This window comes from Cinclus cinclus, chromosome 22 (assembly GCF_963662255.1).
Source record: "Cinclus cinclus chromosome 22, bCinCin1.1, whole genome shotgun sequence".
Classification (NCBI taxonomy): Eukaryota; Metazoa; Chordata; class Aves; order Passeriformes; family Cinclidae; genus Cinclus; species Cinclus cinclus.
In genome coordinates, this window is record NC_085067.1 from 7,832,645 (window position 1) to 7,962,293 (window position 129,649).

At 53.5% G+C, this 129,649-nt stretch overlaps 8 protein-coding genes and 1 non-coding gene across 9 annotated transcripts; 6 read left to right on the forward strand and 3 right to left on the reverse strand.

Annotated features, from left to right (window-relative positions):
• Nucleotides 1-18,024: 18,024 nt before the first annotated feature.
• Nucleotides 18,025-22,857, forward strand: SPACA6 (sperm acrosome associated 6). Its single transcript, XM_062507349.1, has 11 exons — nt 18,025-18,274; nt 18,813-18,896; nt 19,240-19,308; nt 19,453-19,476; nt 19,562-19,639; nt 20,104-20,207; nt 21,154-21,205; nt 21,295-21,428; nt 21,536-21,740; nt 22,045-22,195; nt 22,785-22,857. Exons 1-11 carry the CDS (start codon nt 18,025-18,027, stop codon nt 22,855-22,857), a joined length of 1,224 nt encoding a protein of 407 aa, XP_062363333.1.
• A 2,708-nt stretch (nt 22,858-25,565) lies between these two features.
• LOC134052659 (fibrinogen-like protein 1-like protein) lies at nt 25,566-26,921 on the forward strand (the record flags this gene model as incomplete). The annotated part of the gene is made up of 2 exons (XM_062507211.1): nt 25,566-25,701; nt 26,293-26,921. Coding segments are annotated over 2 exons (765 nt in total), but the record flags the coding sequence as incomplete, so codon positions are not given.
• A 2,291-nt stretch (nt 26,922-29,212) lies between these two features.
• LOC134052721 (fibrinogen-like protein 1-like protein) lies at nt 29,213-31,407 on the reverse strand. The gene is made up of 3 exons (XM_062507350.1): nt 31,404-31,407; nt 30,816-30,935; nt 29,213-29,853 (listed from the first exon to the last, which is right to left on the reverse strand). The coding sequence occupies exons 1-3, from the start codon at nt 31,405-31,407 to the stop codon at nt 29,213-29,215; spliced, it is 765 nt and encodes a 254-aa protein (XP_062363334.1).
• A 3,191-nt stretch (nt 31,408-34,598) lies between these two features.
• Nucleotides 34,599-41,017, forward strand: LOC134052722 (fibrinogen-like protein 1-like protein). The gene is made up of 5 exons (XM_062507351.1): nt 34,599-34,704; nt 35,410-35,484; nt 37,166-37,309; nt 39,298-39,360; nt 40,389-41,017. The coding sequence occupies exons 1-5, from the start codon at nt 34,599-34,601 to the stop codon at nt 41,015-41,017; spliced, it is 1,017 nt and encodes a 338-aa protein (XP_062363335.1).
• Nucleotides 41,018-42,866: 1,849 nt separating this feature from the next.
• Nucleotides 42,867-45,880, forward strand: VPS37D (VPS37D subunit of ESCRT-I). The gene is given in 7 exon segments (XM_062507352.1): nt 42,867-42,998; nt 43,288-43,328; nt 43,330-43,424; nt 43,459-43,628; nt 44,472-44,643; nt 45,169-45,251; nt 45,386-45,880. Coding segments are annotated over 7 exon segments (1,188 nt in total).
• A 6,154-nt stretch (nt 45,881-52,034) lies between these two features.
• On the reverse strand, nt 52,035-53,197 carry DNAJC30 (DnaJ heat shock protein family (Hsp40) member C30). The gene has a single exon (XM_062506918.1). The coding sequence runs from the start codon at nt 53,195-53,197 to the stop codon at nt 52,571-52,573; it is 627 nt and encodes a 208-aa protein (XP_062362902.1). The 3' UTR covers nt 52,035-52,570.
• Nucleotides 53,198-53,326: 129 nt separating this feature from the next.
• Nucleotides 53,327-59,136, forward strand: BUD23 (BUD23 rRNA methyltransferase and ribosome maturation factor). The gene is made up of 12 exons (XM_062506906.1): nt 53,327-53,375; nt 53,470-53,507; nt 53,840-53,935; nt 54,134-54,216; nt 54,297-54,393; nt 55,439-55,535; nt 55,925-55,975; nt 56,532-56,617; nt 56,851-56,896; nt 57,443-57,501; nt 58,529-58,618; nt 58,756-59,136. The coding sequence occupies exons 1-12, from the start codon at nt 53,328-53,330 to the stop codon at nt 58,808-58,810; spliced, it is 846 nt and encodes a 281-aa protein (XP_062362890.1). The 5' UTR covers nt 53,327; the 3' UTR covers nt 58,811-59,136.
• Nucleotides 57,951-58,083, forward strand: LOC134052741 (small Cajal body-specific RNA 20). The gene has a single exon (XR_009933893.1). It is a non-coding gene; the product is annotated as a small Cajal body-specific RNA 20 (non-coding RNA).
• A 3,350-nt stretch (nt 59,137-62,486) lies between the features above and the next one.
• On the reverse strand, nt 62,487-115,188 carry STX1A (syntaxin 1A; the record flags this gene model as incomplete). The annotated part of the gene is made up of 9 exons (XM_062506888.1): nt 62,487-62,564; nt 63,215-63,325; nt 64,989-65,126; nt 65,437-65,510; nt 71,061-71,169; nt 74,972-75,045; nt 77,684-77,758; nt 113,892-113,991; nt 115,093-115,188. Coding segments are annotated over 9 exons (855 nt in total), but the record flags the coding sequence as incomplete, so codon positions are not given.
• Nucleotides 115,189-129,649: the final 14,461 nt, after the last annotated feature.

Here is a 129,649-nt window from a genome sequence, read left to right on the forward strand (position 1 = left end):
TGGGTTGTGCCCCAGGAGGCACCTCCAACCCTGCTGTGGTGTCATGGGTTCCTTTCTGTGCTGAAAGATGCTGTTCCAGTCTCTGGAGAAGCTGCAGAAGGAGAAAGCAGATGAGCAGGACATGTTGGCAGCAATAGATGTGGTATGGTCTTGAGAGGCCTCTGTGCCAGCCCAGGGGTTCCTGGGCAGGGTGACAAATGCCCCTTGTCCCTTGGGAGCTGGGTGGCAGAACTGGCCTGGGGGAGGGAAGATTTCCAGAGTGTGTGGGGTCCCTCACCCTTCAGATGGTGGGACCAAGCCCACCGGGCTGATCAGGGGCCACAGCACCCTGAAAGGGGCATGATGGCCTGGAGGAAGCACTTCTCCCTCTGCCCCTCACACATGCTGGCCCTGCCTGTTGTTCCTCAACCCTTTCCCCACCGCTCTCCTGCTGTTCCCCTCTGCTAGAAGGCAGACAAAGCTGCCTTGGGCAGCAAAGTCAATTGCAGCCAGTTTGAGGAGAATATGGAGCGGCTGGATGAACGGATGCAGGAGTTGCAGAGCCAGATTTCAGGCCAGGAGCAGCACTGGAAACAGGTGCAGCAGAAGATCAGCGATGCAATGGAAGAGAAGGTGAGGGCTACCACATCCCCCACCATGAGAAAATGGCACCTTTGGGACTTGAGAGCCTGAGGCAGCATCCCTCAGAGGATCCCCCTCCAGCCTTTTCCCTGGAGACCTCCACATTGCATCCTGGGGCAGCTGGCTGAGGCTGTGCACCTGTTCACAGCTGGATCGCCAGGAGCTGAGAAATTTCAGTAAGCGCCTGGAGGAGTCCTGGAACAGAAGCATTGAGGATTTTGAAAAGAAAATGACAGGTGACACTGGTGCTGGGATTAAGAAGTGAGTGCAATGGAGATTCTGATGGCTTTGGGGACAGTGATAGTCCTGCTCCCTCCAGCTGTCCCAGCCACTGCCCCTGGGACCCTGCCATGGCACCAATTTAGCTGCTAAATGAGCCATGGGGATGATGATGAAGCAGCTACACCTACTCCTTCCAGCAGCAGCAGGTTCTGCACTGGAAAGGAGGCACAAGGAGGGGGCACTGCAGGACGGAGACCTCCCAGACCCAAACGGGGGTGTGGGTGCAAAGGCTCCCAGAAGCCAGGGTGGGAGATGGCAACTCCTCCTCCCAGGCAGGGCTGTCACACACAGTGTCCCTGAGCTGACTCATGCCCTGCCCTCCTGGCTGGGCACACGGGGGCCTTTGGTGCCAGAGAGGGGCTGAAAGCAGTGCAAGGGCTGCTTGGCATGGTCACATGGGTTGCTGTGCCCTTCACCTGGCATCAGCCAGCAGGTTGGGGATGGGAAGAAACAGGCTCAGCAGCCCACGGTTCACCCTGCAAACGCCGGGACTCTGAGCAGTGATGTGCTCGGCAGCTGGCTGCTGCCAGTGAGCTGCTGCCTGTGTGTGGGCAGGGCTGTGGCCCCAGGAGCTCACCCAGCCCTCTCCTCTCCTCTCCTCTCCTCTCCTCTCCTCTCCTCTCCTCTCCTCTCCTCTCCTCTCCTCTCCTCTCCTCTCCTCTCCTCTCCTCTCCTCTCCTCTCCTCTCCTCTCCTCTCCTCTCCTCTCCTCTCCTCTCCTCTCCTCTCCTCTCCTCAGGCAGCTGACAGTGCCTTTCTCGTGCCTGTCCTGTGACCGCATGCTCACCATGCACGTTCCTGGCCAGTGAGTAGCACCAGTGCATCGGGGGGCAGCGGGGCTGTGATGGGGGAGATGGGTGCCAGCAGTGACCCTCTGTGCTGGGCACAGGGGTGACAGTGTCTGCTTGGGAGGGTCTCACGTGGGGAGCCCCCTCTGCAGCCCTGCCCATCAGCAGGGAGTGTGGGGTCTCACCCCATGGACTACAATCCTATGGGTTTGGGAGTGCTGCCTTGAGCAGGCACAGGTTGTTTGTCCCCTGTCACACACCTGTGACTCCTGCCCTCCCCAGGTACCCCGAGACACTCCCATATTTGCAGCCACTGCCCCCCAGCAAGGAGTCCCAGCACAGCCAAAGGTAGGGGCTTTGAGGACACATCCCCAGCTCTGGGCGTGCGGGGTAGCCCTGCCACAGCAAGGAGGGCTCCTCCCTGCACCAGGACAGAAGAGACTGGGGGGGGCGGGCTGGGGAGCAGAGAGCTGCTGTGGAGGGCCAGTGCTTGCCCCAGGTCTGAGGGGTTTTGCAGCTCCCACCTTGCACTGCCCTGTCTGGCCCACTTCTCTGTCCCAAGCTTGATGAAAGCACATCTGATGAGTTGTGTCTCTTTTTATTCTGACCTCACACTTGGTGGGGAATTGTGTGCCTCCTGTGAAAGGACTTCCCAAAACCAAGGCCTGTAGCTGGGACAGCCCAGCTTCTGCCAGCTGGTGCCCTGTGCACAAGGACCTTCCATGGCCATGGCCAGTGCACCTGGCTAGTGGGGAAAGAGCCAGCACATCCAGCCCGGTGGGATGAGTTTGGGGCTCCTGCAGCTGGTGGACAGGAGCTGGGAGGGACGTGCCCCTGCAGGCAGCACCCCCAGTCCCCTCCCAGCACAGCAGGATGAAGCCTGGGATGCCACAGGGCTGGGAACTGAGGATCCTCTGCCCCTTCCCAAAGGATGCCAGTGGTCCACGGCAGTGCCCCCCGTGTGCCACAGTGCTATGGGGACCATCAGAGCAGCAGGTCCACAATGCACCACATCAGGGCTTCACCACATACAAGTGCACAGGTGCAGCGTCTCCTGGTACTCCAGAACAAGGTAGGGATGAGGAAGGTGGGAACACAGAAAGGTCACTGAGGCTCCATGGCCTTACTGACTATCCCGGGGCAATCTGTGCCTTCAGTTCCCGGGCAGAGCTGGGTTGGGAGGATTACTGGGGGATGCTGAATTGGGCCCTGCATTGCAGCCAGCTGTTCTCTCCTCCTCAGGCCAGAGTGACCCAGCTGCTGGACAGTGCTGGATACATCCCGAGGGGCCGGAATAACCAGCTTCCTGTGCTGATCAGGGCACAGGATGGGTCAGGTATGGCTCTGTTAGGGCATGGGGTTTAAGGAGGAGAAGGGACAGATTGTCTGCTGGGTACAGGCTAGAGGATGAGTAGGGCGCTGTGTGCAAAGACGGGCAATGTGGTATGGGTATTTTGTGTCTGGGATAAGAAGGGGCAGAACAAGAATTGAGCAGGAGTACGGGCACATGCGGCAGTTGAGCTTGGAGCTAGAGTAAGGTGGGGGAATGGCTATGGCTAGTGTGGGACAAGACCTTGGGTGCTGGTGGGTGGGGCCAGCACCTGGTCAGGTGGGCAGGTGACACTACTGCTGGTCCCATTCTGAGCTGTCAGAGCTGCTCCAGCTAGGACCTGCCCCTAGGAAGTGGAGGCTCACCCTTGCTCCTCAACCCCCAGGCCCTGCTGCCTCACGGGGGCACTGGCCACCAGGCACAGCCCCCCAGCACATCTCCTGGCCATCGGGGCTCCTCCAGCCCCGCCGGACATCAACAACCCCCACTCAGTTGGACGGGACTCAGCGCCCAGTGCTCGATCTGGCACTTCTTGTCAGAAGCGAGAAAAATCTGTGACGATGGCCATCAGAAACATGACTCTTTAGCTGCATTAAATTAATAAAAACCCTTAAAATTACAGGCAGAGCCTTGTCTCACCAGCCTCTCTGTTCCCCGGGCTCCCTGATGCTCCTTAAGCTCCTTCCCCGGGCTGTGGCTGTGCCTCTGCCACCGGGGTGAGCAGACCGTGCCCTGGGCCCAGGCCCTGAGGCTGCTGCCGGCGCCGTGGCTCCTGCCGGGCAGCTCTGAGCCTCTGGGGCTCTGTGGACGCAGGAACAGCACTGCAGAGGCCGCGGCCCTGACGGGCTGGGAAGGCACGGGCACGAGCGTGGTGCCTGGCCGGCACTGCCGGCGCTGCTGCTCTCGCCTGCCGCCGAAACCCTCCCGGGCAGCCCTGACGGCGACTCAGGAGCCGCTGGGAGCCGCGCCCGAGGGGAGGGCGGGCCCCGGCCCGCAGCCCCCGAGTGCCCCTGTCCCTTCATCTGTGCACCGGCACGTTCCGAGCTCCTTTGTCACCTTACTCCTCCTCTTCCTCTCTCCAGGGGCAGCATCAGGGGCTGGCCCAGCGGGTTTCCTCCCTCCCGCACGCCTGGCAGCCCTTTGCCCAGAGCTCCCTGTCAGAGCGGCTTTCCAGCCAGGCACCGCGGCGTGTCCCGCAGCCGGGGCTCATCCTGCCCAGCGCCGGCCAGGCCCTGAGGGTGGGCCCGGCCATGGCGGACAAGAGCGGCTCCTGAGGAGGGGGGACATGGGGGCACACAGGGGAACACACATGGGAACACACATGGGAACACACATGGGAACACGGGGGAACACACATGGAACACACATGGGAGCACACATGGGAACACGGGGGGACACGGGAACACATGGGAACACACATGGGAACATATGGAGACACATAGGGACATGGGAGCACACATGGGAACACGGGGGGACATGGGGGGACACAGGGGAACACACACGGGAACACACATGGGAACACACATGGAACACACATGGGAACACGGGGGCACACAGGGGAACACACATGGGAGCACACATGGGAACACGGGGGGACACGGGAACACATGGGAACACACATGGGAACATATGGAGACACATGGGGACATGGGAGCACACATGGGAACACGGGGGGACATGGGGGGACACAGGGAAACACACACGGGAACACACATGGGAACACACATGGAACACACATGGGAACACGGGGACATGGAAGCACATATGGAAACACAGATGGGGACACAGGGGGACATGGGAACACACATCGGAACACACATCGGAACACACATCGGAACACACATCGGAACACACATGGGAACATGGGGGGAATGGGAACACACATGGGAACATGGGGGGACATGGGGGGACACACATTGGAACACACAGGGGAACACAGGAACATGGGGTCACACCTGGGAACACATGGGAACACACATGGGAACACAAGGGGACATGGGGACATATATGGGAGCACACATGGGAACACAGGGGGACATGGGGGCACACAGGGGAACACACATGCAACACACATGGGAACACGGGGACATGGAAGCACATATGGAAACACAGATGGGGACACAGGGGGACATGGGAACACACATCAGAACACACATCGGAACACACATGGGAACATGGGGGGAATGGGAACACACATGGGAACACACATGGGAACATGGGGGGACATGGGGGGACACACATGGGAACACACAGGGGAACACAGGAACATGGGGTCACACATGGGAACACATGGGAACACACATGGGAACACAAGGGGACATGGGGACATATATGGGAGCACACATGGGAACACAGGGGGACATGGGGGCACACAGGGGAACACATGGGAACATGGGGACATGGTACACATGGGAACACACACAAATGGGACCACAGAGACATGGGGGCACACATGGGTACACACAGGGGAACACATGAAGGACTTGGGTGCACACATGGGAAGACACATTCACGGACATGGGGGCACACATGCGTGTCCCGTAGCCCGGGGCTGATTCTGCACAGCTCACGATGGTCTAAGCGTTCATTAGCCAGGGATATACACATTCCACTTTACATGGCCAGAGAGCCTCAAACTGCCTCGTGCCACTTTTCCATATTACTGAGCTGTCAAGGTACCAACTGACTGTTACTTTACTGCCACTTTTGCATAATTTGCAACGCTTTCAGCAAGGTTTTATAGCCAAACAACACGATGAGGAGCGTGCCTGTGAAAGGAATGAGTGTGTCTTTACAAAACACACTGTGTGAATCTGCTTGTCCATAGGGACAGCGATTTAGCGATAGGGAAGTAGTGGAAGAAATTATCAGTTCTGGAAAATGTTACTAATTGTCATGCCCTTTACCTCAGCCAAGGCTGTGTTAAGTTGCTGAACTTAGGGAAAAAGTACAAAGATTTAATATTAATAGTGTTTTGTTATATAAAGAAAAATAAAAATGGGGAGGGGGAGTGTGCATAGTAGAGTAGAATGCAGAGCAGGTGTTTTGGGAAGTCTGTACAAGTACCTCAACCAATAAGGGAAGGAAGAGAATGATGTGTCTGGGAAATGAGGATTGAAAGTGGGTTGCATACCCCAACAATTTGAGAGTCCCCATGGGAACTGCCCCATGGCCTCTTACTTATTTGAATAAAGTTACAGGACTCCTCATTCTCATTTTTGGGCATAAACCTCTGGCATTGTGAACTCTTCCACACACCTGCAGTGTCCTTTTCTCCCATCCCAGCGCAGACATTCCTCTGTGCTCGGGTCCCTGGGTGCTCCTGGGCAGGTCAATGCTCTGCAGGAATGGGGACACAAGGAAGCAGTGCCCGGCGTCTGTCTCATGGGTGTTCCTATGTGTACCCCATGTCTCCCTGTGTTCCCATGTGTGTTCCCACGTGTGCCCCGATGTCCCCCTGTATTCCCGTGTGTGTGTTCCCATGTGTGTTCCAATGTCCCCATGTTCCCATGTGTGTTCCGATGTGTGTTCCCATTCCCCCCATGTTCCCATGTGTGTTCCGATGTGTGTTCCGATGTGTGTTCCCATGTCCCCCTGTGTCCCCATCTGTGTTTCCATATGTGCTTCCATGTCCCCGTGTTCCCATGTGTGTTCCATGTGTGTTCCCATGTGTGTTCCCGTGTGTGTTCCCCTGTGTCCCCCCATGTCCCCCCGTGTTCCCATGTGTGCTCCCATGTCCCCATGTGTCTCCATATGTTCCCATGTGTGTTCCCATGTGTTCCCGTGTCCCCCCGTGTTCCCATGTGTGCTCCCATGTGTGTTCCATGTGTGTTCCCCCGTGTTCCCATGTGTGTTCCCATGTGTGTTCCCCTGTGTGCCCCCATGTCCCCCCTCCTCAGGAGCCGCTCTTGTCCGCCATGGCCGGGCCCACCCTCAGGGCCTGGCCGGCGCTGGGCAGGATGAGCCCCGGCTGCGGGACACGCCGCGGTGCCTGGCTGGAAAGCCGCTCTGACAGGGAGCTCTGGGCAAAGGGCTGCCAGGCGTGCGGGAGGGAGGAAACCCGCTGGGCAAGCCCCTGATGCTGCCCCTGGAGAGAGGAAGAGGAGGAGGAAGGTGACAAAGGAGCTCGGAACGTGCCGGTGCACAGATGAAGGGACAGGGGCACTCGGGGGCTGCGGGCCGGGGCCCGCCCTCCCCTCGGGCGCGGCTCCCAGCGGCTCCTGAGTCGCCGTCAGGGCTGCCCGGGAGGGTTTCGGCGGCAGGCGAGAGCAGCAGCGCCGGCAGTGCCGGCCAGGCACCACGCTCGTGCCCGTGCCTTCCCAGCCCGTCAGGGCCGCGGCCTCTGCAGTGCTGTTCCTGCGTCCACAGAGCCCCAGAGGCTCAGAGCTGCCCGGCAGGAGCCACGGCGCCGGCAGCAGCCTCAGGGCCTGGGCCCAGGGCACGGTCTGCTCACCCCGGTGGCAGAGGCACAGCCACAGCCCGGGGAAGGAGCTTAAGGAGCATCAGGGAGCCCGGGGAACAGAGAGGCTGGTGAGACAAGGCTCTGCCTGTAATTTTAAGGGTTTTTATTAATTTAATGCAGCTAAAGAGTCATGTTTCTGATGGCCATCGTCACAGATTTTTCTCGCTTCTGACAAGAAGTGCCAGATCGAGCACTGGGCGCTGAGTCCCGTGCAGATGGGGAGGAGCTGTTGATGCCCGAGAGGGCTGGAGTGGCTGGGCCAGCCCAGGTGCCCCGGAGATGTGTCGGGGAGCCGTGCCTGGATGGTGATCCCGTGAGGCAGCAGGGCCTGGGGGTTGAGGAGCAAGGGTGAGCCTCCATTTCCCAGGGTCTGCCTTGGGCTGGATCAGCTCTGCCAGCCCTGGGGGGTCAGCAGTAGTGTCACCTGCCTAGCAGGTGAGAGATCCTCAGGGATCCAAGCTCAGATGCCCCATGAGCTAGGTCTTTGGTCAATTCGGCTTCTGCCACTTCCAAACCAGTCCAGAGTCCAAACCCCCATTCCCAGCTCTGTACACAGAGCCCTACTCATCCTCTAGCCTGTACCCAGCAGACAATCTGTCCCTTCTCCTCCTTAAACCCCATGCCCTAACAGAGCCATACCTGACCCATCCTGTGCCCTGATCAGCACAGGAAGCTGGTTATTCCGGCCCCTCGGGATGTATCCAGCACTGTCCAGCAGCTGGGTCACTCTGGCCTGAGGAGGAGAGAACAGCTGGCTGCAATGCAGGGCCCAATTCAGCATCCCCCAGTAATCCTCCCAACCCAGCTCTGCCCGGGAACTGAAGGCACAGATTGCCCCGGGATAGTCAGTAAGGCCATGGAGCCTCAGTGACCCTTCTGTGTTCCCACCTTCCTCATCCCTACCTTGTTCTGGAGTACCAGGAGACGCTGCACCTGTGCACTTGTATGTGGTGAAGCCCTGATGTGGTGCATTGTGGACCTGCTGCTCTGATGGTCCCCATAGCACTGTGGCACACGGGGGGCACTGCCGTGGACCACTGGCATCCTTTGGGAAGGGGCAGAGGATCCTCAGTTCCCAGCCCTGTGGCATCCCAGGCTTCATCCTGCTGTGCTGGGAGGGGACTGGGGGTGCTGCCTGCAGGGGCACGTCCCTCCCAGCTCCTGTCCACCAGCTGCAGGAGCCCCAAACTCATCCCACCGGGCTGGATGTGCTGGCTCTTTCCCCACTAGCCAGGTGCACTGGCCATGGCCATGGAAGGTCCTTGTGCACAGGGCACCAGCTGGCAGAAGCTGGGCTGTCCCAGCTACAGGCCTTGGTTTTGGGAAGTCCTTTCACAGGAGGCACACAATTCCCCACCAAGTGTGAGGTCAGAATAAAAAGAGACACAACTCATCAGATGTGCTTTCATCAAGCTTGGGACAGAGAAGTGGGCCAGACAGGGCAGTGCAAGGTGGGAGCTGCAAAACCCCTCAGACCTGGGGCAAGCACTGGCCCTCCACAGCAGCTCTCTGCTCCCCAGCCCGCCCCCCCCAGTCTCTTCTGTCCTGGTGCAGGGAGGAGCCCTCCTTGCTGTGGCAGGGCTACCCCGCACGCCCAGAGCTGGGGATGTGTCCTCAAAGCCCCTACCTTTGGCTGTGCTGGGACTCCTTGCTGGGGGGCAGTGGCTGCAAATATGGGAGTGTCTCGGGGTACCTGGGGAGGGCAGGAGTCACAGGTGTGTGACAGGGGACAAACAACCTGTGCCTGCTCAAGGCAGCACTCCCAAACCCATAGGATTGTAGTCCATGGGGTGAGACCCCACACTCCCTGCTGATGGGCAGGGCTGCAGAGGGGGCTCCCCACGTGAGACCCTCCCAAGCAGACACTGTCACCCCTGTGCCCAGCACAGAGGGTCACTGCTGGCACCCATCTCCCCCATCACAGCCCCGCTGCCCCCCGATGCACTGGTGCTACTCACTGGCCAGGAACGTGCATGGTGAGCATGCGGTCACAGGACAGGCACGAGAAAGGCACTGTCAGCTGCCTGAGGAGAGGAGAGGAGAGGAGAGGAGAGGAGAGGAGAGGAGAGGAGAGGAGAGGAGAGGAGAGGAGAGGAGAGGAGAGGAGAGGAGAGGAGAGGAGAGGAGAGGAGAGGAGAGGAGAGGAGAGGAGAGGAGAGGAGAGGAGAGGAGAGGAGAGGAGAGGGCTGGGTGAGCTCCTGGGGCCACAGCCCTGCCCACACACAGGCAGCAGCTCACTGGCAGCAGCCAGCTGCCGAGCACATCACTGCTCAGAGTCCCGGCGTTTGCAGGGTGAACCGTGGGCTGCTGAGCCTGTTTCTTCCCATCCCCAACCTGCTGGCTGATGCCAGGTGAAGGGCACAGCAACCCATGTGACCATGCCAAGCAGCCCTTGCACTGCTTTCAGCCCCTCTCTGGCACCAAAGGCCCCCGTGTGCCCAGCCAGGAGGGCAGGGCACGAGTCAGCTCAGGGACACTGTGTGTGACAGCCCTGCCTGGGAGGAGGAGTTGCCATCTCCCACCCTGGCTTCTGGGAGCCTTTGCACCCACACCCCCGTTTGGGTTTGGGAGGTCTCCGTCCTGCAGTGCCCCCTCCTTGTGCCTCCTTTCCAGTGCGGAACCTGCTGCTGCTGGAAGGAGTAGGTGTAGCTGCTTCATCATCATCCCCATGGCTCATTTAGCAGCTAAATTGGTGCCATGGCAGGGTCCCAGGGGCAGTGGCTGGGACAGCTGGAGGGAGCAGGACTATCACTGTCCCCAAAGCCATCAGAATCTCCATTGCACTCACTTCTTAATCCCTGCAGCTTCGTCATGCATCAGCCTAGTCTCGAGTTCCTCAGTGTTTCTGTTCCAGGTCTCCTCCATCTGGTTACAGAAATTCCTCAGCTCCTGGCGATCCAGCTGTGAACAGGTGCACAGCCTCAGCCAGCTGCCCCAGGATGCAATGTGGAGGTCTCCAGGGAAAAGGCTGGAGGGGGATCCTCTGAGGGATGCTGCCTCAGGCTCTCAAGTCCCAAAGGTGCCATTTTCTCATGGTGGGGGATGTGGTAGCCCTCACCTTCTCTTCCATTGCATCGCTGATCTTCTGCTGCACCTGTTTCCAGTGCTGCTCCTGGCCTGAAATCTGGCTCTGCAACTCCTGCATCCGCTCATCCAGCCGCTCCATATTCTCCTCAAACTGGCTGCAATTGACTTTGCTGCCCAAGGCAGCTTTGTCTGCCTTCTAGCAGAGGGGAACAGCAGGAGAGCGGTGGGGAAGGGGTTGAGGAACAACAGGCAGGGCCAGCATGTGTGAGGGGCAGAGGGAGAAGTGCTTCCTCCAGGCCATCATGCCCCTTTCAGGGTGCTGTGGCCCCTGATCAGCCCGGTGGACTTGGTCCCACCATCTGAAGGGTGAGGGACCCCACACACTCTGGAAATCCTCCCTCCCCCAGGCCAGTTCTACCACCCAGCCCCCAAGGGACAAGGGGCATTTGTCACCCTGCCCAGGAACCCCTGGGCTGGCACAGAGGCCTCTCAAGACCATACCACATCTATTGCTGCCAACATGTCCTGCTCATCTGCTTTCTCCTTCTGCAGCTTCTCCAGAGACTGGAACAGCATCTTTCAGCACAGAAAGGAACCCATGACACCACAGCAGGGTTGGAGGTGCCTCCTGGGGCACAACCCAGGAGCGGGGAGCACACCCCACTCCCCCTACCCAAAAACCTTCAGGAAAGGCACTTGGAACCAGCACAGTGGTGTGAGCAGGAGGGCAGGGAGACAGATTCCTTGTGATCCCTGCCTGGGGTCAAAAGCAGAGCCTCAGGGATGCTCAGATACCACAGCAGATTCAATCACACACCTCGATTGCTTTTTGCTTTTCTTGAGAGTCTTTCTGGAGAGTGTCAGAAACAAAGCTGAACTTCTCACAGTCCCCTTGCATCTGTACAACTGTGGCCTCCATGTTCTGCAGACGTTTCTGGTCCTTCTACGGGGAAGGACAAATGTAGTACTGAGCAAGAGGGGTTCTGGCTGCTCCACAGGGACAGACCCACATTACTCAGCCAGTGGCCACAAGCCCTCAGTGTCAACAGGACATTTGCATCAAGGCTTTAATTTCTGCCCATGCCACTAACTGGTCCAGGCTAATTTGGGGCAGTTTGTGTCTCCCCCACTCTAGAGCATAAACAGCTGCTGGATGTCCTGAGCCCCCCACGCTGCCAACGGCCTACCTGGCCCCAATTACTCATCTTCTTGAGCTTGCCCATGGCCATCTGTCGTGACTCCAGGGAGTCCACCTGCTCCTGGAGTTTCTCGCAGTGCTGGAGGAGCTCCCCCAATTGCACATTGATGTCGAAGGTGCAGCTGGAGCACTCTGCCTTTACCTTGTCCTGCTCTGCCTGCACAGTCCACGCGATCTCCCCTATCTCAGCCAGCTGCAGGAAGGGCAGAGGGAATTGGCTCAAGAGATGGGATGATTTGAAGCAACAGCCCTGCGTGCTGTGTGCCTCCGTGGCCCCAGCCAGTTGGGCAGTATGGCTGGGAACTCCACCAGGATTACTGCACCGAGCCAGTGGGTGGTGGGAGTCCTCCCACAGGACCTCACCTGCTCATTCAGCTGGTTGGCTGTCTCAGTCACCATCTGCTCCAGCATGGCATTCCTCATCTCCTGCTGCTCTTCCATCTTCTGCAGCTCATGCATCATCTCCTGTTGCATAGTCCTGGTGAGTGAGATGGGGACAAGGGCAGGGTTATCCCTGCAGGGCTGCTCTGGCACTGTCTTGTGCCTGCAAACCAGGATGCTCCCATTCCCCTGGGAGCCCTGCAGGCTATGAAACCCACTTGTGTCCTCTTACTCAAGTTGCTGAGAGATCTCCTTGCTGCTCTCTTCTTTCCACTTGGCTATATCGTCCTTCAGCTTTTTAATGTCCACCTCCATCTTTTTCATCTGAGAAGGCCAGTGACAGTAGAGTCAGGGCACAGACATCATGTTGTTCCTGTGTGGGGGCATATCAGCTGCACAGAAAGCCCCAGGGCCCACCATCCTTCCCCCAGCCCCTCACTCCAAACCCTGGTCTCACAGAGCCACACTAAGGTTCCCCATGAGCACCCAAAGATGACATCACCCCATAGCTCACCAAGGCAGCCAACTCCTTAATCTTATGTGTCATTTGTGTCTGCGTTGTCTTTATCCTGTCAATCTCCTCACGGAGATCCATGGAGAGAGAGTCCTAGGAGAGAGGGGTGGTGGGAGTCAGTCTCTAGGGAGGGCCTGTGGGGGCTGGCAGGGCTCTGTGGGCAGAAATCTCCATGCATTCTGCCAGTCCAGAGCCGACGGTACTGGCTGCTGTGTTTGAGCCACAACTTGCTCCCAGCAGAAGTTCACCTTGTCCTGCTCCTCCTGGAACTTCTTTGTGGCCTCTGCTCTGCCACCCTGAGAGACCATGTAGGAGAAAAGAGATGTCAGAGTTGATCACCAGGGCATCAACTGTCAGATACAAGTCTCAGGAGGGTGTGTGTGGGGAATATGATCTTCAGAACCACAGAGGTCCACACAGACCTGTGCCTCTTGGATGATCTTGATGTCCTCAGACATGCGGGAATTTTCTGCCTTTATCCCACCAATCTCCTCATGATGACCCTGTGAAACAGTCCAAGAAACAGGGATGTCAAAGGTCATGGCCAGGGCAGTAACACCCCAAAGAGCCCCACCCTGCCAGGGGCAGCCCATGGCACAGCCAGCTCAGCAGGAAGAGTCCCGGTGCCACCTGCTGCACCCCGGCTCAGTGCCAGAGTGCTGCAGCCCATCCAGATGGCAAAGAGCTGCTGCCAGGGACTCAACCTCTGCCTGGGCAGTGAGGGCAGTGCCAAGCACTGCTGTCTGAGGAATGGGGAGGGGCTGTCTGGTGGGGGAGTGCTCAGGGGACTGGGGAGAGCCTCTACCTTAGACCATTTTTTGTGGTTTTGAATCTCCTTCTTCATCTCTTCCATGCCAGCGGCCATGTCTGCGAGTGAGGGGCCACTGAGCTGGCCCGGCCACGGCTCCTGGGTGGTCAGGTACTGCACATCCAGGTGCACCAGCACGGCCTCCAGCAGTTTTCGCATGGCCGCAAAATGGATGGTCCCATGCTGGGGTACCCCAATGGCAAGATCCAGCAGCTGGGAGAGGCTGAGTGTGTCCAGGGATGCTGCCATGTCTGCACACGCTCTGTCCCTGCTTGGTCACAAGCCTTCCTGCCCAGTTGGGTCAGTCAGGGATGAGCCAAACGGATGACGAAGGGGATGAACCAACGGGGTGATAGAAGTGATGGGCAGAAGTGATGATGAAAGGGTTGAGTAGCAGCAGGCTCCTTCCTCCTTCCTCATTCCTTGCAGGACTGGAGCCTGAGCTGCTCATGCCCCTCTTCATCACAACTCCTGTTGCCAGGCAACCACCCCACTCCATTCCTGAGAACCAGTGGCTCCCAGAGTGATGAAGTCAATGGAGTCATGGAATGGCTTGGGCTGGAAGGCACCTAAAGATCTCCTCGTTTCCACCCCCTGTCAGGGACAGGTAAAGGCACATTTTCCACTCGACCAGGTTGCTCCAAGCCCCGTCTAACCTGGTCTTGGACACTTCCAGGGGTGGAGCAGACACAGCTTCTCTGGGCAAAGTGTGCTTGGGCATCACCACCTTCACAGGGAAGAAGTTCTTCCCAATATCCCACCTATCTGTCCCTGCTCTCAGGGTGAAGTCCACCTCCAGCCCTTTTGTAGTCCTTTCATTTGCTGAAAAGTGCTCCAGGGTCTTCCAGGGGAGTACAGCCTCATTGCTTTTCTTTTAAGTGTCTCATGATGTACATTCCATCTAAGCCAGTTCCTCCACTGCTGCAAACCCAAGGCCTGCTTTGGCGCATCCATTGGGATCAGCCTTTGCCAGGGAAGCAGTGGGGTGCTGCTCCTCATGCTGGAGGTGCAGGAGGTCCCCCGTGAGCACCTCACTGATCTGTAGGGTTGTTGAGGCAGATTCCTTTCTCCTCTGGAGTTCAGGGCAAAGAGTCTCCATGGGTGAAGCCTTTGTACCATTTCTTCCAAGTCAGGTTTTATGTCAGCTGGACAGTCCATAAAGAAGACAATGAAATTGCTCCTGCCAATGTCCCCAAGGCTGTGGGGAAAGACAAACAAAGTTCTTCCCTTCAACACCCACCGTCCGCCCCCACCTGCCCCTTTCCAAAACATGCTCTGTTCACCCTTAGTCCTTCCTGCCTCAAAGCTCTGTGGCAGAGATGTTTTGGTGAGGGGATACAGAGCTGACTTATGAGCCAGTGGAGGAAATAAACCACTGAGGACTCTCAAATCTGCTTTCAAGGATTGGGAAACCTGACATAATGGAAAGGGACTATAGTTCCTTCATCCTGACCATGTCAGCCACCTTCTGCTGTTCTTTGTCAGATGTGAATATGGGAGACTCCTGCAACTCCTCTGTGGCACATCTTAACTTTAATGTCTTTAATCACTATTACTTCAGTTTGGTTTTTTCAACTTGCAAGGTTTTTTTCTTATCCCTAATTTCTTGAGCATTTTGTTGCATACAGTATGATAAATGGATGTTGTCTTCTGTATGGGTGAAAGAAGGACATGATGGAGTTAATTCAAATAACCCTTCAGCCCACCCAGTGCAGAGGGCACTACAAATGCCTGAGTGCCAGCAGCCCCTGCAGAGCTCTGCACTCCAGAGGGAATTTCCACAGGGAGCAATGGGTGAGTACAGGCTGGGCAGTGCGCGCTTCTTGCCAGCAATGGGGAGAGCAAAGCTCGGGCAGCTCAGCAAGAGGGAGAGGCTCCATGCCCTGGTTCTTGCACACTTCTGGCCAGCAGTGGCACTGGTGCCCCTTGAGGGGCACTTGCCACCTCTTTGAGCACCAGCTGCTCATCCCCTGTCTCCTGGCTCACCCCAGCCAGGCCCCTGCTCCAGGCACCAGGAGTGAAACTTGGCTCAGGCAGCTGTTGGGTCCTGTGCTCTGCCCCAAACTACCCCATGTTTGACTTGTCCACAGCAGATCAAGGGGGAAAGGGCAGGTGGTCTATCCCTTAGGCAAGCTTTGCAGTTTGCAGGGAGCAGCCTGATGCTGCCCAGCATGTTCAGTGCCCCTGGACAGGTTACTGCTTTATGCGAACAGGTGTAGGATTTTAAAATACAAAAGAAATTATATTTTTTTAAGTATTTGATGGAGAATATCTCTATACCTTAATGAGCTGGGCCAAAGAAAGAGAGGCAGAAGAGTCAGCAATCTGTTCACAAAAGAATTAAACCATATTCATGTCCAGTATCCAGAAAATTAATACAAGGCTGCACTATTTAGAATGAAGTGCAGTGTGTTGGGAGAAGTGTGAGGCTGGGGTATTACGTACTGCCTTGGATGTTCCCCTCACTGGCTCATTTTGGCTCCTGGCAGAAGAAATGGAGGCAATCAGAACTTCAAATGAAGCACTTGGACCCAGCATGAAGCAGTGACAACCGACAAGAACACCTGAACAACAAACCATGATGTTCTGACAGTTGAGTGAATGTGGAAATGCATTTGTCTTCATAAACTCTTCTCTCTTGGTACCTTCAATGCAACTAAGACAAGGCCCCAAAATCTCATTTCTATAGTGTCACCAGTTACACAGGAATGTAGTTTCTTAGCCAGAACAGTGACAGTGGTGACACTCAGGAGTGCAGGTTTCTTTCAGTGAAAAATAATCCCTCCTCTTCCAAAGCAATACCACAACTGTCAGCAACTCCATCTCCAGAATGGTGTATCTCTGTGGGAGCCCAAGCCCTGTGTTCAGATCTCTACCATCCTCAAACCACAGCAGGGCCAAAGTGCCCAGTGGGTTACAGATGCTACAGTGACTACAAATAGTGGTAGAAAGGTCACCTGGAAGCCTTTCCTAGGGGTTGGCACAATTGAAGAGCTCTAGGGGGGAAAAATAAAGAGTCTTAATTGTCAGAATTTCCTTTCAGGTGATCTTGAAATGCAACAATATTTTGGGAGCTATTTATTACATCTGCAAACTTGCTGAGATTCCACTGAGATCCTCAGTGACCTGTGTCTGTTTCGGGTCCTCAGGAATCAGACACACAAGCCCTGTGACAGCAGATCCTCATCCCTCCCACACATCAGCTGCTCTGGCAGATATTTGTGCCATGTTTCCAGCTGGAGGGACAGAAAGCTCCTCTGCTGGGTAATTGCCATTGCTGCAGCTGCAGAGCCATTGGCTCGTGATGGTCACACACAGGAGCTGATGGGATCTGAATGCTACCAGCATCCATCCTCTCAGTGCAGGGCAGCACCACACCACCAGCTGAGGTGCCATCCAGCCCAAAAGGGAGGATGCTGTGACAGGACAGCATGAAGCATCCATATTTCCATTTACCCCAAACCAAAGCCATGCTTAGAAGCACAACACTGAGGCGTCCAGAATTCTTGGTCTCTCCTCTACAGACAGTGAGTAAAAGCCCCAAATTTGGGGTGCAAGATACCCCCCAGATGTCCCCCGGTCCCCAAAGCCACCTTCCCCAGTGCAAGAAATAGTCAAATACTGAGAATCAGACTCTTCTCAGATGGGAACACATTAAAAGTTTATTCTAATAATATGTAATCGTTACGGTGTGTACCTGTCATTACTGTAAAGCCAATAAAAGCAAACACATACAATCTGGAATCTCCTCATGAGGAGGAAACAGGATCTGCAGCTTGTCTCTCAGCCCAATCATCCCAAGAACAAAACCAAGAGAATCACCTCAGGATTTACCAGTGTTGGAGTTTGAACCCCGTGTCCTTGAAAACCTAACAATGTGAGTCTGCTTTGGAGCAGATACATGATACATCTGTATAGTGAATATGGCTGCGAGCCCTGGGTTAAGTGAGGGATGAGAGTGAACATGTGCATGCTGGATGGAAATGGTAACTTGCATTTATTAAATGTTTTGGCACATGCCAGGTCAGCTCTTACAGCATCTTCTGCCTTCTAGTGCTACTGGGGTTTCATACAACTCTTCAGTCTCATACTTGTTTTTTACCTGCAAACACTCTAATGTGTTGCTTCCTGCATCAGGAACTCTTGTCCCTGTAAAACCACCAGCTACCTTGTGAGTATTTTGCTTTGTAGTTCATGATAATATTTTGTAGCTTCTCTCTTTCTCTCCCTCTCTGTTTTGGAGAGGTGAATGATCTAATACCTTGCATTGCACCAGGTGTGTATCTCTGTACTCAAGAGTACAATATAGAAGAGAGGCAGAAGAATCTCCTCAGGACATGCATACAAGCACCATGTCCCAGACAGTCCCAGGCATTTTTTGCAGTGGTGCTGCTGTAACGGTGGGCTGGCTCAGTTCTTCCTGGTCAAACGTGAGCCTTACACATTCCTTGCAGGGTTTTGCCCACACCTTTGGCTGATGTGAGGTCAGTGTGGCTGGTGAGAGTGTGGCCTCCCACCGTATGTGGTTCCCTGGCGACCCAGGAGCACAGGTTCCGCCTTGGAACCCCGCTTTTGACCTGGGAACTCAGGCACTTGGGTGCTAGGTTTGGGGTCATGGGGTGGTGGTTTGTGGCCCTGATCCTGGTGTTAGTCTCCTGGTACCCTGGAAACCCTGGTTTGTGGCTGTGGGTCCTGATGTCTTGCCTCTCTGAGGTGCATCCCTGCCTGCTCTGCTTTGGGCCCCCCCTTCAGAGGGCACGGCTTTGCAGTGACATTACTGGGGCCTTTGTTAATGACCCCAGACATAAAAAATGCCATGAGGCCCTTGTTGAGGCTGCTAAACCACTTGCCTCCATCACTGTAGGTGCGTCATGAGTCCCTGGAAACACCAAACCCAGCAGGAATCCTGCCCGAGGGCCTCTGTCCTGACTGGTCCCTCCTTTCCACCGGGGACATCCATCCCAAAGGAGATCCCCACACTGAACAGCACCCCAGAGCCCTCTGGGGTTTCCCATTTTTACCAAGGCCCTCACACTGACACTGAGCAGGATCCCAGGAAGTTGGGGACCCTAGGGACCCACCCTGTACAAGCATCCTTGGGACTCAGAACTATGCCAAGGTCTTCTCAGTTCTGATTTGGCCCCCAGGGACCTTTGGGAATCCCAAACCTGCCTCAAACCCTGAGAATCACCCAACCTTGACCAGCCTTAACACTGGGGACCCCTTGGCCCTACCTAGGACCTTAGGAATCCACAGGGACACCTGACCTTTCCCAGTATTCCTTAAATCTTGTTCAGGACTTCAGGAATCCCCAGAAACCCACAAGCCTTACTGGACCTTCTCATCCCTGAAACTCCAACCCTAACCCTGTACTGATTCCTGTATCCCTGTACTGGTTCCAGGGTCAGGACAACGTGAGGAACTTCGGGAAATTGTCATGGATGCTATGCATTTTCTAGAGGAGCAAAGTGGCAATAGTGAGCAGAGTGAGGGATGTGAGACATAGGACATGGGACATGAGACATGGGGCAAGGGAGGTGGGATGTGGAGGCCTTGAAGGGGGATGAAGTGGAAGTGAAATATGGGGTATATGAAAGTCTGGGAGCTGCAAAGGGATATTTTGGGAATCCTGAGGGTATATGGGTTTCAAGGTATGCAGCTTCCTGGGGAGTTTGAGGGGATATTTGGGAATATATTTGACTTCAGGAGAGATATATTGAGTAAAAATGAGTTGTATAAGGGATCTGTGGGGTCTGGGAAAGGTTTATGGGGTTTATGGGGACCAGGGGGAGGGCACATTGTCTTACCTGGACATTTGGGACACACCAGAGCCCCTGAATGAGTCTCTGCAGGAAGCTGTCGACACAATCTGGGCAAAGCTGAGCCAGCTGGGGAAAGGTATGTGGCCACCCTGGGAACCCCTGTCCTAGAGAAACTCCCAGGGACCCCATGTAGGCTGGACAAGAGCTGAATCCTGACAGCTCATTACAAGGATGTGGGTCCCCAGTGATGCCCAGTCTAACACTGCTTCCTCCTCTCCAGTTCCAGCCTGCATCCCACCCTGTGGTGAGTGCCTGTCCCTCTGTCTGCCCTCCCCTGTCTCCCAATACATCCCCCACTTCCCTGGGACCACCAAGTCTCTCTTTCCCAGGATTCCAGCCAGCTGCCCGTGTCTTCCAGTGTGCTACCTGCCGCTTTGTGGACTGTCAGTTTGCCCTGGACTGCCCAGGTATGGGGCCATGAGAGACTTTTGTGTTAAGGGTAAGGAAATCTTCCTCAAATTCCCCCCATTCTTAGCTTATTTTTGTACTATTTTTTATGTTTGGTGGCATTTGAGTGACTCCAGTCACACTTTTGATTGAGGTCAAATGGTTTAACTTTGCTTTTGAAGGTCCAGGCTGGAAAAATGCAGAACATGTGCTCAGCAAGGGTGGGCATACATTGGGGGCAGGTAGCTTTTGGGATGGAGGTGTGTTCAGTATTATAATGAGATTATACTGAGCAAAGCTGATCCAAAAGACAGGATTTCACACAAAAATCTCTGGGGACTCCCTGCATTTCTCACCCATGGTCGCACACTGAGCACACCTGCCCAAGTATTCATCTGCCCATCCCTGCAGCCAGCACAGCAGCACCATCATCTCTGTCAGTGCATGTGCAGATGTGAGCTCATGAGCCTGTCAATGCTTCCAGTGCAGGACCTGTGGACCTACACAGATGAAACCATTGTGCTGCACTGCAACGTGCCTTTCAACATCCCCACTGGCCTGCCTGTCACCTGGCTGTTTGTCCCAAATGTGAGTTGCACATGGTCTTGCAAGGGGGTGAGTAGACATTTCTGAGGGCGCTGTTTCAGGTGTAGTGACTGTGCCACGGCAGCTGTCTGTGCTAGAAGTAGCAGCTGGGTAAGCACACACACTTGCACATGTGAAGGGTGCATACAAGTAGCAGGCAGATGTGCACTCACAGATCCTTGTGTGCCAGTGTAGAAATGTAAAATCACAGGATGCTTTGGGTTGAAAAAGATCTTAAAGCTCGTGTCATTCCAGTCCCCTGGAAGGTATACAGGGTCACTTTCCACTGTCCCAGGCTGCTCCAAGCCCCAACCAACCTGGCCTTGGACCCATCCAGGGATGGGGCAGCCACATCTAACCTGTGCCAGGGTGTCATGGGGAGAGTGGAAGCTTCAGAAAAAGTTTATTAAAGAAGCCCTGCTGCTGAGTCTGAGGGTCAGAAGGGTTCCTTTGTGTATTTAGACTCTTTCAGAGACATGGGTTCAGATGAAGGTAAATCCTTCCTTAGCCTCAGAATTTGGCAACAGCTTAAATCTTAGGAATTATTTTGGCCCACAAGTCCTAATCATGGCAAATGAGATATATTTCTAATAATGAATTATTTAATAAACAAATGAACAGGCAAATTAGGTGAAAGACCTTAGTCAGAATTACTGCACAGTATAAAACTAAAAGAACTACTAGTAGATTACAGCATAACATAGAACAGTGCACTGTATCAAGGTATTTATATTAAAGCTAGCAAAAGAAATAGTATTGAATAGGAGCCAAATGTATCTTACCACCAAAATAACAGTAATGTACACAACCCCTGGGGGATTAACTGGGAAATAGGTGTCCCCATTCATGGGAGAAACTCCACATATTTCCAGGAAAATGTAGAGAAGCTTTCTACTTTGCAGAAGTTTGCTGTGGCTTTTACAGTGTAAAGTGACTTGCTGTCAGTCAGAAATCCAGCTTGTCTTCCACGTCTTACTTTGACAGTGAGATGTTTATTGGCGGTTGGGAGATGCCAGACCAGAAAGCAAAAATAACTCATTGCAAGACAGATTGTCCTGTTTGAGTCCTCTGACTGGCTGGCAAACAACAGATAAGCTCTTGTGGGAGATGAGATTCTCTGCTACACAGGGCCTCACTACACTCACAGGGAAGAAGTTCTTCCTGCATGTGCAGGAAGTGACTTTTGTGTACGCCCTGGCTGTGCATCCCTGGGTGTACGTGTGTGTGGGATGGGAGGTGCATGCACCTGCACCAGCAAGGATTTCAAGAAGCACGAAGGGTTCATGTCAAGCATGTGCAGGACACAGGTGCCTTTGTATGCACGTGCACAGTTCCGTGTGCCCGGTGTCTGGGTGGAGCTGATGTGTCCCCCCATGGCCCAGCTGCGCACACAGGACATGACACTGTTCAAGAAGCTGAAAGGGAATCCAGAGAAGCCCTTCAGTCTGACCATTGAGGAACCCGCTCCAGGAACCGTTGCCTGTCACTTGGGGGAACCTTCCAAGCCCATTATTCGCAAGTTCTTCTACCTCAACGGTGAGCCCAGACACCCGAGTGCCCTGGGGCAGGGAGCAGTGGGGAGCAGAGTGGGACCTGGGACACCTGGGTCCACGGGAAGGGCTGAGCAAGGGTGCCAGGACACCTGGCTTCATGGTGGACAGTTGGATTAGAGCATGTATTCCCTGGTGCCTGACTCCTGTGGGAGCATGTGGGTAGAGCAGGGTCCCTCACATGCCTGGGTCACTGGGGACAGGGAGTCCTGTGGCTGGATCAAGAGCTGCAGGGATAGCTGGTCCCTGGGTGCAGGGCCCCATGACCTGAGGGGTCTGAATCCCTACAGTATCAGAGGGAAGCGTGGAGGAAGAGAAAGAACTCCAGGGTGTGTTCAGCACCGTGCTGCACTGGCTTGATGATGAGAACCCCCAGCCCTACATACCAGCCTTGGGGCTGGCTGTGGCTGCTGGCTCCATAGCATTCATTCTGCTGCTTATGTGAGTACTCCTGACCTGCTGAACTGTACTCTAAAATTCCCCATGCTTCTGGAGCTCTTCACAGACCAGCATGGTTCTCCCTTATCCCCTCTGGATTCTCAGTCCCTTGGTATTCCCTGCAATTACAAGGGGACCCAGGTATCCAAAGGTGGGCCAAAGACTGCCAGGACTCCTAAATTCATAGGACCCTCCATGTCCCCTGGGACTCCCTTTGTCCTCTGGCCCACTCCAGGATCTCCCCCTTGCACCCAGTAGCACTCCATGCTGTCTTTACTTCCCCCATATTCCCTAATTACCCCCGAAACCCTGCAACTTGCCCCTGTTCTGCCTAGAACCCTCGCTGTCCCTTTGGGGGCACCAGTTACAGTCAGTTACCCCAGTTGCCCCCAGGATACCATAGCTTCACCTTTAGGGCCATCAGTTGCTTCAAGGACCCCCCCTGTTGCCCCTTGAGCCCTCCAAATGCCCCATGTGTCCCTGTCCTCCCCACATACAGCCTAATGGGAATAGGGTGTCCTGCCTGCTCCCCCTTTCTCCATTCCTCCTTCTGTCTCCCAGGGCCATCTGGCAATGCCTCTGTGTCCGTCAGATATGCCACAGATGTGGACATCAGGGTAGCAGAGAGGATGACAGATCGCTGGATTCACTCTAGGGGACTTTAGCACATGGATCCACCCCAGAGGACCAAAATTTCTGCAATTACTTTTCTTGTGCTGGGCGTTTGGATGGGAATTGTCTTGAAACAGAAATATAGAGTTCTGAAAACCTGGATTATGCTTGTGATAGAAATATTGTGTTCTTGGGCTTGCAGACATTAAACCCGGGTACTGTGCAGCATTTCCTTTCCCTGGGGGGACATTCCAGCTGCAGCTGGAGCTGCAGAGATGTCAGTGATGGTGACAGTGCAGAGTGGAAGAGAAGGGTAGTAACTTGACAGACTTGCTTTAGAGCTGCCTTAAGTTGGTTAAGAACCAATGGGACTGGTTGAGAAATACAAGGGATGGGTCCCTTGGCTGCCCCTGACTCCAGTAAGGGCCAACAATGGAATAACATGGAGCAAAGCTGGCCAAAATCATGGTATCAAAGAGGGATCTCAGGGCAAAAAGAGGAGGGGAAACATCTCTGCTTGCTTGAGATCAGCAGATGGACAATGTCTCTCCTCCCCTGAAAGGATGCCTCTGGTTGAGCTTCACACCTCCAACTGCATTGAAGCAGACCTGGGAATAGTTATGTATATATAAGTGGGTCAATATATATTTACAGCTAACAGATCCCTGTTACTATCCCTTCTGTCATAATACATATTAATACTCCCATAATTAGTGCATTTATCACCAACAGTCCTGAATCTGCTTTCCTGTTCCTTCCCTAAACCACACTATTTGTGAACCTGGATTGTGTTAAATTCTTATTCAACTAAGCCAGACCACGTTGGCAAATTGCACGACAGGGAATCTGTGATCTCACAACTTCCCACTGAACACAGCCAGATTTATCATGCTAGATATTGCGTCAAATCTACTTTTGTGCACTGCCTGTCCCTGCCATCCTTTCTGAGTGCCTTACAACCAAACTATTCTACCTTTGCATGTTTCCAAATTCCCTCTTCCCTCTGAGTGCTTCTCTGGATCCCCTCTTACTCATTCTATCCACTTCCAGCCACTCTCAGATGCACTCCATTCCTATCCATCTGCTTTCATATCCTCTTCACTCCCTTGTTGTGCTCTCTTAGAACCCCTCTGTTGTTCTCTTTGCACAAACAGATCATGGCCATTTTCCCCCTTGTACACTCTTGTGCCCTCCCATTTCCCTCTGTGTGCACCCAGACGTCATCTGTTCCCCTCCTCGAGCATTCAGATCTTCTTTAGTCCTTTCAGTGTCTTTTTAGTGTTGACTTTTCTCCCCTGGGCAAGCTCACATCCCTCTTTTTCCCAACAGGTGCCCTCAGATTCCCTCTGCTGACCTCCATCAATGCTCAGATCCCACTGTCCCTTCTGTGGGTGCTCATTTCCTATTGGTTCCACTACAATATCCCTCACCTCTCCTTTGTGCAGTCTCACTCCCCTCTGGTTTTCCTCCATGCATCCCTCTGCACATGCTCACATCCCCACTGCTGCCCTCCATCCACCTGTTCTCGCTCCATTCCTGGTAAGACACTTGCTTTCCTCATCCTGCATGGCCACTCTCCCAAACCCAGTGCCCAGAGGCCACAACTGTCTCATCTGCCTTACAGAAACCTTTCATCAGGCCCTTCAGCTGCTTTCTTGCAGGTTAGGACTGTTCTACTGGGGAGTCAAGACTTCTCCTGCTTCCCCTAGATGCAGACCCTCTGCCTGTGTCATGTGCCCCAGAACACACCAGCTGCTTCCAAGGCTGCCCACAACAGTTCGCCTTCCTGAGAATCTTGGGGCTGCTCTGCTGCCCCACCCAAAGCCAGGCTGGGCTGAGCTGGACTGGAGCTGATTAAATGAGAGCCCCTCGACCTGGCAGCACCAGCTGCAGTGGTGGGAGGCAGGGACAGACCTGTGTTTGCTCTCCACCTGGCTGATGACTGTGGTATTCAAGTGTTTACTGAGCAATAGTCTTCAAAGTTCGCAAATATGCTGTTCCCAGGGGAAATTCCACCCAAGTCACTAAGCACTCACAGAAGAGACCATTCCAAAGATTCCTGCTGGCACAGGAATTATTTTCTTTGCAATCCAGAACCACGGGCACCTCCACCCTGGCTGGCGTTTTCTGCAGGTATAAAGGAAACCAACCTCATCTCTTCCAGCAGAAAAGGGGGGGTAGGACCCACTCAGCCCGCCCAGTGCAGAGGGCACTACAAATGCCTGAGTGCCAGCAGCCCCTGCAGAGCTCTGCACTCCAGAGGGAATTTCCACAGGGAGCAATGGGTGAGTACAGGCTGGGCAGTGCGCGCTTCTTGCCAGCAATGGGGAGAGCAAAGCTCGGGCAGCTCAGCAAGAGGGAGAGGCTCCATGCCCTGGTTCTTGCACACTTCTGGCCAGCAGTGGCACTGGTGCCCCTTGAGGGGCACTTGCCACCTCTTTGAGCACCAGCTGCTCATCCCCTGTCTCCTGGCTCACCCCAGCCAGGCCCCTGCTCCAGGCACCAGGAGTGAAACTTGGCTCAGGCAGCTGTTGGGTCCTGTGCTCTGCCCCAAACTACCCCATGTTTGACTTGTCCACAGCAGATCAAGGGGGAAAGGGCAGGTGGTCTATCCCTTAGGCAAGCTTTGCAGTTTGCAGGGAGCAGCCTGATGCTGCCCAGAATGCTTGGTGCCCTCCTGCACCTCACAGGTTTGTGTTAACAGCGGTGCTGGCACCATGGGAAGGGATGATCATGTTCTTTCTTTTCTTCTTGTCCCTTTCTACCAGCTCAGTGTCTTCTGCTCCTTGCTTCCCTGCTCATCTTGGCTGCATCAGGCCATTCTGTGCACACACAAGCCCTAAGCATCTTCAAGAAATCTCCCTCCAACACTTCATCGAGTGTTCTGAAGAGAACCAGTAGGTAGCATCCTGTGGGCATCCGGTGTTCTGTGCATGTGTTCAGGCAGCTCTGTGTAGGGCAGGACCATGCACTGTCCATAGCTCTGGCACTGCTCCAGATGGAGGATGGTGAAGGTGTGCCTAGCTCAGGCTGCAGTGCTGTGTGTGTGTGTGTGCATGTGTGTGTGTGCACTGCGCAGGTTGGGAAGGGTGGCTTTGTGCTTGAAGGGATCATTTTTCCCCATTCCCTTAGTAACAGGCAGGGGCTAGGTGAAGAGGTTCACCTTCCTCCCAGCATGACCCTGCTGTAGCGGCGCAACTCCTTTTTCAGGAGACCCAAAGGAGCCCACTGGTGCCCATATTCAGTCTCTTGGACTGATATCAGCATAGCTCAGTCAGTCTGGGACCATTCAATGGGGCTGACTCCTGTTGTTCTTCCATATGGAAAAGGAACAGAGGGTTGAGCCCAACCCACTCTCACCTACAGACCTGTCTGGGCTGGGAGAGCAGCTTATCCCCCATGTGCTCTGACCAGGTGAAACACCCTCCTGCCCAAGGTCTTGTCCTGATGCTCAGGCTTTTCTTCTATCCCCCTTTGTCCTTCCACAGCTTGGCCCAGGGACTGCAGCGAGGTCACTGCTGACAGCCCCAGTGGCGTCTACATCATCCAGCCCATGGGACTGCACCCCATCATGGTGTACTGCGAGATGGGTGGGGCAGACAGGGGCTGGACCGTCATCCAGAGGAACCGGCAGGACACGGATATCACTTGGTCTGAGTCCTGGAGCACCTACAAACACGGCTTTGGGAATGTGCACACCGAGTTCTGGCTGGGCACCGAGTACATCCACCAGATCACCAGGCAGAAGATCTACCAGGTCAGGTTTGTCATCTGGGATGCTGCAAACAACATGAAGTTCGCAGACTACAACCTGTTCAGTTTGGATGATGAGTCCCAGGGCTACCGGCTCAGGCTGGGAGCGCACTCAGGGACAGCAGAGGATGCCATGGATTCAGACAACCCCAGAAAAGTGCACAACAATATGAAGTTCTCCACAAAGGATCGGGATCAGGATACTTACAGAGGGAACTGTGCCTCACGCTATGGGGGTGGGTGGTGGTACTCAGCGTGTTACTCTGTGCAGCTGAACGTCAGGGGGGGCCTGACATGGGGCAACCTGTGCAAGGGGAACTGCAGAGCCTCGGCCATCCTCATCAAACCAACTCCATACCACTAGAACTCCTTCCCCCTTCTGTCCACATCTGCCCCAGTGCCCTGCTGGGGCCCATTTGATGATGAGGCCTTGGGGGTGAATAGGGTTGTTCCTCTATATCAAGAACTGCTTTGTTTTCCTCCTGTCCTGAAAAGCAGCAGAGCTCCTGGCTCTGTCTCTGGCCATTCACCCGTGGTGGGTTTTGGGAGGGAATATTATTAGAACGTGTCTTTATAAACACTACAATATCCAAGCATGTTCCTTCTGGAGAGAGCTCTGTGCTCAGAAAAAACCCTCCTGATCAGCATGGTCTTATGCTCTTTTTGCTTTGTGGGTACAGATGTTTTCAGCAGAAAAATATCCATTATCACCAGCTAACCTAACCAAAGATATACTGAGCCCAGAGCAGGTCATGTCCACAAGACATCCCTGCTGCAGTTTGTGTTCATCCTGCAGAATAAAATCACTTTCACACCTGCATAGTGTCCTTCATTTATTTGGGAACACCTTGCAACCACTGCCCATTTCCTGCCTGAGGCTTCTGATGCAGTATGAAAAAGTTTTCAAAGGAAAATTTTTTCATACAACTCAAGTGAGGAATTAAGAGACTAAACTTTCACTTAAAGAAGAGCATTGTGTTCTAAGGTGGGGATCTTCCAAAAAGGGAATGCAGCATCACACAGCAAGGACAGGGTGTGAGGGAAGCATCAGGCCAGTTCAACCCTGCCAGCCATGACCTGGAAAGCCAGGCCAGTGTCATCCTGCCTCATTAATCTTGTGGATGCTGGGAGGGAGCTGGGAAGGTGGAAAGGAACAACAGTACTGCAAGGCCACACAGCACCATATGTCTGGGTTGGTGTGAGGGCTGAGACAACCTGACATGGCAGGGATCCCAGAATTTCAAGGTTGTGAATCAGCTTGGGTCTCTATGAAATTGCTCCAGTGCAGTGTTAACTCTGCACTGGACAGCTCAGCAGTGGACACAGTACCTGTGATGTGGTCCCACAAGGATCATTGAGTGAAACTATTCTCTTTCCAACAGAGACCCAGGAACGCAGCTCAGCATCACTCAGGGCTGGCTGCTGGGTGGAATGCTTTTACCAGGAGCCCCAATCCTTTGTCCAGCCTCTTCCCTTCTGTTAAGTTGTGCATCCAGGCTGGAGCACCGATGCCTTTTTAACCAGCAGACATTATCTCTTGGTCCAGAAGTGCTACTCTCAAGCCAGCTCCAACTGGGAAGCCTTTCTCGACCAGTAGCACTCTTGTATCTCCCCATGAAGCAGTGCTTCCCACCTGCAGGTGCCTCCAGGGCTGCCAAAGAATGCTCCTTGAGAACTTGATAGCTCCTCAGGAGCAATGCACTGCTATAGCTCTCCAGGGTGCCCTGGGACCTTGGTCACAGACCTTGGCTCCAGAGTCCCATGTTGTTCAGCATTCCAAGCCACAAACCTTCCCTGAGCTCAGCTTTTCTTCCACAGAGTAAGGAGAGGAGCTGTGGGTTCCTTCAAGCCCCAAGTTCAAACTTCCCTACATCACTATGAAGGAAACTTCATACACACATTCCCTGTCTGCAGCAGGAATGATGGGACTGACTTACCCCATCACTCACATCCTCAGGGAGCCCACTGCCCTCTCCACACTCCAGGTTGTGGTGGTTTCTTCTCCTTCCCAGCACAGAGCAACCACCCAGCCATAAACAGGGGCAAACTATGAGTGAGGGTTTTGCATGATCAGGGCTTTGCTGGCCCTGTTGGCTAATTTTAGCCTTACAGCCACAGTCCAGTGTGCAGTGGCTGGAACAAGCCATTGAAAGGAATATTGCCTAACACACTTGCTTCCCCCCAAGCCTGCCACCCTGACGACTGGACAGAGTGATCCCCACACCAGTGTGCAGGTAGACATGAGGCAGCACAGTCTGGCTCCAGGATTTATTGCAGCTGATTCCTCCCACCATGGATAGCAGAGCTATGGGGTGTGCGGGGCCCAGGGAGGGAGCAGGGCCTGGGCAAAGCAGGGTTCACCGACCGCAGGGGAAGGGAACTGGCACCATGTCCCCCTCCCCAGGATGGGAGTGGATGCACCCACCCCAAACCAGTGCCTGAGCCCCAGTGCCAGCCAGCATCATGGCACTGGACAAAGCTGCCCATGTGCCCAGCGCTCCGGGCGATGGCTCCTGAGCCCCAGAGCTGCTGTGTTTCGGCTGGTGAGGGAACAGGAGCTGTGGGCAGAGCAGGATGTGCACCGGGACTGGCATGGGGATGGGGCACTGGGCTGGGGATGGTGGCACCCCCTCACTTCCAGGGGGCTGGGCGTGGTCAACACACATCTGTGGGTTTGACCAGGATGAGGGAGGATGCGCAGTCACCATTATCACAGAATCCTGGCCAAACAATGTAGTTTTTGGCATTGAGCAGGACGTTCTGGCACCTGTTGTACCACCACCCCCCGTAGCTCTTGGCACAGTTCCCGCTGTACTGGTCCTGGTCCTTGTCGACCGTGCTGAACTTCATGTTGTCGTGAATGCCCCCCTTCTTGGGGTGGTAGAGGGTCAGGTAGTCATCCCCATCACCAGAATGCCGGCCCAGCCTCAGCGGGTACCCGCTGGCCTCGCTCTCCACTCTGAAGATGTCGTACTCGGCGTAGTGGGTGACGTTGGTTTTGTCCCGCACAACGAAGCGCACCTTGTAGGTGCCCTGCTGCGTCAGCAGGTGCAGGTACTCGGTGCCCAGCCAGTAATCGCTGTGCACGTTCCCGAAGCCATACTTGTAGGTGGTCCAGGATTGCTTCCAGTTGAGCTCAGTGTCATGAGAGTTTCTCTGGACCACGGTCCAGCCCTTGCCCTCGGTGTCCATGTCGCACCAGACCACGCGCGGCGGGGAGCGGGCCGGCTGGATGACGTACACACCGCTGGGGCTGTTCTTGCGCAGGTGGCTGCAGTCTGGGGGGAACGCTGAGGCTGCAGCAGCAAACACAGGGTGGGGGGAGAGACAAGGTCCATGAGTCTATCAGGACAACAAGGAGCTTCTGAAGATGAGTGAGGACTTGGGACAAAAAGGAGTAGTTCTGTCTGTGTCTTTTCCACTGGCTCATCCTCAGGGATCCTGAAGGTGTCTGAGCCAGTAGCCTCTGTAAGAGCTCTGGAACCTACTTCTCATGATTTGCTGTTTCGTTTGGAACCTTCTAACGCATCTTGCCAAGAAAAGAAGGGTGAAAAAAATCTCCAGGATTGCCAATGATGTCCTCCAAGTATGCCTGGCCCATATACCCCTGATATATTGAGCTGCAGCTCTTACAGGGACCAGAAGTATCCAAAATGCTCCACTGGATGAGGATATGTAATGAAAATTTGTTTTCCCTGGGGATCATGGCATTGGATAAGAATGTTTCGTTCTGCCTTGGTCTTATAGGGGTCTCTTCCCTCAGCTTGTTATAATTTATCCAATCTCTCATGACTTACTAGCCAAACTAATTTGCAATCTAATTTGTTTTTCTTGGTTTGTGTCTGATGGGAGACAATTTGCTGTGGGTAATTCTAATTTGACCCATGAAACTCTGGGGTCTTGCAGATAGTGTAATCCTCCCTTAAAGGGAAGAAGGGGATATTCCTAGTCCAACAAGAGCTAAACAAAAAGCCAAATAGATAGGAGGATCTCTCCTAGAACCAAGCCTCACAAGCATGGCACAGCAATCTTTCCAAGCTGTGGTGTCCTGGCAAAAACCTGTTGGTTTCAGCATGGATCCACCAAGGGGGTGAAGGTGACCTGGCAGCAATCAGGCTGTAAAAGCCATGGCCCAGGGGTTGTGAGTGTGAGGAGTTCCTGTGCTGTGCAACCCTCTGGGTGTTTGCTCACCCTCCCTAGCACAGAGCAGAGCTGAGTGTCCTGCTCTGCCCCTCGGTGCCCCCCATGTGCTACTCACCGCTCCGGGGGCTGGCAGTGGGCACGGCTGGGCCAGCGCTGGCACAGAGGAGAAGCATTGCCACCAGGGTGGGCAGGAGGACAAGGTCCCGCTGCAGCCAGGGTGTCCCAGCCTGGAGTCCTGGGGAAGAAAGTGCCCATCACCATGGGTCCTGCTGCACTGCTCCCAAGCAAAAAGGAAGCAATTTCCTGGCCCACACAGGGATACGAGCCCAAACCCTGTGCGCTGGCCAGCAGCACCTCCCTACACCCTGCACTCACTCAGCTCCTGGGGCAAGATCCCTGAGCAACCACACCTGCCTCAAGCATTGGTCAAGTAGGAAAAGGACCAAGGTGAAGCTTAGGTCCCCACATCACCTCCCTTGGCAGGATGTTGGAACACATGGCACAGGTAGCCTGGTGCAGGCACAGGCTGTCACCGAGCATGTGTGTTGTTTGCTGCTTTGCTCTGTCACCCCTCCTGCTCCCAGGGAAACTCACAGCTGCTGTCCTGCTCATCATTCTCCGTGCCTTTGCATACTCACCCTGTGAGGTCTCATTTGAGCCCGGCACCACACCAGAGTGAGGTGTACCTGAGCAGGAAACTCACCCATCATGAGAGCACAGCTGCACAGAGCAGGAACCCAGCGGTGCACCCTCCCATGCTGAGCTGTCCCTGCTGGCTTTATAGGCACTGCACACACCCATGTGTGTTCACACTCATCATTTGTAGAGGCACAAGGAGGCACTTGCAGATTGTGACTCCAGCAGTTTCCAGATCCCATGACAGCACGACTGAGGGGAGGGACACATGTCCGTCCAACCAAAGAGTTACGGAATAACCCCCTCCATGCTGAGAAATTTCAGTTATTGACTGTCCCTACATAAACACTACATGTGAATTGCACACTTGGAGCAAAAGCTGGAGAGCCATGATCAAAGTGAAGTGGAGAGACCCAGCTTTTTAAGGATATACAGGAACTAGCAAAGGAGGAGAGGTCTGTGTGACCAGTCCCAAGCACGACCTTGGAAAGCTGAGGACAGGTCCTTAAGAGAGGTGCCTGCTCACTAACTGTTCACTGGCAGGATTTAGGATCAGTCATTGGGCTGGAGCCAGTGTCCTACAGCCAGAGTTACAGGGTCCCCTGGCACCCCAGTCTGCATGTCCTGAGCAAGGGCTCCAGTTAACAAACAGGTGTCTATGGGACCCTTTGCCACTCTCCTTCCCAATCCCTGTCTTTGGCCTGCTGAGTCCCTACAGATCAACCTTCAGTCCCAGAAATGTTGACCAGGATTTTCTCTGTCTTCTGGATCAAAATGCTCTCCGGACAAATGCTTTGGGGGCAGGGGCTGTTCTTCCTGCCAGAGGGTCCAGGAAGCTCCATAACCTTTTCAGCTCAAATCTAAGGAGATAAAGATGTGGCCCTTCTACCTTTTTCTTCTGTGTTGGTTTCTGATCAGACTTTTTTTCATGGCACAGCTTCAAACCTGCTGTTCACAGCAATCCAGGGTCAAGCTGAGGTTCCCACCAAACTTTCTGTACTGTGGAAATCAAGCAGTGCCATTTGCAGGCCTTGATGGACAGTGGCATCCAGACCTCTCCAAGATAATGGATCCCTGGTAAGGGATTCCTGGATTGTCAGGACGAGAGAAAATAGACTTAAGTTGTACCAGGGGAGTTGTAGATTAGATATTAGGAAACATTTCTTCATGGAAAAGTTGTGAAGCACTGGAACAGGCTGCCCAGGGCAGCAGTAGAGTCACCATTCCTGGAAACATTCAAAAAACATGTGGATGAGACACTTGAGGACATGGTTTGTTGGTGAACACGGTGATGCTGGGTTGACATTGGATTTACTGATCATAGAGATCTTTTCCAACCTTAATGATTCCATGATTCTATGATCAAGCTCCATCTGAACCCTTCAATGTCACCTCTGCTAGCTTGGTGAGAGGTTGGGAGCCAAGGGTGAGCTGAGGAGATGTCTTGGTCCTGCCAGGTCCAAGCTCAATGGAAAGGGCTGAGTGTGGGCTCCATGTGAGCTGGATCCAGGATCCCTGATGAAGAGACAGGGCAGAGAGCAGGGCTGGAAATACGCTACAGCAGGAATGTGAGCAGTCCATCCAGGACATAAACCATCCACAAAGTCTAAATCCATCCACAAAAAGTGAACAGAGAGGGGACTGGAGCTCCCCATTGTGCTCCCAGTGTGGCTCAGATGAGGACTGGAAGTCTAGGGCTGAGTTGGAACTGAACTCACGGGCACAGGGGAAGGTCCTGGGTGGGACAGGCCACCAGCCAGGAGAGCCAGCACAGCTGATAACCCTGAAAGGGCAAATCCCCCCCAGCTGGGACTAAGATGTGAGGGCTGGGGAGGGAGGTGTGCAGAGAACTGGAGACACGGGGTATCCAAGATCAGGAGGATCTCTGGGTGCCTCTGGTTTGGGCTCAGTGCCAAAACAGTGAAAACTTGAATGTTTAGGGTCATATCTGAGTCAGTTGTGAATGTCAGGGAATGGAGGTCCCTTCACTGGTTTTTTTTTTTCTTTTCCATCTTTGAACACACTCAGACTGACTTTTTAAAATCTCATTTCCATTCCTTCCCCTTGTGTCTGTTGGCTCTCATGACCTTGTGCACCTCCAAGGAGAGTCACAGAATCACAGGGTGATGGAACACATGGCTGGGAGGGACTTCTGGAGGCCATCTGGTCCAAACCATGCTCAAGCAAGTCCTTGTCCAGTCAAGTCTTGAACACCTCTAAGAAGAGAAATCCCATAGCCTCTCTCTGGGCACTTGTCCCAGTACTGGATCAAGCTCATGTTGAAGCAAAGCTCTATTTCTAACTTGAATTTCCACGTTCCAACATAGATCCATTGCTTCTTATCTCACCATCATGGGTCTCCTTGAAAAATCTGGCTCCATGTGTCCTCCTGTGTCCTCCCCTAAGTTGGTTGCTGTCAGCAATGGGACCCCTTCTGTGCCTGCTCTTCTCCAGGTGGAGCAAGCCCAGTTCTCTCCAATTCTCCTGACATGTCCTGAGTTCCAGGACTCCAACCAGCCTGGAGGTCTCCAGTGGCCTCCAGACTTGCTCCAGTCTGTTTCTTGCAGTGAGGGATCCAAAACAAGACAAAGTACTCTCAGAAGCCTGACTCTACCTGCTCCTCACCCTTCCACGAGGTAGCTCCAGGCAGCCACAAGATCCCATCTTCTGCAGGCTGGACAAACCCATCTTTCTCAGCATCTCCACATATGCTGTGTACTCCAGCCCCAGCTGTCCTGGGTCCCTCTCCACCTGAAGCTGCTGCTTTGCGCAGGGGACCCCCACACAACCCTCCAGCCCTCCAGCTGCTGTCTCAGCTGTGGAAGTGAATAATCCCTTTTCTCACCCTCCTGGCTGCACTTTTCCAGGTGCAGCCTGGAATGCAGCAGCAAACAGAACTGTGGCTCTTCCAGCACTGAACATTGATCAAGGCCAGGTTACACAGGGCTTGGAGTAACAGGGTCTATGGACACCTGGAAGATGTCCCTGCCCATGGTAGAGGGATGGAACAAGATGATCTTTGAAGAAACCTTCCAACACAAACGTTTCCAGGATTCTGTGTTTGTATGAAATACACTGAGCAGGAGCTGGAGCCCAGGATAGAGCTGGGCATTTGGAGAAATCTTCTCTGTGACCTTTCCTCTGCCTGCTTTGCTCATCCTAATCTTCACATGGGCCACAGCCTCCTGTAAAAGCTGGCTGGAAGCTGCTGGAGAAGCCCTGCTGAGCCCTCAGGCACAGCAGGTCAGGCACAGGAGGGTCCATGACCAGTGCCCACACTGCAAGGACACAGTCTGACAAAAACCCTGCCTGTTCAGCCCAGGGTGGCTGCTGGGCTACAGGAGCCCTCATACCTCAGAACACTGCAGGTATCCATCCCTGGGAAAAGGGAGGTCTGGCATTTTCTGTAGATATTCATGATGTAAGTACTCCTAGAGCAGAGAGGGACTTGAAGTGAGACCATTTTACATCAGTGGCACTTCATGATGCCCAAAACTCCCTTGTGATTGCTGCAAGGGCCATAGTGGTGCAGGGGGGACCACAGTGCGTGGAGCAGCACAAGGGGCAGCATGGCACTGGCAGGGCAGGGTAGGGGTGTCAGGAGGCACTGGAGTGGAACTTTCTGAAGTTCAGGACACAGTTTCCCAGGAACACTGGAGTACCTCTTCCCTGAAGGGTCTGTGGGGTTCCCAGGGGCTGTTGAGCTCAATGTCAACTCTGCAGAGAGTGATTTACGCCTGATGTTTGATTTCCATCCAGGAGGTGAAAGTCATCTGGGTATTTACTTACCAGTTGAGCTCTGTGGAGATGCCCCAAGAACGTCATTCCCTGGGGAAACACTGCACTGTGAATTGTGGTTATTTTAAGGCAATTGCTTATTGGCACCAAATTATTTGCTTTGCCTCTGAAGAAAGCTCTTCACCTGTGGGACACACAGACTTCATTGTCTGAGGACTGATCACTTGATGGTGAAGAGCAAATAAGCCCTAAGCCACTGGTCCTGCTGCCAACCAGAGGACAAGTCTGGGTCTCATGCCTCCACCCCCTCACCTGCTCAACCTTATAACTTTCAGGCTGCAGACACCCCTGCAGCCAGGCCAAAACCACCCAGCTTTGTGCTCCACAGGGTCTCCACAGAGACAGCATGGGTGAGTGTAGGGTGGGATGGGATGGGATGGGATGGGATGGGATGGGATGGGATGGGATGGGATGGGATGGGATGGGATGGGATGGGATGGGATGGGATGGGATGGGATGGGATAGCATCTCTGTGTGTGACTGCAGGTCACAGGGTACCCCAGCACTTTGCTGCGGGGTCTGTCCACCCCATACCCTGGATATCCTGGTGCTGAGTCCATCACTTTGTCTGTGCCTGCTCTGCCCTGGGCTGGGAGATGGGGCAGGAGCCTGCACACTCTGCTATTTCCAGGTTGTACCACTGTAGCCCTGGAGTGCCACACAGACCATTTTACAAGTTTTGTATTTACCATTCTTTGCAATTTTCAGTTCTCCAATGAAAGCGTTAAAAGACTCTAGACTAGAAAAGGAATTTTTTAGATTTTCCTTGTGAATGCATGATATTGAACAGGTACCCAGATCTGGAGGTCAGATGCTCAAAAGCACATTGCTGCCCCAGCAGAATACCCACAAGAGGCTGATCCTCCTCCTGCATCCCCTTCCTATGCAGACTTTTCATTACCAGTCCCAGGGGAAGGACAGGCAGTGGGGAGAGCTGGGGGAGCCCCCTGGGGGCCTCAAGGAAAAATGTCTTTAAACATGTCCCTAAACACAAGTCTATCAACACCAAATGCTACGTAGGAACTGAGAAGTGAATCCGTTGGACTGAAGTGTGTTTAAAAGACTTGCTGTAAAGCTGTAACCAGCACAAATGATGGGGACATCTCTGAGCATTCCCAGAAAGGGCTGTTTGTCTCTAGGGTGGCTGCAATTCCACACAGTGGTTCCAGGCTGCCATCCATGATCATTTTCCTTCTCAGGCATCCCAGAGAATGGTGCCAAACACAGGTACCTCTGGGAAATGCAATAGGTGTTGGCTCTGCTTGGTTTTGAACAGTGAGGGGTTCACATCAGTAATCTGCCAGGTGAGCTGTATGTGTCTTACCAGGAACAGAATTCCCCATGGGCAGGCATCTCCACAATGCCCTACTTTTTTGGAATCATGACAACTTTTCTGTTATTTTACTTAGGTTGAATGCTGCAAAAAGTGTGCTGGTTTTTCCTAGTGCTCTGACCCAGAGCAGACCAGAGCAGCTGTCCACTTACGGAAATCTTGAAGTAACCACATAACCATAGAAAGGGCATAATTTACCCCAGACCCACTCTAACTCCTGAAGGTCTGTGCTGCCTTTCTTTGCCATGCTGCTAGCACACAAGGCTCTGCCTGGGGCTTGTTCCCACCCAGACACCCAGGGTCTTCCTGCCCGCAGCCCCAGGGCAGTCCCAGCTCAACCCACATGAATGTGTCATGGCACCTGGGAAGAAAAGGGATTCTTCCCTCTGTGTTCACCCTGCTTTGTTACCTCTAGTCCCGAGTCTTGAGTTTTATATGGATTCCTGATGATGGACACTTTGGGTTTGGACAAGGTTTCAGCACTTCTTTGGTCTCAAATACCACTGCAGCAGCTGCCACTGCTAATGACTCTTGCTAATGTGCATATGACAGCTCATCTAAATTAACGTGTCTACATGGGGCTCATGGCTCTTAGGGAGCTCTACAGAGTTTTATTTTCCTATTTTACTCTGAATGGGATTAGTGGCTTTGCAGTAGAAGAGTCATGACCTCTTTCTTCCATTCCCTTCCCATTTCAGCTATTCAGGGCCATTGTCTCCTACTTTTGACCTGCCTGCTGGCCCTGGCAGCATCTTTTCCTGATATTGACATAAGAAACTTGTACCTTCTCAATGGCACGATGGATGACATTATGAATGCTCCCCCAGAGTCCTCCCAGCTTGGTAAGTATGGCCCTCCAACTGGGAGAGGCAAACAAGGTCCTGATCAGTGAGATCCTACACAGCCTACATCCTCACCAGCCTGCCCACACCTCTGGCACACCAAGGAAGAACTAAGTACTGATCTGAGAGTGTCTTACTAGAACAAGAGTACCATTAGGGTCCCCCTCTGTTTGCTGCCTGCCTCATCTCCTGCATGACATGAAGTTCTTCTGTCCATAAGGGACAGAATAGCCCAAATCTCAGAGCTCACAGGATCCCAAGAGAAAGGACAATTTGGTCCTCATTGGCAGCAAGTCCAAGCCCAGAGTCTTGTGGGCCATGTGCTCTTCCTTGGAGAAGAAAGGTTAAAGATGCTCACCGTGTGGTTTGAGGACATGGAGAACAGTTCCCATCTCTGGAAATCACAAGGTCAGTGGAGAACTGAATTCAAAGAAGACCTCAGTACAAAGAGGAAATAAATGAAGTTAATACAAAGAGTTTAAGCAGTGGCACTGGCACAGGGCAATCAGCCAGGTGATGGCACAGAGTAGCCTACAGGTACCAGGGTATGTTGGAGCAATGAGGAAGCCTTGAAGGAATGCTTGGGGGAAAAGCCAGGGGCTGTGGGTGGGATGTGGATGACAGAAAGAGCTGATTCCCTCCAAAGGAGGAGGAAGTGTTCTTGGAAGAAGAGCTCAAGGTCCAAGTGTTTGGTGCTTGTTTCAGATCAGCTGTCAGGAAAATACCAGCATAAGGGAGCACCCTGACTGAGACAAGAGCCTGAGAAAAGAGTTCAGCAAGAACTGCAAGTCTGAGTAGAGAAAGAATATGTGCTCTGGGTCCACAGTGCTCTCAGGAACATGGTGTGATTTTGGGGTTGTCTTGTGCAGGGCCAGGAGTCGGACTTGATGACCTTTGTGGTTTCTTTCCAACCTGGGATATTCTATGATTTTGTGATCTCTCACCCACAGCACTGGTAGCATGCTCTGAAAACAGCAGCAGCAGTGAATGCATGCTGGGTGAGCAGGGAGGCATGCCACAATTCCAAAGTCTTGACTTGGAGAGGAATGCTTCCAAAGGGATGGGGTATGGAAGTACAAAGGAGCAGAGGCAGACTGCCTTACAGTACAAACATGAGTGAACAGCTTCATTTGGCTGTAATAAAAGTAAATGCCATGGTAGGAAAGTCCTCCAGACCATGTCACATAAGGGTTTCCCACTCCACATAGGCTTAGGCTGTAAATAAAGTCAAAGGGAGTAAAAGAGAGAGTCAATATCAAAATTCAGAAAGTCAGAAGTCTGGCAGGCAGACTATGTCAGGAATGGGCTTATACAGAGTGCAAGAGGCTTAAGGTAAACACAAGGGAGGAGGTAAGAGTGCCAGCTGAGACTGAAAGCAGGAGCAGGTATTTGAGGATGTCAGAGCAGCAGCTGCAGGGTTAATTACCTGTTTTAGAGAGGGGACAGGAATGGCTTTTGTGATTCCATAAACCTGTGACTCATCCCTCTATTTTACAGCCATCAGTGGATACAGAGATGCCCTTGCAAAAGAATTGCATTAACTCATTCTAAACCATTCTCTCTTCCAGCAACACCCTTCAAATTCCCTTTTCAGTAGACACCTCTCCCAGCTCCTGACACCTGTGCTGGCTTTACTGTGTCTGCTCTCACATTTCTTCCCCCCCTCTTTAATCCCTCTTCTTCCCAAGTCCCTAACTAATGCTGCTGCACTCTAACAACCATCTTCCCAGGGTTGCCACTACCATCTGGGGTTTTCCCCTACACAGTATGCCCAAGTCCTTTCCACCAAAAAAGCATCAGCCTCACTCTAACACGAGATAAATTCTCCCAATTTACCAACTTGCTGATGTCTGAAATTGGTAAATTCCTCTGGAATTAAGAACAGTAACAGAAAAACTGGAATATCATCCGGAGAAGATTGGGCTCTCCCAGCAGGCATTTGACATGTCAGCTCTCCACACTCACTCCTGTCTCCTGTGTTGATTCAGATGATGGTGATGGACACGTCCGACAGGCCAGAGACATCGCCCACCACCCGCCAGCGAGCCATGGTGAGTCTGCACCTGCCTGGCAGGTGTCACCATCTCTGGGCTCACCAAGAGCTCTCAGACAACTTACCCATGTGCACTGGCTCCTCCCAGGAATATGCTGATTTTCAGATGGGCTGCAGAGGTGCCACAGCTCAGGGGACTGCTACCAGCTGTGTCCTGGGCTCAGTACTGGATGAGGTGCTTTTGCATGGGGAATTTTCCAGATAAAGGTCCAAACTGGAAAGCAATGTTTCGTTACTGGGAAGTGGTGATTAGTCATTTTCCTATTTTCACTACACAGTTGATGAGAAGACTGGATCTAACAGAAGTACTGAACTGGCTGGGTCAACATTAGCCCATAAGGCCAAAGACAGGTCTTATCTGATCCTACCCCACCTACCTGGTGAGGACAACCGGTGACAGAGGTACTGGGAGTGGAGCAAATTCCTTCCCAGCAGTGTGTTGGTGCATTCAGCTGCTTGTTGTATGAGGTGCAGACACTCTGGAGCACGGAAAGGCCATAACCAAATCCAACAAGTCAGGAAATCTCTAAAGAGCTACTAGGGTAAGGCCAGAGAGCAGTAATGACTTTGCCCTGTTGAGATCCCAAGGGCTGATTTAATTGTTAGAGATATGGATGTCATGATCACCCTCTGGGGCAAAGCACTAAACCTCTGTGCAGTACCAGCAAGTGACTTTGTCCCCCAGATTTCCATTTGTCTGTGGTGATACATCATCTTCATGACACGGGCAAGTCACTGAGGCTGAACCCACCCTGAATGAGGGTCCCTGGGTGACAGCGATGCCTGGCTTGGTCTCAGCCGACATTTTTGCAGTGTGTCCCCATCAGTTTGGATCCCGTCTTAGCAAGATGTGAAGCTCAACTCTTACATGGATCATGTCAAGATTTTTATTTACTCTTGCAAGTAAATCAAAGTCAAGCATGGCAGGAATATAGCCTAGGAATGTGTGTGTAAAAGGATGTAGGCACAAAGGAAATACCCCACTTTCAGGGGGATTTAATAACCAGCTCTTGTTCCCAGCCTCAGGTTGGCCCAAAGACTGCAGTGAGATTCCCCGTGGAAGCCACAGCGGCGTCTACATCATCCAGCCCAAAGGGCTCCACCACCTCGTGGTGTACTGCGAGATGAACGTGACCCATGGGGGCTGGACTGTCATCCAGAGGAACCAGAGGGACACCCCCGTCACCTGGGCTGAGGCCTGGAGCACCTACAAGTTTGGCTTTGGGAACGTGCGCACCGAGTACTGGCTGGGCACCGAGTACATCCACCAGATTGCCAAGCAGAAGGTCTACCAGGTCAGGTTTGTCATCCAGGACTCCGCAGACAACGTCAACTTTGCAGACTACAACCTGTTCAGCGTGGAGGACGAGTCCCACGGCTACCGGCTCAGGCTGGGCTCCTACAATGGGACAGCTGGGGATGCCATGACCTCAGACAATCCCAACAACATGCACGACAACATGAAATTCTCCACAAAGGATCAAGATCAGGACACCTACAGTAAGAACTGTGCCTACAGCTACGAGGGTGGGTGGTGGTACTCATCGTGTTATTCTGTGCGGCTGAATTACAAGGGTGGTCTGACATGGGGCAACTTGTGCAAGGGGAACTGCAAATCCTCTCTTATCCTCATCAAACCAGCTTCATATTGTTAGTGCTTCCTCCTCCTCCTGTCCACAGTGGACACTCTGCAAAGGCTCTGCATGGCCAAAAAGTGTGAGCCTCTCTGGAGCAGAGCGCGGAGCACAAGGGTAGCAGGGCTTTAATGAAATGCCACTTTTACAATCCCCCACTCCAATTGCAGACTCCCCTCTGCTCAGCTCCATGCTCCATTCCCCTGTGCTTGCCAGTGATTCCTTGTTATTATGTTCATAATCAAGAATTAAAAAAACACTTGTGAAATTTGTGGATTCCACGTGTACCTGCTCTGTAGGAGGAAGACACACAGCCCTGGAGTTATATCAGTTCCCTTGCTGTCTCCAGAGCTCACAGAAAGCAAAAAAGCTGCATGCCCCAAATTCCCATATACTCTGAGCATCTCTGCAGTGTCTGATAAAGCATCCAATAAACATGCTTACTTGAGCTCATTCTTCAGTAATAACATCTGAGAACTGATCCTACATCATCACCACACTTGCAGTCACGAGTCAGAAGCTGAGGCAATGTCCTGGTGCCAAGGTCCTGCTCCTGCTAGGAGGCTGAACCCGTCAGGATGTGTTCTGTGCTGCCTGGCTGTATGTACTCCCATGCTTTGATCCTGCAGAAACAGGATTTCAAAGTCATCAGTAGATCTGTCTGCTGTGATCATGAAGCAATGAACTTAAATGGAAGCGAAGGAGAAGTAGGTTAGGTGTTAGAAATGAAGAATTCTCCACCTGAATTAGGAGAGACTAATGAGGGCAGACCTAAGTACAGGAATGGGACCACCATACCCAAGTTTCTGATGGATTAGATTTTGATGAACCTTTGCCAGGAAAAGACCAGGCAGAGCTAATGCTGTGAGGCTGCAGGACAGAGCCCCTAACAGCTCCTTTGTCCCATGATTGTTCCAGTGGTGCTAGGACAGAATGTCAGAAAAGCACTTTGGTACTTCATAAACACTGTCTGGTTTTGTCCTGCAGCAGCACACTAACAGCCATGAGTTTCACTTCCAGGACCAATGACTTAGGGAAAACCCATCCCTGACCCACCAGCTGCAGAGTCCAAGAAGTGCTGGGAGCCATCCAGAGAGGTTTGAGAAATTAGAAAATGCTGAGAGAAATAAGCAGTGGGGGATGTCCAAGACAGAAAGAGCCTGACACTGCTCCAGGGAACGGCCCTCAGCACTGCAGAGTGGGGGAAACCTGAACCTGGGCATGTCTGAGGAAAAAGTGAGCCCAGCTATTCCTGCTGGAAGCATCTCTCAGGGCTGTACTTCCCCCACTGAGAGCCTCCAACACCAGGCACTGAGCCCCCAGAACAGAGCATGAAGGACTGGTGGGGCCTCCATGTACAGCCTGTGCCTGCCTTGGAATGAGCATCACAGCACAGGAGGGGAAACACAGAGCAGCTCCAGGATGGATTTGCACTGGCTGGAACAGCAGCTCTCCTGTGCCAGGGTCAGAAGCTGGGAGAGCAAGGAGATATGGCTCTTAGAGGGGGTCCGGAATTTTTCTTCTAGGTTTCTGAATCCTTGCAGACATTTAGTGACTCTGTGGCAGCAGCTCCTGGTCCTGGTGTATCAGCCTTCCTCAGGGGATGAAGGGACCTGCACAGACCGGCCGTGGTACGGTGCCCCAGGGACAGGGTGCCCCAGGGACAGGGTGGCCCTCGGCTCCCACCTCTCCTGAGCCTGCCGGTAACAGGGCACCGAGTTGTTACCGTCGGCACCGGGCAGTGACAGGGAAACCGCGGTGGCGACAGGAGTGGCTGACATGGCGGCGTGCGGGACACGCACAGAGAGCTGCGGGCTGCACGGTGGGGTCCGTAGAGTGTGCGCTGAGGGTGCAGAAGGCACAGAACGGGATGCAGGATGCGCAGAGCGGGGTCCAGGATGCGCAGAGTGGGTGCAGAATCGGTGCAGCGGGGTGCAGGGTGTGCACAGAGAGGGGTGTAGGGTGTGCACAGAGAGGTGCAGGGTGTGCACAGAGGTGCAGGGTGTGCACAGAGAGGGGTGTAGGGTGTGCACAGAGGTGCAGGTTGTGCACAGAGAGGTGCAGGGTGTGCACAGAGAGGTGCAGGGTGTGCACAGAGGGGTGCAGGGTGTGCACAGAGAGGTGCAGGGTGTGCACAGAGGGGTGCAGGGTGTGCACAGAGGTGCAGGGTGTGCACAGAGAGGTGTAGGGTGCGCGCAGAGAGGTGTAGGGTGCGCGCAGAGGTGCAGGGTGCGCACAGAGAGGTGCCGGGTGCGCACAGAGAGGTGCCGGGTGTACACAGAGAGGTGCAGGGTGCGCAGGGTGCCCGGAGCAATAGCAGCGCCCGTGTCCCCGGCAGGGGCGGAGCGGGAGCTCTCCGCGCTCCGCTGCGGTTCCTTTAAGGCCGGCGGGGGCGGCGGGCGCGAGGCGGCGCGCGCGGCTCGCGGGGTCCCGATCCCGATCCCGATCCCGATCCCGAACCCGGTCTCGATCCCGGTCCCGGTCCTGGTCCCGGTCCCGATCCCGTCCCATGTCCCGGCCCGCGGCGCCGCCCGGTTCCCCGGGCCGGCTCGGGGCGCTCAGCACGGCGCAGCTCCGCTCTCTGCTGCAGGACGAGCCGCGGCTGCAGCGAGCCGCCCGCCTCAGCAGGAAGGTACGGCCGGGGCCGGGGGTCGGGGGTGCCGCTGTCCCGGTGCAGCCGGCACGGTCGGGCCGTGCGGCACTCGCTCCTCCGGGGCTGTCCCGGTGCGCCAGGTGGAGCCGCCCGCATCCCGGGAGCTAGCACTGCGGGGCCGGGCATCTCCCGCCGGCCCCGGCTCCGCCGCCCGCTGCCCTTATCTCCACGCCCGTAATCCCGAGGGCTCTCGAGGAGCCGCAGAGTCCACCGGCGGGGCGGGGGAACCTCCGCCCGGGGATCCCGACCGCGGCTGCGCGGGGCTCCCGGTGCTGAAGGCTCGGGCCACCAAACCCACGGCCACCAAGCCCCGTCCGCTGCCCCCGCGTCCCCGAGATGTGCTGAGGCCCCGGTCCTTCGCTCGCCCTCCATCCTGGTCTCGTTTTCCGCAGCCGGGATGAGCCCCGCGCTCTCCCGGCTCCGCTGCGGAAAAGGGAGCGGGTTTTTGTAGAATCGCTCCCGGCCCGATCGCAGCGTCTTCCCCAGGTGGGCCCGAGTGCAGGCGGTGTGTGCGCAGCGCGGGGAGGGTGCGTGTCCCTTCCGAGACATCCATGTCGTCTGCCGAGCCCTTTCCCTGCAGAGGGGCTGGGCAGCCGGCTCTGAGGTTTGGGTTTAGCCACCCTGCATAGCCCGGCTCCAGCCGCTGCATTCCCAGGGGAATGCACCCCCTTCCCAGGCAGAGCAGAGGGATAGAGACAGTGCAGAAAAAGAGGGTTCACCCCCGGATGGACACGGACCCCCACCCAGCAAGGTGCTGGATCTGCCTATTTCTGCCCATTTCTCTCATTGCTGACACACACGGCTCCAATCCCATTCCCACAGTTCCAGAGCTTGCAGCTGGAGCGGGAAATGTGTTTGGCTTCAAATTGCACCCAGGCCAGGGTGAATCTGTCCCTCCGCCCTCGGCTGGAGGATGGGAAGGCTTCCCTGGCCATCAAGTACCAGGAGCTGCAGGAGATCCGAGAGGCATGTTGGGAGAAGCAGCAGCGCCTGGGTGAGTAGGGTGCAGCTTGTGGGCTTGAGGCACAACCTGGCACATCCAGAGAAACCCCTGTTAATATGAGGGTCCAGGTGGGCTCAGCATTCTTAAACCTACCCCAGGGAAATGGTTCAGCCATGCTCAGGAGTGGTGAGGGATGATGCTCGCTGTGCAACAGCAAATCCTTGGCTGGGACCAGTCACAGAATCACAGAATCATTTGGGCTGGAAGGCACCTTAAAGATCATCTCATTCTACCCTCTGGTGTGGGCAGCAACACCTTCTCCTAGACCAGGTTGCTCCAAGCCCACTCCAACCTGGCCCTGAACAATTACAAGGATGAGACATCCACAGCTTCTCTGGGGAACCTGTGCCAGGGTGGGATGGAAGCCGTGGTGTGCAGGTAGCTGCAGGGATGTGTTTGGGGGTGTTTCAGTGCAAGGAGTGGGGGGCCTGATGCTTGGGGATGGGAAAGACAGCAACCCCAGCAGTGGGGGTATCCAGGGGAAGGTTGGCACCCCCATCCCCTTCTGACACACAGAGGCTTACCTGGAGAAGTGGAGCCCACAGAGCGCCCTGGGCCAGCTCCAAGCCAAGCTTGATGCCTCCGAAGCAGAATCAGAGGTGAGTTAGCTGAGACTCCTGAGCTATTGTCCCTTCCTCACCAGGGCCATAGAGTGGTCTCCATGCCCTCCCATATGTCAGGGCCTGCAGAAGAGTCCAGGGTCCAGGGTTTAGTTCCACTGCCCATCCCACAGGCACAGATAAAGCAGTTCCTGACTCAGGACCTGCCCCTCGAGTCCTTTCTGGAGTCCTTCTGCCAGAGCCGCACACGCTCTCACATCTGCCGGACACAGCTGGAGAAACTGCAGGAGCTGCTGCAGAAGGACCGGGTGCAGAAGGACCAGGTGGGCAGGGACCCTGTGGGGTGCCCAGGTGCCCCAACTAGCATGGCACCATCCCACCTTGCCCCATTGCAGAATGGAGTAGCCCCCAAAGCCTTTGATCTCTCCTACGGCTTTGTGCCTGCCTTCCTCATCCCCTCGGAGGCTGCTGTGCCCTTTCCTGTGCCGGCCGCACCTCCCAAGCACCATCTCCCAGCCCTGGGACAGCAGCCAGCATCTCCCTGCTCCGAAATTCCCAGCCTGGGCTCTCCCCTGCGCCTCGTTGGACACATCCCCCTGCTCAGTCCCCAGCCCAGCTGTGGGCAGCAGCAGCCACAACACCAGCAGCAGGAGCCTCCCCACCGGTAGCAGGGCAGGGATGGGGATGTCCCTGCTCCTGTGCCTCCACGGGGGCTGTGCAGCAACACTGTGGACAGGGAACATGAGGGGTGGGGGGTGGTGTAGGCACAGCTCCAAAGAGCTGCAGGGTCTGGGTGCTCACAGAAGGATGGAGGCTCTTGGTTGGGGCAGGTGCAATGGCCGGGTATGGGGTCCTGCATTTGGGGGGTTGCTGGGGGGAGGTCTCTGCATCCACAGCAAAAGGAAGCATGACAAGAAGTGGGGGTGGGTGGCTTGTAGGGCTTATAGGATGTCAGTGGGCTTCGTTGGGAGGGATAGCAGGGAAAGGGCACAGGAGCACTGGGTGTGCCACATGCTACCTAAATAAAGTCCCTTTCCATGCTCCATGTGTGCTCTTTCTATGCTGTGCCCTTTGGCTCTGGCAATGAACTGCAGGATGGAACAGGCAGGGAGGAAAGGGTTAACAGGGAGCACTTGCCATGCTTGGAGATGACTGGCAGCCACGGAGGGCCCTCCAGGCCGAGGAGCCCTCCGACCTTTCAGTTTGCACTTGGCTCAGGACATCACTTCCCTGGGGAAGCCGAGAGCTCCTGCAAGGGGTTCAGAGCCTGCCGTGTGTGGGTGTTTTCCTCAAGAGAGGTGCCACAGACCAGTTTGGCCCTGCACATGGGGAAGGCTTTTGGTGCCCAGAGATGCCTCCTGCCAGCAGCAAAGCCCTCACCCCAGGGAGGGTTGTACCCTGTGACCAGCTGGGCGTACTCACAGCTTGGCAGCCACTGGTCACATCAGCCTGTTCTTGTGTCAGGGGCCGTTGTGCCTTTTGTCATTCCTTATCCACTTCCCCCATTCTAGCGGCCCTCGCTGGAAAAAGTGACAGGAGGCCTGAGCTCTCACCCTGTTTCGTCCCAGGCTGTTCTGTTCCTTTCCTTAGCATCACACAATGGATGGCGAGTCCTAGGGGTGGTGTTCCCCATCACCGAGGGGACAGCCTGGTTCCTCCAGCTGCAGCCTCCTGGGCATCCTGGGGGGCTTGTTCCCTGCTGTGGCACATCCATTGTGCTGTTTTTAGCTTTTGGGTTGGTTTCAGACTCTTCTTGTGCTCTCAGACCCTGTCTGGCTGTATAATTCTTTCCCTCTTTCCCAGCTGTCTCCCCAACCTGCATCTTGTCACTGGTATGTAGCCTGATTGGAAATCAGCAGAAGGCCCTGGTTCAGGCTACAAAACACCCCAAAATACAGGTCATTAGCTTAGAGGTCATCACCTCTGATCACCTTCCCCCACTGAGGCTACCTGGCCGTATGCCAAACTTTAGCCCTTATTTATGGCTAATATTCCACTATTACCATTTAAAGTAGGTTTAAAACTAGGATAAACGGGACCAGCCACTGTGGCTTTATTGATACGTGAGGAGGTGGCAGTCACTGGAATATCTGGAGTTTCACAAAGCACCTGCTGCTTTCCTAAGTTCCACTTTGGGCTCAGCCTGTCAAGGAAAGGCCCGTTTGCCAGTCAGTGCTCATTGTGTGCACCAGAGCCTGCAGCCAGGCACCTGCCTGGGCTGAGCCCCAGCCAGAGGCAGTGTTGGGGGGCTGCCACTGCCCTGCCACAGGGCACCACGCACAGCACTGAGGCATCAGATGATGCACGAGGAGCCAAGCCACCCAAAAACTACCCAAAAACCCAGGGAGTACCTGCTTTGCATGGCATCCCAGGGCTGGGCAGCCCCAGGCTGTGGGGGTCTGCCACCAGCTCCAGAACAAACCTCCCTGGCCCTATGCAGCTACAGAAAGTCACCCCAGTGGCCCCACAAGTGTGAACTGTCAGGGTGAGCAGCTGCCTCTGCAGCCTGGGGAAAGTGAGTGTGTCCTGTGAGAGCTGCAGCACTAGAAGTGACAGTCTAAGCACCAAGGTAAGCTGTGCTGCCATGGTCGGTCTGTCTGTCTGTCTGTCGGTCCGTAGGACCTCTGCAGCACCTCAGGCACCTGGCCTGTTCAGGAAGCACTGGGCAGACCCTGGCAACCCCATGGTCCTGGGCTGGCCACCACTCCACTTTAGGGTGAGGAACCTTAGGATCCTTTGGGAAGCTGCCAAGCCAGGTGAGCCCCTGCCCTGGGGAGTTCCTCCCACCCTGTAGCTGGTCCAGCCCAGTTTGGAGCACACAGTAGCTGGCTTCCAGGTGGGGGGCTGGGCATCCCAGTTGTGATGATCCTGGCAGGGATCTGTGCATCCTGGTTGCACCCTGTATCCCTGGGGATTGAGGGGGTATCTGCCTGCCCACTTCCACTGACAGCTCCAGGCCCTTCATAGCCAGCTGGGACTGGGGGCAAGGTTCTGCACAGGGCAGGCAGGGACTTTGGCTCACAGGCAGAAGCTGACAGTAGACAGTGACCTCTCTCTGCCCCTCCTGCCTGCACAGTGGCCCTCCCTGCCTGTCCCTGCCCTACAGAATGAAGTCAAGGAGGGTAAAGGTGCTCCTGCTCACCCTGGGGAGGAGGAGGAGGGGTTGTGCACCTGCATTCATTTCTGCTGGCCCCAGCCCCTCTGGCAGCTGGTGTGCAGCCAAACCGGGGCAGGGAGCTGGGGGTGCCCCCCCATCCCTGGCTCTGTGAAAGCCAGGCTGGATAAGGAGCAGCCCTCAGGCCAGGACAGCCAGAATAGCTGGGAGAAAAGGGGTGCCCCCCACTCCCCCGGGAAATCCCGAGCCCCAACCCCCAGGCAGTGAGGTGCAAAAGGGGTACAAACCCGGACTGGGACCAGCCAGGAAGGGAGTGGCAGTGTGCCTCAGCTGGGGCCCCCGGAGCAGGAACCAGGGCGTTGAGGGAAGTTTATTAACAATTAACTCTATTAACCAAGGAGTGACCGCAGGGGATGCTGCTGAAGGGGGGGGGGAGCTGCCCCCCATCCTCAGGTGCTGCCAACCGTAGCAGCCCTTCCCTGGGAGGGTAGAGCCATCAGCAGCAGGACTGGGGTGCAGAGTTCTGCCTGGACAGGTGAGGGCTGGGGCAGTACCAGGAGCTGTTCCCTCATCCCCATCCCTGCCAGATCAGCCCCTTTTGGGGGGCAGAGGCTGATGGCCACCCCATATTGCTGTTCAGGACTCTGCTCCCCCAGCCTGCAGCTCCCTGTTCCTGCCCCTCATGTCCCCAGCCCAACTGGCACCATCGAAGATCTGCCAGCAGCCGGGTTTAACCCCTTCCTTTCTGAAGAGCAGGCCAGCCACTCCAGGAGGAGGCCCTGATAAAGCACTGAGACCCCCACACCTCCAGGTTTAGCACCCACCAGCTGAGGGGAGCAGCTCAGCACCCCAAACCTGCAGTTATGGGGACATCAGCCCACAAAAAGGGGATGGGGTAGGAGTGGGGAATGGGGTCTGCCCTGAGCTTGGAAGGCCTCAGCACTGGGACCATCAGGCTTCACCCAGTTTAAGTTTCTCTGGAGCCTTTTATTTCCTTAGTTTGTCACAACATCAAATTACCAAGTGGCTGTTAACTTCTCAGATTTTTAATGTCTGTAGTCGGTGATTTAAGGGTGGGAATGAGCAACACCAAAGAACCCAGAATAATCCCTGGGATGAAGGTGCAGGGTAGAGCAGTCCAGGCCTGGATGGGTCAGCATGGGATGATGGCTGAGGCCCCATCAGCAGCTCACCCTTGGACTATTCCTTTAGGTGACACACAGCTGGCAAAACCTGGTACCAGGGGTAAGAAAGCAAAGGACAAGCCTCCAACATTGATACATCACTTGCAGGCAAGTGAAACGTGGAGTCACAGAGCGAGAAAGTGAGGGGTAGAATGGGCTAGAATATGTGTAAAAATGGCCCCAGTGGGCTGGAGATTGAGGAGGAATCCCTACAGTGAACACCACACTCCTCCCAGCAAAGGCCTCAGGATGCTCATGGTGATACTCTGGTGATGTCCCCAGATAAAACTGGCACCTCACCTCCCCCCTGCGCCACCATGGGCACAGGCCAAGAGGGGCTGTGGACAGCTGCTACTGCAGTCTGTTACTGAGCTGTGTTGTAGGGACTGGACACATCCTCAAAGTAGGAAAAGGACCTGGGAGTATAAACTGTTCCATGCTATGACCACTGCTGATGGCTGCCTTGCCCCAGCTGCAGAAAGGTGGACTCCTGTCCTCACAGGAACAATCCTCTCTGTGTCAGTATCCCCAAGGATGCATCCTGGTTCCTGAGATGTAACACAGTAAAGGTCACAGGGAATTACTGAGCATTATCCTCTGCTGATCTTCCAATCCTGTACAGCTCACAGCACCTCCCACCATCAACCCCTGGCATCTACACAGGCTGTGCTCACCTGGCTAAAGGAAAGCAGCATGAAACCCAGTTCTTCCTGGCACCTCTCCATCAGGGAAACAATTGGGGAACAAGAATAATAAGACACTGTTGACACAGGGAGAAAAAGGGGCATAACAGCCATATGCTGGGAGCTGGTAGGCATTTGGAGCAGCTCCAGCCACTTTCTGCCCAAGGTCCTGAAATGCTTCCCAGAACAGAGAAGCAGTCAGGCCTGACTAGGGTAAAGGTGATACTGGAGAGTTTTAGGGCACCCTCCTCTGTCCAGGCAGCAGGTGAGTGCACAGCACAGGGGATGTCACTGGTGCACAGCCACCGCTGGGTGTCAGGCAGCACACAACAGGACCTCCAGCAGCAGCAGGGAAGGCCATGGTGGTCCAGAGAGGCCACCCTGCTCTGCTGACTGCAGATTGCATGCCCACCCATCCCAGTAAAGGACACAGAACTCCCCTCCCTGCCCTTTTCTTCACTGGCTGAAGTCAGGATGTGAAACACCTGCCTTGTCCCTCACTCCTTTCCAGTAAGTGCAAGGAATATTTACCACCGAGGCCCACAAAAAGAAAGATTTGTTATTTTGTCACCAATTTATGGCTGGTTGTCCTTAATCTTCAAGACAGATCACAGAGACATGATGAGGAAGAGGAAGAACCAGCAGCAGGAACTGCCCAAACCACGTGTTTGGGTAGGAGCTAGAGAAGTGCTCCCTAGTGCCCACTGCTTCCCATGGACATCACTAGCTTTTCCAGACTGCAAAGCAATGTGTCCTGCCAAAATCTGCCAAAAAAAGAGCTAGCTCTCATCTTCTGAGTGATTTCTTTTACAGAATGAAGATAAGCATGAAAATGCAACAGCAAGTGCCAGAGCCCCAAGTCTCTCCAGAGATTTTCCTTCTGTAGCCAGTGAACGCCAGGCTCCTGCATCTCCCACGATGACATTTCAGCACTGTTATCCCAGGTAAAGGGATAGACTGGCAGCCAGTGAGGATCCTGGAACTCTGCCCCTGGGCTGAGTTTACTCCAAGCATGCAGCAGCCTCTAGAGTGCAGCTGGAAGTGGCACAAGGCTTTTGAGAGCAGGCAGAGAGCAATCCTGCACAACCAGCAGACATGGTGGTCCCTGCTGTGCCACTGCCTCAGGTGCTGAACAGGATCACAGAAATCCATCGTGGAAAAACACAGGGCATTCCTTTTTAACATTCTTGTGCTGGGACAAAACACAAACCAGGGTCTGCATTCTGAGGTAACAAGGGTTGGCTCCTGCTCACCCCACTGACAGCAAACCCAGTGACACACACAGTCTTTGGCATGCTCAGGCCACTGCCATAAAGCTTCTCTCCCTCCCAGGTAGCAGCAGCATAGCACAGCTGAACCTTCACCCAAGGAGAAAAGCTTCTGAGAAACACAATCTTTAGTTCTTAACAACACTTCAGTATTTAAATAGGCAAATACACTTGTGCAAATGATGCTCAGATACAGGTAAAACAGAAAATAGCACTTGGTGCTCACAGGTGCACCACAGCCAAAAGCCTCAGAGGGAAGGGCTTGTGTAAAGTTCCTGGCAGGCCCTAGACAGGACAGAGGCCTTCAGACACCAAAGTGTTTTGCCTGCACCTCCAGGCAATGTCACACACTGACCAGGGCATGGACCACCATGGGCTCGAGATTCATTTTTCAAGTCTGAATCTAACTTCTTTATCTGCCATTCCGAGCCGACTGACGCACTTTGGGTGTCAAAAGCTCCCCAGAGATGTAGTACCAGCAGGTGTGATAGCACAGAGGTGGCAGTCTGGGATCAGCAGAAACCAGAGCCACACCTGAACCTGAGTAAGTGCAGCCCTGAAAACACACAGCACACACCACCTCTGACAGCCTTTAATCTCTGCTGCAGCTCACAACAGGCAGCTGGGGCACACCAAGGTCACAGAGCTGTGCCAAAGGAGGGGACGTCTCCCAGTCCACAGTCCAGGAACTGTGTTTACTTGTCAGGCACTGTGTCTGCAGGTGGTTTTGGCTGCGGGGGCACATCAAGAGCCTGCAGCATTCCTTCACCACGTCTGCAAGGTCATGCTGTGTGGACAGCACAGCCTAGCCCAGTCTGTGGACCAGAGCACACTGAGGGTATCCAGAGGTCACATCCTGTGCCAGCCAGGGGCACTGAAGGTCATGCTGGCAGAGGAGCCAGGTCACAGCTTACGAAGCCTGCTGGTCATACACCATCCCTGAAGGTCACACTGGCAGAGTGAAACGTCATGGCCTGAACAGCAGACACAGGCGGTCGGCCAAGGGCAGGCACAGGGCGCACCCCCAGCCCGCTGCCAAGCCTCCTGGTGACATTTCAGAGCTGAGTGGGCGCTCCAGGGGCTGCCCAGCCCCGCTGCGGCCCCGCTGTCACTTGAGGCTGTAGAGCATGGCAACAGTCAGGAAGAAGAGGAGCCCGATGGAGAAATCGGAGACGACCCTAAGGCGTCCCTGTGCCGCGGACTCCTCCCGCCGTAGGCGCAGCTGGTCCCGGCGCGCCCGCAGCAGCTGCTCCCGCTGTAGCTGCTCCCCGTAGTGCGCGCGGTAGAAGGCATCGAAGTCGAAGGGTGGCGGCACGGGCCCCGTGCGGGCAGCGGGGGCGCGGGGCGGCGGCGGGGCAGCGGCAGCGGGGCGGCCCGAGGGCCGGGGCGTGTCGCGCAGCTCCTCGGCGCTCAGGAGCCCGCGGTCATACTTGCGGCGCAGCGCGGCACTGCCGAGCACCCGGTAAGCTTCGCTGACGGCGGCGAAGCGCGCGGCCGCGGCCGCGCTGCCGGCGTTGCGGTCGGGGTGGTACCGGAACGACTGCTCGTAGTACGCCGTCTTGATCTGCGCCGCCGTCGCCGTGGACGGTACCCCCAGCACCTCGTAGAGGTCGCGGCGCGGCCGCGGGGCTCCAGCCCCGCCCGTCTGCGCGGCCCGGGACGGCGGCGGGGTGCGACCGGACCGCGGGGCCGCGGGGAGGAGCCGCCGCAGCCGCGCGAGCACCGCCGGCGCCATCAGCGCCCGCCCGCCGCCACCATGCTGCAGGGGCCGGACGCGGGTTAGTGGCGTAATGCAGGCGGAGAGGCCGGGCGCGCGGCAGTGACGTCAAAATCAGCGCGAAGCAGTGACGTCACGCGTCCGCGGCATGGCGGGTAGCGGCCGCCGGCCCGAGCACCGCGGGCCGCCCGAGCTGGTGAGCGGGGGATGCGGGAGAACCAGGCTCCTGTGGGGCGGCCCCTCCTGGGGGTGCTGGGCCTCACCGCCGCCCCGCCGCTCTCTCGTTACAGTTCTATGATGAAGCCGAGGCGCGGAAGTACACCCAGAAGTACGGCGGGACCCGGACTGCGGAGCCTGTCGTGGGGCGCGGAGGGGCCTCGTCATGGGGCGGACATCGGGGGCATCCAGCGGGAATGGGTGGCTGGTCCTGGATCCTGCCGGGAGTGGTGGTGGCCCTGCCGTGAGGGCCTGGGGTGCCCGGCCCCGGCATGTGGTAGCGGCCGGGTGGGGCGGGGAGTGCAGGGAGAGGGTCTCGTATCCTGGCGTCAGGCGAAGCGGTGCTCAGGTCATGCCGTGAAGCGGTGCGGGTTCAAAGCTAGCGGTGTGGGGGATATCGCCGTGGGGTTGCCGCCCATCGCCCACACTCTGCCTGTGCCTCAGCTCCCGGGTGGTGGAGATCCAGTCACAGATGTCGGAGCGTGCTGTGGAGCTGCTGGGGCTGCCCGAGGACCGTCCGTGCCTTCTCCTGGACGTGGGGTGAGCGGGACTCTGGCCGGTTCCATGGCACATGGAGCATTTGGGGTTGTGGGGGGCACGCAGGGTGAGGGGGTATTCAGGTCCCACAGCACCAATGTCTTTTGTGGGCTGAAGAAGAAGGACAGGCTGTTGGTTGTGTCCGGCCAGCAGCAGCCTCAGACCAGCCCCATGATCCCAGCACTTTCCCCCTTCCTCTAGCTGTGGCTCTGGGCTGAGTGGGGATTACATTTCTGAGGAGGGTCACTACTGGATTGGCATGGACATCAGCCCTGCCATGCTAGGTGAGCACAACCTCCCCTGAGACCCTCAGAGGCCCCAGAGGTGGGAGCTGATTGCCTGAGCTGTGCTCTGTTCTGTGCAGATGTGGCTGTGGAGAGGGAGGTGGAAGGAGACCTTCTCCTTGCAGATGTGGGTCATGGCATTCCCTTCAGGCCTGGGGTGTTTGATGGCTGTATCAGGTGAGTCTGTGCATGTAGCTGAGCTCTTCTGATGCCCCACAGAACTGCATAGTACACATGGTGCTCATCTGGTAAATCACAGGTGAGAGGAACTGGCCTTGTCAGCCACTCTCTTTGCTCTATGCAACTTGGCTCCATCACTCCAGGACAAACCTCAGAAATTCTGAACGGTAGAAACAGCTTGTGACAGCTGTTTCCCAAGTGATGCTTGGCATTTTGTGCTGGTGAGCTAGGAATTCTGCTGAAGAAAATAAAGTGGGGATATTGTCAGGATGGCTGAGACACGCATCAAGGAGGAGAACAGAATATGTGGCATTGCTTAGAAAAGTCAGTCCCTGGATCAAGGATTTGATGGTTGGTTTTGGGATGAAGGGGACAGAACAACTTAACCTGCTTGAAGCTTAGCTGGGAAGAAGCAGGGACTGTCCATTCCTGAGCTAAAAACTGTGGTTTAGATTGCTCACTGGGAAAACCTGCTTGGCCAGGCAAGGGACATAGCTGACCTCTCAAATGCTTACCAGGAGCTGTGATGATTGGACTGAGATAACGGGTTCAAGCTGGAAGTGGGAAAATTTAGGTGAGATACACAGAAGAAATTCTCCCCTGTGAAGGTGATAAGGCACACTTTGCCCAGAGAAGCTGTGGATGCCCTATCCCTGGAAGTGTCCAAGGGCAGGTTGGACAGGGCTTGGAGACCCGGGACAGTGGGAGATGCTCATGCCCACGGAAGGGGATGGAATGAGCTTTAAGGTCCCTTCCAAGCCAAACCATCCTGTCATTCTATGATTTGAGCACTCGGACTAAAAGGAATGCTTGGTGATGCTTTTGTCCTGTAACTTATGCACCTTGTTAAGTTTTGGCATAGTGAGTCTCCAGAGGGGTTTGTGTGACTGTGAAACAGAAGGCAAAGCAACACAGAGGAAATTAAATAATTTCCCTGAGGCCCAGCACATTCCTAGTGCAGGAATTCAGCTCAAAAGGGGATGGCAAGCTCTGTGAAGGAACCAATGACTCAGTGTCCTGGGGGTCTTATTTTCCTTCTCAGTATTTCTGCAGTGCAGTGGCTCTGTAATGCTGACAAGAAATCACACAGCCCCCCAAAACGCCTCTACAGATTCTTCTCTACTCTTTACACTGCCCTGGTAAGTTCCACCCTCTACCAGCCAGGTCTCTGCTGCTCTTGTGTCTTGCTGGTGCTTTTCAGCAAGATACTTCAAGGTTGTTTTAAGTAAATGCTGCTCTGAAGCAGGACTGGTAGGAGCACCCACTGCCTACCTTCTTGCCTTGTGCTGCTTCGCATCAAGGTTGGACTTGATGGTCTTGGTGGTCTTTTCCAAATTTAACAGTTCCATGATTCTGTGATGTCTGGTGTTCCCCCTGTGCCTCACTGCTCTGTGGGCTGAGCAGCTGTCCTGGGAGCCTTGTCCCAGAGGTTTTGGGGAGGAAGGAGCTCGTGTCTGGGGCTGGGATAGGGTGACCCAGAGAGTCACCTGCACTGAGACAAGTGTGTGATCAGCTTTATTTCCTGCAGGCCCGAGGAGCCCGAGCTGTGCTGCAGTTGTACCCTGAGAACTCGGAGCAGGTACAGCCCATCAGTCAGTCAGGAAGGGGTACAGGCAGAGAAATCATATACTGTTTGGGGCTCTGAATACACTGTGTTCTTCCACATCAAATCTGTGTCTCTGTCCTGCCTGCCACTTCTAAAGCTCTTCAAGAGCCCAAAAAAAAAATCTGTAAGGAGGAGCTACCTTGTGCAATTTTTGTTGTTTCATAGATTGTCTTGGGCTGAGCCTTAAAATTGAAGTGGTGGGATACAATGTGAATGTGGGTTTAAAGACTGGCTGTAGTCATCAGCACTGCTCTCTAACTCACATCTGGAAAATCCAGCCCAGTATCTCTCTCCTAGAGAATCTGCTGTGCCAGCTAACCCAGGCTAGATTGAGGAGCAGGGAGAACCAACAAAGGCAGGGAATTGGTGTCTGGATGGTACTTCAGAGCCAGGAGATAGGTGCAGAGCTTAGCAGGAGGAGAACCAATGTGTCTTGTGAATGCCCAGTCAGGTGTGGTCCTCCCTGAGGTTTCCTGGGTTTTCCTGGGGGATGACTGCTAATTAACTTTGCACTTGCTGCTTTTCCCAGCTGGAGCTCATCACAGCCCAAGCCATGAGAGCTGGATTTACAGGGGGAATGGTGGTGGATTACCCCAACAGCACCAAAGCCAAGAAGTGAGTCCTGGATCTCTTGTGTGTTTGGGGTGAGGCCTGGGTTTAGCAGTGATTTTTTTTTCATATCCCCCCCCCCCCCCCCCCCCCCCCGAGCTGTTCTCTCTCGCATTATATAGTCATAGACAGAGGTTAAAGCTTAGATCTGACTCTCTTATAAACTATCTCAGTCTTGCCTGGAGACTGAGACTCACATGCTGATACAACTTTCATGATCCTTACTCTTGTTCTTTCAGGTTCTTCCTTTGTCTCTTTGTTGGGACATCTGGCACATTACCAAAGGTGAGGGCCTCCATGAGGCAGTAGAGCTGCTGTCTTGGCTACTGGATGATGTGGAAAAGCTGTGGGCAGTGTGGGAGCCAAACAGCTCTGTGAGCACAGAAGTGAATTCATTCCTACATTTTCTGCCAGTCACCAAGCCCTGCTCTTGTATAATCACAGACTGGTTTGGGTTGGAAGAGACCTTAAAGCTGATTTTGTTCCAACCCCGTGCCATGGGCAGGGACACCTTCTGCTACCCCAGATTGCTCCAAGCCCCGTCCAGCCTGGCCTTTAAAATTTCAAGGATGTCCAGCTTCTCTGGGCAGCCTGTGCCAGGGCCTCCCCACCCTCAAAGGGAGAATTTCTTCCAATATCCAGTCTGACCCTTCCCTCTTTAAAGCTGTTTTCTGATATCTGCTTCTTTTTGCCGTGGTTTCTGGAAGAGTGGTTTGTTCCTGCTCTGGTCCTTCCCCTTGCAGATCCCTGCATTCCCCTTAGTTTTGATGAGCTGATGAATAGCTGTGTCTGTTCCAGAGGAGAACACAACTTCCCAATTTTGCTTTCCAGGGCCTTGGTACAGAGTGTGCCAATGAAGAGCCACACCAGGCAAAGTTCACCAATGAGAGGTATGGTGTGGGGGTGAGGCTGCAGGTTCTCCCCAACAAGGAGTAGGGGGCTTTGAGGGCTGAATTTTACTGGGGACCACACTGCTGCTGTGTGAGAAGCAGTGAGAGGGGAAGGACAGGGAGAACTCAGAGCAGCTGAGAGAACTGCTTGATCTTACCGAGGGCCTGGACACAGGGAACAAAACTAGTTAGTTCCCAGAGCTCTTCCATGTGGCTGTAGGTGCTTACCCTAGAGCTGTAGCTCAGCAGTCAGTCAGGTGTGCTTTCTGTCCAGCACTGGGTTCTCCAGCTGATGCCAGTGGTGTGGGAGAGGGAATGCTTACAGGGCTCATGATGGAGCCACAGAGGCAAGCTGCCGTGTTTGAGTCCTGGCATTCCCTTTTGCCTTCTCTCCAGGTCTTTGCTCAGCTCTACTTAGCTGTGGCCTGGGAGTTTCTGATGCTGGCCAGGTCTCTTTCCACAGCAGTGGTGCAGGGAGGAGCCCCTCTTGCAGCCAGTGGGAGAGACAAAACAAAAACCAGAGGAAAGTTGTCGTGACTGCCAGGAGCTTGTGGCTGCCACGTTTTCCTGCCTCTTACATTGCTGTTCTCTGCTCATGTAGTCTAAGGGGTATCTGGTCTTGGAGGGCAGTGGCAGAGCTGGGAACTTTGTAGGAAGCCTGACTTTGTCTGCCTTGTTTGGAGTAGAGCAGACAAGGGGAAAGTGGTTATGCATCAGCCTGTAATCCCCTGAGATCCCAGAGTGCAGCATGCTGCTGGTGTGACTTGGGGTATGGCATGGGGGTGTCCTGGGCTGCTGGAGTTCACAGGTCAGGGTCCTTCAGGTCTGAGTCAGGGCTGGAATCAGTCTCTTTCTCCAGTGTGTCTGGAGTTTGGCCACCCACCCCAGTGCTGGCTGAGCCTCTTGCCCAGGGGTGATGGGAGAGAAACTACTTTTGTGGCCCAGTTCTGGGTAACAATCCTCAGAGGCAGAGAAATGTGCCCCCACACTTCAGTTTCTCTCCAGCTGCTGTCCACTTTCCCCATAGGACACGGTTCAGAAATGTTAAGGGCAAGTCTGTGAAGAAAAGTCGGGACTGGATCCTGGAGAAGAAGGAGCGTAGACGACGCCAGGGCAAGTGAGTTCAGCTGACTCCTGCCTCAGAGGCTGGACTGGCCTGCTATCACCTCTCCAAACTCCTGTCACAAACCTGTTCCCTTCCCCTCCCGAAGTGACCTGCAGGTGGAGCTAAGCTGTTCCCTACTCTTCCCACAGGGAGGTGCGAGCAGACACAAAATACACAGGTCGGAAGCGCCGTCCTCACTTCTGAATTGCTCTGGACACTGCTGGCATGGAAGGTGGCATGTGGGTGCCTCCAGTGAGCCTCCTATGGATGGCACAGATGGCACCCCACACCTGAGGACTTGCTGGGACTTCTCATTGTGGCTCTTAAAGCTACAGACTGGCTCCAGTACTGCCAAACAGCAAAGCTTCCAGCCCTGTTTCCTTGGTGAAGGTGCAGACAGTGCTCTGGCCACTTGGGTGTCTGCAGTGCCATCACTTACCTTCCTGAGTGCAGTGAGCCAGCTGAACTCCAGGTAAGCCAGGATGTGCAACCCAGTTCCTCACTAAAGAATCAAAGAGTTGGAAGTGTTATCTGGTCTCCTGTGTCCTGCCCTTGGTGCTGGGAGTACTGAGGTGGGAATATGGTACCTCATTCCCTTCCAGCTGCCCCTCTGCCTGCAGAGGATCCAAACTGTCAAGGTGTAGATACATGAGGACAAAATTGCTCCTGGCACAAGTTGGCTTTAGTGCTTCCACGGTGCTGGGGCTGACTGGAACCCCCCCATCGCCTCTTCCCTTCCCTCGAAACAAGGAGAGGTGCCACCCAGAGCTTTACAGTTACAAATGTTTATTCTACATAAAAATTCCACAAAATGGGAAGCTGTTTTGCACCCAAAGCCTTGGGAGAAGAAAGGAATGCTAGCAGGGAGGGAAAGAGGGAAGGAGAAGAGAGGCAACATACAGTGTCATCCAGCCCAGTGAGACAGAGCAAGCCAGGGTCAAGATCCACATAGAAAACAAGGACACTTAGCTCACAGTACAGCAACAGTAGAACTCCACAAGGGGCTCGGAAAGCCTTCAAGTACATTAATTTAAAAAAAAAAAAAAAAAAAACAAAAAAAAAACCAAACCCAATCCCCAGTTCGAGTGCAAGCTGTGCGTGCCCCACACTGCTCATGGAATACTGCATCAACACGCTCCCGGCATGGGGAGGGCGGGTGGCACTTGGAACAGAGGTGGTGGAACCCAAAGGACAAGCGGGTGCAGGTTGGGGACTGGAAAGAAAAGGTGAAACATCTTCCCAAAGCACAACCACACTTGGTGATTTGGTCTGTACATGCAACAACAGGTAGGTAAAAAGGAACTCGGTGGGGCTTCCCGTAGTGCAGGGGTAATTATTGCACCAAAACACCCTCCCCTCACAGCGAGGACAGTGTGAGCCTGCCTGTGGGGCAGCAGTGGCAGCCTGCTCCACATCTCCCTTGCTTTGGAGCCCAGCACTGCTGCTGCCCACGGGATCCCAGCAGAGTGCCAGCAGCCCTGACTGGCCCCATCCAACTCCTGCTGCTGTGGGGGCTGCTGGCAGTGGTGGTGCCAACAAGGAGCAAGGGCCAAGAATCCCCCCCCCCCCCCCCCCCCCCCGGTGCAGTTCTTGGCCTTGTCCCTTGACAGGGGTGCCACAGCCCTGATGTCAGGTGAGCTTGTGCCACTAAAGCTGCTGCCTGGAAGAAAAAGTAGTCACCTTGTGCTAGCAGTGGGGATGGCTGCAGGGTAGGAACATGGCTGAAGGGCAGGAGCCTGGGAGGAGGGTTTCCCTGCCTGCCCAGTGTTATTGCTTCCTGGAGGGGCCCTGGGGCTCTTGGTGGCCTGGCAGAGTAAGTATGGACAGCAGTGGCAGGGAGCTGCTGACAGACAGGAACACAGTCACTCCCTTTTCCTGCAGCCAGACACATCCCCCTGGAGCAGAGACCCTGCCCTTGCCTGCCTCCTACCCCTGCCTGCATGGTCCTGGTGCCCCAAGCCCTTCAGTGCATGCAGGCTGCAGTGCTGGAGCTCACATCGGTTGGTGTGGGACTGTGAAAGAAGAGAGCTGTTGTCTGGGATGTTCCCATGGCTGCACCCTGAGGGGCTTGGACTGGGCAGTGTGGGGAACCAGGCTGGACTCACTTCCCAAGGGCAGCTGCATGCAACAAGGGGCTGCAGGGGGGACCTCGGGTAACAGTGGCAGAGAAGAGGCCGTGTCAGGGCTGCAGCTGGGCAGGGCTGGCCCTAGGGGAGGCAGCACTCTGGCTGCAGCCACTGCCTTTCTCCTGCACCCCGAGGTGCCACACACAGCCACTGCCTGAGCCACAGCACCCTGCCAGCTTGTAGAGCAGCCCTGCCCTGGAACTGGTGGGAGCTGGGAGGTGATGCTGCCCAAGGTGGAATACTGGCTGCCCTCCAGTGTCCCCTTTCTGCTACCAGCACCAGACAGCCAGTCCCTATCCCAGTGTGGCAGTGAGCCTAGCCTACCTTGGGACTCCTCTGTGGTACTATGGCATGTACGCAGGTCAGCCAGAGCCCTAGGGTCTCCAGAGGAAGGTGAAGGCAGAGCCCTGTCCCTAGCCTGAGGGTAATGGCAGTACTGGACCCCCCTGAGCTGCCAGTGGGTTTGAACCCCACAGCAGCTGCATCTGTGTCATGGGCATGGCAGAGGGCACAGGGCACCTAGCTTGTCCCACAGCACCCACTGAGAGCAGGTGCCTCATTGTATGGCTGGGCAGAAGGGCAGGGTGCCAGGAGGTGGCAAACAGGCAGCCAGGCACTGGCCTGTTCAGAACCTGACTGGATACAGGAGGAGGAAGGCTGCTACTCCTTGCTTGCAGGGGGCTGGATGCATCAAGGGCTGCTCCTGGGACCACAACAGGAGAAAGCCCAACTGCTTCTAACCCCCAGCCTTGGGTATGAAAAAGCAAGGCTGGAGCAGCCCTGCTTGCAGGTGAGTGCTGCCAGGGGCTGTGGACATCAGCAACAGTCCCAAACCCCAGCAGGCAGAGTCCAGGCCTGTGGGCAAGAGGAGCCAGGACCACCATGTGCCAGGGCTGAGAGCACTGCAATGAGGCTGTGGGCAGGACGAGCAGCCAGTGAAATTCACTGGCCTTAGACTATCCGTGTCTTCCTGCCCTGTCAGGCCAGCATCCAGGAGCAGCACTGGCCCTGATGTGCCCTATTCCTGTCCCCAGACAACTGTGATGGCCTCAAGCAGCAACTCCTTATTCCACACTGCTCCATCAGGCACCCAGCACCTGCAGTGGCACCTCCAGCCTTTGGCACCCTACTGGGGTGAGGGCTCATGTAGGGAGGGGACAGCCCCGCCACTGGAGGAGCGGCAGGGATGGAGCCCCAGAGCCAGACACAGTCACTGGCCAGGCAGGGCTGGGTAGAGAGCACCCCTGGGGAAGGGTCCCGAAGAGAAGCAGCCCAAGGGAAGGTGTTTGCAAGCACAGATGCGGCTGACAGACATGAGAGTTTGAGGTGATGGGCAAGCTGGAGAGGCTGACTGGGCACCCAAGGACCCGTAACAGCCATCATCAGTCCCTCCTCAGCTGTCACTAACACAGACTGTCCATCCCAGGATGAGCAGCAGTGCCCAAGGGCACTTCTGTTCCCCACCTGGTCCTAGCCAGCCACCCAGCCTGGAGCAGTGATGAGAGCTTGGGTTCCCCCCCCGGGGTCCCCCTTGCGCCCATCACCATCGCTTGCCCCCCGCCCTGTGCCCCGGGGCTGGAGCTCCCTCCACACAGACGCACCGCACCGCACACACAGCGTCACAAACAACCATGCATTAGAAACTGAAATGCTGCTGGGAGGCTCCGGGGCTGCGTGGGTTGCTCCGGTGTGGCTGCAGCCCCATGGCACGCGCGGCTCCGTCCATCGCACACAAACAGTCCTGTGGGGTGAGTCTAGCCGAAAATGCCACCGAAGGTGGAGGCGATGACAATGCCCAGGATCACACAGCAGATTATGATCATGATCTTCTTCTGCTCAGGTGTCCCAGCAGCAGTAGGGAGAGAGGGGAGAGGGGATGGTGAGTGCTGGGGCAGGATGAACCCAAGAGTTGGGAATGGCAGTCTGTCCTTTCCCCTTTGCCCGTGGTGGGCTCTGAGCAGCACCCTGGCAGCCAGAAGGCCTCTGGCAGTCCTGGGCAGGGAGGGACACTCCTGCTTCTGCTTCTGCCCTGGGTTGGCAGAGCTGAGCTGGTGGCCTTCAGATCTCCAAGCTGACAAAGGACCAGGTGTTGGGAGCAGGACAGACAGCTGGCACTGTGCTCAGGGTCCGAGCTGAACCATGATCTTTCCCCATTTTTTTTTTTTTTTTTTTTGCATGGGATGTGGCTCTCACAGCATGCCTGGTGCAGAGGTCCACCTTGTCCCTTCTCCTCCCTGCAGGCAGCACCCCTGCCCTATGGCTCATTGTCAGCTTTCTCTGTGGTGGGAGCTCTGCCTCAGCTGTGCCACCCTCAGGACCTGGGCTGCTCCCAGTGGTGTGGGGTAATGTGGTCCCCAGGCACCTGCAAGGCTGTGCCAGGTTGCCTGGGGCAGGCAAGGTGCCAGCTGGGCCCTGTGCCTGGGATGGAGGGGTCAGCACTGCAGGCAGGGGCAGACGGGCCCCAGCCAGAGCCATGACTCACCCGTCTGGCTTTGCTCTGGTACTTCACCGCTTTTTTGGTGTCGGACACGGCCCGCTCCACGTAGTCCACCGAGTGCTCCACGTTGTACTCGATGCGGTCAATCATTTCTCCCTGCAGAAGGAGGACACAGCCCACGCGCCCACGGGCATGCAGACCTGAGCTCCTTCCTGCTCTGCTGCTCCCTGGCTCCGGGTGGATGCTGCCCTGCCCAGCAGCCCTGCATAGAGAGAGGCACTATCAGTACCTGTGGGCACTGGGTGTTTCCTGGGGTGCCCTGGGGTACGAGCTCTGGACTGCATGCCTCATCGCAGAGGATTTCTGTGGACATCCCAACAGGGAGACAAGCAAGGGTGAGGGCCAAGGGAGCGCCCAGCCTGGTCCTGGCACTGACCTGTCCAGTATCTCAGGCGACATCAAAGCCATAACAGGATCTACACCAGCACCACACCACATGCTGCTGGAACAGGCGGCAGGGCAGGGAGCAAGGCCAGCACCAGCAGCACCATGAGGGATGCTCTCGAAACCATGCACGTGCAGGGACCAGGGACCACTGCTCTGCTCCACGCAAGTGCTGCACTGAAGGCAGGAGGGTCTGGAGCAAGGCCAGCCAGGACTGCAGAGCCCTGCAGGGACCCTGCCCTGCTCTGCCCCTGCTGCAGGGGTAGGCTGGGAGTGGAGGCTCCTGTGGGTGTGGGGACATAGGTTGGGGTGAACTACTCCAGCCTTGTTCATCTCCTTTGGGCCAATCCTCACCAGGTAGGGAAACAGCCAAGTCCTGCAGGGCTGGCATGAATGGGAAGTTTGAAGTCCTGTGTCCTCCTACATGGCATGGAGGGAATTGAGGCTACAGAGTCATGGGCTCATAGCCAACAACTCTGCAATGCCCATTTCTTAACCTAACGCTGGACAGCACAGGGAGGACAAACCCTGGGGCCCGTGGGTGCTGAGCACTGAGCCCACAAACTGGTCCCTGTCTGTCTGGTGTAAAACTGCTGCTTCTTCCTCCTTACCTGTGCCATATTTGGGGCAGAGCAGAGCTGCCAGCCCTCTATTCCCAGTGCCAGCAGTTTTGAGCTTCTCACTCACAAGACAAGGGTGCTGGCACCATCCAGCCCTTAGAGCAGGGCATGGAATCATGAATTTCCCACATACCTCCCCCACTGCAGACAGGACAGGCCACCAACACCACTGTGCCCTGGTGACCCTTGCCATCCTGCCACTGGCCATCCCAGCACCATGCAAACAGTGGCCATGCAGGAGCAGCCATGCAGAGCAGAGCATGCAGCACCACGGGGCTCAGCCAGTGGGCCTTTACCTGCCACCGACGTCTCCTCGGGCCATGGCAGCATGGCGGGCAAGAAGGGGGGTGAGCAAAGACACAGGAGCACGTGCCTGGCTGAAGGGACTGGTGCCATGGCTGGCAGCACAGCCAAGGGGGCACCCCGAGCTCACCCACCTGAGCCTGGTGCTCCAGGGAAGATTATGAAATCATTCCCTGCATGGCAGCCACCCACTGCCCTCCTTCTGAGCCCCTCAATGAACCTCCCACCCCACACACACAGCACCCCAGCTCTGGGGTGCCAGGCGGGTGGCTTCAGCCCTAGGGAGCCCAGCTTAGCCCCAGTGTGAGCCATGCTGGTCCTAAATGTGGTTTTTCCTCTCAGCACCCACCCAGGCAGGGGAGCAGTGCTGCCCAGCCTCCCACCCACCACAGGGGAGCCCCATCGCCCTCCAACCCCTTCAGGTGAGCCCCTGGGCTGCACCTTTTCCCCACCTGGCTCTCCACCAGCATGGCCATGTCCATGAACATGTCGTGCAGCTCTCGGATGCTGTTCTCCAGTTTGATGATCTCACTGTGCCGTGTCTCTATCTCGTTCAGCGCCTGCTTGGTGATGTTTGAATCCATGATGATCTGCAGAGAAAATAAGGCCACTGAGCACCATGCTCAGACTCAGCTCTGATGCTGGAACTGGGGGCACCAAGAGAGGAATGAGCAGGAGCTACAGAGCCCCTCGAACCACCCCAAGCCAGGTAGTTTGCAGCAGGATGCTGGGATTCAGACTCTGCTCCAACAGCATCCTCAGGCCAGTCCTGAGCCCCTAGGCACCCCCCTACATGGGCTGTGGTCATTACTCCCATACTGAGGCCACTGTGGCAGCACACCCACCAGCCCACCCCTGGCTGAGGGGGCTGGCTCAGCTGCAGCTTGTATCAGTGCTTACCCCAGAGGAGAAGATGGCTGGGTTACCACTCTCCAGCATGTCCTCCAGCTCCTCACTGGTGGTGGTCCTGCCAGCTGCAACCACACAACAGAGGTCAGCCAAGAGCCCCCTGTCCCCACCAGAGGTCCCACAGCCCCACCACAGGGCTCTGCTGACTCCATGGAATTTTTCCCAGGAGTGGAACAGAGCAAAGCTTTCAGCCCCAAGAGCACAGGGGCAGCTTGAAGGGCTGCCCTCTCACAGCCTGGCTCTGACACTCCTCATTTGAAGGGCATCACGCTGCCAGCTTGGCTCAGCTCACACAGGAACACCCACTTGTCCCTCCTGGACACACTGATCATTCCTGCAGGGCAGGGAGCAGTGCTAAGGGACCAGCAGCCACCAGCATCCATGCTGTCTGTGAAGGAGGAGGGATGGGAAAGAAGCCACAAGCAGGTTCTTGACAAACCCTGTCCCAGCCAGTTCAATGCCATGAGGATGCTGGGCTCAGCTGGACTGCAAAAGTTTTGGCCCTGCTGCTGTGTGACAGAAGCCAGGCTCTGTCTTCCCCCTCTGGCAAAACCCTCCATGTCTCTGGGGACCTCCAGCCCCATGGCTCCTCTAAAAATAATTCACCCACTCCATGTGTGTCCTTTCCTTCCTTTTCCCACCCCATACAGTGGAGACAAATGCTGATCACTCCATGGATGACACTGATCCCTGCATGAACTGCAGTGTATTTCTTGGGCTAGCAGCCATGTGGGATACGTGGAATTACAGCCAAACAGATAGAGATGCTGGGCAGGGGCTGCCCAGTGGGATGGGGAGGGTGAGCAGGTCACCTGAGACAGGGCAAGTGACACCCCACCAGTGCCAACAGGGCTGTCAGGCAGGAATAGCTAATCAAGTGACTCCACCAAGCTTGATGAAACCAAAACCTGCAGAGCAAGGCTGGGATCTGTAGGTGCTCCCTTGTGACAAGCTGCCTTGCAGCCAGTGGTACTGAAAAGGACAACAGCATCCTCCAAGATGAGTCCAGGGCACCTCAAAGTGGGGGAACATGGGGCAGAGCAGAGCACAGCTCTCAGATGAGTGGGCAGAGGTTGGAGTTCTGTGTGAGGCTGGTCTAGGCAACTACGACCTGGTAGTGACCCCAAAGCCCTGAGAAGCTGCTGTTTTGAGTCACAAAAACAACCTGAGGGGGGGTGACACATGCATGTAAGGCCTGAGCATTGCCACTTATGTACTCATAGATCTCAGCATCAATCAAGCTCCCCACTTTCCCCAGCTCTGATAAGGGGTCCACAGCCTGTTTCCAGACACCATTACATGTTTTAGAGTGACAGACCATCACTCCCACCCAGGATCACTCACGACACCCCTTGCCAGCTTTTCTTGCCTGTTGGCTCCTTGTGCTGGGCTGACACTGCCCTGCTCCCAGAGAGGGAGAACAAGGGAGAAAGCAGCACAAATTTACAAACCCTCCTGTTGATGTGCCCAGCTCTGAGCAGTCACTGGCCCAAAGAAAAGGAGCATGCCAGGTGCTGTGCATGGAGAGCTACTTGCTCTGCCAAATCCCTCAAAGCAGCCCTGAAGGGCAAGCAGTGGGATCAGCTCCAGGAGATGCCACATCTCTCATGGGCAGAGGTGGGATGGGATGTGGGATACATGTTCTCATCCTGTCCTTCTTGCTGCCTCATTCCCCTAATGCAGAGCACAAAGCTGATAAAAGCTGTGTCAAAGTGAAGGATGAGAGGAAAGGCATTAACACCAGTGCTGGCCTGGCCAAGGTCCACAGCTGCTCAGGAAGAACATACTTTAATGCTGAGCCAAAGCTTGGGGCATGGAGGCTGCATCTCACCCACACCACCCAGTGCAGCACGTGCCAAACAATATAACCAACCTGCAGGACCTCAGAGGACTTCCCAGGAAGGCCACTGCCTCCTAACTGGACTTCATGGTTTGGCTTCCTGGTCTGTCATTAGCTCTTCTACAGCAGTAAAATCAGCTCGAAGTGCCCTGGCTACCTGCCTGATCTGCAGCTGACATTTCCACAGGGCTACAGCACAGTCATAAATGGGACTGAAAGGATGGAGCCACTGCAAGGTAGCACCAAGGGAGAAGGGCCTGGGGAAACACTCCTGCCCTGAAATTTGGTGAAACACTGGAAAATCCTGAAAATTGAACCTGTGCCTCCCCAGAGAGCTCCACAGTACATATGCCTCATACTTGACATCTCTAGCAATTAAAGTTTTTTGGGAAGAAGCAGTTCTGCCAGTAAGAAGCCCAGAGCATGGAGGAAGCTGGAGAAGCAACCTCAGCCCTCAGCTGGCAGGAAGAAAATGGTGAGAGACAGTGCCCAGGTCACACTGCTGCAGAGCCACTGAAAACTCTGGGACAGGAGAACATGAAGCCACTGAGGAGACTTCCCACCTCAAGGCACAGTCCTTGGCCCTGTAATGCCCAGCTGGACAGTGACCATCCTCACAGACCAGCTCCCAGGGATGGAGCAGGAGCAGCCCTGTTAGGGTGTGGGGAAAGCTCCCAGGGAAGCCTCTGGTGCCACAGCTCAGTCCCACAGCCCAGCTGACACTGGATGCCAGTTTGTCCAATTTTGCATGCAGATGGTCTATAAATAGGGAAGGTAGCTCAGGGCTGAAGGAGTCCAACACGCCATGGCCAAATAAGGGCTCAGCTGGGCTCTTAAGGCTGGCAGCATCCCCTGGTCTGGCAGCATCCCTCCTCCCAGCAGCAGGGCTGCACGAGCACCTGCAGAGCCACAGCTGGGGCTCATGCCAGACATGCTGACAACAAGGCACCTTTCCAAGGCTGGAATCCTCTGCCTGGAGCTGGATTTTATGCTCTTATTAAACACAAATCCATACAATTCATGGGAGAGATGAATAATGCTGTCCTGTCCACCTGTGTGTGAGGTAACACGTATGAGTGACTGGCCCACTTGGCTGTCACCCAGCTCAGACAGGTCTGGCACTGCCCATGCTGGTATCAGGATGAGAAAGATTCAGCTACAAAACCCTGCCCAGCATATCATGAAGTGCCACCCACCACCTTGTCCCTCAGCACCTGCACTCAAGATAAATCCCATGGTCATTCCTGAGATGAGAAGTGCCACAGGAATCCTAAATAAGCTCTGGGGTGGCCCAGATGAACTGCCAGGGCCAGATCAGTCCCCAGACTCTCTTGCCTCAGGGTGGGATGCACCCACAGCTCATTGTTCTGCACACCAGTTCACCTGGTCTGGCACAACAGGGCCTGATGAAATCTCTAGTGCCCTCAGATACAGAATATACTTTATTTTTGTCTCCTTGGTTTTGCACATAACAAAACTGTCCCCAAAAACAAGCAGCATCTGTGCAGCCCCTCCTGTGCAGGAGAGGAGATCTCCTCAGAGATGCCCCTGGGTGGGCAGGGTGATGCTGATGGTTACCCAGGCACAACCTCTGGCACACACAGACACAGCAGTGCTTACACAAGGAGAAGGGAACACATCCTGAGAGGGCTGTGGGGAGCCCCAGGGGGTGGCTACAGCCCCTCTACATCACCAACTCTGCCACTGTCCTACTCACAGAGACAGATGTGGTGAGGATGGAGAAACTTGCTGGGTGCTGGGGAGCCTGTCCAGAGCAGCTGAGAAGTTCCTGCTTTCATACTCTGAAAACCCGAGCGATTTACTGGCTTTGCTGTCAGAGCTCCCAGCACTTTCTATCTTTGGACAAACGAGAGCTGAGGGTTTTGTTGAGATGTGTGCAGTCACCACATCCCAGCTGAGCTCTGCTCCAAAGAGCCTGTGCAGGAGCCCCTGGAGCAGCTGGGCCTGAAGGTGTTGGTTGGGACACCCCAGGCCAAGCAGAGCCCCTGTCCAGGCAGCACTCCTGGTAAAACAACCCTAAACTGTTCCTTTTGATTAGTCTTTTTGCCAGGAAATATTTTCCACTGTCCTGATGGGGGAATCCAGCTTTGGCAAAGGGCTGTGCAAAGGACCATGTCCCTCCCCAGCACAACCCCATCCCACCTCTGCACCTCTTCTGTAGCACTGAGAAATGCACTTATCTCCAATGCTCCTCCACACCTCCATCCTGAAGAGAACAAGAGTCTCTTGCTGTTAGGAACTGGGACATCTCCCCTACACCACACATTGCTCCATGGGGACTCCTGAGCAGCCCTTTCCCTGCACCCATCAGGTTCTGTCAGGCACTGACAACCTGGCAGGATGGACAGAGCAGACACAATAACAATGTATCTTCAGAATTTAAGTAGAGAAGCAGAGCAGCAGAGCCCTCCCAAAATCCAGTAGGAAAACAAGAGGAATGGTCTGCATCAATCAAGGACATGGCTGAGTCCTTCCAAATCTCCTCTCTCGGAGGCACAGGGATACCTTAAATTCCTGCTCACATAACAAGCCACTCCTCAGCTGTCATCTGCAGGGTGATGCTGGATGAGGGATGAGTAAAGCAGCTGGAGCAGTGACACATCCTGCTTTACAGCAAACTGGCAAGCTCTTGTCGAGCCTCGTGTCAGTCAGCCTTCCCATCCAGCCCTGTTAGTATTAGACACCAGAAAGACTAATCTGAACAAAGATTAAGGCTTGCACAGCCACGTCTCCTTCTAGCCCTCCACAGTAATTCCCACACCACACAGCACCCACATTCCCAGACCAATGAAGCACATTCCCGGAGGTGACCACCAAGGACACCAGACTGACTCACAGATCTCCTGTTATTCACAGTGAGTTATTGGAGGAAAGAAAAACATCCAATTGGTTGTCAGGAAAAAAAAATACTAAATTCAAGCCTTCCATTCTCAGCACAAACCCCACAACATGTCTGAGAGTGAGATTATTTGCAAAAATCTCCTTTAATCTCTGCATGCCCTGACTTCCCTCTTGATTATTCTCCTAATTACATAGTTCTTTGCTGGGAGATTATCCCATTGCTCTAAACTATCCAGGTATCACTGAATGCCCAGAACCATAAGGAGAGTGTTTTTATAAACAGGCAGGACTGGACTTCTCCTAAGTGATGGGCTCTGGATGACTCAGATCTAGTGCCACAGCAGCATCACCTGGGTGAGGTGTCACCAGCCTCACAGGTGTCACCTGAGGTCCACCCTTGGCCACAATGTAATGGCTTCTAAGAGACATCAGGTCCTGAGCCCAGAGAGGTGCCTGGGGCAGCACTGAGGCTTTTGCTCTTCCTGTGCAAGGGAGACAATGGGAGCAGGGAATGCTCCCATCTCAAGAATTTTCATGTTTAGCTGAGTTCACCCATGAAGAAGAGCACCCTGAGGAAGGACAACTACACACAGGAATCAGGGATTCCCATGAGCTTCTTTGAATTAAAAATTAGCTGCAAGCACGGAAGAAATTCCTCTACTGGTGATCCCTGTGCTCTCTCTGCAGCATTTTGCGATGTACCTTGCTGGATGCACTTTGCCCAAGGTACCACCCCACGTCCATGTCCCACAGAAGCTGTGTTCCATCATTCCCCTAGGCTCCCGTGCCTCCCGGGTTTTCCTGGGAAGCTCTGCCCAGCCGTAGGAGCAGCTCTGATCCATTGGGAGTCAGTGCAGGATGTGGCTCCATGGCACCCACAGCACAGCTGTGTTCCCACTCCAGGTTTACTCACTGATCTCCAGCTGCCTCTGGATCCTGCCCTTGCAGCGCTCCCGGTAGTCAGTCTGCGTGGCATTGTACTCGGACATCACCTCCACGAACTTGCGGGACAGCGTGGAGTGCTGAGAGGGAAGAGAAGGAGAGAGGGAGCTGAGGCTTCCATGAGAGGGAAGGCTCAGCCCTGAGCACCTCCTGCACCTCCAACCACCCCAAAAGCAGCATTTCCAGCCCAAATGCTGCTTCAGAGAGTGTGACAGAGCACAAGGGGGGCAGGTGGCAGCAGGTGACACATCCACAGGGGAGTAGACCAGGGGCACCCCTCATCCAGCCCTACCTAAGCACAGCCTCCAGCCCCGAGAAGATGCCCTGGGAGGCTGGAAGCACCCTCCCTGCAGTACTTGTGCCTCAAAAGCATGGAGGTGAGGCCATGGCAGTGCCCTGGGTTGAGCCCTGCCTGCCAGTGCCATGCTGCTGGGACGTGCCAGACCCTGCATAAGCACAGGATGGACCCATGGGGATCATTCTGCAGTGCTGGGGAAACAGTAGTCAGCCTTGCTCAAAGGCACAATCACAGAATCATTTAGCTTGGAAAAGACCTCCAAGATCATCAAGTCCAACCTGTGACAAATCCCCACCTTTTCAACCAGACCTGAGCACTGAGTGCCACCTCCAGTTGTTCCTTCAACACCCCCAGGGATGGGGACTCCACCACCTCCCTGGTCTTCCCCTTTCCAACCCCTTCAGTGAGGAAATTCACCCTGATGCCCAGCCTGAACCCTCACTGGCACAACTTCAGGCTGTTTCCTCTTGTCTTGTCCCTTGTTCCCTGGGAGCAGACCCCGACCCTCAGCTGACTGCAGCCTCCTCTCAGGGATGTCTAGAGAGTAAGATAGTCCCCCCTGGGCCTCCTTTTCTCCAGACAGGACTCCCCCAGCTCCCCCAGCTGCTCCTCATCAGACTTGTGCTCCAGACCCTTCTGCAGCTCTGCTCCCATCTCTGGACAGTCTCTGCACAGCGAGGGAACAGGGAAGGGCAGATGTGCCTGGTACCACCAGCACTCAGACGTGTTGCTGCAGCTGTTCCCACACCTGGAGCAGCCCCAGCCAGCACAGCTCTACCTCCAGGAGACAACACTGGAGACACCTCCAGGGTATGCTTGCACTGGCTCTGCAGCTATTCTAAGCCAGTAACAGCACAGAATTTATGGAGAACCTCTGCTCATCTTCTCCCTTCTCCACCACAAAGCTCACACCAATGCCCCCGGCAGCTCCAGCTCTATCCTCTGCTCAAGAGGTGCTGGCCCAGAACATCTCCCAAGCATCTCAGCTCAAAATCCAGCAACAACGTGACGTGCCATCCAAGAGACTCTTCTGCTGTTCCAAAATTGTTTTTCCTAAAATCCACTTCATTCTCATTCAGCTGAAAACTATCAACATATGTTATCTGGAGCCAAATATAGCCTGGGTGCTGAGTGAGTCCCTTCCTGCTCACTAGCACACCATGCTACACCTCTTTTGCTTAAGAAGTTACTTAACTCAGTGTTGATTTTCTCAGATTGTTATTTTATGTTCCCATGGGCATCCCAATTGTCTACAATATTGCATTTGATTTTTGAAGGAGTTTTGTGCAAAATCAGCTGGAAAAAAGCATTTAAATGGCTTTCAGACATTAAATAAACTTACCTGAATATTCACAGCAAATAAAAAGCATATAAAAAAGTACCTTGTGATTGAACTCATAAAACAAAACATATTAACTCAAGTAGCCTCTCAAGGAATCAGTGCCACTGCAGAAGGACAAAGGTGGTGGTGATCCCAGGTGGGGCACAGGACAAGTGAGGACAGGCTGAAAGAAGCAGGGTCTGGTCAGCTGAAGGTGACAAAGCTTAGAGGGATCCTTTTGTTACAATGACCCAGAGGGAGCAAAGAGAGAAGCTGAAGCAAAACATCTTGGAAGTGGACAGGGGCAGGAAAAGAGATGAGGGACAAAGCTAGGACATAGAATTCCCATATTAAGGGGGAAGAAATCTTCATGAGAGTGGTCAAACACTGGACCACGTTTGTGGTCTGTAGTGTCTCCATCCCTCCGGATTCTGGGGAGACAAGCACCTGCAGGAGTCAGAGTCAGGGACCACAGAGCTCAGTGTCACACTGCTCACCTCAGGGCTCTGTGCCATGGCCTAGAGGTGCTCCTCTGCACCCAGAGAAATGCTAAGAAATGCCCAGATTGCAAGAAAACTTCCCACCTCCCTGACTCAGGGAGTTTGGGTTTTTGAGCCTTGAGAAGAGAAGGCTCTGGGGAGACCAAAAGTCACTTCCAGTGCTAAAGGGGCTCCCAGAGAGCTGGAGAGGGACTGGGGACAAGGGCCTGGAGTAACAGCAGAAGAGGGAATGGCTTCCCACTGCCATAGGACAGGGTTAGATGGGATACGAGGAAGATATTCTTCCCCATGAGGGTGGTGAGGCCCTGGCACAGGCTGCCCACATCAGCTGATGCTGCCCCATCCCTTGAAGTGTCCAAGGCGACGTTGGATGGGGCTTGGAGCACCCTGGTCTAGCAGAATGTCTCCCTGCCCTTGCCAGTGGGTTGGACTGGATCACCTCTGAAGGTTCCTTCCAACTTAAATCAATCCATGGCTTCATGGTGGAGCAGAGCCCTGAATCCCATTCTCCCACATAACAGGGTGATGTCTGAACCACAGAGCTCAACACAGACTAAATCTAAACCCTCTCAAATCCACAGCCCTGGGTTATGCAGGTCTCATTTGTGGCCACCTCTAGTTTTCCAAGACACTGCCAAAGTAAAGCCTTTTCCTGAGAAACAAGGGCATGTCACAACCAGTACTAGGGGCCATCACCACTGACTGCCACCTCCCCTCCCTGCCACTGGCACCTGCATCTGGGATGGCATCAGTTCTTGAGGGGGTCAGCACAGAGAAGAGAGCAGAACACCCTGGGGGTTCACAGCACTGCTGTCAGCACACAGAGGTGTCTCTGGACTGGGAAGAGAAAGTTTTCCTTGGATGGGATCTGCTGACAGCCTGACACTGTCCAGCTGCAACAGAGCTCTGTCCACAGTGGAACCCTTCCACAAGGAACAGAAGGGCTGCTCTGCATCAGAACTTGCTGCTCTCCAGCTGCTGCACCATCCTTTGGCTCTGCCATTCCCCAGCAATTCCCTGACCTGCCTGTCCTAGGGACAGGTGGGCTTCTCCCCTCCCCAGCTTTGCAGAGCATGGTTCCCCCACGGCCTTGGGCAGAGCTGGGACAGCGTTTCCTGCTGGTGCAGGGCTGGAGGGTGCTGGGGTTCCAGCTAGGAGCTGCACCTGCAGAGCTGATCCATGACCATCACTGCCATATTGATATGGTACCAGCAGTGGATGGGAGAGCAACTCCCTGAGTGGTTCCCAGGCTGAGGAGGAGATAAACGACAAGAGCCAAAACTCCTCCAGCACCACTGCAGAACCTGGAGATAGCAGGACTGTTTGTGTGTGAGTAACCCCCTGTGAGAGCCACAGATCTACATCTGGATCCCACCCCAGGTGATAAACAGCAGCAGTGGCTGCTCCTGTTGCCTTTATCCCTTTAATGGTTTGCTAAAACACATTCTTGATTGCAGAACAAGGCTCTGAGATGCCTTGTCTTCACCCATATTCCCCAGTACAGAGGACACAGTTCTGCAGGGATGCAAGGATAGATTCCAGGCTGCAGCACCTGGTGCAACCCACCTGATGCTCTCTCACCAAAGCATCACCTGAAGGTGATGCTTTACACCAGCTCTGCATGATTGGGCAGGAGGACAGAGCTTCACACAGAGAAATCCACTCCATAGCCAAACACAGTCCTCCTCTCCCAGCACATCCTGAGATCCCCCAGCTGCCAGTTCCCACTTTCCCTCTCCTGGTGCCACAGGGCAGAGGCTCACCTGAGTTTTCCTTATCCGCAGATCAGCCGACGACCTGTTCAGTCCTTCCTCTTGTTCAATGCTCTGCTCAATGCCTGCTCAGGGTAGAAGGACACATTACTTTGTGCTGTTTGGAGAACAACCACAGAATCATTAAGGTTGTAGAAGACCTCCAAGATCACCAAAGACAGCCTTCGACTGATTACCTCAAGTCCATTAAACCACACTGTCAAATGCCACATGCACTCAGTTTTTGAGCACCTCCAGGGACAGTTCTTTTCTAGAGTGCCTGTTCCAGTGCTTAACCAAAGAAAGGGATTGCTTGGCAAAGGGACTGTGAAAGACCGGATCGAGGAGCAGCTGGTACTGGGCAGTTCCCAAATCCTGACTCCACCATTCAGCCTGGCAGCAAAGCCCTGTTTCATGACTGCAAAGCACCTGGTGCCTGGCCACTGGCTGTGATTTGGGGCTGAAAGGGCAGCACTGTCACCCCCAGGCTGGTGAGCCAGGATTTCCACATAAAATCAATGTGATGCTTAGGTCTGATTGCCAGTATTCAAACAAATTGGAGAGCTGTTTCCAGCAGAGAGGCAGGAGGAGGAAATCCATAGCTGAAGTGTCTCTGCAAAATACCAAACCTCAAGACTCCTCCAGGGAACCTAAAAATAGCAGCTCCTCCAGCTGTCTGGACTGGCACAGGGAGTACCCACCATGCTGGCATGAGTGCCCTGCACCATGCTGAGCACCCATGTAGCAGCGCAGGGATCTGCCCCAGTAATTCTGAAGGTAAATGACATGAAGCCCTCACTGCCCACAGCCTGTGAATCACGGCAGCGAGGAGCACTGACATGTCCCACTGTGCTTTGGGCAGGGAGAGGCCACAGGGCTGCAGAGCAGGAAGGCTGGCACAGAGTAGGACAATGCAATCCTGCCCCATCCCTGGAAATGTCCAAAACCAGGTTAAACAAGGCTTACAGCAACCTGGTGTAGTGGAAGATGTCCCTGCCCATGGCAGGGAGTGAAATGAGATTACCTTCAAGGCCTCTTCCAACTAAAACTATTCCATCATTCCAGGATTCCATGAAACCTGCTCCTCAAGGCCAGCTCAGGACATACTAATTCAAAGACTTAATTTCAGGGACTTATAAAATTTGGAAGAAAGCACCCATGAGCAGGCTGACCAGCATGCAGAAACACCCATATCCATGAAAACCACCCAGGATGAGCTGGTGGCATCCCCAGAGTCTGGCTGAAGACCCCATTCCCAATACTGATGTCTCACAGCTCTCTGAGCCTGGCTGTCCTCAGCCCATTCCTTTCTAGAGCAGGTCCCTCAAGCCCAGCCCAGGTTCCTCCTGCAGCAGGGGCTCCCCTCTCCTGGAGCTGCCCCTCACCCTCCAGCACAGCTCAGAATATTCCATCAGTAACTGGGCTTCCTTCACACTCATCACAAACCACTCCCCATCCCCAAGGAATGGTATTGGCAAACACTGAGCATTTCTGATCATTAGTAAAATCACATTTGCCCAAGAAGCTAGTAATTAGCCCCTGCATGAGTAATGTCTGGCCTGAAGAAGTCAGTTTGTTGTCAGCAGATGTTGTTTTTGATCAGTCCTGACTGTTTTCTGTCATTGATCATGCTGTCCATGAGGCAGTTTGGGACAAAGCACAAGGACTAGTCATCTGCTGCTCCAGGTAAATATGATACCAGAGAGGCTTTTCTGGGAGCAGGAAACAGAAGCCTGTCCTACAATCCTTCAGGCTTTCAAAGTCCCTTACAAAACACTTCACAAAACACTTTGGGAAAAGGATTTTTGTTTTTTTAATGCCAAACCCTATCACCAGGGATCCCAGTGTGACCAGGGCCACAGGAATGGATCCCTTGGACTATGGAATAGATAAGATGGGCCCTGGATCTCCTTCCTGGCTCTAGCTGAGATCATGTATTAGGAGGACAAAGGGAGCATGGGAACAAGAGAGGCACAGGTCTCCTGGTCCACACATGGGACATGCCACAATAGTGGTGACCTACCTAATAAAGGGCTTCAGGCATATCTGAGGGCTCCACAACTGTGAGAATCCCACAAAACCCTGGGATTAGTGAGGACACTTCCTTGAGGGAAGCACCATCTCCTCTCCTACTCCTCAGACACAACCCAGGTCTCCTGCACCAATGTCAACCAAACCCCAAACTGATGTCCAAGACCACCACAGGCAAATCCGGGGTGACCTGCCTCCTGTCTCAAGATGCTGCAATCCTCTCTGACTCCCTCAGTCCCCTGGGGTCCAGTCTTGGAATTCTGGGCTTGTCTGAGTGCTCCAGCACAACCCTGACCCTCAGTGGGTTGACATCCACCTTGTTCTCACACCTCAGAGACTGACTGACTCTTCCAACAGTGGAAAGTGAAGGTCACATCCTGCAGCACACCAGCACTTCTTCACTCACCCAGACCTGAACTGAACCTTTGGCCAAGCTGGGGTGTGCCCAGTGTCCAACCCCTGCCAGTGGTGTGGCACAGGACTTACTCAGAGCCCACCAGCTGCTTGTGGCCCCATTCCCTCAATTCCATTCTGGGAACCGGGCACAAGGGGGCAAATTCACAAAGGGCAAATAAAAGCATCTGGAGGGTACAGCAGAGAGGGAAGGTGATGCTCATCCCTGGGAGTATTTCCAGCCTGGGACAAGAGTGCTCCAGGCAGAGCCCCACAGCTCCATCAGAGGCCAACACTCACTCTTTAGTTTGGAGCGCACTTTGTTCGCCGTCTTCTTTATGTCAGACATCAGCTCCTCCAGCTCCTCTTTCGTTTCTGGGGAGAGAGGAAAGAGCAAACATGGATGTGCTGCAGACACCACTAAAATCTGCTGCCCTGCAGAGTGTACAGACCCGAGCTGTGAGTACTTCAACCCCCTAACTGGTAGAATTTCCGACCCCTGGCTGAAAACACTCCCATCCCCATACTGGGAGTACTCCCACATCCAGACTGGGAACACTTCCACCCCAGACTGGGGGTGCTCCCACCTCATGCTCCATGCTGGACTCTCCTCAACACTCCTGAGACCTCCAGCTGCTTCCAGCTCTGGGGTCCCAACACAAGTGTTAAATGGAACAGGAATGAGGTCAGGTTAGACATGGAGAAGAAAGATTGGACCATAAGGGTGGTGAGGCCCTGGCACAGGCTGTCCAGAGCAGCTGTGGCTGCCCCATCCCAAGAAGTGTCCAAGGCCAGGCTGGATGGAGCTTGGAGCAACTGGTCTAGTGGAAAGTGTCCCTATCCATGGCAGGGAGGTGGAACCTTTCAAATTCCCTTCAAACCCAAACCATCCTGAGAACCTGTGATCACACAGAGGTTCCTCTCCCAGAAACCAGTGTGTCCTGAAAGAAGCCAGGATTTTCAGACGTGCCCCTCACCAGTCTGTGCTTCAGGAGCTGCCAGACCCCCTGTACACAGCAGCAGGGCTGGGGTAGGGGCACAGCCCCATGCCCAGAATGCTGGGACCCAACTGTGGTCTGCCAGTGCAGCTCGACTGCTGCCACTCCAACACTCCCTCTTGATTTTGATAAGATCAAGACTTAATTAAATAAAAATCTGTTTAATAGAGCTGAGGCATATTGACTGACTCATGTCAATGGTTCTGATGCCAGCTGCCAGTCACAGGCATAATTAGTAAATCCTGATGATGGGAATGTTCTGGGGGAAGGTCCTATTGTTCTGGGGGCTGTACATATTCCCATCCCCAAGCTACAAGCTTCAGCACTATTGGGAAAAGGAGAGAAGGAACACATCTGTGAAATCCTTCACCCCAGGATATTTGCTGGAGAACAGGCACAAATGGGGCATTTTCAGTTTAAATTCTCATTTAATTGACTAATTATTTTTCCCCATTCTTAAAAAAGCTTGTAATAATGAGAAATAAAGAAATAATGAGAAATTTTAATGCAAAGAAATTTCTTGAAAAGAATTTGCAATAACAGGAAAGTAATAAACAACAAGAGACTGTTATAATAAGAAATTAATAACAGCAGTAAGAAGGAATTAATAATTATTTCTTAATAAAGAAATAAACCAGCCTGGGCTGAGTAACTCCCTGCAGCCATCCAGGCTGGGTAAGCAGATCAGGACCAGGAGTGCTGGAGACAACAACCTGCCATGGACCCAGGGATGGGCTGGGAGATGGGACTGTTCAGCTGGAAAGAGGAAAGCCAAGGGTGTTCCTACTGCTGTCTGAGACCTGCAGGAGTGTGGAGAGAAGATGGGGCCATGCTGGTCCATGGAGGTGACATTCAGCTTCCTATTGAAGCTTGGAGGTGCACAGGAAGAGGACAAGCAGTGCTGGACACCAAGCTGGGACAAGCAAAATGCAAATTAGATATTAAGAAAAACATCCATGATGGGGTCAAATACCAGATGCAGAGAGGCTGTGGGATGTCTGTCCTCATGGATATTCAGCACAAGGCTGGGTGAAAGGTTGAGCATTGGACCTGCAGGAGGGGACAGGCCAGGGGCCTCCAAGGTCCCTTCCCACCCATACCCACCTTCAATTCTACTCAGCAACTTCACAGAACTCAGTGCCATGTACTTTCCCTTCTCCCTGTTGATTTGGGCTGAGGGATGCCCCTCTCTATTCTGCTCTTGTGAGACCTCACCTGCAGACCTGCTTCCAGATCTGGAGTCCCCAGCCTAGGAAGGATGTGAAGCTACTGGAGCAAGATCAGAGGAGGCCAGAGAGATGCTCTGAGGGCTGGAGCCCCTCTGCTCTGGAGCCAGGCTGGCAGAGCTGGAGGTGTTCAGCCTGGAGAAGGCTCAGGGGTGACCTTAGAGACCCTTCCAGTGCCTAAAGAGGCTCCAGGAGAGCTGGAAAGGGACTGGGGACAAGGGATGGAGGGACAGAACAACAGAGAATGGCTTTCTACTCTTAGAGGGCAGGCTTAGATGGGATATTGGGAAGACATTTCTCCCTGTGAGGGAGGGGAAGCCATGGCACAAGGTGCACAGAGCAGCTGTGGCTGTTCCATCCCTGGAAGTGTCCAAGGCCAGGTTGGATGGAGCTTGGAGCAACCTGGGACAGTGGAAGATGCCCCTGCCATGGCAGGGGGATGAGAGGAGAGATGAGATGAGATGAGGATGAGATGAGATGAGATGAGATGAGATGAGATGAGATGAGATGAGATGAGATGAGATGAGATGAGATATGAGACGGTCTTTAAGGTTCATTATGATTCTGTGTGAATTCTGTGCACTGCTGTGAAGCTGCCACTGAGGACACACAGGACAAGTCCTATGCTGGGCACTCAGGGAGTGCACAAGACCACACTGATGGAAGGAGGGGACAGGGAACAGGGCTGGGTGCCTTCCCTCAAAATATTTCCAACTGAGCATCATGAAGAACACTCCTTCTGGCTTGATTTGAGTCACAGGCCGTGTGAGGATTACTTGGCGGCCTGGCAGGCACAGGCTGCCCAGACAATTATTTTCACATCTATGGTGTCTGTTTAAGTGACTCACTCAGATCTATTTAACCATTCACAGCCAGTGACATTCAGCCACGGGAAGCTGAAGTACCACAACATTGCTGTGCTACGGCCAGCATCACTTTGTGCCAGAGTGGCACTGAGGGGGCAGATGGGACGTTCAGGGGATGAGTCAGGCTCCCCACACTCCTCCCAGGATGTCTGCTACATTCCCACTGGCACTGAGCACACAGAGAGCAGAGATGTCTGTCCCCATGGCCACGTGTCCCTAGTCTCTGCTGGGAGGGAGAAGAAGCCTTTGGTCCAAGGTCGAGTCTCATACCCCTGAGAAGCCTCAGGGCCAGCTGTGACCTGCCTGGGAGCGAGCCCAGGCAGTGCAGGGAGCAGGAGGGGTGCAGGCAGGGGCACAAACTCTTTCTCCTCCTCTGCCAACAGCTAATGAGGCTCCTTGTCTGACAGAGAGCAGGCTGGTAGCACTGCAGGCAGGCAGGAGATGGCAGGCAGGAACAGGTAGGCAAAAGCAGAAATGAGCAGGCAGGAACAGGCAGGAGCAGGCAGAACAGTCAGGAAGGAGCAGAGAGGATCAAGAGCAAGCAGGCAGGTGTAGGCAGAAGCAGCAGGGAGGAACAGGCACATAGGAAGGAGCAGGCAGGAGCAGGCAGGAGCAGGTAGGTAAGTGCAGACACTGCCACCATAGCTCTCTGGACATTGTGGTGACAGTGACTTTGCTTGCAAGGTGCTCAGCCTTTGAGCTGCCTCACTCACTCTTGGTGGGGACTAAGAAACTTAACCTCAGCAACCTGCAAGTCTCTACTGACAATAACCAATCAATATCATCAAGAAAAGTGCAATTTCAAGCTAATTCCCAGCTGAGTTACCTGGCAAAGCTGGAAGCATCTTTTTGGCAAACACTTAGCTCTTTCAATAAAAAATGAATGAAGATGCTGAGAACAGTTCCTTGAAGGAAATTTTTTAAAAGATAAACCTTTCTTGTTTATCTCAGCACTTTCATTTATGGAATGTTGGGTATTTTTTAAAGGTGAATGCAAAGAGGAAGCACAGACCTGAAAGCCCCACAAGGATCTGGTCTCTGGGAGCAAATAATAAGGAATCCTTCCTAGGAATTCTATGGTGTTAGCAGAAACTTCTTCCATAGTGTTTCATTGCCTCAAAGCAGTACAAATGAGATCTGTTTAAATCACTAGTGATGATATTGGCTAGAAAGGTCCTGCATGTGGGTCAGGGAAATCCCCAGTACCAGAAGAGACTGGGGGATGGATGGATGGATGGATGGATGGATGGATGGATGGATGGATGGATGGATGGATGGATGAAGAGCAGCTCTGTGGAGAAGAACTTTCCAGCTGAAGTCCCATTTGCCAAAAGAGATTGGGATATCAAGTGACCTCTGTGCAGTCCTTCAGTTCCCAAAGGCTGACATTTCTTGGCAACAGAGCTCAGAGTTTCACATTGCAACTTATTGATTCAAGCTGTGGAAAATAAGAAGAAAAACATCAGATGCTGATTCAAAATCTTCCTGATTTTCTAGAATTCTTTTCAACTCTGACCACAACCATTTGCAGCAGCTGTGACAGAATGGGGACCAGGCAGAGGGGGACAGGAGAGAACTGTTCAACCCCTGCTCCAAGCAGAGCCAGGCCTGTCCCATCCATGTAGGAACAACACAAGGAGCTTCAGCTGCCTGCCAAACCGTAGAAATAGGATATGGCAAGGCCATCCATCTGCCTTTGCCAGGAGCAGGGCATGGGAGACAATGAGTACAGTCAGGAAGGACCAGAAGGTCCAGGATTTTTAACTACCTGCATGCCAGGAACAAATCCTGTTCAAGATGCAGCAAGGAGAGACCCTGCCAAGGTTCAAGGTCAGTGCAAAATGTCCAGGCTTTTACACAGGAGCAGAACAGAGATAATGCACAGAAGGGTCTGAAAAGCTTGTAGGATCCCCTGAGATGAAAGATACACCATGAAACACCCCTCATTCATCCCCCTGGTTGTGTTTTGGAGTGATCCAGAACAGATTAAATTGTACCTTTTGACGTTTTACATCATTAAAAAGGAAGCATGTGATATCACAGAACCTAGAATTACAGGGTGGTTTGGGTTGGAAGGCACCTTGAAGATCATTCCAATGCCCTGCCACGGGCAGGGACACCTTCAACTAGACCAGGATGCTCCAAAACCTGTCCAGCCTGGTTTTGGACACTTCCAGGGATGGGACATTTAACTGAACTCCTATAAAACTTCCATAGGTAAAAGCTGGTACCATCAGTGGAACTGCATTTCTATAATACCATTTGATACCCATGGTGATGGGTCCTGTTCCCCAAACTGTAGACTACCAGCATGATCCCCACAGGCTGCCAGGCCAGTCCAGTCACTGAGGATGGAGTCTGAGGCCACTGGCTGGACACTGGGGGTTTTCCACCAATAACTGGGCTTGTAACACCACAGTGGCCATGAGCATCCTCATGTACCAAGCCCAGCTCACCCCTTCCACAGACTCTTGCTGAGACAGCTATCCTGAATACCTTCAGGATGTTCTCATTCTGTGGTCATCTTCCTCTGACTGCTCCAGCTGCTCCAAACCAGCCTCAGAGCTGGAAAATTCCCACAGGAGGCCAATCTCAGGATGAAAGGAAAGCTGTTCTATGTGTTAACCACAGAGTCACTGAATCATCAAGGCTGGGAAAGACATTCAAGATCATCAAGTCCAATGTTTGGCCAAATATTACCATGCCCACTAAACCATAGCACTACACATCCAGCTGTTCACTGAACACCTCCAGGGATGGGGACTCAACCAGAGTCCTGTGCAAGACTTAACCACTCTTTCAGTGAAGAACTTTTTCCTAATATCCAATCTAAACCTCCCCAGGCACTTCAGGCTGTTTCCTCTTGTCCTGTCCCTGTTCCCTGGGAGCAGAGCCCAACACTCCCGGCTGACCCCTCCTGTCAGGGAGTTGTGAAAAACCAGAAGGGCCTCCCTGAGACTCCTTTCCTCCAGACAGAACTCCCTCAGCTGCTCCTGGTTCTCCAGACCCTTCCCCATCTCCATTCTCTCCTCTGGACACACTCCAGCCCCTCGATGTCTTTATTGGAGTGAGAGGGCCAGAACTACACACAGGATTTGAGAAGTGGCCTCACCAGTGCCCAGCACAGATGGATGGTCCCTGCCCTCGTACCAACATTGCTGGTAGCAACAGCTTCTTCTGCAGCCACTTTTTGGGTGTTTATAACTCAACAGCACAAATGAGGGGATCACAGTGCTCACACTGAAGGGCCTTGGTTTGGTGCAAAGGTGGCAGAGCCAGTGCAGTGCCTTGCTCCAGTTTCTCTGCTTTCAGAGAAAGCTGGATCTCTTCTTTTTTTTTTTTCCAATTAACACTAAAACACCAGTTTGTAAACATGTGAGGGATGAAGGAGAGTCATGTGTAAATGACATAATTAGTGCCTGTACCTTGACATGAGCTTGAACCCAACTCCTGTAATAACATGGCTCCCAAAATTGGCTGTCCATCCTGCAAAGGGCTTATGGAACCTCCTGCCTCACACTCAGCAGCAAACCCAGACCCACAGCTCATCTCCAGCATCCTCAGCCCAACACATCCCACACTGCCTTTCCAGCTTACAGCTCCACTGGAGCAGCTGTTGGGAAAGCAAGAGGTCACTGAGCTGGCAGGAAACAGCAAGAATCAACACTTCAGAGCAGAGGGAGTGTTAGAGATCTTTTAATTAAAAGCAGGCGATAGATCTGATGGAAGCCCTGATGGAAGCACAGGATCCAGGGAATGCTGTGGGGGTGAAGGCAGGTGGCTGCACCTCCAGGGACTCATCCACCTTCATGTGAGGCACCCAATTAAGACAGCAAAATTTATGCAAGCAAATGGCTGTGGATGGGTGCTCCCACCTGCTGCAAATGTGCCCATCTGTCAGAGCTTCCCAGCCCTGCAGCATCATTCCCAAAGTTGCTCCCTTGGAGCAATTAGCTCCAGGAGCAAACACTCCTTCCCTTTCCATGGCCTTCCTCTGTCTTCCCTATGGCTCTCCTCCAAGTCTTTCCATTCATCCTGTTAGCTCCAGGGCAGCACTAGAGAAACCAGCCCCTCCACTGCCTGCTCCCATTCTACTTGGAGCCACACACGAACCCTTGGCAGCTCCAGGATGGACACAGGACACTTGAGATGCACTGCTGGAGCTCACAGGGACCAAAGCTGCCCCAGCCCTCTCACAGACACTGAGGACACAGGTATCAACTAAAGTCCCTCAGCTCTATTTTTACAACACTGACTGCACTAACTGTCTTACCTTCTTTAGTTGACCCGATCGAATTCCACCTTGAATTCCCCATTATTTTACTCAGAAGCAAGGTCAGTTTAATCAGTCAATAATTACCCAGCTCATTCCCTCTCTCTTTAGAATCAATGCTCTTCTACCTCCCAAGCTCCCAATGCCCACTAGGTATGCCAGAAATTATTGGAAATCAACACTAATGGCAAAGGCACCATCTTACTCAGCACCTGGAAAACTTCCAGATCAATACCTTCAGGCAGCCTGAATCCAGCAGTGTCTATTTTTGGTATCAACTGTTTAGCAACAAACTGATTTACTGCTGGAATGTTGGAATTTAATCAGCATAAGATGAATCTTGTATTTCCCAAAAAAAGAGAACCATTTCCCATATGTTTGTGTCCTTTCTGCATTATTCTCCAATTTTCCTTTACTAATGCACCAAAATGGTTGAGAGGTTCTGCTCTTCTTTAAGCACCTCAAGAAAACTTCAGTGTCCTTCAGGCCACTGCTAGGTGGGTTTTCTGGCTCCCTGTGAATCCCAGCTCCAGTTTCTGTGACACTGGGAGAGAGTGGGAAAATATTCTCCTCCTTACTACGCATGGGAGAAGAGACAAATGTAAATCCATGGCACATGAAAATACAAGAGTAGGAGGTACAGAAAAGTGGCAAGAAACACTGAGGTATGCAGGGAGGATAAAGTGCTTTAAATTTATTCTGTGAGCACTTGATATCAAGGAGCAAGACAGGATCACCTAGATGATTGGGTGTCCCCTGGTACTGAGACCTGCCCTTGAAGGTCCTTCACCCAGGCTGTGACAAAGATATTTCATACTTCATCCAAACAAATCTTTCTTCCACGTCTAAGGAACACAAACTAGGCTGAATTTGGGATCACAGACAAGCAATTGCAATTCTGTAGGGTTTTAACTGGTCTTGTAAACAGAGATGTCCGGAGCAATTAAATAATTCCTTTTTGTCCCAAGCTTTAATCACAGGGTCATGGACACACAGGGTGGTTTGGGTTGAAGTGTCCTTCAAAGATCATCCGGTACAACCTCCCTGCCATGGGCAGGAACAGTTCCACTAGACCAGGCTGCTCCAAGCCCAGTTCAGTCTGGCCTTGGACACTTCCAGGTTGGATGGGGAGGCCATAGCTTCTCTGGGCAACCTGTGCAAGCCCCTCATGGTCTGATATTTTTTCCCCATGTCCAAGCTGACTCCACCCTCCATTCAACACCATTGTCCTGTGCTGGGACCCCAGAGCTGGAGGCAGCTCCAGGAGAGTGGAGCAGAGGGGGAACATCCCCTCCCTCCCCTGCTGCCCACACTGCTGAGGATGAGCCCAGGAGACACTTGGCTTTCTGTGCTGCCAGTGCTCATGGCTAGGTCAAGTCTCATTTGTCACTCCCCAGAATTCTCCAGTCCTTCTCTGCAGGGGCTTCTCCATCCATCCATCCATCCATCCATCCATCCATCCATCCATCCATCCATCCATCCATCCATCCATCCCCCAGTCCGTGCTGGCACTGGGGATTGTCCCAACCCAGATGCAGAACTTTGTTTGTGGCCTAGTTCAACTCCATGAGGTTCTCATGCTATTGGCAGCTTTATTCCTGTACTTCAGTATCCTAAGACACTTTACTCCCCAGGTCCTAGGACACATCAGAGCTCTTTCCAAAATCAGACACACCCCAAATGCTGTATTCAAATTGTTTCGGATGAGAGAGTGAGTTTGTGCCCATGAGGGGCCCTATGACTGAGCATCCCAAACGATGGGGGAGAAGGAGGGCCTGAGGGAGCCACTGGGTGCAAGCAGAGGAGGGAGCAAAGTCCTTCACCCCTGCACAAGGTGACACACAGTGAGCCCATTTGGACACAGAGAAACAGGGCTTTGTGCAAAAGGAAGCCAGCTGGGGAATTGTGGAAAAGTTATTTTTAGAGTTGCACATTTCCATGATAAAGAGCAAGTATTACCTCTGGCTGAAAACTTTTTATAGCACTGGCAGAAAAAAACTGACCAGAAGGAGTCTTACCTCCCAGAGCTTCAGCTGGGAGTGCACTTGAGATGCTGCAGTTGGTAACCAAAGCAGCAAGTGTGAAATAAAGACTCAAAATGCACACAACAAAGAATTCAGACACCTGAACCTGCTGAATCCAGATTTTCACCTTTAAAAAAAAAAAAGCGTGATTTGCATTTTTTAAACACTGACTGAAGTGCAAGGAACTGTGTAATTTCATTCAAATTGTCAGGTCTCAGTGAGGACAACACACAGGCAGGTCACAGTAGCTAGGAAGGGCTTTAAGGACATCTTGCAGCCACTGTCACCTACAGTCACTGTAAGCTGCAGCCACCATCCCTGCATAGTTGTCTGGCAGCTTCTTGAGACTCTACTAACTCAAGGAAATGTAATAGCCCAAAATTCCAAGTTGGAAGGAAGATATAACCCACAGGTTGCCCTGTAAATTTGAGATCCAAACGGCTCATTCTTAGGGAAAGGTCAAAAAAGGGGGAAAAAAATCCACTTCACAGCATTAAGTACTTGTTCAAGGATATTTTCATATAGCCATGGATTTTCAGGGTGGTTTGGGTTGGAAGGGACCTTGAAGCTCATCTCACTGCAATCCCCTGCCATGGGCAGGGACATCCTGCTCTAGACCAGGTTTCTCTAAGCCCTGTCCAACCTGGCTTTGAGCATTTCCAAGGATGGCGCATCCACAGCTGCTCTGGGCAACCTGTGCCAGGGCCTCACCACCTTCATGGTCTAACACTTCTTCCTTATGTCCAACCCAAAATTTTTTGCAGATGATGGCAGCAACAAGGCAGGGTTTGGTTCATCCATCCCCACCTGCACACATGGCTCCAAATACAGGAGTGAACCAGCTCCATACCTGCATGTGAGTTATATGTGCTGGGCCCTCTTCCATGATCCCCATCCCAAGGTTGACTCAATGCTTTTATCTTTTGCTTGTTACCAACATCAGAAACAACTTGTTCCTGATACAGCTCTGGAGCAGGGGAATATACCTGCCACTGCCTGGGGACCTCCCTCCCCCAGCAGAATGAACAACTGACCAGTTCCCCCAGCACACAGCTCTGCCCAGAACCTCCCCATCCACTGGCCTGCACTCTCCAGGTGCTGCTTGGGAGCCGTGTGCCATGGGAGCCATGAGCCATGTGAGCTGTGGGAGCTGTGTGCCATGGGAGCTGCAGAAGCCATGTGCTGTGGGAGCTGGAGCTGTGTGGGATAGCAGCCATGTGCTGTGGGAGCTGCACGTTTTGGGTGTTGTGTGGGAGCTTTATGCCACAGAAGCCATGTGCCATGGGAGCTGCACATCGTGAGAGCTGTGTGCCAGAGGAGCTGTGTGGTGTGGGAGCCTAACGTTTCAGGAGCTGTCTGCCTTGGGAGCTGTGTGGGAACTGTGTGCTGAGGCAGTAACATGCTGTGGGAGGTCTGTACCATGAGAGCTGTGTGCCATGGGAACAGTGTGCCAGAGGGGATGTGTGCCAGAGGGGATGTGTGCCATGGGTACAGTGTGCCAGAGGAGCTGTGTGTCAGGAGAGCTGTGTGCCATAGGATCTGTGTGCCATGAGAGCTGTGTGCCAGAGGAACTGTGTGCCATGGGAGCTCTGTGCCAGGAGAGCTGTGTGCCATGGGAGCTGTGTTCCATGGGAACTGTGTGCCAGGAGAGCTGTGTGCCATGGGAGCTGTGTTCCATGGGAACTGTGTGCCAGGAGAGCTGTGTGCCATGGGAGCTGTATTCCATGGGTACAGTGTGCCATGAGAGCTGTGTGCCAGAGGAACTGTGTGCCATGGGAGCTCTGTGCCAGGAGAGCTGTGTGCCATGGGAGCTGTATTCCATGGGTACAGTGTGCCATGAGAGCTGTGTGCCAGAGGAACTGTGTGCCATGGGAGCTCTGTGCCAGGAGAGCTGTGTGCCATGGGAGCTGTGTGCCATGGGTACAGTGTGCCATGGGAGCTGTATTCCATGGGTACAGTGTGCTATGGGAGCTGTGTGCCATGGGAGCTGTATTCCATGGGTACAGTGTGCTATGGGAGCTGTGTGCCATGGGTACAGTGTGCCATGGGAGCTGTGTGCCATGGGAGCTGTGTGCCAGGAGAGCTGTGTGCCATGGGAGCTGTATTCCATGGGTACAGTGTGCCATGGGAGCTGTGTGCCATGGGAGCTGTATTCCATGGGTACAGTGTGCCATGGGAGCTGTGTGCCATGGGTACAGTGTGCCATGGGAGCTGTGTGCCATGGGAGCTGTATTCCATGGGTACAGTGTGCCATGGGAGCTGTGTGCCATGGGTACAGTGTGCCATGGGAGCTGTGTGCCATGGGAGCTGTGTGCCATGGGAGCTGTGTGCCAGGAGAGCTGTGTGCCATGGGAGCTGTATTCCATGGGTACAGTGTGCCATGGGAGCTGTGTGCCATGGGTACAGTGTGCCATGGGAGCTGTGTGCCATGGGAGCTGTGTGCCATGGGAGCTGTGTGCCAGGAGAGCTGTGTGCCATGGGAGCTGTATTCCATGGGTACAGTGTGCCAGGAGAGCTGTGTGCCATGGGAGCTGTGTGCCATGGGAGCTGTATGCCATGGGTACAGTGTGCCAGGAGAGCTGTGTGCCATGGGAGCTGTGTGCCATGGGTACAGTGTGCCATGGGAGCTGTGTGCCATGGGAGCTGTGTGCCATGGGAGCTGTATTCCATGGGTACAGTGTGCCAGGAGAGCTGTGTGCCATGGGAGCTGTGTGCCATGGGAGCTGTATGCCATGGGTACAGTGTGCCATGGGAGCTGTGTGCCATGGGAGCTGTGTGCCATGGGAGCTGTATTCCATGGGTACAGTGTGCCAGGAGAGCTGTGTGCCATGGGAGCTGTGTGCCATGGGTACAGTGTGCCATGGGAGCTGTGTGCCATGGGAGCTGTGTGCCATGGGAGCTGTGTGCCATGGGTACAGTGTGCCATGGGAGCTGTGTGCCATGGGAGCTGTATTCCATGGGTACAGTGTGCCATGGGAGCTGTGTGCCAGGAGAGCTGTGTGCCATGGGAGCTGTATTCCATGGGTACAGTGTGCCATGGGAGCTGTGTGCCATGGGTACAGTGTGCCATGGGAGCTGTGTGGGAGCTGGAGGCACACGAGCCATAGCCAGCAGCCATGGCTGTGGCCGGCAGTGCAGACGTGTTCCTCGGCACGCTGCTGCAGCCTCCCACTCCTCCCAGCGCAGCATCACTGCCAGCGTCACTGCGGTGTCATCGCTGCCTCCTGCACGGCTCAGGAGTGCGCTGCGGGGGAAACCTCCCGGCCAAGGGAGGAGGAAACAGGCAATCCCAAAAGCAAGTGGACCACCAAACCTTGCTTTCTCCTGTTTCGCCACCCCAGTTTTCCCACAGAGTCCTTGCTCCGTGCTCTCTCGGCAGGGCAGGTGACCTCTGACAGAGGGAGGGAGGGATGGAAGGAGGAGAGAGAAGGGAGGGAGGGAAGGAAGGAGGGAGGGAGGGAGGGAGGTGTGTGTGGGAGAAAACCCAAACACGTCTTTAACAAGAAAGATGAAATCACGCAACTGGAATGAACAGAAAAGAACGGAGACGCTACAAATTCCTGCAAAACAATGCAAGGATGTGCTTGGGCTGGATAGGAAGAGGGGGTAAACAGCATGGATGCAGGTCTGGCATTGCACAGAACACCTGCCAAGGACTCACTCGCCCTGCCCAACTCTTGCACAGGCAGTATTTCTGTGTACTGTCTCCTGGTGTTCCCTATGCTTCCCCCTCAGCACCTACTCTCCCACTCTCTCCTTGCTCCACATCCCTGCAGTCGCCTCCCAAGCCCTCCTCCCCTTTCTTATGTTGGGTCCTCTTGCTGTCTGTCTCCTTTAATTACGGCTCCATCTTCACACTCTGGAATTCACTCTGCCAATTTATTCTTCAGATTCCTTCCTTTGCCAGGATTTACCTTCTCCATTCCCTCCAATCCTGGGTTCAGTTTTAGGCACCTCATAACAAGAAAGACATTAAAGAGCTGGGGAGGGGTCTGGAGCACCAGGAGTGGCTGAGGGAGCTGGGGGGGCTCAGCCTGGAGAAAAGGAGGATCAGGGGGAACCTTCTTGCTTTTCTACAGCTCCCTGACAGGAGGGGGCAGCCAGGTGAGGGTCAGGCTCAGCTCCCAGGAAACAAGGGACAGGACAAGAGGAAATGGCTGTAAGTTGTGCCAGGGGAGATTTAGGTTGGATACTGGGGAAAATTTGCTCATAGAAGGCATGTCAAGCCCTGGCACAGCTGCCTAGGACAGTGACAGAGCCACTGTCCCTGGATGGGTTTAGTGAATGTGGACGTGGCACTTGGACACATGGGTTAGTGGTGGGCCTTGCCAGTGCTGGGGAAACAGTAGGACTTAATGATCTTAGAAGTCTTTTCCAACCATAATGATCCCATGATTCTATCCTTCAGACATCAGCAACCCTAACACAATCACAGCAGCTCCTCCTCCCCCCCTGTTTTGCAGGCAGGGACTTCCTTCACTCTGCAGGGTGGTATTTCTACCTTTTAGAGAATAGGGTTTATATTCTCTGGGGGGAATCCTTGGGGGAAATCTTGCACTGGGATATCTTCCAACCATGTTTGCCTGTACCCAGGGTATTCTGTTCACCACACTCACAGTGCATCTTGGTCCTCCTCACTATCCCCCGGAGAGAGAAGCTTTCCCCAACAACCACCTTTTCCCAAGTTATCCTTTCCCACATTTGCAGTCCCCCCCAAGCAAGATGTGCAGGGAAGGAAAAGCATGAAGGAGAGTGTCTCTGGCTTTATGGCAGGATATAGTAGCCAGGCACGTGTGGGTATATCTCACCCATGCTACCAAGCTGGACACAGGGACCAGATGATTAAAGATTTGGGGTGGGATAGGAACAAAAAGATGTACAAGTGCCATTGCGGGGGTCAATCCTGGGACAAGTTCCATTCAGTGTTTTCATTAAGAGCTTAGTCTGGAGGAAAACTCACCCACCAGCTTGCAGGGGTGGCACAGGAGAGCTGTGCTGGCTTCACATATCTGATCAAAAGGCACACTTGATTAATTACAAATCCAGGCTGAAGTCAATTACAGACATACTGGAGAGGGCAAGTCTCAGCTGGTTCCTATGAATAACAGTAATCTAACAAACACAATTCCAGAACCTTGTATCTGCTCATACGCTGGGAGGAGGTTCCAAGGAAGGCTGCAGCTGATGGCAGGATGGTATGTGTGGGGATCAAAGACTTTTTTTTTTTTCCTTGCAAAAGAGCAAATCTGAGTCTCCCCAAGCTCAATGCAGCACCATGCTGAGGACAGGTAGTGCAGGCAGATGGGGTCTGTAACCACAGCCCCTAACACTGACCCTGAGTCCCCACAGTCCTTCCACACTGATCAGACAAGGATGTACCATGAGAAAATCAAGTCCAGCTGTGACTGGAAAGCAGGATTTAACCCAAGGGAGGTCGAGATATTCTGCTTGATTGCTACACGTGGGTGCTGCCCATACACACAGCAGCCACCTTATGTCAGCAGATCTGGTTAATCCAATTTTCCAGAAGTTGGTGATTACTAATGCTTGGCTTGCCAGCTTCTTGAAGTCTGTGGCTATTGGATCTCCTCCTGGGTTGAGGGAAGCTCAGGATTCCCATTCCAGGCTCAGGGATGCCACAGCACTGACAGCCTGAACTGGGACAGGAACTGTTGGAGGTACCACACCAGGGTGCAGTGGTCAGGAGTGAAAGGTTCTGGTTTCCTCATCAGGAATACTAATGGTCTCTGAACATCTGAAAACCATACACTGACCATCAATGGACACGGTCCACTTGGTAGTGAAGGTCTGTGTTCTCAAAGCAGCCACCTCTGACCTGAAGTTCACATTCTCTGGACCAAAGCAGGCACCAAATGTGCACTAGGGTTGTTGGGAATCTCCACTGACTGAGGCCTCATCCCTTTCAAGTAGGACACATCACCTGAGCCTTTGACATGGCAGGATTTCAGTCTTTCCTGCCTTTGACCTCCCACAGCCTCCAGGGGTGGAGCAGAAGTGTTTGCCAACACCAACCAGCCTGTGGATGTGTAAGGAAAGGGGTTTTACTACAATGGTGACTGACCACAGGTCACACACAGATGCTGTGGAGTCTCCACACTTGGGAATATTCACATACCATTGGACATAGTCCTGGGAAGCCTGCTCCAGGTGACCCATCTTAATCCAGGTGACCAGGTGATTTCCAAAGGTCACTTCCCACTTCAACCAATCTGCTTCTGTAAAAATAGGGAGCTGCCGTGCCCTGTGATGCATCAGACCAGACAGAAGATGCTGCTATGCTGTGTTTTGAGGTGTCACAGGAGGTCACATGGCTGCAGAACAGCACCTGTCCCATGCAACAAATGAGACATGCAGCACTCCCAAACAGGGCTGGAGTGAGAGGGCTAAGGGGCACAGCCTGCACCTTTGCTGGACACACACAAAGGGAAATTCCTCATCTGGACACTGGCTGAAGCAGCTGAGAGGACACCCAGGAAAGCAAGGAGATGGCATTAACAATAAAAGTTGTTCAAGAACAAGAGGAAATGCCTTACAGACAGAGATCCTGCAGACATGATTGTTACAATCTGCTCTCGCCGTACAGGGAGGAAATGCTGGAAACTGAAGAAATGGTCAGTGTCCATCATGTCCTTCCATCAGAACCTTGAACTCCTGGACCCCCTCCTTTGTCAAAATCCATGTACCAAGAAGGGAAGAACCAGCTCAAGGCACAGGAGGTCCAGGTAGCACTGTGGTTCTGGACTAACCAGTTCTGGTTGGGAAGTCCAGCCATCCCCTACCCATGCCTGATGATTCCAGCCACTTGTCTTTATCTCTGAATTGCCTGCCTGTCCATGTCCTGCAACACAGGATGCTCCTAATCCCGACCCCTCCCCAGACACACTATAAGGACCAAGGAACAACCAGGAATAAACAGCGTCAAGGAGTCAAAATCCAACACAGGAGCAGTGCTGCTGCTGTGGCCAGATGGCTCTGAGCAGGTAAATCTCCATCAGGGTTTTGTGAAGAAAATCCCAGCCTTTCACACTGAAAGCAATAACAGTTTCACACCAAGCAGTAACAGCTCAGGCTGGTGCTGCCTTTCAGCAGGATTGCACATACACAATTTATGGCCACAAAGTTGTTTCTCTCTGGCACAACCAGCATCCCATTAGGGACAAGTCCATTTCCTCTTACCATTAATTCTTACATATTAAGAACCTGCAAGGATTGAATAGTTCATTCCAAAGCTCTTCCTAGTTGTCTCAGTATCTCCCTCCTGCCAATCTCCTTCTGCCCTCACACTGTAGAAGATGCCATGTGACAGATGAAGCTCCCAAACACCCCAACAACACTGAGAGAGAAAGGCCAAGACTCTTCCCCAGCACCATTGCTTTCCCCAGACTGACCCAAGTGAGAGGCTGGTCAGCAGGAGATGCCTGGCAAGCAAGGGTGACAGCTCTGCAGCAGATTCTATCCACTGCTTCCCTGGGGCTTGCTCTGATGACACTTAACGAGGGGCCACATCTCCATGCCACAGCACAGGGCCCTGGTCCCACTGTGCACACAACAGTAGTTTGTCAGCACTGTGGTCCATCTCTGCCTGCTCCATCCTGACATTTCAATAGTTCTGTAGGAGCTATTTTGGTCTCTGACAAGGGCAGAGCTCTGACACAGGCAGCCAGAGGAAGGGGGAGGCAAGGGAGAGGCCTCCCAGACAATGCACAGATCAGCATCACCACCCATGTCGTGGAGCCCACCACCCCACACGGGCTGCTTGAATGAAGGGTGGATTTGCATCCAGCCTGCCCCAGGCTGGGGAGTTGGGAAACTCCACAGAGCTGTTCTGGAGGAGGATGTGGAACCACCCCACACAGGGAAACCTGACCTGCCAACCCCATTCCACCACCTCCAGATGCAGCAAGATCTGTACATCCCAGCTTGGACAGGCAGAGGCTGAGGCTGTGTCAGAGCAGGAGCAGCTCAGCAGAGTACCAGGAGCCTGCACAGCACTTCACAGAATCACAGAACCATGCATCTGTCTGGGTTGGAAGGCACCTTCAAGGGTGATCCAGTCCAACCCCCTGCCACGGGCAGGGACACCTTCTACTATCCCAGGCTGCTCCAAGCCCATCCAACCTGGCCTTGGACACTTCCAGGGATGGGGCAACCACAGCTCCTCTGGACACCCTGTGCCAGGGCCTCACCTCCCTCACAGGTAAGAATTTCTTCTTAATATCTAATCTAATCTAATCTAATCTAATCTAATCTAATCTAATCTAATCTAATCTAAATCTCCCCTCCTTTAGATGAAAACTGTTCTCCCTTGTTTTGTCACTATTTGCATGTAAAAAGTCACTCTCCCTCTATTTTATAAGCTTCCTTTAGGCTGGAAAGGGGCTCTAGGTTCTTCCCAGAGCCTTCTCATCTCTAGGCTGAACACCCTGAACTCTCTCAGCCTGTCTGCAGAGCACAGGGTGCCCAGCCCTTTGATTCCTCCACATTTCCCTGTGGAGGATCAGGTCAGAAAGCACATCTCAGCACCAGGAACTGAGCCTGGAAGAACAGCTCAGGGCAGAGGGGGCAGCCAGCATGGGGCTGTCCTACTTCAGCCCTGCTGGGTACAATTTTGCCTGTATGCAAAGTTAGAAGGTATTTTCAATTTACATTCATCCTGCAATGTTAATTAGGAGCCCCAGGCACACACATAAGGAAGGAGAGATTTCCAAGTCCCAGGTCCCATCAAGCCGCAATTGCTGTGCAAAACTCCAGGTCATGCTTGAGACAAACTTGGACAATTCAGAACCTGGTGCCTTCAGGCAATTCAAGTTGGTCTCCTACTGTATTCAGAATTGGAAACAGGAACACCAGTCCCAGGAGATCACAGTATTATGGTCCTCCTGCTAGCGATGGAGCAAGGCAGCGGCAGCAGCATTCCCCACAGCTGAGCTGCCAGAGCAGCTGACTGCAAGAAGACCCCGCCAGGGGCTCAGAAATGTCTGTTCACATCACAAGAATTTGGATTCTTCACATGACAAATTACTTCAATCATAAAAATATGGATTCCCCCCCCCCCCATTTTTCTGCTGCTCACAGCTGATGAGATATCATTCCCAGCTGCTCCATCCGTATCAGTGACCACCTTCCCACCAGAGGTGGGCTACCCTCGGTGGCTGGTCCAGACAGGAAGCCCTTCATCAGCAAAGTTAATGACCAGTTTCTTCACTCTGGGCTGCTGGAAAAGAGCTTCTCTTTTTTTGAGAAGCTCTCTAGTGAGAGAGCAGAAGCTTCCCAGGGCCTCAGTGCTGTGTCCAACACCCTGCTCAGACCTGGTACACACTGGAAATGGAGCTACAATGGCAAACACCGACAAGTCCTTTTATCAGCATTTTTTTCATGTAAAACTCAACAACAGGGCAAACAAAAAAAGATCGAGGGTCTAAATGTCACTTAATTTTCTTTTCAAATAAAAGCAAATTTTACACATCCTTCCCCAGGTAAATCTTGAGAGCAGCTCCATTTGATGTAGCCCCACCACTGCAGAAATGGAACAGCAGGAACTAAGCAGGATCTTCTTAAAATTCAGAAGAAAATAAGGTGGGTGATGTTCTGCCTACATTCTCCAACTTGCTTTCCCACCAGGCTGCTTTCCTGTAGCACCAGAAGCTATTAAAAGCCCTTGCAGTAGTCTCAAGAGCACAGAATTATCTTCCAGATTGGGAGCTCCAGATTCCTTTTGGTCATGGTGAGATATATAATCCACACATGGTGCCATTACCCACTCTAAGCACTGTCTCTGCAAGAACCCAGATGGATGCCAAGAATAAGGCACTTCTTATAGCTGAGGCATTTTTAAGAGATGTTAACATGCCTTGCATAAACGTGTCCTACTTTCTGACTTGGGCTGAACATACATGAGTCACTCAGCTGCATCCTCCTAAAAGCCCACACCTGTACAGAAAAATCCCACCTCCTCTCTCACACACCCAACCTGATCAGGAAGTGGTGACAAATACATGAACATGCTGGTTTTATCACCATAACTAAAAACTTTTAAGCCCTCAATGGAAAAAATGTTACTCCACATCATTGCCCGATGCTCTGCGGAGTCACCTTCCACCATCACCACAGGAAGATTCTTTGCTGGTGACTCTCAGCTCAGGACAGACCTGCTCCTAAAAACAAGGTATCAGCATGAGGTTCAAATTGCCTTTCATCACAAAACAGTAGGTGGGTGACAAGAAGTGACACAGAAACTTTGTGCTCTTTCCAAGTGGAGGTCAATGCTCTCCACCACACAAGGTCTGTGGGGACAATGGGGACAATGTCCTCCACCACACAAGGACAAGGCTTTGCTGCCTTCAGAGAGCAGATGTAGCATCTGACTGTCTCTGCTGTTCCTCCCACGGAAAGAGGAGCCTTTCAAGTCCTGACATTGCCTCCTCTCCTCAAAACCTTCTCACTATGCTAAAAAGGACAAGAAAGGAAAGGGCTGACAGAGGTCACACCAGCCCTGGTTTCTCACAGTGGCTTTGGCCAACAGAGAACTTTGGAACTTCAGCCTTGTTTCTTCAACAAAAAGCTTCAAAGACAACACCTGTCAGTCTGAGAATAGCAGCACCCTGCAGCTGAGAAGAGCAGGCAGCATCACAGCTTGCTCAACATGCCAAAGGCAAAGGGAGCACAGAAAAACCCTTCCAACCAGTCTGCCCCTGCTCTGCTTTCAACACAGAAACTTTTCAGGAGAAACCTGTGGTTTTCTATCCACTCACTAATTGTAGTAACCACACATACAAACTGCACTGTCTTCTCATCTCTGCTTTTTTTGCTCTAGAAAATGCTAATGCACCTATGCTGCCTCAACTGCCATCAGAGCTCCAGAAACTCTTCCGGGTCAGCTCCTTCTTGAAGCCCAGGGCTGTTTATCTGAGGTTAAGGTCCTCCTTCTGAACCTTTTTATGATCAGTCTGCTAAGGCAACCCTTAATTTAAGAGACTAAAGACCAATAATTTTTTGACTGGAAACCCTTTGACACAACCTGTCGAGCTGTAATACCCAACTGACTATTGGAAGTTTTGAAATACTGATGCAATGCAAAAACTTTTCACATTGCAATAAAAGGTCAAACAGTATTCAAACCATCACCCACAGACACAGAATGAGGGATGGTTTTATGTCATGGCACTAGAGAAAGGCTGGAACTGACACAGACTCACTCTGGTATGTAGGCATGTCAGGATTTGGTTATTTTCCATCATAACTTTCCCCTGAAACTGTTACCTTCATGGCTGTGGTTTGAAGGGCAGAGGAAATAGTTTCAAATCTGGTACCAGGTCAGACGGGGCTTGAAGCAACCTGGCATAGTGGAAGGTATCCCTGCCCATGGCAGGGGGTGGAACAAGATGAGCTTTTAAGGTCCCTTCTAACCCAAACCACTCTGTGATATGATGATTCTACGATACCCACTACTTTTGACCAGACCCAAGAGGAAAAGGCTTCCACCAGGTTCAGACTGGGACCATGGAGGTGACAGCTACAGGAAAACTAAAAAGAAGCCTTTGGGTTATGGGAAATGGTACAAATGTCCTAAAACAGCATGAAGAGCATTTCACAGATTAATAGAATCACAGACCTAGAGTGGTTTGGATCGAAGAGACCATAAAAGCTCATCTTGTTCTACCCCTTGCCATGGGCAGGAATACCTTCCATTATCCCAAGCTGCTCCAAGCTCTGCCCACCCTGTCCTTGAACATTTCCAGGAATGGGGCAACCACAGCTGCTCTGAGCAACCTGTGCCAGGGCATCACCACCCTCACAGAGAAGAATTTCTCTCCAATATCTACAGTGCTGCTACCTAAGGGCTTCTTCCAGTCCTGACCACCCCTGGCAGTTACCAGAACGATGATGGATCATCCCCCTTGTTAAAAGTGCACAGGGAAGTGTTCATAGGAGGCTGGTAATAAAGAATATCTGCACAAGATGGTCTTCAGCTGCACACACATCAGTATTTACAGATCAGAAGCCAAGTCCTGACCTGCTGGATTCTATACCCCTTGATTAATTATTTACCTCAAAGCTAATTAATCATCTTTAACTCTTGGTGAGCTTTTCTACCAGTAAAGCACACTCATGGAGTGACTCAATAAATGTTTCCACCATTTAGAGCTTCACATGATTAAGAAGAAAAATCTTCCATGAGAGAGCCCCAGACATCTGAGAGGCCATGTCCCAGCTACATTTCATCTTCTTGACTGGACAATTCTTAGGCCTTGTGCTGATCCTGTTATCCACGCCATGATGCTCAGTGCTTCTCCAGACAGCACTTTTTTTTAGTTGCATCCAAAGTAAGTCTTTTATTTGCATTTTTGCTAATACACTGATAACTTGATTAGGAAAATACAGTTCTGCTCCACCTCTGTGGGGCCTAGAAACTCATTAACAGTGCTGAGAGATAAGATGCTTAAACCTATTAAGCAGGCTCTGCTGGCATTAAAAACAAGTTCGAGATTTGTTGCCTGCTCTCAAAAAACATTTCTCTCCAACAGACCCCAGGGACTGAGGCAGGATCAGTGGAAAAGGCTCTGAGGACACAGGAGGAGACATGTCACCACTAGAGAAGTGACAGGGCCATTAACAAGCCACACTCTCCTTTGAGTGTTTGGCCCTAGTGTTGCCCAGCCAGAGCCTTCGTAGCCATCATGCCAGAAACATCAACAATTCATCCCATTTCCACAACCATATAAGCACAGAATCCATTAGGCAGGAAAAGCCCCCTAAGATGATGAAGTCCAACCATTCTCCCAGCACTGCCAAGGCCATGACTACTAACCCATGTCCACAAGTGCCACATCCACACATCTGTTAACTCCATCCAGGAACGGGGACTCCACCACTGCCCTGCACAGCATATGCCAAGGCTGGACAACCCTTTCCATGATGAAATTTTCTTCAAAAGCCAAGCTAAACATCCCCTAGTACAAACTAGAGGCTGTTTCCTCTTGTCCTGTCACTTGCTCCCTGGGAGCAGAGCCCAACCTACACCTGGTTCCACCTTCCTGTCAGGAAGTTGTGGGGAGTGAGAAGGTCCCTCCTAAGCCATGGCTCATCACTGTCACTAGCACGGTGCAGGCTTTGCTACTGAAGTGACAGACTAAATTCTTTGTCCCTATCAGCCAGCATCTGTAAACATCTCATATTCAGGCTGATGAGTCTGGAATATCAACCCAACCCAATCCCCATCTCTCATGTCTCAGTCACAAGCCAGGATTTACAGGAACACCTCCCCAGCCCACGTGTCCTCATGGCACTGTCTCCAGAGGAGATTAGTCCAAACACAGCACATCATCACCAACTGGAGAGGAACTGGAGCGTGTTAACAACACGACAGGTCCCTGAAAGGGCAGCCCAGCACTCCACTGATGCAGGAATTGCATCCCTGAGCCAGCTACATTAGGTAGAAGGCCACAGATGTGAGAAAAACCATTCAGCATAAACACATGGAATGAATCCACTCCCATGCCCAGGCCAGGATATCCCTTTTGGGGCAGCATAAGCAAGCTGAGTGCCCCAACTAAGCAATGGGGTATTCAGGATGTGGGCAGCCCCAGGGTGCATGCTCACAGCTCCATCCCACTCTGAGCACACAGAGTTGTGGAGCATCTGGAACATGCACTGGTGAGCACACACAGATTGCAGGCAGGGGATCCCAGCACTGACAATTCAGCAGCAAAGTGCCAGGGAAGAAGCCAAGTGAAACATCAGGGGGATTTTTTTCTCCAACTGAATGATCTCCAGCTCATAAGGAGCAATGTCCCATTGGAATGGGAGCACCTTTCCATGATATTTCACCTTCCAGTTGCTCCCCACATCTTATTATTTACTGCCTGTTGAATTCACTTGGAAATACCTCAGGGCCCTTTCCCACAGCTCTGCTATAGTTGAAGGATCAAAATGCAGGACTAGAATCACCACCTAAGGAGGGGAGGCTGCTGGTTGGTGTGTGGTTAGCAGCCCAGTGACAGTGGCCACACACAACTGTGTGTCCCTTCCCTGTAGGCAGCACCCATCGAAGTGGGTCCCAGTACAGGAGGGATGCAGGAGCCACAGCCCAGCTGTGCAGAGAGCAGTTTTGTCCTGGGACTGGCTATCTGACAGGTTAAATCTTCCCATGGAGAAAAGGGAAGGATTCTGCTCCTGATGGGAATATCTCCTCTCCTCTGCTCCTCACTGCCTGCTAGAAGTGTAGCCATGACCATGGAGGTTCAAACCAGTACAAAAATGAGATAGACACTGGAGGATGAAAGACAGCTTCCAGCATGGCTGCTGAATCACAGCTGCTCTGAGCTGTGGAGGCACTGGGGAGGAGCTGCTGCCAGAGGGAAGGCTAGGGGGATTTGAGGAAACTGGAATTGCAAAGAGAGGGTGTTGATGAATGGACTATGGATGGATAGGGAATCAGTGGGTGGTTGTGTCCAAATTGGTGCAGTGAATGACTCAATGTACAAGAGGAAATCAGTAACAACTGGTGCCCCCGAGGGTCTGTACTAGGACCAGAACTAGTTCATACCTCCATCAGGACACAGGCAGTGGATCAAGGAATCCCCCAGCAAGTTGTGGATGGTACCGAGCTGAGTGGTGCCATTGATGAGGGGAAGGGAAGGGAAGGGAAGGGAAGGGAAGGGAAGGGAAGGGAAGGGAAGGGAAGGGAAGGGAAGGGAAGGGAAGGGAAGGGAAGGGAAGGGAAGGGAAGGGAAGGGAAGGGAAGGGAAGGGAAGGGAAGGGAAGGGAAGGGAAGGGAAGGGAAGGGAAGGGAAGGGAAGGGAAGGGATCCAGATGGACCTGGACAGGCTGGAGCAGTGGGTCCATGGGAACCTCATGAGGTTCAACCAGGCCTGGCAAGATCATTGACACAGACCATGACATTCCGTGGTGCCAGCAAAGATTAGGGGATGGAGATAGATGGATGGATGGATGGATGGATGGATGGATGGATGGATGGATAGCAGCTCTGTGGAGAAGGACTTTCCAGCTGAAGTCCCATTTACCAAAAGAGATTTGGGACAAGTGACCTCTGTGCAGTCCTTCAGTTCCCAAAGGCAGACATTTATTCTTGGAAACAGAGCTCAGAGTTTCACATTGCAACTTATTGATTCAAGCTGTGGAAAACAAGAACAAAAACATCAGATGCTGACTCAACCCTTTCCTAATTTTCTAGAATTCTTTTCAACTCTGGCCAATAAAACACTTTGCAGCAGGTACAAAAGACCAGGCAAAGATGCAGAAGGGATAGATGAAGGGATGAAGGACATCCTGTGGTCTCTAAAAGAGGAGAAATTTAGATTACATATTAGGAAGAAATTCTTCCCTCTGAGGGAGGTGAGGCCATGGCACGGGTTGCCCAGAGCAGCTGTGGCTGCCCCATCCCTGGAAGTGTCCAAGGCCAGGTTGGACAGGGCTTGGAGCGACCTGGAATTTGTCCCTGCCCATGGCAGGGGATGGAATGAGATGGGCTTTAATGTTCCTTCCAACCCAAACCATTCCATGATTCCATGATAACCTGCATCCCTAGAGACTTGCACCAATGACCCACACAGCACACACACAGTCACACTGAGTGTAAGCACACAATAATATTTTCTTAGAAATCTCTGAAATAAATGAAATATTTCTCAATTTAAGTGCTGATACCCTACGTGAAGGGTGACCAGAAGACAGCCATTTCAGTCCCCAGTCCCAGGTGTTCCAGGCACCAGGGCAGAGCTCTGCCCTGCAGCCCCTGATGAGAACCATGGTGAGGCAGGATGTCTCCCTGCAGACATGAAGGACACCACACTAGAGCATGTGAATGTGTCCATAAGGAAGCTGTCACTTCACAGAGAGCCTAAGCTGGAGCAGGCTCTCTCTTGTCTATAGACTGAAACTCTAATTGTGGCCCCAACATCCAGAAGCACTGTCCACTCACACCATCCCCAGCCCTTGCCATTCAAGTCCTTCAAAGTACCCATACAAGCTGCTATTCACCCCAAACTCTGAGCAAACAGCCACAGCCTCACCAGGACCTGAGATAAGCTAGAGAGAGTTCACATCCATGGTGGGGAAGACTCTGGGCTGTAGAACTTGCATGAAACCAAACCCTAAGTCCTCCCACTCCCTCAGTCCCTTTGCCACCAGTTCAAGCTCAGCACACTGGATGGGGACAACCCAGGAGAAAGTAAGGAGCCTGAAAAGGGGAAACAAAAATAAATCCCAATTACTGATTGAGCTTTTGGACAGCTCATGACACCAAATACTGCTCAGCTCAGGAAACGGGAGGTCCAAGTGGTACTCAAGAATGTCCCACAGATGTCCAGGCCATGCGCTTGTGTGTGGGTGGCCAGGTTGGCGAACACCACTGCGCCAGCTCGGCCAGTGGGATTCCAAGCCCTTGGATGGCAGGCAGGCAGCTCTGGGCAAGCAGCAAGGATCAGCCTGCAGGGGTAGGGCTGGCAACTGCCAGAGCAGCAACCTCTCTGAATCAGCAGCTCCCAGGCACTTCCAGGAGGCACAGCCCTTCCAACCAGCTCTCTGCAGGGCTTCCAGGAACAGCAAATGGGCAGCAGTGCCCCCACGGTGATTAATCATCTTCCTGGGATGCAGGGAATCGTTATTTCCCACTCATCCGTGCAGTTGGTGCTGCACCCACGCACCACGGCAGCCTCACAGCTGGGGCACCCTTGGATCAACACGGGTGCAGGAGGAGGCCAGGGGGCAGAGACCCTGGAGAGAGTGGGCTGGAGCTTCATGCAGAATGTAGGTGGTGCTGTGAGGCTATAAAACACAGGGATTTTGGGGGGAGTTCAAGGGGAAATTAGAGATATTTGCTGTCTGAATGTTTTCTACTAAAACCAGCACTGAAAAGATTTAGAATGACAGTCAAGCACTTGCTTACTGCAGTGATTCTGTCACACATACAGCAGCACTGTGTGAACTGTCTCTAAAAAGGAGCAGGATTATCATGGAATCATTTAGGTTGGACAATTCCTCCAAGATCATTGAGTTCAACTGTTAACCCACCACTAACCACATCCACACATCTGGTAAATCCCTCCAGGGATGGTGACTCCACCATTGCCCTTCACAGCCTATTCCATTGCCTGACCACAGTTTCTGTGAATACATTTCCTCCAATCTTGTTACATCCTTTCAGCGAGTTGTAGAGAGCAAGAAGGTCCCTCCTGAGCCTCTTTTTCTCCAGGCTGAGTGCTGTTTTTAGAACACTAGATGCAGAACCACATGCTGCACAGCACCACAGCCGTGCCATGGGCCAGCACCACTGGACTGGACATCCTATTGCAGGTGTCTTTGTTTTGTCACTATTCAGGAAAAAGGTCCCATTATCTCAGCAACACTCCAGAAGCACTATCAATTTGGCCTGAACTCAAAGCAGCTGTAACCCCATTCCTGAAGGAACACAGTCAGCTTTGCAGAGTGGTGGGGAGGGCAGTGGACAGCACGGCAGGGCAGAAGTGCACAGTGCCAGGTTTGCCCCAGGCTGAGGCAGAACACCTCATTTCACCAGTTCCTGCCAATTCTCAGCCTGACCTGCTCAGATACTGGTCACTCATCCCTGAGCTGGTTTTGTGAGGAGTTCTGCTCTGCAGTGATCAGTCAGGGATGGGACAGGCACCCATTCCCACCCTGATGTCAGACCCACTTTCCAGCTGGGCTCACCTAGTTGCTGCCCAGGATTGTCAGGAGTGTCTTGGAGCTGCTTGCATCACCATCCAACCTGTTCTCCCAGTAGGCTGTCCAGTCTCCCACTGGGTATCCTGGCTGTCCACCCCTCAATTTCCCTCCCAGTTTCTCCTCAGTGTCTGATCAGCTGATGTTGGCAAACTGTGGCAGCCAAACTGACCACAGCACCTGCAGCTTTCACACCAGAGGACCCCACCACCAACCCAGGGAACCCTCATTTCCCACAGATGCAGCCCAGACACGACACAACTCCAGGGGTCAGAGGAGCTGTTCTGGCAGGCTGCAGCTCTGTCCAACATGAGTTTTCCCACGCTGCAGCCATGGTCTCCCCTCCTTGGCACATGGCCACCCACCTCAACAGCCCAGTCAAAGGTGCCCGTGCACCCATCCAGCGATGTCCCACCCCTCCACCAGACCCAATCCACCTGTGCCCCTGTGCACCCACTGTGAGAGCTCCCAGGATCCTTCAGAACTCAGATTTCCTGCTCTGGCTACCACTTCCTCAGACTGCTTGCCTGAACTCTCCATTTTTAATTGACTTCTTCTCCCTCTCCTCCCACCTAAAGCAAACACACACACCTCCTTGCCACATGTAGCACAGCCACATACCTCCCTGCCACATGTGAGTACAGTCACCCAGGGACACACACAGCCACTGCCCTCCCAGATCCAAATAGATTTTCACTAATAATTCTTCCTCAAGCCATTCCCAGCAGTTTTCTACTCACCATCCCTGACTTTTCCCCCCTCTCAATAATTCAGTTGTAGCTTTGTAGAGTCAGTTCTTGGAATGTGCCCATAGCAGAAGCTCCTGGTGTGCCCACACTGAGATCTCCATGGCTGATGCTGAGATCCCAGAGATCCCAGGACTTCTGGCCACCCTCCTCCTTCTGCCTGTGCTGCTGCCCAGCTCTACTGACCAGATTCTGCTGCTCCTGCTCTCAGCATGCCTAGAAAGCACCAGTCTCCCATACATCAGAATAATCTCAGGAAAGAGTAAAAGGATTTAAGGTTTGCTCAGCTCAGCCCTCCTAAACCCATTTCTGCAGATAAGGGATTATCCCGTGTCAGCACCAAGACAATGGTGATTCAGCAAGAGAAGGCAGAGCTCCAGCTGCAAAAGAAATGCTGCTGGGGCTAGAGAGGATCTGCTGCAGAGCACCCTCCCCACCCTGGGGTCCCTGCTCCTCTCAACACCCCAGGAAGCCACACTGCTGGGTGACATGGCCCATCCAACAGAGATGTGGCTGTCAGGGGTGTCAGTGCTCCACCAGCCATGGTGACACAGCTGTGCAGGGCAGGGCTGGCCTCCTCACCTTGTGGATGCCAGGCTGCCACTTCTGATCCTGCTGTTTCCTTCTCCCAGAACTTTCCAGAGCAGCCCCGTACTTCTGCTCTTCACCCTCTGGTCTTCACACGCCCCTTAACCACCTCCCCCCACCCTGACAATGCCAAACCTGAGAGCCAAAAGCATGAGGAATCCCAGTCATGTTCATGCCATGAGGAGGACTGAAGGGAGGGGATGGGGGATCCTGGCTGCTGGAAGATGAAACCCAACCACAGACCAGTGTCTGTGACACCCCAGAGTTGTAGTCACCAATGTCACCCAGCACCCCACCTGCTGGGGACAACGCTACAGCCCAGCTCACTGCCCACCAGAGCAGGGGTCCTGGCTGCTACAGAGGGGTTTCTGGCTCTTCTTCTCCCCATCGTGTACAAGGCCAGCTGGGAACCACTCCAAACCCAGCAGGAAGAGGCAATGAGAGCCTGAGGACACCACATGCCACAGGCAGCCCCCAGCCCACCGCATCCAGCGATGGCTGAGAGAGCCCTGGTCTGCAGCTGAGCTCTCCAAGGGACACAGCTGCCATCTCCCCTCATGTTTTGGCTCCTTTCCCTCCTTCCTCCTTCTTTCTAACCTCCCTGGACGAAAAGACTCAGGCTTCAGGAGAAGGCAAACAGACTCACTGTGCTGCCACCAGCTCACCTCACTCATCCATCCACGTGGATCCCAGCCATGGCTCAAGGACCAGCCAAGGCTGGAAACCACAGCAGGAGTGGGACCAAATTCACACACACACACACACAGGATGAACCAGTAGAGAGAAACAAGGGCAGCACAGCTCAGGGCAGTGACAGCCTTGTGTCCCCTCACCACAGAACAACAGGGACTGAGGTGCTGTCCTGGGTGACACTGCTGCCAGTCACACAAAGCCAAGGAACCACAGGTCCCTCCTGCACTGAGATGGGAGCAGCAGCACCTCTGGCAGTAAGGATGGGCTCCTGCTCCAGTCACCTCCTCACTGCCCATCACACAACAGGCTCTGGGGTGCAATAGGGAGTGCAGCCCAAAGGAGAGAAAGTTTTCCAGCAGCAGCAATAACACAGGTTCCAGGAGTGCCACTAATCCTTCGGGCTAAATTAAGCCCAAAATAATTACAGAGCGGCTGATTTTTATTCTCTTTTTTTCATGTTGCCATGAATCAGACTCCAGTAAATTGATATTAACTCTGCACTCAGTGTGGTGGATCACCCAGTGCTGTTCAGGGTGATGGAGCAGACAATGGATGCTAATGATCATGGAGCTGGGGTATGCAGGAGAACTGCATGGGAAAAGGGAATATCACCTGGGATAACACATTAAAGGGAAACAAGAAAAAGCCAGAGGCACAGGAAGAGAGGACAGATGTCCCAGGTACCCTCACTGCAGCGTTGGGATGATGCATAGAAAGTCCAGGTCTCCTATTCCTGTGGGCAGCACCCAAGGGCTGGCAGTGGGTGCCACCATGCAGGGCACAACATGGCTGTGGGAGCCTCACACAGGTGGTGGCAAAGGGAAGGTGAGGAACAGTATGAGAGCTGATGCTTCCATGACCTGAGCATCCCTAGCACTCATGGCATGAGCATCCCCACACCCATGGCCGGAGCACTGCTGAATCCACAGCATGAGTGTTCCCACACCCATGGCCTTAGCATCCCTAAACTCACAGTCCGGGCATCCCTGGCACCCATGGCCTGAGCATACCCACAAGCACACTCACCCCTGTTCTGCCTGCACCCCGTGGGACCCACTGGACCAGTGCCAGGAGGAACTGGACTGGTTTTACAGCTGAAGGGTGGCATTTTGCCAGCTTGTTCCCAGAGACCATGGGGAGGACTGGACTGGTGACTCCATGGACAGCTGAGTCCCTTGCTCACACAGAGGAGTTGCCATGACCTGCCAGCTCTGTCCATGTCCTTCAAACACTCATTGCCTCTGGCTACCCAAGGCTAACACCCACCACACAAACACAGGAAAGCCCAGCCCGTCCCACACAGAAAGATCCCAACTTCCACAGAGAAAGTGAAGAGCAACCCAGTCTGAAAAGCTCAAGGAACACTGACCAGCAGCTAGGTCTAAAGTCCTGGAGATCTTATATACCCTGGGGTACCCCACCTCTTTAAAACCAGAGCTAGGGGAGGGGCTGGGGCCCGGGAAGGTTGGGATTGTGCAAATCCTACACAAAACATCTGAGCTGCTGCAGTGACCTGCCAGGATGAAGCCAGAAGGGCAAACAGCTCTTTAAGCAAAATATATTTGCTCCTGGGCTGATGTTGGTATGTAAATCGATCGGAAACAGACTCAGGCTGGGAATGAGAAGACCACTGGAGGGTATGTCCTCGAGTGGCCCTTCAACAAGGATTACTGGCAGGAGAAACAAAACTCCTCCAAGATGGAATTGAAGCAGTGTGCGCAAGGGTGAAAAAGGTATCTGTGTGACACAGGGATAGGACGAAGCCACCTGAGGCAACCCAAGCACAGTGTGGCATTAGCACCATGCTGCTAGGAATGGCCAGGCCAAGTGAAGTATTTGAGACCGTTTGGGAGATCCTGGATCCCCCAAGTGGGCAGAGGAACCCCCATCCCTGCACCAAACACCCCTCCAGTCTCTACAACACACACCAGGTTTGGTATAAGGGACAGCCACAGCTGCACGAGCCATGGGTGAGAAGACAAGCTGAGAACACATTCCCTTAGGGACCTGCCTGGAGGAGGGAGAAGCAGGAAGCAAAGAGTCAGGATGCTGAGAGCCACAGGGGCAGATAGCACCTGCTCTCACTGCCCCCATGAGTGCCTGCTCTGCTGCCACACCATGCCCTTCCCACACTGCTGAGGCTGCTGGTGAGGACCATGACATGCACCACTTGCACTGGTGTGTCCTCCAGCCTTAGGCCCACTCCAGGAGCTGCAGGAAACAACCAGAATCATCCAGCCTCCCTGGGCCACTCATGATTTTATGTCCACCAAAGCCACTCCACATCCTGACATTCAACTAGGCCAAGGGCAAAGTCCTGCACCTGGGTCAGGGCAATCCCCAGTGCCAGCACAGACTGGGGGAAGGCTGGAGAGATGAAGGGATGGATGGAGAAGCCCCTGCAGAGAAGGGCTGAAGGATTCTGGGGGGTGACAAATGGGACTTGACCTAGCCATGAGCACTGGCAGCACAGAAAGCCAAGTGTCTCCTGGGCTCATCCTCAGCAGCGTGGGCAGCAGGGGAGGGAGGGGATGTTCCCCCTCTGCTCCACTCTCCTGGAGCTGCCTCCAGCTCTGGGGTCCCAGCACAGGACAACGGTGTTGAATGGAGGGTGGAGTCAGCTTGGACATGGGGAAAAAATGTCAGACCATGAGGTTGCCCAGAGGAGCTGTGGTTGCCCCACCCCTGGAAGTGTTTAAGGCCAGACTGGACCAGGCTTGGAGCAACCAGGTCTAGTGGAAGGTGTTCCTGCCCACAGCAGGGGGTTGGAATGAAAAGAGTTTTAAAGGTCCCTTCCAGTCCAAGCCACTCTGTGAATGTATCCCTGCTTTAGGCCAGACCGCCTGGGCAGAGGCCGCTCCCAGGTCCTTTAAGGCTGCAGATGAAAGGTGAGAGCAGAAGATGAACACGGGGGATATGGTGTTTTTGCTATCTGTGTCCAGGACATGCCCAGACACCTTTTCCCAGATCCTCTGCTCTGCTGGGGCTACACTTGCTTCACCTTCAAAGTCTGATGAAATCTGGGCTGTCTCTGATTTCCCATGTGAGGGAAGCTGGGAGAAGGTGAAGGAACAAAGACAGGAGAACAAAGTCACCCTCATCAGTCCTTTCCACTGCTCCTCCCAAAGTCCTGAGCCTGCAGCCTCCAACACAGCACTACTGAAACTCCTGGTCTTCATGGAAACCTCTCCCCTGCCCTGGTGGGACCAGGCACCAGGGGACAGTAGCCCCAGAAAACCACTGCATGGTGGTAAGGGGAGCTGAGAGGACACAGAAAGCCATGTCTGAGGGGGACAGTTCCAGCAGCACCAGAGCAGCAGCACCTTGGAGCACACTGGGCTTCCTGCTGGGACACACTTCCAAAGGACCTGCTGACAGGTGAGGCTGTGCTTACAGGAGAACACAGAGCCAGCTCAGAGGGGTCCAGCCAGCACCTCAGCACCCAGAAAACTCTAATTTTTCTTTTTCTTGCACAGTGCTACCTCAACAGCATCAGACAGAAGCGAGCAGCTACAGCTTGTCTCCTTGAGTATCTGGCACACCTCCCCACCAGAAAATGGTCTGCTAGGAATAAGAGGGGCCACTCTCCAAGGAACTCCCAGCAGCCAGGAAGACTGAACAAAATCACCTGTGCCCTGGTGTCAAACACCACCACTCTGAGCCTGCACAGCTAAAATGATGAACCTAGAAGTCAAGCATCAATGGAAGTGAACCCCTCCTTCTGTTCTGGTGTAGCTGTCATGGAACTCCTTCCAGGTCTGAAATGTTTACTGGGTCTCCCAAAGCCTGTGGAGATGGGCTGAGCTGACAGGCTGAGAGACACAGCTTGGGATCTGAAGATTTCTCTTCCCCGAGGCAATTCATTGAGCAAACAGCCTTGGTTACATAACACACTGCTGGAGAGCCGTGGAACACAGCCACTGGAGGGACGCAATGCTCAGAGAGGAGGAATGGCAGAGAAGCCCTTCCTGACCACTCCAGGAAAACAACAAATGTGATTTCATTCCTTGCTGGCTGGAATGCCACCCAAAACCCCCTCCTCTGGGATGTGGCCTGGACCAAGGAGGAGCAGCTGATTCCAGTGCCAGGAGCAACAACAGTTGCATCACTCACCGGGAAGGATTTTAGGAATGGGTTTACCAGGAGCTGTGACTCAAACCTGGAGTAGCACAGCGATGGCCCCAACCCAAGGAGGAACACAGGCCCTCAGCTCTTCCAAGCCCACCCCAGTCCCACCATGACACTGCCCAGCTGGATGAGGAGACCTTCCCAGCACCCCGGCAGCCAGACCCAAACCTGCCAGGGCTGCAGGCTGACACCTCACTGTCTCAGTGGCAAAAACAGCCAGCTGCCCACTCATTGGGCTCCAAAATAAACCCAGGCAGAAGTGGCAAGCCAGATCCAAAACCAGTCTGTGCAGCAAGAAGAGGGATCAGCAGGAAGGAAGGGGTGAGCCCTTCCATGAGACGCAGGTCCTGCCCCTCCACATGCCAGGCAGGTGGGTGAATCCAGGTCTCACACAGACACTGGACCTCCCTTCTTAGTGGGAAAAAAACAACACTGAGGGCTTGCATCTGCCTAAGCACAACCACTGAAAAAGCAGATTCCAGTGGGATTGTGCCCATGAAGTCCCTCTCTTCTATTACTGACCCTAAGAAAGCAGCTATTCACCAGCAGCCACTACACACCTCTCCACCCATCCCTCCACTCAGCATTCCAACAGCAATGCTAAGCACTGCCCATACCCTTCCCAGACTACCAGCCCAGCTCTGTCTCAGTCTAAAGACCCACTCCAAAGTCCTCCAGCTCCAGGAGGGCCTTGCTGGTGGTGTTTAAGGCGTTGATATCTCTGACAGAGAAGCTGCACCCACACCAAACCAAGTTGCACAGCACATGTGCCTCCAGACAAGGATGAGAAGTCAGTGACATTCTCTTGTTTCCTGGAGGAACACTTCCCATCATCTTGCAGTGAAGGTTCCACTTGATGCTGAAGTACTTGGAGATCACTAAGAAATAAGCAAGGTGCTCTTCCAGAGGGGACAAGATGCATCCCAAATCCCTGCAGAGAGCAACATCTTGCCCTGATGGCTATACCAGGTGTCACTCCTTGCCATGTTAAACAGTAAACCCCAGTGAGCACATCCCAAAATCAGCCTCTCACAACCTACATTTTAGTATGCTTTGTCTCCATCCCCATGCCTCATGGGAACTTGCTGCTGAATTTCCAAATTAATCTCAATAAATTCACAGCCCTGGGTTACAAATAGCCTTTGCATTTATGAGCAGGTTCTCCACGGGTTCAGGAACACAGAAGGGTGGGGATGAGGCTGCCAGCACAGACAGTCACCTGGCAGAGCAGGTCCAGAGGTGGCCACCAAAATGGTCCAGGGGCTGGGACAAGGGGCAGTGGGGTTAGATTGGACATGGGGAAGAAATATCAGACTATGAGGGTGGTGAAGGGCAGACAAAGCCCAGAGAAGTTGTGGCTGCCCCATCCCCACAAGTGTTCAAGGGCACACTGGACAGGGCTTGGAGCAAGGGGTCCACTGCTGTAGATTTAAGGCGTCCCCCCCACATGGCAGGGATGTGGAACTGGATGATCTTTGAAGGTCCCTTCCCACCCCAAAGCACCCTGTGATTGAGTCTGTCCAGCACTGAGCCCTGAACACCTCCTGAATACACCACAATGCTACAAATCACTCATTTCAGATTAATGTGTGGGCTCCTCTCTTCCTGTCCAAACAATTCTTGATATGACAAACTGAATTCTCTACAATACCAAGGCAAAGTAATATAAAACAAAACCAGACACTTCCAATGTCCTGGATGCTTCTGGAAGTCATGGGAATGTCACCATATCTCGTTCACTGCAGATCTCAGACTTTTAAATAGATTATTATGCTTTTAGGCCATGAGTGCCCTTTGCAGCCCCAAGTGGACCCCATGCCACTGCAGCAGCCGGGAGCACAGCAGCTCTTCTCTGAACACCCCAAAACATGAACACTGCAACATCTGGAGTGAAGGCAGAAGAGCCCGGAGGATGACTGAGCCTGAGAAACGTGAATTCCCTTGAGAAAATCCCTCCTTTCCAGATTTGGCCAAAGAAATTTTAGCTGACGAGCAGCTGCCAGGAGAGGGGGGCCTGTGACAATTTAGGAAGGGCCAGTCCTTTCAAGAAATTACAGTATCTACTGATTTGACACAGGGCAACATATGTGTGTGTGTGTGTGTGTGTGTGTGTGTGTGTGGGCACCCTCATGGGACCTCTAGGCACAATTCCACAAAAGGACATGGAACTGCATTGGGCAGATGAGAGTGGATGAGAAAGGGTAGATGACCAGAGAGAGACCTAGTCTCAGCTTTCCAGCCTTTAAGCACTGGGAGCACAAGCAGTGCTCAGCCCAAGGAAGCAGCACCTTTGCCAGAATGAGGGCTGCCAATGGCCTGGAGCCATCCTGCAGGGTCAGACCTGCATCCAACACCCCTGTGACACCAGCATCATGATGGAGGTGGGCAAAGGAGAGTCACCTGGGCTCAATATTACACTGAAGGTGGAGCCTGGGGCAGCAGAGCTGTTCCAGTGCTGCCCCTCAGCAGGTGAGCCTGGGCAGGGTCCAGCCCCACTCTGCAGTGCCCAGCCCTGCTCTCCCTACAAGCCCAGCCCTTGGATCCACCCATTCCACAATAAGGGCTTTGCAGACACTGAAGCTGGAAAGCCTCTGCTGACCTCACCACCTTCACAGTGGGCTCCTCTGGCTCCCCTGGGAGAGCAGTGCTCCCACCTGGGAACAGGGGACCACAGCACTCATAGTTCTAACTTTGCCAGATCCCCCAGACACCCAAATGCTGCCACCTCTTGGGTGCTCAAATCCCTTACTCTGTCCTGGCAGCAAACCTCTTCTCTGGAAGACAAGGCTGGTGAAGAAGGAGGTGTGGAAGGGATAGACTCTTTGACCATCCAGCAACAGACTGTCCCCAGGACAGAAATGCAAGGTCCTAGCTGCCCACTTCTGGCTCAAAGAGGAGCCATAATATTTCTGGGCCCAAGTAGGTGACACTTGCTCTGTTCTGCCTTATCCATGAACTTTCCCAGGCAGCCCAGGGCAAGACAACAGCCAACCACCACAAAAACAGACACTTGTTCTTCCCAGCCTCCACACTGCCCCATCGTTACAGAAATTCCCCCCTGGCAGCCTCAATGGACTCTCACCACCTCTCTAGTTCTCAAAGCCACCTGTCACCAGGTGAGTCCAAGCCCTCCCTCACCATCCAGCCATGGCTACCTGCAGACACAGGGGACTGTGCCTGGCTCCAGCCACCCCACCAGTGAAGCCACGTGCCCACAGGACACACGGAGCTCATGGCTCACTCACTTTCATCAGGGTTGGGTGAAGCAAGAATGGCGCTGTGCTTCCTTTTCACTTCTTCCACATTCTCTGAAATTTTATCAATGAAGCCTCGAATTTCTTCCACCTGTGAAGTGAGACAAGACAGGTGGTCTGCAACAGAATTTTGCAAAGTGAAGGGATTATTATACCCTATTCCAAAGCAACCATGACATGTCTAAACCACAGCAAACATCCTCCTGGAAAAGTATTTTTCCAGCTTGAAACTATAGCACCACCGTGGAATCAGACCTTCTCCATCCCACCAGCCAGCTCTGAGTCACAACAGTGTAACACAGACTGTATGTCCTGTATTCATTGTGATACACTGAGAAACTTTTGGGATTTATATAAATCAGCATCAGATATATTCCCAGATTCTGTGCCCCTGGCAGGACACTGCTGAGACTGCACAAGTCAGGCTGGTAGCAGCTCAGTCCCCCATAAAAAGCTCCAGAAATGCCCAATTTGACCCTCACCCCCCATTCCAGGGGGGGCCACATTTTCCAAAAGGTCCCTTCTGGCATTTTCTCTGCATTTCTGTGCTACAGGAAGACACCAGAATCTCCCAAGAGGGGAAACCTCTCTCTGTGCTAGGCTCCTTACCCTCTAACTCAGTCTTCTTCGGCTCACACCACTCCTTTGCTCATCTTCCTCCACCTGCACATCAGATTTATCCCAGTTCCCACTCCATTGCCTGCACAGATCCATTTTAACACCCCCTACACACATGCCATGCTAAGGGTGTGCTAAAAATCTGCAAGCAGATCTTACAGCCACCCACATGCCAGAAGACAACCTCTTGTTTGGGAATGGGAGGCACAAAATTAAATCAATCCCATGCAGAGACTGCTGCTCTGCAGAGGTGCTCTGGGAAAAGGCCTGAGAGCTGCGTGTGAAACTTCCCTGCTCCCACTGCCTGGGCAACAGCCTCACTGGGTTCTGGAGAAGCAGGGGGAGAGGAAAGCATCCATAGGGCAGCACAGCCTCGGGTCTGCAGGGAAGCCAGGTTCCTGATGTTCAGCACTCAGCACAACCCTGAGCATCAGCTGAGCAGCACCAGCCAGGGCAGGACCTTCATCCCCATCCCCAGTGGCTGCAGGAAGCCTGGACCATGCACAACCTGCCCTGGTGCCAGCAGAAAGGTCTGAACCAGCTTCAAACTGCACTGGAGGAACAAACCTCTCACCTGCTCAAAGAACTCATCCATGAAACGATCCCGGTCCACACTGACGGTGACTTCATCATCATCATCACTGTCCTTTGCCTGCAACAACACAGAGAGAGAGAGGCATCAACAAGTGCTTGCTGCAGAGTTAACAGCTCGATTTCAGGAGCTCCTCTGAGGCATCTTCCCCTTCTCCAGTGCTCACTTGCTCCAAGGAGCTGGGGCAAACACTAGCCAGAGCGTGGAACACCTCAGGCACTGCCACTCTGAGCCTCCAGGACTCTTGAGAGAGCAGAGAACAGACACATCCAGCAGTGAGGGACAGCCAAAACACCTTGGCAGCCAGTGTCCCGTGGCACAGCCTCTGCAGAGAGCATGGGACACAGTTAAAGACACCCCATATCCATGGAGTGGGAGCTCCGAGGACACCCTCAGTCCTGTGTGAGCACACTGGCTCTGCAAGGAGCAGGAAAGGGAAACAGCACGGATTCCACCATGGGAAACACCAGGATGCTGCAATGGGAAAGCATGAGTGATGTCATGATGGGAAACACAAGGGATGTTGCGACTGGGAAAGCACAAGGGATGCTGTGATGGGAAAACACGAGGGATGCTGCCATGGGAAACACAAGGAATGCTGCCACAGGAGAAAGCATGGGCGATGCCATGATGGGAAAACACGAGGGATGCTGTAATGGGAAACATGAGGGATGCTGTCACAGGAAACACAAGGAATGCTGCCACAGGAAAGCATGAGGGAAGCTGCAATGGGAAACACAAGGAAAGCTGCAATAGGAAACAAGAGATGCTGCAATGGGAAAACATGAAGAATGCCATGTCAGGAAAACAGGGATGCCATGATGGTAAAAACAAGGGATGCTGCCACGGGAAAGCACGAGGGATGCCGTGATGGGAAAATAAAAGGAGTACTGCAGAGTGCAGGAAAGGTGGGAGCAAACAGATAATACAGCAGAACTAGTAAAGTCACAGCAGGCAAATGAGGGGTTGTCCTTGTCTGCAGAAGCATGTGTGTCATTGTCACCAGAGATGAAAACACCTCCTGTCCCAGCAAGGCGGGGGATGTAAGCTCTCAAGGGAAGGAAAAATTACAGTCCTCCACATAAGGAGACATTTAAAATATTATTATCCAAAGCAGTTACTTGACGGAGGGAAATGGAAAATTAACAGGTTGGAAAAGTTTCTTCTTACTCCATCTTTACAAGACAGAAGAAGCCAGTGGAATGGAGATTTAAGACAGGAACTGCCCTTGTTCATCTCATGATGACTGCAGTTTTTGCAGACAGTTACACATCACCCTATGGCCCCTCTGCATTCTGCAGAGAGGAAGCCACTACAGTCTCCAGAAAGAGCCCTCTCACATTGAAGAGAGTCAGATTAAATATCTATCCTACCCCCTTAAATTGTCTTTCCACCCTACAGTGACTGATTTGGGCTGTATCATCCAGAATCCTCAGCTTTCAGCCTTGCCACCACTTGTGGCACTGTTTGCCTGGGTAACTCACTCACACACAGTTATCCCATTCATGGTTATCCAGAGCCCTTGTGATCAGAGAGCTCCCGTAATTCTGGTGAAAATCTCATCCTGACAAGGAAATGCAGGCATGGTGCTGCTCTTACCCACTATTCTATGGTCACAGAAAACTGTTCCCTAAAGTCTGAAATTGTGCCCATTTGCAGCACAGCCACTCAGGCCAGGAGCTGCCAGCACACTGAGGCTGGGGCACGGCCAAAGCTGCCAGCCTGGGGATGGGTTGGTACATTTAAATCCTTCCAGAGATGGTGACTCCACCACCGTCCTGCACAGCTTGTTGACAACCCCTTCTGTGAAGACATTTTGACTAATATCCAACCTAAACCTTCTGTGGAGCAAGTTGGGGCCATTTCCACTTCTCCCGTCACTTGATAATCTGGGAAAAGAGCCTGACCCTCACCTGGCTCCACCCTCCGGTCAGGGAGCTGTAGAGAGTTAAGAAGGTTTCTCCTGAGCCTCCTTTTCTCCAGGCTGAGCCTCCCCAGTTCCCTCAGCTGTTCCTGGTCCTCCAGACCCTTCCCTTGCTCTGTTCCCTTCTCTGAATATGCTCCAGCCCCTTGCCGTCTTCCTTTTCCAGGGGCCCAAAACTGACCCCACGATTTTAGATGCCTCAGCAGTGCCCAGCCCAGGGGATGGTCACTGTGCTGGTACCACTGCATACAAGGGCTGTACAGTCCCTGCAGCAGGCACTGCCTTCTGCATCAGGCAGGGCCAGCTTTTTCCCTGAAGCATTTTGCTTCCAAACTTCTGCAGTTTGCTCACACCACACAACCTCTCCCATTCCCTTCAGCAGCCACAGTCTGGTACTGAGAGCCAGAGCACTGCCCAGGCTTTGGACAGAGCTGGATACATGACCACATCTAACACTTCCCACCTCTCCCTGGAGCCAAGGGCAGGATTTGGCCACAGGCTCTTTTAAATCCTTCCTGCACACCAGTGCCACCAGACAGTCCAGTCCCTCCCCCTGTCCCCTGTCATCACCGCTCCAGCCTTGCTCAAAGCCATCTGAGCACAGTGACAGCTGTCACCCTCCAGTCCCGACCCCGATGCTGACTGTGCCATTCCTTCGGCCAGCAGTAAGCCTGGCTGTAAGCTCAGGTCCACTTGGGGTCAACAACTGATTCCAGAACCATGTCCACATGTGCTCCATTGCTCCCAGAGCATCCCAAGCACGCCCCCAGCACATGGGAGGAGGGCTCACCATGGAGGAGGTCACAAAGAGCCATGTCCTAAAGCTAGGAATGGTGGATAGACATTTCCTACAGAGACACAAGTACCATCCATGTTCACATTCCACTTTACATATCACACATGCCTGCTAGGCTTGTGCTGTGCTTGATTTTAAGCATCAACAGCTATTAAGCACACTTTTGTGGGTGGCACCAGGAGCCCACTAGATGGGCAATTACAACACAGACCCCTACCTACACCCCCCAGGATGTTGGAAAATGCCCACAGATCCTGGGGACACACTTTGTGAGTGATGGAAGATCCACCTGACAATGCAAACTCCACCCTGGATGGATGTTGCCAGGTCAGGGGATCTTTCTTCCCCCACCCTGCTAAGCCTCTCCAAGGGGCAAGAACATCCACACCAGCCCCCACAGATGGAGGGACTGTACTCATGTCCCGCCTGTAGCTCCTGCCACCTCACCATGCACCCAACAGGATGGATCTACAGGAAGGAGTCAAAGGAAAGGGGGTTGAGAGCACCCTGTGAGGATGGATCAGGGGATTCTGGTGGGTGACAAATGGGACTTGACCTAGCCATGAGCACTGGCAGCACAGAAAGCCAAGTGTCTCCTGGGCTCATCCTCAGCAGTGTGGGCAGCAGGGGAGGGAGGGGATGTTCCCCCTCTGCTCCACTCTCCTGGTGCTGCCTCCAGCTCTGGGGTCCCAGCACAGGACAATGGTGCTGAACTGAGGAGGGTGGAGTCAGCTTGGACATGGGGAAAAAATGTCAGTCTTTGAGGATGGGCTGCCCAGAGAAGCAGTGGCTGCCCCATCCTTGGAAGTGTCCAAGGCCAGGCTGGATGGGGCTTGGAGCAGCCTGGTCTAGTGGAAGGTGTCCTTGCCCATGGCAGGGGGTGGAAACTGGATCCAGTCTGCCCTTGCAGTCTTATACAGAAAAAACACACCTTCAACACAACTTCCCCACAAGCCTACCCAGCTTTTTTTGCCATCATTCTGGCAGGATCTCAATTTGCCAGAATTCTGAGCCCCTTTTTGTAGCCTGTTAGCAGAGTATTCCCACTGTTAATTTTAAATGCAGGTTTGTATGGAAACCAGGAAGGCCAGGGACTGGCAGCAGAGGAAGAACAGCAGGAGAGCAGGGTACCTGCCAAGATGCTCTTCTTGTCACCTCTTGCTCGTCCCTTCCACTTGCAAAGCAGGCCTGGCTCATTACCCAAAGGATGTCACACCCCTGGCTAGTCCTATCTGTGCTGCCCACTGGACCCTGCCATACCCAGAAATCCTGAAGGAAGGGACCCACCACCCATGGAAGGGGTTTCTACCAAAGCCACACACAGCCTTGTGGGAGGCACTCATGGTTGAGGGCAGACCAGACCTGGGAGTGTAGAGGCTGATGGAGAGGCAGAGAGATGTTATTTAGGGCAGGCACTGGACAGGGGGAGTGGCACAGAGCCCAGCAAGAAGCCCCATGAAGAGGAAATTACACAGATGGAGCCTGCTGGTCAGGAGGGCACATGTCACTTGTCACTCCGGGCTGGAGAAGGGCACCATCTGTCCAACCCACGTCACTGGAAACACCCTCGGTGCCACACTGCCTCCGACCCCCCGTGTCAGGCAGATCATCCCACCCCACCACCCCGAGCCCCTGAGCCAGCAAGCAGCAGCCACGCTCCCTAATGGGTGACTTGGACTGGAAATGGAGGAGATGCCACAGGGAGAACAGCTCATGGGATGCAGGGCACTGATGGATCAGCTGCTCCAGCATCTCCCTCCACTCTAGCCCTCACTGCTCTACCCCAAGCTTGTGGCAATCCCCCCATGATTAATTCTAGTGCAAAAGTCGGAACAAGACCAAAACTTTCCAAAGGAAACATAAAGCATCACACGGCATCCCAGCATTTTGGCTCCACACATCCCAGCTGTGAGCATCCCAGGTTTCCAAAGTCACATGGAAAGCTCCTGTCTCAGTCAAAACTACCTACAGGTGCTGCTCAGCACAAGCAGCAAACAACTCCCCAGCCAGGGAACTCACAATGTTAGGCACACCATCCTCACAGTGCCCCTCCACTTATGCCTCAGGCACTGTCAGGCAGCACAAAGGACCCAGGGTTTCCAGGCTTTTCCCCCACACAGGGTAGGCGAGGATATTCCTTCTTTTGCAAGGATTTTATTTCTCCAGTTCGCCAGAGGCTAACCAGTGGCACCACATGGGCACTGCCCCAGCAGCTGGGATGGCTTTGCAAGCTGCTGCCTCTTCAGTGCCGCTGAGCAGCAGGAGCTAGATGGGGAGGGCAGGTCAGTCAGAACTCCTCCAGCAGCTTTCCAAGCCTCACAGGGTTCAAAGTGCCCTCCACAAGAGCCAAAATCCCAAGTGCAGGCAAAGGCAAAGTGTGATATCATCCCTGACAATAAGGAGTAGCAGATGGGAAGACATCCAGAGCTCCAGAGCATCCTGGCTCTGTAGGTTTTGTAACCAGGCATGTTAATAAATTTATTATTGAGGAGATCACATTCCCGTGATTCCAACCCACCCCACTCCCTCTCCAAACACTTTCTGAAAGAGGCAAAGGACCACAGAATACCTGAAAAGACTTGATGCTGACAGGGTGGGCTGTGCAGGACATAACCAGGTCTCTGTCACCTCACAAGTGGCCACATGCAGCCCCAAGTCCTCTCCTGTCAGTGCTGCAGATGGATTTGACCATGACCAGATGCATACAGGGAGCTGGTGCAGGCAGAAGAGGCAGGGCAGAGAAAAAATGGGCTCAGCCACTGCTGGGCACATCTGAACACATCCCTCTACCAAGCCCTGCTGGCACATTTTCCTAGGAGATATCTGTATTCAAACAAGCAGTGAGCCCTTGCCTGCCTCCTGCATCCCACAGGGCTGTGGGCCCAGGCCATGCTGCCTCCCACCCTACCAGAGACAAGGCAAGCCTCACAAAAGCACAAGGGAAGGAAAAAGCCACACCAGCTGCCATCCCCCTTTTAGAGACTACTCAGTTAAGCAAAGAAAGGCTCATCCCTGAGATGCAGAAGGCTGCTCGACAGCTTCACTCCCAGGCTGCATCTGTTTATTTTTATTTACGAACACCTCCGTGCTGCTCTGCCCAGCTAAAGAGATTCCAGCCATCTGGGCTTGACTTGCTTTGTAAAATTATGTCCTTTCTGCACCAAGACCACAACACGGTGAGATGCACAGGCTGCTCCTGGGGATGCCTCTGAGCAGCTGTGGGTCATGTCTGGGATCATGTTCCCACACAGAGGTCCAACACCCAGAAGCAGTCACCCTGTTCCCCCTGTCCAAACCCCCAAGCCCAGGGCACTGCTGCTGACACTGAGAGCTCCCAGGGAAGCTCATTCCAGCTGTGCAAGGAAGGACAAGGTCAGAATAACTCAGCAGCGAGCGGCACTGACATCTCAGCCATCTCACAGAGCCTAAAGGACACGTAGGAGAGTGTACAGACCTCTGCAAACGTCCCAGCCTGGCTCTGTGATGCTTGGCAGCACAAGGGCAATTCAGCACAGCCTCACCTGGACAAGGTCCAGAGCACCCACGGATCTCCCACCCACCAAACAAGTCCCACCCCATAAGCCCTGACCTCCCCACACTTCAGGGTTTGCTTTAGGCATCTGCAGCAGCCAGAAAAAGCCTTCAAGCAGGGCTGAAGTCCTGCTCCTGAAGGCTTCCATGGAGGTGGTGTCAAGACTATGGATAAGGACAGCCAGAGGGTATGCTCCCAGGAGACAGCCCTGAAGAGCTGAACCAGCCAAGACCATGGTTTTAAACTACCCATGGTCTCAGCCTTAGCCCTTTTTGCAGACCACAAAGTACAGCTGTGCACCACAATCAACTGGCCACTCCATGGCACACAGGCCCCAAACTCAGCTGTGTCCTATTCCAGTATTAAATCCAGCTGGCAGCCTGTCACCAGTGGTGTTCCCCAGGGAACAATGTTGGGGCCACTCCTGTCTAATAGCTTTATCAATGATGTGGACAAGGGGATGGAGGGCACCCTCAGCAGAAGACACCAAGTTGGGTGAGATGTTGACCTGCTGTAGGGTAGGAGGGATCTGCAGAGTGATCTGGACAGGCTGAATCAATGGGCCAAGGCCAATTCTATGACATTCAATGAGACCAAGTGCCAGGTCCTGTACTAGGGTAACAATAACCCCATGGAATGCTCCAGGCTGGGGTCAGAGTCACTGAAAAGCTGGGAAAGACCTTGGGGTGCTGGCCGGCAGTAGCTGAACATTAGCCCAGGTGGGCAAGAGGCCAATGGCACTTGGCTTGTATCAGAAATAATGTGTCCAGCAGGACCAGGGCAGTGATTGTCCCCCTGTGCTGGACACTCCTGAGGCACCACAAACCTTGGGGTCAGTTCTGGGCCCCTCACAACAAGAAGGTCATCGAGATGCTGGAGCATGTTCAGGGAAAGGAATGGAGCTGGTGAAGGGTCTGGAGGACCAGGAGCAGCTGAGGGAGCTGGGGGGGCTCAGGGGGAACCTCACTCTCTACAATGCCCTGGCAGGAGGATGGAGCCAGGTGGGGGTCAGGTTCTGCTGCCACGGAACAAGGGACAGGACAAGAGGAAACAGCCTCAAGTTGTGCCAGGGCAAGTTTAGTTGAAAACTGGGGAAGAATTTTTCACAGAAAGGCCTGTCCAGCCCAGTTACCAGGGCACAGGCTGTGCAGGGCAGTGATGGAGTCACCATTCCTGAACAGACTAAACAGATGTGTAGTTGTGGCACTTGGGGTTAGTGATAGCCTTGGCAGTGCTGTGGAAACAGTTGGATCTTAGAGGGATCTTCTAACCTAAGCAATTCTAATATTCACCAAAAACAGCCCACACCTTCCCATTAACAACTTATTTTATGAATAGAAGTTGACTTCAGCATTCAGCAACATCTGCATGAGTCAGGTGGTATTTCCAACACTAGTAGTGCAAGGGAGAACATGATTTCCAAGAGTTCTCTCCTTAGGTGCTGGCTTGCATTCCTGCAAAATAATTCCCAGCCTTTGGCAAAAAGCCCAAACCTTTTATCAGAACCATGATCACTCTTAAGCTTAGTTCTAAAAGCAAACAGGTAAAATTCTCCTTAACTCTGAGGAATAAGTGTCAGAGGTAACAGAGTTGCCACCAGTCCTAGAGAGGGCAATGAGCTGAACTCACTGACCTTCTCCTGTAGCTCTGAAGCATGGACAACACTATTACCTACTGGAAAAGCACCTGTACTTTACAGCCAGTACTTCATAAATTTACAGTCATGGCTGAAGAATAAATTGGTTAAAAACAGACTTAAATAATCTGAAATTAATTTCTTAACATCCTCTAAATGGCATCATCATTGTTACAGCTCCTGTGCAGACCAGAGCTTCCCATGGGCAGTATGACCTGCAGCCATAGCACTCTTCTCTCCACTCCATTTAGCAGGGTCAGCACTCAGAGGTCTCTGCTGGGATCATCACTGTGCTTTGGTGTCTGTCACCAAGCCCTGGTGATGCCCACTAGTGACATTGCAGTGTGTCCTAGGAAACTTCCGGAGAGAAAAGAAGGAAAGCCTCAGGCAGAGAAGGTGACACAGGCAACACTGCAACTCCCATGCCTGTGGGATGAACACAGCCTGCAAAATGGTTATCCTTCAAATCCCATTACAGCCCCTACAAACAGGCACTCATGGAATATACTGATTTGGAACAGACCTTCAAGGATGCCCCAGTCTAACCCCCCGCCATGGGCAGGGACACCTTCCACCAAACCAGGTTGCTCGCATGGTCATGAAAGCTCAAAGACATTTCTTTAGTGCTCTTGTCTAGACTCTGTAAAAGAATCTCAGCACCATCCAGGTGAGACACTGATCCTCACAAAAGGCAAAGGTCCTCTAGAAAACCAATACAAACAGTCATTTCATACACAAACCCCAAGTCTGACAGAACCTGATGGAAGACCAGCAATGGAAGAGCACAGCTCATACTGGAAAACCTGCAGCACACATCTGCAGAAGTACAGCAGGATGAAAGTGGTCACAGTGGGAGTGCTCTCCTGAAAACTCACAGGACAGTGAACAGAAAACTTCATTTTAATTATTTCCCACTAAAAGAAACCTGGGTCTGCAATATTCACTAGAATCTGGAAAACTGTACTATTAACAGGAAGTTCAGTCCCATCCTGCAACAGATTTTGACACTGCACAGCCAGGTCTGTCCCCTGCCCTGGAGTGTGTCCTGAGGTGCCTGTGGGTGCCTGAGGAGAAGGCAGCAGGGAGGAGGAACCTTCTCCCCGCAGAAGGAATGTGCTGCCCTAGGAACAAATGAACACAATTTGAGGAGGAGATTTGGAATTCTACAACCAGTCAGGAGCTGGTCTAGTGAAAAATGTCCCAACCCATGCCAATAGGGTTGGATTATACGGTTCTTTGTAGGTTTCTTGGCAACTGAGAGGAAACTTTTCTTGAGCCTGAGCTCTCCAGGACTGCTGCAGAACTTCCTATTTTCCTCTGTATGTCCCCAAGGGGAGTTTTTGGCCAGCATGTCCTGGGCCCCATTCACTACTTCCATCACTCCTGCAAAAGGTGATGGAGGAAGAGACCCTCCTGCCAGGGGAGAGCAGTGGCATCACTACAGAAAACACTCAGCATATGACTGAAAAAGGTGGAAAGATGTTTCAGAACATCTCTCATGTGGGACCTGAGCACCCAGAAGTCTGCTTGCTCTGTCAGCCCCATCCCTGGAAATGTTCAAGGCCAGAGAGGGCTCAGAGCAATCTGGTCTAGCCAAAGGTGCTCCTGCCCATGGCAGGGGTGTTGGAACAAGATGGTCTTTGGAGGTCCTTTGCAACCCAAACCATTCTGTGAGCCCATGACACACCACATGCTACAGCCTGTCCCCTGTTCACAGCCACAAGTCTGCTCCCTGATTTGGGGGGCAAAAGCAGTGCCCACATTTCCAACCACAGCCCTGGTTCTGGCCACTGTAGGCAGAGGCTCAGGCAGAGGTGCAGAGGTACAAGCAGCCTGTGACACCTTGTCCCTGGCCTCTCCCCTTCTTTCAGTTCAGAAAAACCGTCTACTCCTTGTGCCTCCACAGTTGCCTTGTCTCATATTCTTCCTAAGCAAAGACAGCCTCTCTGGCTTAGTGCCTGGTCTGGTCCTGACACAGCATTGCTCCATCTCCATTTCCCAGGCTGTCCTCTGCTTGCCCTCCCCTCCCCACGCATCTCCTCCAGGATCATCCTGCAGACACCATGGCACAAGGACACTCCCCCGAGGCAGGTGTGCTCAGGTCATCTGCATCCAGAACAATACCACACACTCTCTCTTCCTGGTCTTCCACCCGGGCTCACTCTCCTCCTTTTTGCTAATATACATAATTTTCTGGAAGAACCAATTTATCACAGTACTTAGCTTAATGAGCCTTACTGTACATGTTCTGCCTGTAGTGATAATTTTGCATATTTCCTGAGAAATCTTGTTAACGGGGAGATACATGGCAAAACAAACATTTGTACAGCTTCCGAGCAGCTCACACACAAAGACACTTTGATTAAAACAACGGGGATGGGACTGAACCCTTTTGGCTCCAGCCTCTCAGACATCCAATGCACAGCTGACGTATCTGGCTGCACTTACCATCACTCTTATCACTCTCTGGTGCCCACAGACTGACACCAGGTCCCAATGGATCAAGAGTATTCCTGTATTCAAGCTGACTTCAGTGGGACCATCAAACCCCCATGCACCAGACCTCAAGTTCCCCAACACACACCAAGGGACCCTGGGGCTCAGACCCTCTGAGGTCTGTCTGTCCCTCAAACCCTGTCCATCACCCCCCCAGGGCCCTCGCAGGTTGGGGACATGACACACCACACCGAGCTGACCTAGAGTCTGGGCTTTGTACGTTTAAAGCATAGAAAAGGGTTTTCCCAGGTTTTGGCTTGCCCTACCATGTTGTGCACCCACTGCTGTGAACAACGTCCCTATGGCACAGGGACACCCAGGACCCCTCAACTGCTGGGGAGAAAGAACATCCCACACAGGAGCATGTGGGGCTCATCTACGTCACTCCTGTCATCTTCTTCCTTGCCCAGCTGCCCAGCCCAGCAGACCAGGAGTGAAGATTCACTGGCATCTCACCCCTCCTGCTCCAGGACTCCAAGGGATCAGGCAAAGCAGCTTCCCTGCCCCAGTGCTTGTGGGACCAGGAATGCTCTTAAGGGCAGCCACGATATTTGACCTGCCACGGCAGTTCTGCTCCTCCCCACGCCCAAAAAAATGAGCATTTCAATAATGCTAAAACCCATTAAGCTGAGGCAGAGCAGGCAGCAGCGTGCTGTGGCCATGGCACAGCCACTGGCTGTCACCCACCATGTGACAGCCCCACTCCCGACTGGCAGGGACACAGGACAGCTGAATTATTTACGTGACCCTTCTGGTTCAACAGAAGAGCTCGAAAGCACTTACGGCAACGAAGAGGGTTAAAAAAGGAAAGGAAGATGGCATCTAAACGAGTAAATATATTCATCTCCAAGGTCTGTAGGGACTTCTACAGCCGGGGGGTGCTGGAAAAGATGGAGACACACAAGACCCGACCTCTGCAAAGAGCAACTGTGGTCGACTTCACATTTGTGCCCCCAGGAGAGAAAACCTCAGTAGGAACACTTTGGAATTAAGAGGAAGGGTTGGAGTGAGGTCGTGCTGTAAGTCCTGGGGCACTGCTGCAGATTTCACTGCCACAGGAGGGGTGGGGGTGGATCCACAGAGCCGGACCTGGAGCCCACCTTGCTTCCTCTCTCCTTTTATTTTTAACACCCATCTCCCACAGCTCCCACTGGCACGAGGCAGTGCTGGGAGCAGGGACTTGGCTGTCAGGAGTGGGGATTCAGCCAGCTGGGGAGGGCAGTGGCACAGCACAAACACACAGACATCATTGGAGAAATGCACACAAAAACAGCTGCTGGAGATGAACAACGGCCATGGGAGGAAAGTGCACCACCAAAATGGGCCCTGCCAGCGGCTGGGAGGTTGGAATTGGATGGTTCCTTCCAACCTAAAGCACTCTGTGATCCTATAACATTGGCGCATCTCCCTCACTTCCTCCCGCTCTCAAAACACCATTCATAATTATTTTACCATTTGGACCTGTGTCACATCCTGGAAACCCCAGTGTCTCACTCAAATTGAGCTGTCAGCTCCACGGCAGGATGGAGCACCACAGGACAGACTCTCACAATCCTGCATGTACACACCATCTCATCAGGGTTGCTCTTGGGGGTGTTGGGGAACGGGACCAGCTCCAGATCCACTCCAGATGGGCAAGTAAGACCACTCATAGCCACAGCTGTGACACCTGCCCAGAAGCAGCTGGAAACAAAGCTCTGCTCGGCCTCTTCCAAGGCATCCCGCATGGCCCATCCTCAGCTGCTCTCCACCACAACTACAGAACATGTTTCATCTGTAAGTTAAATTTCCTGTCCCTGGTTCAGAGCAGACCTGGGGACACTACTCCCACAAGGGCATTGAATAAGCTCCAGCAACTCTGATCCAAACCAGAACAGAGGTTCAGAAAAGAGCTGGGATTAGCGTTTTGAATTTCAAGTACCATTTAAAAAAATCCCATTAAGACATGGAGCTTCTGTTCTGTAGAGCAGTGACTGCCCTGCTTCCCCTCCTCTGCTCCAACAATGCCAGCTCTTTTTTTATTAATCCTTCTTTTTTTATCATCTCTGGCAGAATTTAAACACTGTATTAACATGAGAAGAACCTATCCAGGCTATTAATGAGGCAGCAGAGAGGAAACAAGTTCAAATGCTCCCTGCTCTGTGTCCACTGCAGCATCTCGCTCCTCCCTGGTGTCTGCCACCACAAAGGGTGTAAATCCATGCTGCCTCACTCACTGCAGTCCTGCCAGGATCCACTCACATACGGGGCAGCTGCACACTCAGAAAACATTCCTCCATCCCCAGGAGTCCTCGGGAAGAATACTGCACCCTCAGCATGAGGCTGATGAATAAGGAGCAGCAGCAGGAGTGAGGCGAAAACACATTTTATTTTTCTTAAGGCGTATTTAAAGGAACAGATAAATTTTAAAATACTCCATGGCATCACTTCTCAGCCAGCACCGGCTGCCAAAAGGACATTCATGAGGCTTCTTTTTACTATTATTATTAAAAAGCCTATTTTCCAATCCCATTTCACAGCCTGTGCTGGTGGTGGAGACAGAGCCCTATGTTTGGGTGCTTTCCAGGCAGAGTGGGGAGGCAGCTCTTGGGGGAGCCTCTTCCTCCCTCAGAATCCACAGCCACTCCTGAGCATCTACAGTCAGCCCTGGGCATTCAGAGCTGCTCAATCACCCCAACAGCCACCCCCTCAGCCCCTTGCTGGCATCACCCCAGCTCCATCCTCCTGGTGTTTTTCAGACCAAACCAAACTCCCAGCCAAGTGATCCAGGTGGGAGCTCTGATGCCTGACCAGACTGAACACCCAGAGTGGTCCCCACTGCCCCTCGCTCCAAGGCAGAGTCTTCCCCACGGGACAGACCCCCCCCTTGCAATCCCAGGCGGCCCTGCAGCGCCAACCGTGAAGTAATTAAAAAAAAAAAATCCACAAAAAACCCTCACCGAACAAGAAAAACCACTAGAGAGAGAGGACCGGGTGGTGGTATGGAGCGGGGGCTGGAGCACGACTCCAGGATTCCGGGCTCTGCCCCTCCGGCCACTGCCGCCGGCCACAGAGCTCGGCCCCAGGCGTGGGCAGCGGCACCACCGCGGCCCCGAGGGTGCAGCAGGGGGCCGGGGAAGGGCACCGGGGGGCACCGGGGGCTCCTTCCACCGATGCTCCATGCGCGGGGGGGCTCGGGGCTTCCGCGGGACACAGCACCGGCTGCGGCCGCACACGAAGCCCGCCGGCTCCCGGACAGCACGGGTCACGGCGCTGGAGTCCCCGCGGTGCTGCGGCCGCAGGCGCTGCTCGGCACCGCCGCAGCGGCTGCGCCGGAGGATGAACACGCAAAACGGGAGCGGAGCGGGCGCGGCACGGTCCCGGCGGAGCACGGCACGACCCCGCCGCCCGCGGGCAGCCGCCGCCCGCACCGGTACAAATACACGTCTGTATCCGGGCTTCCAGCGGCGATGCTGCCCGGCCGCCGCGGCCCCCGGTACCGCGCAGATCGCCGCTCGCACCGCGCGGTGCCGGGGACAACCGGAGCGCTCCGCGGCGGTGCGGACGGCGCAGGCCGGGGGACCCCTCCTCCTACCCCGACAGCCCGGCGATGAACGGGGGGCTCATCCTGTGCTCCCAGCCCCCGCCCAACCCCGCCGCCGTCGCCGTCGCTCAGGGCAGGGCGGCCCCTGCCCAGGGAGGAGGGGGGGGCGGCGAGACGGTTTCGGGCGGTCCCCGATGGGGGCAGAGGGCTGCCCGCATCCCCCGCATCCCCGGCTGCGTCCCGCACTCACAGCGCGCAGCTCCCCGGTCCGGTCCTTCATCCTCGCCCCGCTGCCGCTGGGAACGGCCAGAGCGCGGGGAGGGGCGGGCGCGGAGCATGCGCGGAGCGGTGCGAGAGGGGCGGGGGGACCCCGGGGGGACCCTACCATGATGGGGGCCCTGGCAGGGGGACCCTCACGGCGCGGAGTCAAACTGCGGGCAGGCGGCCCCGGGGGTCTCACGTCGGGAGAGGGACCGGGGGGGCGCACGGCGGGGAAGGCCACAGCTACAAGGGAATGTCACCGGGGGGGTCGCGCCGGGGGGGGGCAAATAAGGTGTGACAGCTGCGGGTCACACCCAGGGGAACTCACGCGTGGGGGCGTCACATCTCGGGGAAGGGGTCTCGCGGGGAGA

Coding starts and splice junctions, on each gene's coding strand:
- SPACA6 (XM_062507349.1), top strand. CDS start 18,025: ATGGGGTGGTGGTTTGTGGCCCTGATCCTGGTGTTAGTCTCCTGGTAC. Junction 19,640..20,103: donor GTTTGCCCTGGACTGCCCAG/GTATGGGGCCAT, acceptor CAATGCTTCCAG/TGCAGGACCTGTGGACCTAC. Junction 21,741..22,044: donor CAAGTTCTTCTACCTCAACG/GTGAGCCCAGAC, acceptor GAATCCCTACAG/TATCAGAGGGAAGCGTGGAG.
- BUD23 (XM_062506906.1), top strand. CDS start 53,328: ATGGCGGGTAGCGGCCGCCGGCCCGAGCACCGCGGGCCGCCCGAGCTG. Junction 53,936..54,133: donor TGCCTTCTCCTGGACGTGGG/GTGAGCGGGACT, acceptor CCCTTCCTCTAG/CTGTGGCTCTGGGCTGAGTG. Junction 58,619..58,755: donor CGTAGACGACGCCAGGGCAA/GTGAGTTCAGCT, acceptor CTCTTCCCACAG/GGAGGTGCGAGCAGACACAA.
- LOC134052722 (XM_062507351.1), top strand. CDS start 34,599: ATGACCAGTGCCCACACTGCAAGGACACAGTCTGACAAAAACCCTGCC. Junction 35,485..37,165: donor TCTCCACAGAGACAGCATGG/GTGAGTGTAGGG, acceptor TTCCCATTTCAG/CTATTCAGGGCCATTGTCTC. Junction 39,361..40,388: donor CCACCCGCCAGCGAGCCATG/GTGAGTCTGCAC, acceptor TCCCAGCCTCAG/GTTGGCCCAAAGACTGCAGT.
- LOC134052721 (XM_062507350.1), bottom strand. Junction 29,854..30,815: donor CACTGCCAGCCCCCGGAGCG/GTGAGTAGCACA, acceptor TTGCTGCTGCAG/CCTCAGCGTTCCCCCCAGAC.
- DNAJC30 (XM_062506918.1), bottom strand. CDS start 53,197: ATGGCGCCGGCGGTGCTCGCGCGGCTGCGGCGGCTCCTCCCCGCGGCC.